General features: G+C 45.8%; 1 protein-coding gene across 1 annotated transcript; it reads left to right on the forward strand.

Moving 5' to 3' along the window:
* The first annotated feature begins 39923 nt into the window (after positions 1–39923).
* Positions 39924–114951, forward strand: PARD6G (par-6 family cell polarity regulator gamma). The gene is made up of 3 exons (XM_043889047.1): positions 39924–40156; positions 80207–80429; positions 112188–114951. Exons 1-3 carry the CDS (start codon positions 40085–40087, stop codon positions 113006–113008), a joined length of 1116 nt encoding a protein of 371 aa, XP_043744982.1. The 5' UTR covers positions 39924–40084; the 3' UTR covers positions 113009–114951.
* Positions 114952–129042: the final 14091 nt, after the last annotated feature.

The following is a 129042-nucleotide window of genomic DNA, read 5'->3' on the forward strand; positions in this document are numbered from 1 at the left end:
AACTGGGTGTTTTCCCGTTAAAGCCAAGACTTTCCCGGACAGACCTAGTCTCACTAGAGCTCTCCTACACAGCAAAGGGGACGCCAGAGATGTGTGTACGTAGCTGGACCTTTCAGTTTCAGAGTGGGGTGACTCCCTATTACCCCAAGCTCAAAGAAAGGAACTCTAAGAAGTGTTTTTCCAGGAGCCTGGGACAGGAAATTCGCAAAATGTGGGATCCTCCTTTGCGGAAGAAGAGACAGAAAGCTGCGGTGTGTTTCCCAGCCTCTATTTGAAGCAAGAAGTTCGCTGCTACAACGGGAGACCTCCAGCTCTGCTCAGAGCACCAAAGTTCAAGTGAGAGGGCTTTGAACATCCCGTTTTCCTTTGCAATCATTGCACAGACATTCCCGGCTGAGAGCAGTACTGCCAATGAGGAAGAAAGCAGCGGGCATGTGTTTGGCATGATTGGGCGCCCTCCTGGGCTCAGCTCTTCAAAGGGGCCTTTCCTCTCGAAGTTGGCCCCAAATCCCACTGGGGAAGGGCTTTGCCCCTCTTCCTTCCACCCTGCCAATGGGTGGAACAAAGCTGGCTCTGTGAGAGGTAGGAAAAGAGCAGTTGTGTGGATGTTCAAGCTCTTGTGAGAATCAGTTACCCTGGGGCCCCTGGGTGATATATACAGATTAACAGACAGGGTGTGTTCCCATCAAAGCCCAGAAATTTCCAGAGAGACCCTGGCTCACTAGACCTCTCCTCCAGAGCAAAAAGGACGCAAGGATGTGTGCACGTGGCTTTACCTTTCCTTTTGAGAGTGGAGCAACTCCCTCGTACCCCAGGCTAAGGGATAACTGCCCTTAAGAAAGGAACTCTAATAGCGCTTTTCCAGGAGCCTGAGACAGGAAATTCGCAGGATGCGGGAAAAGCGAGCCTCCTTCGGGGAAGAGGAGACAGCAAGCTGCCGTGTGTTTGCCAGCCTCTATTTGAAGCAAGGAGTTCACTGATACAACGGGAGACTTCCAGTTCTGCTCAGAGTAGCAAAGTTCTAGTGAGAGGGCCGTGAAATGCCCGTTTCCTTTGCAATCCTGGCACAGACATTCCCGGCTGAGAGCAGTACTGCCAATGAGGAATCAAGCAGCGGGAGTGTGATTAGCATGTTTGGGGCCCCTCCAGGGCTAAGCCCTTGAAAGTGGCCTTTACCCATATGTAGGCCACAAGTACCTTTGGGGAGCAGCTTTGGCCCTGTCTTTCCACACTGACAAAGGTGGGAGAAAATCTAGCTCTGTGAGACGTCTGAAAGGAGCAATTGTATGGATTTTCAAATTCTACTATTATGCAGAACTTTAGGGCCAGTCGAGCAAAATGGGTGCCTTGGAGCCCCTAGGTCTGGTATGCAGTTCCTGAAACTGCATGCATTCCCGTTAAAGCCAAGAATTTCCTGGACAGACCTAGTCTCACTAGAGCTCTCCTACAGAGCAAAGGGGACCCTAGAGATGTGTGCACGTGGCTTTACCTTTCCTTTTGTGTTTGCGGCGACTCCCTATTCCCCAAGGTTCAGAGATAACTGCCCTTAAGAAAGGAACTCTAAGAAGCGCTTTTCCAGGAGCCTGGGACAGGAAATTCTCAGGATACGGGAAAAGCGAGCCTCCTTCAGGGAAGAAGAGACAGCAAGCCGCCGTGTGTTTGCCAGCCTCTATTTGAAGCAAGAAGTCTCTTATACAATGGGAGAACTCCAGTTCTCCTCAGAGCATTAAAGTTTTAGTGAGAGGGCTGTGAAAAGCCCATTTCCTTTGCAATCCTTGCACAGACATTCTTGGCTGAGAGCATTACGGCTCTAGGCCTTGGCAGTGTGGAGACAGCTGGTCCGCACCTTCTCTCCTAGGAGGCCTGGGGCCTAGCTCTAGTGGAAAGGCACTAGCGGAGCTGACCCCAGGAAGGCAACACGGTCATGTCTGACACACTCCTGCAGCCTGCTCCTTCATGGGGCAGTACCACTTGAAGCCAGTAATGTCACTGCAAGGCTGGCCAAGGGCAGGGGACACGCTGTGCTCTGACTCTGGCATTCAGGCCTCTGAGCAGAACTGGCCTTCTCCCGCGGGCACACCTCCCCAGTGCCTTCCAAAGGCCGGTTTGCAAACACTCGCCGGCTGCGTGCCACCTCTTCCCCAGAGGAAGCTCGCTTTGCCTGTGTCCAGCGCACTCTGCTTCCAGGCCTGGGAGAAAAGCGCTTCGGGGAGGTCTTTTCTCAGGGCTCTTTCCCCTGAGCCTGGGGACCAGCTAGGGGACCCACACTCACAGGCAAATGCAGAACCACACGCACACGTCTGCTCCAGCCCCCTGCATCCTCAGAGAGCTCTGGTGAGCCTGTCTGTCAGGAACCTCCTTGGCTCCCCCAGCAGCACAGCATGTGTATGGAGGGGCAGGCCTGACCTAGGGGCACAGTGGGCCTCTTTCTCTCCATGGTGCGCTGGGGCTGCTGGGAGAGCAAGGGCTTGAACATCCGTCCAGTTGCTCTTCCCATCCCTCTGACAGAGCCCTCACGGCTCTAGGCCTTGGCCGTGTGGAGACACCCGGTCCGCACCTCCTCTCCAAGGAGGCCTGGGGCCTCATCTGAGTAGAAAGGCACTAGTGGAGCTGACCCCAGGAAGGCACCCGGGCATGTCTGACACACTCCCTCAACCTGCCCCTTCAGGGGAGAGAAGCCAAACCAGACACTGCATGTAGAAAGGAGGTCCCACACTCCACCCCTAGAAAGAAGCAGTCCTGCACACCACATCTAGAGAGGAGGATCCACTCCAATACTAGAGAGTAGCCACTCAAACCACAAATAAAGATGTGCCAGTAACCTGCACCTAGAGAGGAGCAACACAGCATACTGCAACAAGACGGGAGTCCCCAGTCAACAACTAGAGAGGACAACCCCAGGAAGAGTACAACTAGGGAAGAGCACTGTAGCATTTCACCACTAGAGTGAAGCCCAACTGCCAAAACTAGAGTTGAATGCACACCACAACTAGATAGCTGACATTCAGGCATAAGGAGCATATCACTGCAACTACATAGTACGGATCATATCACTGCAACTACAGAGGTGCCACCCCTGCCTTAAATCGTAACTAGAGTGGAGCACCACTGCCATTAACTGGAGTGAATAACCCTTGCACAGATAGATAGGAATGTGCCCAACACCTCACAATTAGAGAAAAGTGTCCATGCACATCACAACTAGAGTGGAACTCCCACACAGACCATAACGAAAGAGGAGGCCAACACTGCAACTAAAGAGGAGACCCCTGCCACAACTAGAGATAAGCCCCCTGAACATCACCATTAGAAAGGAGCATACCCACATATCACAATTAGACAGAAGACCCTTGCCACGAGTAGAAAGGAGCCCACCATGCCACAACTAAAGAAAACACCCACTACCACAACTAGAGAGTAGCCTCCTGCACATTGCAACTAGAAAAAGGCTCCTTCACATAACAACCAGAAAGGAGCCGCACCCATCACAATTTGAGAAGAGCTCCTTACCACAACTAGAGAGGAGCCCAACTACACAACTAAGGAGGATCCCCCTGCCACATCAATATAGATTCAAGATAGAGAATCGAACCCTCCACAACTACAGGGTTGATCCCATCCATATCTAGAGAGAAGTCCCATGCCAAAACTAGTGAGTAGTCACCCACACATTGGAACAAGAGAGAAGCCAACCTGCACATTCCACTAGAGACCAGTCTCCCCAAGACATCACAAGAGGAGGCCCCATCACAACACAAGAGGAACCATGTGTAGCCCCCCAACTTGAGAAGATAACTGAGTCCCCTGCCACGGCTCAAGTGGAACCCTGAGTCCCGCCCTGAAACTCAAGAGGAACCCTGAGTTCTTGCCACAACTTGAGAGGAGCTCTGAGTACCCTGCTGTAACTCGAAAGGAACCCCAAGATTCATGCTGCAACTTTGAGAGCTACCCAGTGTTACCAGCCACAACTCGAGTGGAAACCCAAGTCCCCTGTTGCAACTAGAGAGGAACCCTGAGTTCCCCCTCACAGCTTGACAGGAGGCCTGACTCCCCTGCTGCAACTTGAGAGGAAACCCAAATTCCTCATCTCAACTCGAAAGGAGACCTGACTACCCTGTTGCAACTCGAGATGAACTCCGAGTTTCCCCATCACAACTCAAGAGGAATCCTGAGTTTCCCACTGAAACTCGAGAGGAACCCTGAGTTACCCACCTCAACTGGAGAAGAGGCCAGATTCCCCTGCTGCGACTCAAGAGGAACACCGAGTTCCCCGTCACAAATCAAGGTGAGCCCCAAGCACTGAGGCAACTCGAGAGGACTCCCAAGGGGAGCCACCCCCATCACAATTCGAGAGGAGAACTCTACCGCAACAAGAGAGGTAGCTCCATACCACAACTAAAGAGGAGTCCTACCCTGCCACAGCTAGAGAGGAGTCCAAACTACAATGAGAGAGGAGTGGAAACAAAAACGTCAGTTGACCCCACTGCAACTAGAGTGGAGTCCTATGCTGTAACTATACAGTAGCCTACCGCACGTCACAAGTGAACAGGAGGCAGCCTGATAATCGCTACTATAGAGGAGCTGCCCCCACGCAGCTCAAGAGGAGGCCCCATCACAACTGTAAAGGAACCCCACGTCACCTGTCCCAAGTTGAGAGGAACTCCGAGTCCCCCACCGCATCTTGAGCGGAGCCCTATGCCATCACAAGGAAGGAGCCCCCAGCAACAAAGCTAGGAGCAATCCCTGCCAAAACTGGAGAGGATTCCCCTGCCAAAATTAGATAGGAGCCCTCCAGCACTTTGCACCTAGGGGGAGCCTCTCTGCTGCAAATAGAGACGAAGCCCCTGAAGTAACTTGAGACAAGCCTGTCACAACTAGATTGGAGGAACCCCATGAAAACTAGTGAGGAACCCCCAATGCCACAAGTAGAGAACAAACTCCCCACATAGAACCCTCAGAGGAATCACCACCCCAACTAGAGAGGAGCCCTGAGTCCCCTCCTGAACTTGAGAGGAGGCCTATACCGCAGCTCAAGAGAAGCCTATGGCCACAACGAGAGAGGAGCCCACCTGCCAAAACTGGAGTGTCCCACCACCATAACAGGAGAGGAAACCCTGGACATTGCACCTAGAGAGGGTCTCCTCCACCGCAAATAGAGATGATCCCCGGCTGCAAGTCAAGTACATCCCCCTACCACCATCAGAGAGGAGTATCCTTGCCACATCTAGAGAGTAGACCCCATGTCACAACTAGAGAGCAGCCCCTTGAACATCACCACTTGAGAGGAGCATTCCTGCATATCACAATTAGACAGAAGCCTTCTTCCACAAGTAGAGTGGAGCCCACCATATTACAACTAAAGAGGCCTCCCATTGCTGCAACTAGAGAGTAACTTTCTGCACATTAAAGCTAGAAAAAGTGCCCCTTCACATCACAACCAGACAGTAGCCACCCCCATCACAGTTTGAGGAGAGCACTCTACCACAACTAGAGAGGAGCCCAGCTACCACAACTAAAGAGAAGCCCCCCTGACACAACTAGAGAGGAGTCTGCAAATGAAAACTAGAGAGGAGCCTCCCACACAATGGAGGTAGAGAGGGACTAGCCTGCACAGCTACTAGAGAGGATCTGCCCCACTGCAGCTCGAGAGGAGGCTCCACCACAACTTTAAGGAACCATGAGCCACCTGCTGTAACTCAAGAGGCACGCTGAGTTCCATCCTGCAGTTTGACAGGAGCCCTAGGCAATAACAAGAAAAGAGGCCTCTGGTCATAATGATACTGGAGCTCCCTGAATAAAACAAGTGGATTCCCCCAGAAAAACTAGAGTGGATTCCCCTAGGATATCACACCTAGAGAGAAGCCGCTTTGCCACAAATAGAGATGAGCTCCCTGAAGTAAGTTGAGTGGCATCCTTCACAACCAGAGAGAAGCAATCCCACTAATGTTAGTGAGGAACCCCTATTGCCAAAAATAGAGGACCTCCCCCATGGAGCCACCCAAACCCCAACCAGAGAGGACATTGCCCTGCAACTCGAGAGGAGCCCTCCACCACTACACAAGAGGAACCCAATGGACATCATACATTGAGAGGAGCCCCTCTGCTGCTAATAGAGACGGCCCTCACACCACAACTAGAGAGGAGCTTTCACACCACAGCTAGAGAGAACTGAACCCACCACAACTACAGAGTTGACCCTGGAGAAGCTATCAAGATGGCAGAGGAATAGGACCAGGAGACCACTTTCTCCCCCACAAATTCATCGAAAGATCATTTGAATGCTGAGCAAACTCCACAAAACAACTTCTGACCGCTAGCAGAGAATATCAGGCACCCAGAAAAGCAGTCCATTGTCTTAGAAAGGAGGTAGGACAAAATATAAAAGATAAAAAGAGAGACAATAGTTAGGGACAGAAATCCATCCCAGGAAGGGAGTCTTAATAGAGGAAGTTTCCAAACACCAGGAAACCCTCTCACCGGCGGGTCTGGGGAGAGTTTTTGAATCATGGAGGGCAACCTAACTGGGAGGAAATATAAATAAAACCCACAGATTACATGCCTAAAAGCAACTCCCAGCAGAAAAGTACCCCCAGACACTTGCATCCGCCACCAGCAAGTGGGGGCTGAACGAAGAGGAGCAGGTGGCATTGCTTAGGGTAAGGACCAGGCCTGAAAGCCCTGAGGGTGGTCGGAGGGAGCTAATGTGAGATAGCAACTTAAAACTGTGGGATAGCAAGAGAGAGAATTAACCTGGGAAAAGCCCGAAACTTAGGCACTACCCGCCTGTTCCCAGAACAAAGGACTGAGCGAATACCAGAGAAGAGCTAGCCGGCTGCGGACTTCATCCCGCCCCCCCCCCCCCCCCGCCCCACCAGAGGCAGGAGGCAGGTGGGAGGGGAAAGGGGCAAACTCAGCTCCAGAGACAGCACCCCCTTCCAAACTGCAAACAGGCTTCTTCCAGTCTCTAACCAAAGACTTCCTGAGATTCTGGATGATTGACATCTGCTGGGAGGGTTGCAGCCAGAGAACAACTCCCCGGAAGAGACACAAGGCACACAGGACCGGCGCGCGGGGAAACTGAGGCTGGGACCGTGAAGGGGATAAGGCGCATTGCACCCGGGGAGATTGTGGTCGTCAGGCTCCTGTTTCCCTGAGCTGATCGGACGGGGGAGGCACAAAACGCAGGCCCAGCTGAGTCTGGGCCTTTGTGGAGTGCCCGAAAACCTGAACCTGAGCGGCTTGGGCCTGAGAAGTGCACGCAACGCAGGGCCTGCTCCCTGTAAAGCAACCTGGAGCCTGAGCAGTGTAGATGGGGAAAGCACACACACCCGCCCCAAGGGGGCAAACCCAGTGTGGCCAGAACACTGCGAGTGCTCCCCACACACGCCAGTGATACTTGTCTGCAGTGCCCCTCCCTCTCCACAGCACGACTGAACAAGCGAACCTAAATAAGAGACCACCTCCGCCACCTTGTGTCAGGACGGAAATTAGACACTGTAGAGACCTGCAAACAGAAGCCAAATAAACAAAGGGAACCGCTTCAGAAGTGACAGGTGCAACAGATTAAAATCTCTGTAGTTAAAACTGACTACACTGGAAGGGGCCTATACATATTGTGTGAGATGGAACAAGGGGCTATCTGAAACTGAACCGAACCCACACTGCCCACAACAGCTCCAGAGAAATTCCTAGATATATTTTTATTATTTTTTTTATTAAAAGTGTTTTTTTCTCTTTCTTTTTTTTTAAAGTCCTCTATTACTCCTTAATTTTCATTTTTATAACCCACTATAACCTGGCAAAAAGAAAAAAGGGCCCTATTTTTAAAGCAAACTTCATATGTATTTCTTAAATTTTTTGTGTTTTTGTTTTTTTAATATTGTATTTTTAAGAGTCTAACCTCTACTCTAGATTTTTAATCTTTATTTTTCAGTATTTGGTATCAATTTTGGACATTTAAAAATCCAAACTTCAGTACGCATTTTTACTCAGGAGTGTGACTACTGGTTTGATTACTCTCTCCCCCTTTTGACTCTCCTTTTTCTCCCCATATCACCTCTATTTCCTCCCTCCCCCTTCTCTTTTCAATCCAATTCTGTGAATCTCTGTGGGTGTTCTGGGCTATGGGGAACACTTAGGGAACAGAGTACTGCATAGATCTGTCTCTCTTCTCCTGAATCCCCCCTTTCCCCCCCCTGCCCATCTCTATCTCTTTCCTCCCTCTCCTCTTCTTCATGTAACTCTGTGAACCTCTCTGGGTGTCCCTCACTGTGGAGAATCCTTTCACCATTAACGTAGAAGTTTTACTATCAGTTCTGTATGGATGGAGAAGTCTTGAAGCTACTGGAAGAATAAGACTGAAATCCAGAGGCAAGAGGCTTAAGCCCAAAACCTGAGAACACAGAGAACTCCTGACTACAGGGAACATTAATTAATAAGAGATCATCCAAAAGCCTCCATACCTACACTGAAATCAACCACCACCCAAGAGCTAATAAGTTCCAGAGCAAGACATACCACACAAATTCTCCAGCAACGCAGGAACATAGCCCTGAGCGTCAATATACAGACTGCCCAAAATCACACCAAACCCATAGAACTATCTCAAAGCTCACTACTGGACACTCCATTGCACTCCAGAGAGAAGAAATCCAGCTCCACCCACCAGAACACCGACGAAAGCTTCCCTAATCAGCAAACCTCGACAAGCCAATCGTCCAACCCCACCCACTGGGAGAAACCTCCACAATAAAAAGGAACCACAGACTACCAGAATACAGAAAGGCCACCCCAAACACAGCAATCTAAATAAGATGAAAAGACAAAAAGTACCCAGCAGGTAAAGCAACAGGAAAAATGCCCACCAAACCAAAAAAAGAAGAGGAGATAGGGAATCTACCTGAAAAAGAATTTAGAATAATGATAATAAAAATGATCCAAAATCTTGAAAACAAAATAGAGTTACAGATAAATAGCCTGGAGACAAGGATTGAGAAGATGCAAAAAATGTTTAACAAGGACCTAGAAGAAATAAAAAGTCAATTAAAAATGAATAATGCAATAAATGAGATCAAAAACACTCTAGAGGGATTGAACAGTAGAATAACGGAGGCAGAAGATAGGGTAAGTGAGGTAGAAGATAAAATGGTGGAAATAAATGAAGCAGAGAGGAAAAAAGAAAAAAGAATAAAAAGAAATGAGGACAACCTCAGGGACCTCTGGAACAACGTGAAACACCCAACATTCAAATCATAGGAGTCCCAGAAGAAGAAGACAAAAAGAAAGGCCTTGAGAAAATACTCGAGGAGTTCATAGCTGAAAACTTCCCTAAAATGGGGAAGGAAATAGTCACACAAGTCCAAGAAACCCAGAGAGCCCCAAACAGGATAAACCCAAGGCGAAACACCCCAAGACACATATTAATCAAATTAACAAATATCAAACACAAAGAACAAATATTAAAAGCAGCAAAGGAGAAACAACATATAACACACAAGGGGATTCCCATAAAGATAACAGCTGATCTTTCAATAGAAACCCTTCAGGCCAGAAGGGAATGACAGGACATACTTAAAGTGATGAAAGAGAATAACCTACAACCCAGATTACTGTACCCAGCAAGGATCCCATTCAGATATGAAGGAGAATTCAAAAGCTTTAAAGACAAGCAAAAGCTCAGAGAATTCAACACCACCAAACCAGCTCTTCAACAAATGCTAAAGGATCTTATCTAGACAGGAAAAACAGAAAGGTTCTATAAACACGACCCAGAACAACAAAGTAAATGGCAATGGGACCATACTTATCAATAACTGCCTTAAATGTAAATGGGTTGAATGCTCCAACCAAAAGACAAAGACTGGCTGAATGGATACAAAAGCAAGACCCCTACATATGCTGTCTACAAGAGACCCACCTCAAAACAAGGGACACTTACAGACTGAAAGTGAAGGGCTGAAAAAAAATATTTCACGCAAACGGAGACCAAAAGAAAACAGGAGTCGCAATACTCATATCAGATAAAATAGACTTTAAAATAAAGGCTGTGAAAAGAGACAAAGAAGGACACTACATAATAATCAAAGGATCAATCCAAAAAGAAGATATAACAATTATAAATATATATGCACCCAACAACATAGGAGCACCACAATATGTAAGGCAAATGCTAACAAGTATGAAAGGGGAAATTAACAATAACACAGTAATAGTGGAAGACTTTAATATCCCATTCACACCTATGGATAGATCAACTAAACAGAAAATTAACAAGGAAACACAAACTTTAAATGATACAATGGACCAGCTAGACCTAATTGATATCTATAGGACATTTCACCCCAAAACAATCAATTTCACCTTTTTCTCATGTGCACACAGAACCTTCTCCAGAATAGATCACATCCTGGGCCATAAATCTAGCCTTGGTAAATGCCAAAAAACTGAAAACATTCCAGTCATCTTGTCTAACCACAATGCAGTAAGATTAGATCTCAATTACGGCGGGGGCGAGGGGGAGCTATTAAAAATTTCAACATATGGAGGCTAAATAACACTCTTCTGAATAACAAACAAATCATAGAAGAAATCAAAAAAAGAAATAAAAATATGCATAGAAATGAATGAAAATGAAAACACAACAACTCAAAACCTATGGGACACTGTAAAAGCAGTGCTAAGGGGAAGGTTTATAACAATACAGGCTTACCTCAAGAAACAAGAAAAAAGTCAAATAAATAACCTAACTCTACACCTAAAGCAACTAGAGAAGGAAGAAATGAAGAAGCCCAGGGTTAGCAGAAGGAAAGAAATCTTAAAAATTAGGGCAGAAATAAGTGCAAAAGAAACAAAAGAGACCATAGCAAAAATTAACAAAGCCAAAAGCTGGTTCTTTGAGAAGATAAATAAAATTGACAAACCATTAGTCAGACTCATCAAGAAACAAAGGGAGAAGAATCAAATCAACAAAATTAGAAATGAAAATGGAGAGATCACAACAGACAACACTGAGATACAAAGGATCATAAAAGACTATTATCAGCAACTATATGCCAATAAAATGGACAACTTGGAAGAAATGGACCAATTCTTAGAGAAGTACAACTTTCCAAAACTGAGCCAGGAAGAAATAGAAAATCTTAACAGACCCATCACAAGCATGGAAATTGAAACTGTAATCAGAAATCTTCCAGCAAACAAAAGCCCAGGACCAGACGCTTCACAGCTGAACTCTACCAAAAATTTAGAGAAGAGCTAACCTACCTTATTCAAAATCTTCCAGAAAAATGCAGGAGAAGGTAAACTTCCAAACTCATTCTATGAGGCCACAATCACCCTAATACCAAAACCTGACAAAGATGCCACAAAAAAAGAAAACTACAGGCCAATATCACTGATGGACATAGATGCAAAAATCCTTAACAAAATTCTAGCAAACAGAATCCAACAACATATTAAAAAGATCATACATCATGACCAAGTGGGCTTTATCCCAGGGATGCAAGGATTCTTCAATATCTGTAAATCAATCAATGTAATACACCACATTAACAAATCGAAAAATAAAAACCATGTGATTATCTCAATAGATGCAGAGAAAGCCTTTGACAAAATTCAACATCCATTTATGATAAAAACCCTCCAGAAAGCAGGAATAGAAAGAACATACCTCAACATAATAAAAGCTATATATGACAAACCCACCGGAAACATTATCCTCAATGGTGAAAAATTGAAAGCATTTCCCCTTAAGTCAGGAACAAGGCAAGGGTGCCCACTCTCACCACTACTATTCAACATAGCTTTGGAAGTTCTGGCCACAGCAATCTGAGCGGAAAAAGAAATAAAAGAAATCCAGATTGGAAAAGAAGAAGTAAAACTCTCACTGTTTGCAGATGATATGATCCTCTACATGGAAAACCCTAAAGATTTCATCAGAAAACTACTAGAGCTAATCAGTGAATATAGTAAATTTGCAGGATATAAAATCAACACACAGAAATCCCTTGCATTTCTATACACTAACAATGAGAAAACAGAAAGAGAAATTAAGGAAACAATTCCATTCACCATTGCAATGAAAAGAATAAAACACTTAGGAATATATCTACCTAGAGAAATAAAAGACCTATATATAGAAAACTATAAAACACTGATGAAAGAAGTTAAAGAGGACACAAATAGATGGAGAAATATATCATGTTCATGGATTGGAAGAATCAATATAGTGAAAATGAGTATACTACCCAAAGCAATCTATAGAGTCAATGCTATCTCTAATAAGCTACCAACAGTATTTTTCACAGAACTAGAACAAATTCACAATTTGTATGGAAATACAAAAAACCTTGAATATCCAAAGCAATCTTGAGAAAGAAGAATGGAACTGGAGGAATCAACCTGCCTGACATCAGGCTCTACTACAAAGCTACAGTCATCAAGACAATATGGTACTGGCATAAAGACAGAAATATAGATCAATGGAACAAAATAGAAAGCCCAGGGATAAATCCACATACCTATGGACACCTTATCTTTGACAAAGGAAGGGAAGAATATACAATGGAGAAAAGACAATCTCTTTCAACAAGTGGTGCTTGGAAAACTGGTCAACCACTTGTAAAAGAATGAAACTAGAACACTTTCTAACACCATACACAAAACTAAACTCAAAATGGATTAAAGATCTAAATGTAAGACCAGAAACTATAAAACTCCTAGAGGAAAACATAGGCAAAACACTCTCCAACATAAACTACAGCAGGATCCTCTATGACCCACCTCCCAGAGTGATGGAAATAAAAGCAAAAATAAACAAATCAGGCCTAGTTAAAATTAAAAACTTTTGCACAACGAAGGAAACTATAAGCGAGGTGAAAAGACAGCCTTCAGAATAGGAGAAAATAATAGAAAATGAAGCAACAGACAAAGAATTAACCTTAAAAATATGCAAGCAACTCCTGCAGCTCAATTCCAAAAAAATAAATGACCCAATCAAAAAATGGGCCAAAGAACTAAACAGACATTTCTCCAAAGAAGACATACAGATGGCTAACAAACACATGAAAAGTTGCTCAACAACACTCATTATCAGAGAAATGCAAATCAAAACCACAATGAGGTACCATCTCACGCCGGTCAGAATGGCTTCTATCCAAAAGTTTACAAACAATACATGCTGGAGAGGGTGTGGAGAAAGAGGAAGCCTCTTACACTGTTGGTGGGAATGCAAACTAGTACAGTCACTGTGGAGAACAGTGTGGAGATTCCTTAAAAAACTGGAAATAGAACTGCCATATGACCCAGTAATCCCATTACTGGGCATACACACCAAGGAAACCAGAACTGAGAGAGACACGTGTACCCCAATGTTCATCGCAGCACTGTTTATAATAGCCAGGACATTGAAGCAACCTAGATGTCCATCAGCAGATGAATGGATAAGAAAGCTGTGGTACATATACACAATGGAATGTTACTCAGCTATTAAAAAGAATGCATTTGAATCAGTTCTAATGAGGTGGATGAAACTGGAGCCTATTATACAGAGCGAAGTAAGTCAGAAAGAATAATACCAATACAGTATATTAATGCATATATATGGAATTTAGAAATATGGTAACGATGACCCTATATGCGAGACATAAAAGAGACACAGATGCAAAGAGCAGAATTTGGATTCTGTGGGAGAAGGCAAGGGTGGGATGATTTGAGAGAATAGCCTTGAAACATATGTGAAATATGTGAAATCAGGTTCTCAGGTACTCCACAAAGGCACAGACTCGGTTGGGCCTGCGTTTTGTGCCCTTTCCAGGTCCAAGGAGCTCAGGCGACCAGGTGCTTGGTGAGCGCACTGTCCCAGGTGGACCATGCATCTTAATCACCTCCCTGGTCCCAGCTGCTCAATTTCCCAGATGCGCCATAATAGCACCGCCTCAGGTGTCACATGTGTCTCCTCTGGGAAGCTGGTCTCAGGCTGTGACCCTCCTGGCAGATGTCAACCGTCCAGGATCCCAGGAAGACTTCATTAGCCTGCTCACAGTTTGGTAAAGGATGCTGTCTCTGGGGCCGAGTTTGCCCTTTGCCTTCCGGCTCTGGCTGTCTCCAGCCTGCCTCTCTGCCTCCAGCATGGGGATGGGCCAGTCTGCAGCCCGCTAGCTCTCCTCTGGTATTGGCTCAATCCTTTGTTCTGTGAGCCGACCAGACTGTGCCTTGGGTTAGAGCTTTTCGTGGGAAAGTTCTCTCTCTCACTCTCTCTCTCTTGTTCTCTCTCTCTGACTATCCCATAGTTTGGGTTGCTATCTTATGTTAGCTCCTTCAGACTGTCCTCAGGGCATTCATGCCCAGTCCTTACCCTCATCATGCAACCCACATCTCCCCCGCTCGCTGGTGGCAGACACAAGCATCTGGGCTATTTCTCCACTGGGAGTTGCAGTTAAAGCACATATTCTATGGGGTCGTGTTTTTTTTTTTTTTTTTTTTTTTTTTTTTTTTTTTTGCCCCCTTCCAGTTATGTTGCTCTCTGAGATTCCAAAACTCTCCACAGACCGACTGGTGAGAGGGTTTCCTGGTGTTCGGAAACTTCTCCTCCTTCATGACTCCTTCCCTGGGACAGGTCTCTGTCCCTAACTCTTTTGTCTCTCTTTTTGTCTATTTTGTCCTACCTCCTTTTGAAGAGAATGGGCTGCCATTCTGAGTGCCTGGTGTCCTCCAGGCACCAGGCACTGAACACCTCCACCAGTGTTCAGAAGTTATTTTGTGGAGTTTGCTCAGCATTGAAATGATCTTTTGATGAATTTGTGGGGGAGAAAGTGGCCTCCCCATCCTATTCCTCCACCATCTTAGGACCACCCCCACCCCTTCTGTGTACTCTTGCCACCTCTTCTTAATATCTTCTGCTTCTGTTAGGTCCATACAATTTCTGTCCTTTATTGTGCCCATCTTTGCATGAAATATTCCCTTGGTACCTCTAGTTTTCTTGAAGAGAGCTCTAGTCTTTCTTTCCCATTCTATTGTTTTCCTCTATTTCTTTGCATTGGTCACTGAGGAAGGCTTTCTTATTTCTCCTTGCTATTCTCTGGAACTCTGCATTCAAGTGAGTATATCTTTTCTCCTTTGCCTTTAGCCTCTCTTCTTTTCTCAGCTATTTGTAAGGCCTGCTCAGACAACCATTTAAGACAAACCAGAGTTGGGCAGGAAGAAATGCTGCCGCCTTGTGGCCATTTCCCATAACAACAACTTTAAAACGGGTGCAAATGATCTAGCATTCAGAAAACTAAGATCATGGCATCTGGTCCCATCACCTCATGGGAAATAGATGGGGAGACAGTGGAAACAGTGTCAGACTTTATTTTTGGGGGCTCCAAAATCACTGCAGATGGTGACTGCAGCTATGAAATTAAAAGACGCTTACTCCTTGGAAGGAAAGTTATGACCAACCTAGATAGCATATTAAAAAGCAGAGACATTACTTTGCCACCAAAGGTCTGTCTGGTCAATGCTATGGTTTTTCCAGTGGTCATGTATGGATGTGAGAGTTGGACTGTGAAGAAAGCTGAGGGCCGAAAAATTGATGCTTTTGAAGTATGGTGTTGGAGAAGACTCTTGAGAGTCCCTTGGACTGCAAGGATCCCACCTAGTCCATCCTAAAGGAGATCAGTCTGGGTGTTCATTGGAAGGACTGATGCTGAAGCTGAAATTCCAATACTTTGGCCACCTCATGCGAAGAGTTGACTCGTTGGAAAAGACCATGATGCTGGGAGGGACTGGGGGCAGGAGGAGAAGGGGACGACAGAGGATGAGATGGCTGGATGGCATCACCGACTTGATGGGCATGAGTTTGAGTAAACTCCGGGAGTTTGTGATGGACAGCGAGGCCTGGCGTGCTGCGATTCATGGGATCGCAAAGAGTCAGACACAACTGAGCGACTGAACTGAACTGAATGGTCTCTGAATATTCACAAGGCATGCAGGGCTGGAAAGGACACTTGCTTTCACGTAAAGTCCTTGAGGTAAATCACCAAAAAAAGAATTCAAAACAGCATCAATGTTCAAGAAGCCAATTTCAACAGCACACTGTACTCTCAGTGTATAAGATCAAAAAGCACATGGAAGCATACTCCACATGACTAATTATCAAATCAATGCAAATCAAAACACAGGGAGGAATTACCTCACCATGGTCAGAATGGTCATCGTCAGAAAGATCCACAAATAATAAATGCTTCAGATCTTGAAGACAAAAGGGAATCTTCCTACAATCTTGGTGGGGGTGTAATGGGTGCAGCCACTGTAGAAAACAGCATTCAGTTCAGTTCAGTTCAGTTCAGTCACTCAGTCGTGTCTGACCCCTTGTGACCCCATATACTGCAGCACGCCAGGCCTCCCTGTCCATCACCAACTCCTGGAGCCTACTCAAACTCATGTTCATCGAGTCGGTGATGCCATCCAACCACCTTATCCTCTGCCATCCCCTTCTCCTCCCACCTTCAATCTTTCCCAGCACCAGGGTCTTTTCCAGTGAGTCAGTTCTTCACATCATGTGGCCAAAGTATTGGAGCTTCAGCATCAGTCCTTCCAATGAATATTCAGGAATGATTTCCTTTAGGATGGGCTGGTTGGATCTCCTTGCAGTCCAAGGGACTCTCAAGAGTTTTCTCCAACACCACAGTTCAAAACCATCAAATGTTCGGTGCTCAGCTTTCTTTATAGTCCAACTCTCACATCCATACATGACTACTGGAAAAACCATAGCTTTGACTAGATGGACCTTTGTCTGCAAAGTAATGTCTCTGCTTTTTAATATGCTGTCTAGGTCGGTCATAGCTTTTCTTCCAAGGAGCAAGTGTCTTTTAATTTCATGGCTGCAGTCACCATCTGCAGTGATTTTGGAGCCCCCCAAAAATAAAGTCTGTCACTGTTTCCATTGTTTCCCCATCTATTTGCCATGAAGTGATGGGACTGGATGACATTATCTTAGTTTTTTTCACGTTGAATTTTAAGCCTACTTTTTCACTCTCCTCTTTCATTTCCATCTAGAGGCTCTTTAGCCCTTCTTCACTTTCTGCCATAAGGGTGGTGTCGCTTTCTGCCATAAGGGTGGTTTCATCTGCATAACTGAGATTATTGATATTTCTCCCAGCAATCTTGATTCCAGCTTGTGCTTCATTGAGGTTCCTCAAAAAACTCAGCACACAGGTACCATATGATCCAGCAATCCCACTCTTGGGCTCAGATATGGAAAAAATCATAATCTGAAATGACTTGTGCACCCCTATATTCAGAGCAGCACTATTTATTAGAGCTGAGATAGAGAATCAACCAACAAGATCAGGGATGGAAAAGTGAAGACTAAGCAAGACAACTAGATACTGGAATACTCCTCACTCATTAAACAGAATTAAATAAATAATGTCCTTGGAGCAGCCGAGATGAACCAATACATGACCATGCACAGTGAAGTCAATCAGAGAGAGAGAAATATCATCAGATATCACTTACAGGTGGAATGTATCAATTTATACCAATAAACTACTATACAAAAGAGTAACAGACTTACCAACTTTGAAAACCAACTTACAATTACCAAAAAAAAAAAAAATTAGGAAGAAGGATAAATTAAGACTTTTGCATTATCACATAAACTAATATATATCCAATAGATACTCATAAAGGACATACTGAGTTGCACAGAGAACCCTACTGAACACACTGTTCAGAGAAAGAATAGATACACATCGACATATATCTGAATCAAGTTCCTAGACACCTAAAAAAACACATTGGACACCTAAAAATCCACATTATTCCAATATATAATAAAGAAAGTCAATGAAAAAGAATATTCAAAATACCATAAAATTGCACTCATTTCACATTCTAGCAAGGTAATGCTCAAAATTCTTCAAGTTAGGCTTCAACAGTACATGAACCGAGAAATTCAATGTACGCACTGGATTTATGAAAAGCAAAGAAACTGGAGATCAAATTGCCAACATCCATTGGATCATGGAAAAAGGAAGGGAATTTCAGAAAAACACCTTCTTCACTGACAACACTAAAGCCTTTGACCATGTGGATCACAACAAACTGTGGAAAATTCTTCAAGAGATGGGAATACCAGACCACCTGACCTGCCACCTGAGAAACCTGTATGCAGGTCAAGAAGCAACAGACATGAACTGTTGCTGGACATGGAACTGGACATGAAACAACAGACTGGTTCCAAATTGGGAAAGGAGTACATCAAGGCTGTATAGTGTCACTCTGCTTGTTTATCTTATATGCAGAGTACATTATGTGAAATGCTGGGCTGGATGAAGCACAAGCTGGAATCAAGATTGCTGGGAGAAATATCAGTAACCTCAGATATGCAGATGACACCACCCTTATGGCAGAAAGTGAAGAAGAACTAAAGAGCCTCTTGATGGAAGTGAAAGAGGAGAGTGAAAAAGTTGGCTTAACACTAAACATTCAAAAAACTAAGATCATGGCATCCAGTCCCATCACTTCATGGCAAATAGATAGGAAAACAATGGAAACAGTGAGAGACTATTTTCTTGGGCTCCAAAATCACTGCAGATGGTGACTGGAGCCATGAAATTAAAAGACACTTGCTCCTTGGAAGAAAAGCTATGACCAACCTAGATAGCATATTAAAAAGCAGAGACATTACTTTGCCGAGAAAGTTCCATCTAGTCAAAGCTATGGTTTTTCCAGTAGTCATGTATGGATGTGAGAATTGGACCATAAAGAAAGCTGAGCATCAAAGAACTGATGCTTTTGAACTGTGATGTTGGAGGAGACTCCTGAGAGTCCCTTGGACTGCAAGGAGATCCAACCAGCCCATCCTAAAAGAAATCAGTCCTGAGTATTCATTGGAAGGACTGATACTGAAGCTGAAGCTCCAATACTTTGGCCACCTGATGTGAAGAATGGACTCATTGGAAAAGACTGATGCTGGGAAAGATTGAAGTTGGTAGTGTTGCCGAAACCAGTAGTCGAGAAACCAAGCACCACACTTGGAGAGCTGGAGAACTCAGGTTTATTATGCCGCCGGGCCCAGAGGAGTTAACACTCCAAATTCTGAGCCCCAAACAAAGGGATTACAGAGTTTTTATAGACCTACTATAGCGGGCAACACTAGCTGTTAAAAGGCTGGTTTAAACTAAGGGGTTTCATGCACGCGGGAACAGTGGTCAAGATGGGGAGGTGGATGCCTGACCTGGACAGCCATGATTAAGCAGGTTTGCAGGGGTTGGGTGGCTGCAACGAGTGTGTGAGATAAACTCCGATTCCTATTATCTCAAGTCCCCACTTTCTAAGACTGCTTGACCTATGTGATCCAGACTTTGCAAGGAGGAAGCTGAGTTACAGACGCAGAAGAAGGTAAAATTTTAACTTTTCCTCTTCATTCCCTCCTCTTGATGCTCCTATCACTCGTTGTAGAAAGCATCATCTCATGTTTTAGTAGGACATTCAGAGCTCCCCATTGTTTAGGGGGCTATATTGAGCTATTACCATTTGTAACTTTATGGATTCAATCTGAGAGGTTATGAACTGGGTAATAGTATTGAGAATAAATACAAGGGCCAAACAAGAGCACCAAAAAGAACATGAGGAGAGGACTGGTTAAAGGGAGAAGCCACGATGTCCAGCTCGAGATATTAGTCCAGTTACCCCAGGAATTTACTTGTTCCTCTCTCCTTTTTATGGTTCATTTCCCTCAGCTGTTGGGCCATGTCCCTGATTATGCCTGATTGTGTTACATAAAGGCAGCATCTTCGTTCAAGGAGAGGCAGAGTCCTCCCTTTTCAGCTGCCAGTAGATCTAACTCCCTCCTACTCTGTAAAACCACCTCAGCCAGGGAATCCAGTTGGTCCTGTAAGGCCACTAAAGATTTGGCTACTCTCTCAATGTCATCTGTGAAGTCCTTGGACAGTGTAAGGTAAAAGGTGGTTGATGAAGCAATTCCTCTTATTCCCAAACCTATCCCAGCTGTGATTCCCAGACCAACTAGTAGGGATATAAACTGGATGGCTCTTTTTGACCATGTATGTGCTGTGAGAGGCACGGTGAGAGTCTGGTTGTTAGGGACAATATTCATCTGGGGAGTGAGGAAGGCTAAGGTGCAGATACCCATCTAATTGTCAGGTAGACATAAGTAAGCATCTGCCCCACAAACAAAGAAAAGGCCTTGATTGGGGCGACACCATCTGTTACAGCAAGGGACACCAAAAGGCTGCAAAGCAGCCTGCACATAAGACATAACTGAGCACTAGCAAAAGTTTTCTCCCCCATCTTTGGGTTTTCATGGCTATAGCAACTGAGCCTATCATGAAGAGGGGTCAGTTATACTGCGGGGCAATTTAGTTAATAGGGAGAATTTATCATAAGAGACATCTAATAAGAATGGGGCTTCCCACTGCAGTGAGATAACAGACAGCTAAGCACAGCTTCTGACCCAAATCCCAGTCCCGGTGTGTGACTGAAGCTAGTCTTGTAGCAAAGAGCCCAGCAGTAACAGCAATCGGGAGTGGAGTCCGGGGTCGACAACGAAAATCCATTGATATTTTGATAGCCAGACTCTCAGGCTTCCCCCGTGCATTGATCAGTCAGCTGCTGCAGCATGGCTGGAGCAAGGCTGTAGAATCCTCAAGCTTCTGCCATGCATTGTCTAGTCAGCTCCCAGAACGACTAGAGCAGGGCTCAGCATCCTTCGTGGGTGAGGGCCGTTGTTTTTGGAACCAGACCTTGAGGAGGTTTTTGGGGTCCCTAACTGCTTTCCAGGTGTCCTCATCACAGGAAGCTGCTGCCTCCTTAACTCTGGTGTGGTGGATCCAAGGGATGACGCCTGTAACTTTATCAGCAGTAGGGGTTGCCAGGACGACCGTGTGAGGGCCTGTCCAAACTGGCTGAAGTCGTTCCTTTTTCTAATCTTTAACCCATACCTCATCTCCTGGCTGATAGGGATGAACCCAATTACCCAGTGGAATGGGTGTCCTTTCTCAGGTTTCTCAGGTGATATGGCAGAAGACTGTTCCCAGGGCCTGGAGGTTGGGACATCTCCAGATCAGCTAGTTGTTGGTGGTCTCCCTTGAGCTTTTTTTATCACTGGGGGTGGTCTGCCATATAAGATCTCAAAGGGAGAATAGCCTAAGGACCTCTGGGTTCATTTACAGAGGGCGATGAGAATAAGGCAGCTTGTTCTGGCAGCACCGTCTGGGTGTCGTCCGGGGGATATTCTTGTCGTACTACTACTTGGAGAAACAAACTTAACAAGAGAGTTAAAAATATATGGCCCAAAGCTTAATAGAAGTAGGAAAGCTGCCAAGACACTAGCTAGGAGAACCAGGTCCAGACACTGGTTCGTGACATTAGTGCTTCTCTAGGCATGAGAAGATGTAAGATGAAATCCTTACCTGAAAACATCTGACTATCCAAAGGCCTGTTTTTCTGGGTTTTCCCAGAGCATAGAATGCCTTATTTTTTGAACTCCTGAACTCCTTTCAAGGCGGCGTTGAAGGTTGGCATCTTGTAGTGGTCATGATTTAATCTTTGTAGAGGCAGCTGGCAAGGGCCAACTTCCAGTCAGCAGGGCCCCTTCATAGTCATATTTGACGATGTTTTGGGGGCATTTCATGGTCATTGTGTCCTGCAGTGCTGGGAAGGCTCATTCCAGAACTAACAAAGATTCCATTGACAGGTCACTCAATGTGCTGTCACTAGACCAGGCCTTGTAAGTAGCAAGTCTCTGGACCATACCTGTCTTACTAGCCTCTTGGTCCAGGAAAATATTTCCTCTTGTTGCTTCTTCCCATATCTAGAGTTACATTATTATAATTATTGATCTCATATGGAACCGCATATCAGCATTTTATCATAGGCTCAGTCACACATTTGGTAACATAAGAAATAATCTTCTGAAACAAGCTACATAGAAAATAATATAACTAGCAGTTATTAGTAAGGTCACAAGCAAGAATTTATGTCAAGAATTTTCATTGGGTATAGCCCAGTATACCCCAGGTCATCTGTCTCAGTTAAATGATTATAGCCAAGTGTTAATCTCGTGGTTGTACATCACAGAGCATCTGACCTTTATCCAAAGACTGGTTACTGAGATAAGTTTTGGAAACAATCCTAGGGTGTCCTTTTTAATAACTTAATTAAAACTTTTAGCAAAATAACATAACAAGGAACTATCTCAGAGGTGAGTCTTAGTAAGCACAGACCTTAATTAACAAAACTAGAATTTAATATTTAGTGACACATAATTTTTTCTTTTTTCTTTCTTTCTTTCTTTTTTTTTTTTTTTTTGGAGAACTCATTATGAGGGCATTAACAGTGTAGCCAGGTAAGGCTTTAATCCATCAAATAAAAATAAGGTCTGTCAGGGAACTGGGAAAAGCCAAGCAGCCATCTTGGATTTCTCATAGCCCTGGATCTTTGATTTTCAGTTGTTGTTTATTCATTTTTAATTTCCTGATTTAAGAGCAGACTATCGCTATGTTTTAAGGACATCAAGATAGCCAAAGTATAACCATTTTGCAGAAGCAGAATGAGCTTTGTCCACATGTACCATAATCTTAAATAATGTTTATTTACTTTACCAAAGTAACAAAAAGATTTTTAAAACAAATATAAATCACTTAAAGGCAAAGGAATTCATCATCTGTTATCAAAAACTGCACTTTAAGAAAACTTTGTTCTCTAAACAGAGAGAAGACAAAATTCCAGTCTGGTACCAGTTTACTGTTAATAACAAAATTTGTTTATCTGTTTAATCTTAGAAAGCCTTTTCACCGAGGAAACCAGATCTGAAAGAGACACGTGCAACTCAATGTTCATCGCAGCACTGTTTATAATAGCCAGGACATGGAAGCAACCTAGATGCCCATCAGCAGACGAATGGTTAAGGAAGCTGTGGTACATATACACCATGGAATATTACTCAGCCATTGAAAAGAATTCATTTGAATCAGTTTTAATGAGATGGATGAAATTGGAGCCCATTATACAGAGTGAAGTAAGCCAGAAAGATAAAGACCAATACAGTATACTAACACATATATATGGAATTTAGAAAGATGGCAACAATAACCCTAATTGCAAAACAGAAAAAGAGACACAGATGTACAGAACAGACTTTTGGACTCTGTGGGAGAAGGTGAGGGTGGGATGTTTCGAGAGAACAGCATCGAAACATGTATATTATCTAGGGTGAAACAGATCACCAGCCCAGGTTGGATGCATGAGACAAGTGCTTGGGCCTGGTGCACTGGGAAGACCCAGAAGGATCGGGTAGAGAGGGAGGTGGGAGGGGGGATCAGGATGGGGAATACATGTAAATCCATGGCTGATTCATGTCAATGTATGACAAAAACCACTACAATATTGTAAAGTAATTAGCCTCCAACTAATAAAAAATAAATGGGAAAGTCTTTTCCATAAATCTTGAAGAACTAGCAATATTCTTCTAAAAGCATGAGCGTAAAACCATAGAAGACATGTTTAAAATCTGATTCTATTGCAATTGACAAAGAAATCTGGTCGTAACACTTTAAAATGATAACTAGAATTATAATTGACCATATTTTATCAGGGCATATCAGATCTATATGAATTTCACATAATTTTAGAATATCTATGTTAGTAACATCAACCATACAGTATAACCTGAAAAGATTTTTCATCCCTTTAACAGTACTTCCTGTGTAATTTAACATGTCCAATGAACCCAGGTAGCTTAATAGCTCTTTGGGATGTCTCAGGGGCCCTCTGAAGCATCCCAAAGTTAGCTAGAAGTCAAGTTATTTAGGAAGTTTTGTCAATAAATATCAAAAGGGTTTATAATACTCAGTCAGGTAGGATCATATAAGTGAAAGTGAAAGAAAGTGAAAGTGAAGTCATGTCTGACTCTTTGTGACCCCATGGACTGTAGCCTACCAGGCTCCTCTCTCCATGGGATTCTCCAGGCAAGAATACTGGAGTGGGTTGCCATTTCCTTCTCCAGGGGATCTTCCCAACCGAGGGATAGAACCCGGGTCTCCCACATTTCATATAAGTTACCATGAAATAATAGTTATTTACTTAGCCAACGTTAACAAAAGATTTCAAAGGCAAATATAGAACAGGTCAATTAAGAGGTTAAAAAAAACTTAAATCTATTATTAAAAGCAGTTCAACATCTGAAGAAAGTATGTCCTCTTAACAGAGAGAAAGGCCAAATTAAAGTTTTTCCACCAGCTTACTTTAAGCTCATTTAAGTAAACTTAATTAAATTTATTTTAAACTTAGTCAGTCCTAACCATGCACAAAACTTTTTCAGGGTCCACCTTCCACAAAACTTTTAATCACTTTCTGTAACAGCCACCTGTAAATCAGACCTACTTTCTTTTCCTTTATAAAATGTAATTTTATTTTTTATATTTTCTTTATTAAAAACATACATCCTACTTTCTTATTAGATTACCAAACATTAATACTAGATATTTAACATTGAATATTTCCCAGTTCACTTGAATCTGAAATTTATTTAGGTTAATTTTTCTTGTATTTAGAGTTGTTTGATTTGTAAGGGCTTACTCTTCTTTAGGCCAATTAAATTAGAACTCATTTAGAACTTCAACAATATTATCAGAAAAAAAACATATAGTGAGACGTACATAAATCCAGACAGACTGACTGACAGAGATCTTATAGTTTTCTGTTTGAGATTTAAAATATATCTTTGACCCTTTTTTTTCCTTTGGTTGAAGTTCTAATTTGCCCAAGGTTGAGGTCTCAGGCAAAGCTGGCTGTGTATTTCAAGGACATGGAAAGGGTTAACTTCAAGCTTTTCCCTGGGCAGGTTTTTTTACAAGCTAGTTGTTTTTAATTGCATATGCAAAAAGAATTGGTTTTGCAGTTTCCAAAAAGAGAAATTTCTCTCACTCTGTTCAATCAGCAATCACGCATTCACAATCATTCAGAGGCTATCACAATGCTTCCCTTACCCTGAGTCCCCAGGTCTCCCTATTTGATGCTCCCTTCCTGGGAGCCCAACGAGGTGATCAGTCTCCTCTTCTGCCCACTGGGGTAGGTTCCTGCCTGGGGATCGGCCCTGGGGCCCTACCTTATCCTGTGGCCATCCCTGGTGAGTTGGTCCATCCCTCCAATGAGTACAGTTGGGGCTCAGCCGTCTGGAGAGTCGGAACACCAGTCCAAAAGAGAACCCAAAATACCATCAGGTGGCACGCCTCCTCATTCGCCTCAGGGTTGCTTCACTCCGGCCTGACCAAGCCACCAGTCTGGCGCCTCAAGGGGCTGGCGTGGTTGGAATCTTGCTGGGGCCTTCAGAAATGTTACAGAAACGAGTACTCAAACCAGGCACCACACTTGGAGAGTTGGAGATCAGGTTTATTACACCAGCGGGCCCAGAGGAGTTAACACTCCAAGCTCTGAATCTGGAACAAAAGGATTACAGAGTTTTAATAGACAGACTGTAGTGGGCAACACTAGCTGTTAATAGGCTGGTTTAAACTAAGAGGTTTCGCACACATGGGAACAGTGGTCAAGATGGGGAGGGGGATGCCTGACCTGAACAGCCAGGATTAAGCAGGTTTGCAGGGGCTGGGTGATTGCAAAGAGCAAGACAAGAGTGTGTGAGATAAACTCTAGTTCCTGGTATTGCAAGTCCCCACTTTCTGAGACTACATGATCCAGACTTTGCAAGGGGCAAGGTGAGTTACAGAGGCAGAAGGAGGTAAAATTTTAACTTTTCCTCTTCAGGAGGAGAAGGGGATAACAGAGGATAAGATGGTTGGATGGCATTACAAACTCGATGGACATGCATTTGAGCAAGCTCCGGAAGTTGGTGATGGGCAGGAAAACCTAGCATGCTGCAGTCCACAGTGTTGCAAAGAATCAGACACATCTGAGTGACTGAACTGAGCTGAACTGGACAGCAAAGAGATCAAACCAGTCAATCCTAAAGAAAATCAACCCTGAATATTCATTGGAAGGACTGATGCTGAAGCTGAAGCTCCAATACATTGGAACCAGATTTGAAGAGCTGACTCATTGAAAAAGACCCTGACGCTGGGGAAGATTGAGGTAGAAAGAGAAGGGGGCAAGATGGTTGGATGACATCACCAACTCAATGGACATGAGTTTGTGCAAACTCTTGGGTTTAGTGAAGGACAGGGAAGCTTGGTGTGCTGCAGTCCCTGGGGTTGCAAAGAATAGACACAACTTTGCAACTGAACGACAATAAAAATGAAATTACCAAAGAAAAAAAATTGGAGCAAGAAGAAATGCTGCCACCTTGTAGCCATTTACTGTAACAGCAACTTTTAAAGTGTGTTTGTGGCTCAGTAGTGTCTGATTCTTTGCGACCCCATTGATTGTAGACTACCAGGCTCCTGTGTCCATGGAATTTCTCAGGCAAGAATACTGGAGTGGGTATACATTCCCTTCTCCAGGGGATCTTCCCGACCTGGGGATCGAACCCAGGTCTCCTGCATTGCGGGCAGATTCTTTGCCATCTGAACCACCAGGGAAGCATTTAAAAGGTGTGCTGATGGGCATTTAATGTTCACAAGGCCTGTGGGGCTGTAAGTAAAACTCACCTGCCCTCAAGAAATGTCCTAGGCATGGTCATCAATTTTAAAAAATCCAATATACAGCAGAAGTTCAAGAAGCCAATTTCAAAAGACATGTTTCACTCACACCCTTTTAAAAAATCACATGATTGGGTCATTTATTTTTCTGGAATTGAGCTTCAGGAGTTGCTTGTATATTTTTGAGATTAATCCTTTGTCTGTTTCTTCATTTGCTATTATTTTCTCCCAATCTGACGGCTGTCTTTTCACCTTACTTATAGTTTCCTTTGTAGTGCAAAAGCTTTTAAGTTTCATTAGATCCCATTTGTTTAGTTTTGCTTTTATTTCCAATATTCTGGGAGGTGGGTCATAGAGGATCTTGCTGTGATTTATGTCGGAGAGTGTTTTGCCTATGTTCTCCTCTAGGAGTTTTATAGTTTCTGGTCTAACATTTAGATCTTTAATCCATTTTGAGTTTATTTTTGTGTATGGTGTTAGAAAGTGTTCTAGTTTCATTCTTTTACAAGTGGTTGACCAGTTTTCCCAGCACCACTTGTTAAAGAGGTTGTCTTTTTTCCATTGTATATCCTTGCCTCCTTTGTCAAAAATAAGGTGTCCATAGGTTCATGGATTTATCTCTGGGCTTTCTATTCTGTTCCATTGGTCTATATTTCTGTCTTTGTGCCAGTACCATACTGTTTTGATGACTGTGGCTTTGTAGTAGAGTCTGAAGTCAGGCAGGTTGATTCCTCCAGTTCCATTCTTCTTTCTCAAGATTACTTTGGCTATTCGAGGTTTTTTGTATTTCCATACAAATTGTGAAATTCTTTGGTCTAGTTCTGTGAAAAATACCGTTGGTAGCTTGATAGGGATTGCATTGAATCTATAGATTGCTTTGGGTAGAATAGCCATTTTGACAATATTGATTCTTCCAATCCATGAACACGGTATGTTTCTCCATCTGTTTGTGTCCTCTTTGATTTCTTTCATCAGTGTTTTATAGTTTTCTATGTATAGGTCTTTTGTTTCTTTAGGTAGATATACTCCTAAGTATTTTATTCTTTTTGTTGCAATGGTGAATGGTATTGTTTCCTTAATTTCTCTTTCTGTTTTTTCATTGTTAGTATATAGGAATGCAAAAAATGGGCCAAAGAACTAAACAGACATTTCTCCAAAGAAGACATACAGATGGCTAACAAACACATGAAAAGGTGCTCAACATCACTCATTATTAGAGAAATGCAAATCAAAACCACAATGAGGTACCATTACACACCAGTCAGGATGGCTGCTATCCAAAAGTCTACAAGCAATAAATGCTGGAGAGGGTGTGGAGAAAAGGGAACCCTCTTACACTGTTGGTGGGAATGCAAACTAGTACAGCCACTATGGAAAACAGTGTGGAGATTCCTTAAAAAACTGGAAATAGAACTGCCATATGACCCAGCAATCCCACTTCTGGGCATACACACTGAGGAAACCAGATCTGAAAGAGACACGTGCACCCCAATGTTCATCGCAGCACTGTTTATAATAGCCAGGACGTGGAAGCAACCTAGATGCCCATCAGCAGATGAATGGATAAGGAAGCTGTGGTACATATACACCATGGAATATTACTCAGCCGTCAAAAAGAATTCATTTGAATCAGTCCTAATGAGATGGATGAAACTGGAGCCCATTATACAGAGTGAAGTAAGCCAGAAAGATAAAGAACATTACAGCATACTAACACATATATATGGAATTTAGAAAGATGGTAATGATAACCCTATATGCAAAACAGAAAAAGAGACACAGAAATACAGAACAGACTTTTGAACTCTGTGGGAGAAGGTGAGGGTGGGATGTTTCAAAAGAACAGCATGTATACTATCTATGGTGAAACAGATCACCAGCCCAGGTGGGATGCATGAGACAAGTGCTCGGGCCTGGTGCACTGGGAAGACCCAGAGGAATCGGGTGGAGAGGGAGGTGGGAGGGGGGATAGGGATGGGGAATAAGTGTAAATCTATGGCTGATTCATATCAATGTATGACAAAACCCACTGAAATGTTGTGAAGTAATTAGCCTCCAACTAATAAAAAAATTTAAAAAAAAATCACATGAAAAGAAAGATGTCAGCATTGCTAAATATTAGAGAAATGCAAACCAAACTACACCAAGGTATCACCATAGAGTGGTCAGAATGGCCATTGGCAGAAACCCTACAAAGGATAAATACTGGAGACAATATGGAGAAAAAGGAACCTTCCCACACTGATGCTGGCAATGCAAATTGTGAATAGCCACTCTGGAGGACAGAGTGAAGCTTTCTTAAACAATGAAAAGGCCAGTGAAATTAGAATGCTCCCTAACACCACACACAAAATTAAACTCCCAACAGTTTAAAGATCAAAACCTAAGGATGGGTACTATAAAACTCCTGAGGAAAATATAGGGAGAACACCCTTTGATGTAAATCACAGCAAGTTCTTTTGGGATCTACTTCTTACAATAATCAAAAACAAAACAAGAATAAACAAATTGTACCTAATTTATCTTAACAGCATTTGCACAGCAAAGGAAATCCTAAAATAAATTCATTTCTTCTTCTCCAGAAGATAATTTAGGATGCACTATAAATGTAACCACAAACTGAGTCAAATATTATAGTAATGTTTTCCTATTATCCAGACAAAACATATCTTAGAGATGTTTTCTTAGGAAACATATATATATATATGTCTGATATATATACAGATCTGTGTATATATATATATATGTCTGATATATATTACAGATATATATATATATATATCTGTAATAGACATTCAATCATAAAAGAGTCACCCACTTGATTTTTTCCTAACCCCTACCTTTATAGATTAAAGCCTTGGTGACCAGTGACTATTTAATAAATACATTTAAGAAACTGTTGGCAGAGATGGCTCTTTTAAACAATAACTTGTAGTTATATCTCAGAAAATAATTTGCCTACAAAAAACACTTTAAGTATCAGGAAAGATTGCTTCTGTTTCCCTCGGCTGCAGGGATGGCTACAGTGGGGTGCAGTCTCCCCTCACGCATCACCCTGGGCAGGCCTAACCTTTGGTCACCCGCTGGAGCTCAGCTACAGGGCTGGCCCAAGGCGTCTTGAGCCTCTTCTGTCGAGGGGGATTCAGACTCATGCTCCCCTAAGAGTCCACAAAAGGTGGAGCTAGGAGATCTCGCTGCAGCCCCCACATGGTCTCATGAGGAGTTACTGTGGGAACAGAGGCGGTTCAGGCCTACACTCCACATCAGTTCAATTTACCAACTCTGATTTGTGTCCTGAACTGCTTTTCTTTTCTTCTTCTTCTTTTAGAAAGCTATTTTTCTGGTTTTATTTATATTTGTTTATTTATTGGTGTCACCGTATGGTTTTCGGGATCTTAGTTCCCTGACCACACTGGTGCCCCCTGCAGGGGAAGCAGGGGGAAAAACCACAAGGGAACTCCCCGGAACTGCTGTTCTTGGGGTGGTACTGCTGTGTCTTTCACCCTTTAATTTTACATAATAACCATTAGAACAAGTTTGTAGTTGAAGACAAAAGGATGATTTTTCACTGGGAATTAGCCAGTTATTTTGCAAATCCCTTGGGAATTTAAACATTGGTGGGTATTCCTATTTGCAAACAGTTATTTATGCAAGACTAAATGCCATGTTACGTGGTTAGACGATGTTGTCAGGCAGAATCCACTTGCATACAACAACTTGCACCTGGAAGGACCCAGAAGTCCCAGGCCTCACCTTGTCCCAGGCCCTGCACCCACCGAGGCTGGGGGCATGTGGAGAGAAAGGTTTGCCCTGCACATCCTGCTCTAGGACCGCCAGCCCAGGATCCAGGCAGCTGCCCGTCAGTCAGCCAGCACACCCAAGGGAAATTTACATCCAGTGGAAAGGACGGACAGAGAAACAGAAAATGACACTGTGGTGTGGCACGTGCTATGAGAGGAGACATTCAGGGGAACCACTCAGACAACAGGAGGGCCAACGGGGTGTGCAGAGCCGGCCAGACCTGGGTGGAGCTGTAGAGGCTCGAGGAGGTGGACACAAAGGCTTCCTTGAACAGCTACAGGGGTCGGTGTGACCAAGAAACGACCAGCAGGGGGGACGCTGAGGGGCTGACCAGGCACCAGGAGGAGACGACAGCTGGCCCAGCTCAAGACAATCAGCCAGCACCTTGGGTCACCCAGGCCTGCTCTGGCCTTCTGTTTCCCCGGACATAGGCCACCGAGACAGCTGTGGGGAAAACTGTGTCCTCACCCACCTCCACCCAACTCCCTCCTCACCCACCTCAGGTCTTGCTGAGCCCAGAGCACCAGGGATGCCCACCATCCTCCCAGTTGAAGCCCACCAGCCAGCCCTCCGGGGTTCTGCCAACACACTCATATGGGTGGTCACAAGATGCAGCTGGAGTCCAAATCTCACAGTCCACTCATTTCACCTTGAGTTAGTAGGAAACAGCTCTTTACCCATGAATCGTACTTTGCATTTGTACTTTCACGCATCTCTGGTCCTTTACAAAACACATTTTCTTAGGGACTTTTACACCAAAGTGTCTTTTGCAAAGCAAATGTTCAGCTATAACATTTATTTCAATATAGTTTCATTTTATGTGGATAGATATGTAGTTAAAGAGGGCCATGTATAAAATGAGCTGCTTAGTTTACCATTTCTTTGAAGTCTGAGGCACCTGAGGGTGAGCTTGCCTGGTGTTTAGGATTGTTTTCTTAGAGTACTGTCTTCCCACCTTCATCTCCAGACATAACGGAGATGACAAAACAGGTCTGCATGCTGCAAAATGCCTTCAGGAATCTTCAAACCCAGCTTCTTCCAGGAGTTCAAGGTTAGGAACCAGGACAGCAAAAGGGTGTGTGTGGGAGGGAACAGCAAGTCACCGAATCCAGGTGTCTGTGACCAGCCCGCCTTCTGTGAGGAGCACCACCTGGAGCTGGTCTCTGCAGGGTCTAGCCCTTGTGCTGAGATGGGGGGAGCAGCTGACCCCAGAAACCACCAGCTAAGTGCCTGTGGGACCAACTGTTAGCTCCGAGCTAAGGTTAGACCATAACTATATTTACTTGTATATTTACTGTGACCAGCAATGTGCTCAGTACTCTGGGTGACTGTATTCTCCCCTATTCTATCTATTTTCTATAAACCCACTTTAAGAAGGTATGATTGACATACAGAAAGCTGAGTTTGGAGATAGGTTACATCCATGAAGCCATGATCACAGTCTACACCATAAAAATGTATTGATAATTACCAGTATCATCATCATTTATGTGTACGGTAAGAATACTTAAGATAGGATCCATCCTATCTGTAAATTTTAAGTACACAGTACAGTATTGTGAAGGACAAGACCCATATTTAACAGCCAATCTCCAGAACTTATTCATCTGGCATCACTGAAATTTGTGCCCTTGCACCAGCACCTCCCAACTTCTCAGGGACTCAGGAAGGGTGAAGTATTGCCTTGGGCATTTATAGCTGGGATTGTAGCAGCAGAGACTTGGTGTCTTCTTGCTCTGTCCAGACCTACTTGAGGTCGGTAAATGCCCTGCTCCCAGCCCCAGCCTCTTGCTCGCACACTCTGGTATAGTGCCCCGAGTTTGGACCCCACGCCCACCCATGCACAAGCAACAGAAGCCTTGCTCCCTGGGCCTCTCTGCTCCTGTTTCCTGGTCTTCTCTCCCCCTAACATGCCCCTCCTTGCTCCCCACCGGAGAAGGAGCAGGTGGAGAAAAGTGAAGCCAGCAGGCCACGACAACAGCTCACACGTGGGTGTTTCCCAGCGTGAGGGGCTGCTCTGTGTGCCCTGTGGGGTCACACATTTATCTTCACGACAACCTCGTGAGGGGAGTTCTCATCATTACGTCCACGTCACAGATGAGGGCCTGAGGCAGGGCAGTGCGGGAACGTAGCCAACCTCGCACACAGTGAGACCCAGACATCCTTCACCTGTGGCTCACCTGGCCTCAGCCACTGCCTCCTCGGGTTCTTGGAGACTCTGCTGGGTCCTTTCCACAAATCCCCTCAAGACTTACAGGCTCTTAACTAATCTATGCGGGCAAGTTACTTCAGGTTTGCCTGAAAAACAACCCCAGGCAGGTTTCTACCCAGCTATGAGCACACAGAAAACTGAAGACAGATGGGAGAGCCCAGCTTCCAGCAGACAGGAAGCAGCTGCTTTCGCTGGAAAAGCAGAGGCAGGCCTTGGGACTGGACAAGAGGAAGTGGGCCTGGGGAGGAGGGGCAGCGATACCCCCCCACAGCCCCGTTCTCCACTTGAGCACAAGTCCACAGCAGTGTGCTGGCTCCGCAGTCAACACGCTGAAGACGACATGCCCTGTGGGCCAAGGCCAAGTGCAAGCCAACGTCCACAGAAGCGAAGAAAAATATAAAACAAAGAGCTGTGCTCTGAGTTTTTGAGACTGAACTGTGATGGGCAACACCAGCATCACCGCTCCCTAGCACATGTCTGTGCCCAGAGTAGCATTCTCCAAGGGCAGTTGTGGGCCTTTGTGGAACATTGTTGCTGCTCTTGTTCAGTTGCTTAGTCGTGTCCGACTCTTTGTGACCCCATAGACTGCAGCACCCCAGGCCTCCCTGCCCCTCACCACCTCCCGGAATTTGTCCAAGTTCATGCTCATTGCATCCGCGATGCTGTCCAGCCATCTCATCCTCTGCTGTCCTCTTCTCCTGCCCTCAATCTTTCCCAGCATCAGCAGCTTCTCTAGTGAGTCGTCTGTTCCCATCAGAGGTTCAAAATCCTAGAGCTTCGCCTTCATCATCAGTCCTTCCAGTGACTAGTCAGTGCTGATCTCAAGATTGACTTGTTTGGTCTTCCTGCTATCCAGGGGACTGTCAGGAATCTTCTCTAGCCTTCTTTGAACCACGGTTCAAAGGCATCAATTCTTTGGTGTTCTGCCTTCTTTATGGTCCAGCTCTCACACCCATACATCACCACTGGGAAGACCATAGCCTTGACTATATGAACCTTTGGCAGCAGAGTAATGCCTCTGCTTTTCAACACACTGTCTAGGTTTGTCATCGCTTTCCTGCCAAGAAGCAATCATCTGATTTCATGGCTGCAGTCACTGTCTGCAGTGATTTGAAGAAGCTGAGAACCACAGAACTCAAGTCTCCCAGAAAGGAGCGTGCCCTGTCCACAGGTTGTAAGTTGTTTCAGAAGGTCAGCACTGCAGGCTAGGCCCCAACTTCACACAGGGGATCGTGTCGGGCAGGATCCCTTTGCAAAGCTGCCCCACTAAGCCTCCACTCTAACATGGTCTTGATTACAGAAATGTATACTCATGCAGATGTTTTTACAATGCAGAAAATAATGGAGAGGAAGTCAAAACTCCCTATGACTCCATCCCGAGAGATACTCGCCACTAACCTAGGGATCCATGTCCTCTCTGCCTCAGGCTGACTGACCCCTCTGACCTGGACTTTAGTCTGGGATGGACATCACATCCCACACTACCCCTAGATGTCCAGGGCAGAGCTGGCAACACATTGAGGGTTGGGGTGGGGGTGTCTGGCTGGGAGAGCCGTCTGAAGGGGCATATTCTGAAGGACCTGGGCTGCAGAGTGTGAGTCTGTGTCCTCGTCAGACCTCTGTTTATCAGCTGACCCCAAATCCAAGTGACTGAAGTGTGCTCCACAGAGCAGCCACGACCTCACTACTAACTGGCCCAGTCTGTCTCTTTCTACCCCAAATTCTACACTGTGTACTACCAGTGAGACCAAGACCAAGCCTGCTAGCACCAAGCCCAGCAGCAGCCCCTGACTTTTCAGACCCTGCTCCACAGCAGAGGGGAGGGCAAGGAATCGGGGGGCTAACCAGGACCCCGATTTCCAACTCCTGAGGCCAGGCCACCAGGTCACTCACAAACACTGGACAACAAAAGATCCTTAAGTCTCACCAAGCTACAGGAGAGGCTTGTCCCTGACTCGTGGGCAGGGAGAGGAATGGGCTGTCCTCCTTCTCTGCAGGCCGGCACTAGCGCATGCCTAGGCGTCTCCCCCTCAGAGTTGCTGACATTCTGGACTGAACTGCTCTGTGTAGGGCTGTCCTGGGTCAGTGTCCCGGCAGGGAGGGCCACATGGTTCTGCTCTGGAGCCCCGCACTTGCCCCCCTGCTCTGGTCAGCCCAGGGCGCCCTCAGGCAGGACTCACCAGGCACTCTGGAGTTGGGGGTGGGACTGGAGTCTCTTCTCCACTGCAGTTGGCATCCAAAAATCCTAACCTCTGATTCAGTAACTCATGTGAGGTTGACATTTCTCCTCTCTGTTATCAGGGTCTTAAAAACAATTTATCTCTGTGTTTTCATTATTAAATCCCTTTTCATTCTGATGAAACACCTTTGGTCTTCAAATACATAGAAGTTTTTTTTTAAGATATCCTTTTTTTCCATTTATTTATTTGGCTGCACCGGTTCTTAGATGCAGCATACAGGACCTTTAGTTGCAGGATATGCTCTCTGGGTTGCAGCCTGTGGGATCTAGTTCCCTGACTAGGGATCGAACCTGGGCCCCCTGCATTAGGAGTGTGGAGTCTTAGCCACAGGACCACCAGAGCAGTCCCTAGAGGTTAAGATTTTAAGTCTATTGCTACTTCCATTTTGGATACTGACAACTGTGAGGGCATACCCAGGACTTTGGGGAAACATATTTCCCTGGGTCTGTGGCATGTTTCCTTTGATACTGAGGGGATGGGGTACCAGTTTCGGATGGGTTATTTGAAGCCATAGACACGAGGAGGACTGCACCCCTACACCTGCCCGTTTTCCTTCTTGGTCTCTGTCTGTAACTAGTCTGTAACCATGTACACATGGGGAGTGTGCATCTCTACAGCTGGGCCTTCCGTGTAGACACACCTCTGCTAGGCCGTGCACACTCCCAAAACCCTCTCCACACGACGCAGCTGTGGCCCAGGGAAGGTGCAGCCACTCTGACTGACAGGCCTCTTTAAAGACTTCAAAATGGGGCCACATGGTGTCCTTTTGCTGCCAGAATACGGCCATGAAGTGGGTGAGGGAAGAGCCACGGAGCCCACCTCACAAAAAAAGAAGGCCAAGGCTCAGCCGAGAGGACAGTCCAAGCTCACCTAGACCCAGGCCCCTCACAGTTGCCTGCAGGATGCACAACTGAAGTAAAAGGCCTCCCCATGCTCCCAGCCCTCTGCTGAGGGCCTCCTCATTTAACTGCACTCACAGCTCTGGACACCTCACTGAGGCAGCCAGCTCAGTGATAACTAACAGAACTGCATCTTATGTCAGGCTTGTGGGGCAAGTGTGTACCTGCCAGCCGCAGACACCCTCCCAGTGAGGCCTCCCAAGGCTCCGTGACCCCACGGTGCCAGTCAGGTCAGGATGCACAGGGAGGTTTTCAATCAAGCTTCTGGACTTTGAAGAGATTTTCCCACTGGAAGACTCTGCTAGGCAAGTTGATTGTCTACACTGAACCCACCCACAGGCTTGAAGCCCTCAATGACCTTGTTCAAGTCTCAGCTGAAAGCTCAGCCTCCACGCGCAAGCAGCCAGCGTTCCCAGCCTTTCCTCCTGCTAATCGCACCAACCAACGAGAGACTACAACAGAGGAGAGGAGAGGTGGGTAGGAAAGGCCACAGCGGGCCTGGGGGTCACTGACAGTGCCAAGCAGACATGGCGGGGCTCTGACCACAGGCCACCAGCATGGCAGAGGTGACCGCTGCTCCACCAAGTCCTGTGGCCTCAGCCTCCTCTCTCCCCCACCGGGGGAGCTGGCATCTGCACTCAGCCTCTTTCCCTCCTTAGAACTTTTGGGCGGGAGCACCCCATGAGCACGCCCGGAGCTGCTCCTACCCCCAGGGGACGAGCGGCAGCAGCAACCTGCGACTGTCTGTGGGGCCAAAAACCTGCATTCAGCTTAGGAAATTTCCCTCTGAGAGAAAGCCATCACTTCTGTACACAGTTTGCTCTGCTACTTGCCCAGTGTGTATCTTTGACATTTTTTGGTTCTACCTGGAATGTATGAGACTTCTTGTAGATGACAGGTTGATCCCAGTCCTTTCTGGCTGTCAGAACAACGCTCATGCTCAGTGTGCTGTCTGGAATAGTCTCCTCTTGACTCTGCGGAAATCTCTCAGCATTTCTTCTGTCTGTCTGCTTACTTTGCTTGTTCTGGAACTCAAGTTCTGGCCAGCCTGCTGTTTCTTTTAAGAGCAGGGACTGTAAATCGCTGCCTCTCTGATCAGAGTCCCTGGCATGCAACAGCATATTTATTAAAAGGAAATAAAAATTAAGTTTAAGTACTGCAATTTTGCAATCTGTATTGAAGAGGTTTGAGATATGTGTGCTCTATGGCCTAGTATTTTCATTTTTAGGAGTTGATTCTAAAGAAATCAGAAATAAGTAAATTCAAGAAACAGCATTATATAAAATCTAAACATTGGAAACATTCTAAATATCCAGTAATGGAATGATTAAAATTATATCTATATTCAAATATTAAAAACAATATTTTCTAAGAACATTTAATGAAAATGCTTTTTATATAACATGAGGTAAAAAGTAGATCAAAATTTTGTAAGATATATCAATATATATACAGAGAAAGAAATAAAGATAAAATATACCAAAAGGTAATAGAATTGATTGCTAAGTAGTATGACTATGAGTGATTTTAACTTTTTCTATTTGGTGTTTGAATTCTCCAGATTTATTTCACAATGAATTTATGGGCTTCCCTGATGGCTCTGCAGGTAAAGAAAGAAAGTGAAGTTGCTCAGTGGTGTCCGACTCTTTGCAACCCCAAGGACTGTAGCCTACCAGGCTACTCCATCCATGGAATTTTCCAGGCAAGAGTACTGGAGTGGGTTGCCATTTCCTTCACCAGGGGATCTTCCGACCCAGGGTTCAAACCCAGTTCTCCTGCATTGCAGGCAGACAGTTTACTATCTGAGCTACCAGAGAAGCCCCAGTGGGTAAAGAATCCGCCTGCAATGCAGGAGACAATGGAGACACAGTTAGATCCCTGGAGTGGGAAGATCCTCTGGAGGAGAGCATGGCAACCCACTCCAGTATTCTCACCTGGAGAATCTCACGGACAGAGAAGCCTGGCGGGCTACAGTCCACGGGGTCGCAAAGAGTCGGACACCACTGAGCAACTTAGCACAGCACAGTGCTCTTTAACAAAGGTACGGTAGTTAGCTTCACATTCTATTTCCTGTCATTTTATTTTCTGAATGCTAATCAACGCAGTATTCACATGTATTAGATCTTCATGTTGGCATACCACCATTTTCATTATAAAGGCTCATCATGTGTGTGTGTCCCAAAAAATAGAGCCTTTCACTTAAATATCATGTAAGAGATTCCAAAGTCTGGTGAAAAGAGTTTATACCAACTGAGTAAACTTAACAGGAATAAGGAATAACATTATCATTAAAAAAAAAAATTTTGTCCACATGATTTATTTTTTTTTAAATCCTCTCATCTGTGGTATCTCATTTCCATTAAATAGGGTAATGCCTTTGTCCCTAAAGCCACATAATCTTACATTAAAAGCCCCATTTTCTCTCTCTCACTGATCTTTTAAATTTCATCCTTTCTATGTCACTTTGTTGTAGTTGTATCTCCTTTACCATTTTTGACTGGGTATTACTTAATGAACAAACCTGAAAGTCTTAAACTAGGTGTGTTCTATCCCATCCACGTTTATAGGCATGCAGATATATAGTCTCAGTTCCTATTTATTTTACGTTGTGTTTTCTGTCTGTGGAGCTGCTTTCTGGCTGCAGGGCTCTGCACTACAGTCTGCCGCTCCTCCTGCTGCACATGCGCCTTTAGTTGCCCAGCAGCATGTGGAACCTCCGCTGCCTGGCCAAGGATAGAAACCCCGTCCCCTGCATTGGAAGGTAAATTCTTAACCACTGGGCCACCAGGTAAATCCCTATCTAGAGAATTTTATAAGTATTTCACAATATGTTTGCATTAGTTTCACACTTTATATATACATAGAATGTTCTGAAATTTTGGAAAGGCTATATTTTTGTTCTAATTCTGTTTTTTTATTACATTTAAAACCATAAATTTAACTAATACACCCCTCTGTATGTATAATTAACACGTTTGTATTTCTTCTTCCTTTTTCTCCTATGAATGCAACTACGAAAAAGTGATATAATCTACTAAATTGGATTGTAAATTTGTGTGGCATGCTTCACAGCAGTGTTGAAGCACCTACTTGTCCTGTGTTCTTGGATTCATCAGAGATTCCTCAAGAGCGAGGATTTCGGTTTCTGCAGCCCCGCTTCCAGAGCGCTCTAGATAGGAAGCACCCATGACATTGCTCACAACTGACAACGTCTTTCTTCTAACAGTTTCTTGCTTCTACCAGCCCTGGCAGAAGTCTTCCTTCTCATCAGACAGGCCTATAGGTGCTTCTGACCCTTCCGAACCCTTTTCCTTTGGCCTGTGCTAGACTACGCCTTAGGATTTTGCCTCCTTGCAGAACCTCTGCCCAAACCGTCTACCACCTGGCAGCTCTAACGGACAAGTGGACCCAAGGGGGTCAGGCCTCCATGAGTCCGGTATCACCCAAGACAACGTTAAAAATCAGCCAAAACAGACCCCTTTCCTGGACGACAGGAGAATGCTAACAAAATCTTGGCGGAAGCGAGCAAGGGAGAAAAAGTGTGGGCGCCGAGGTGGGAATGGGGCGTCCCGGGCGGGTCAACCGGGCTTCTCTCCCAGGCTCTTGATTTTGCGGACGGGAGTGAGCACCCACCGGGGAGAGGCGTCCTCGGGGGCGGGCCCGTGGGCGGGGCTCGGGGAGGGGACTAGCGGCGACTTCTCCGGGGGCGGGCCGACGAGCCCTGGGTGGGGCGTCTGGTGAGTCCTTGGGACGGGGGGCGGGTCCTCTGGACTCGGAGGGTGGGTCCTCAGGGCGGGAGGCTGGGCCTTGAGGCTCGTGGGGCTGGTCCCCGGGATGCGAGCCGGGTTTTCTCGGCGCCGGGCCGGTCCTCGGGGAACCGGATTGGCGGCTGGTCTACGGGGCGCCGAGCGGGACGTGGGCCCTTGGGGCTCGTGGGGCGGGTCCTCCGGGCTCCGGGCGGGTCCTCGGGGGACCGGTGCTCTGGGCCCGGGGCGGGGACTGGCGGCGGGTATTCTGGGCGCTGGGCAGGGATTGGTGGTGGATCCTCCGGGCTCGGGGCGGGACGTGGGTTCTAGGGTATCGGGGGGCGGGTCCTTGGGGCGGCGCGCGCCGCCGTACCCCGCTCCTCCCGCGCGCGGCCCCTGGAGTGCCCAAGGCGCGCGGCCAGCCCTGCTCGGGCCGCTGCACTCGAGCTGCCCCGCGGCCGAGCGAGCGCGGGCCGGGGCCGGGGCCGGGGCCGGGGCCGCGGCGGCGGGTGGCGCACCCAGGGTCCTTCTGCAGTCCCCATAGCGAAGAGCGAGGGCGAAGCCGAGGCTAAGCGGGGCCGGAACCATGAACCGGAGTTTCCACAAGTCTCAGACCCTGCGCTTCTACGACTGCAGCGCGGTGGAAGTCAAGAGCAAGGTGAGATGGGGGCCGGCAGTCTGCGCACACCACCCCCCCGCCCCACTAATGAATGGGCACCCCGAAGGGGACTGGGCGGCGCGAGAGGGGCCGGCGCCGGCCACAACTTTGGAGCGCGGCGCGTCCGTGAGATGCGCCGGGGTCCCGCAGTCCTTCCCGCCCCTGCGCGCGCACAAAGCCCGGCAGCCCGGTAAGGTTCGGCTGGAGCCTCGGCGTTCGGAGGGCCGCGCGGCCGCCGGACCCTTCGCGAGAGTGGCTCTTTTGTTCCACAAGCCGGCGGCGATCCGGCGCACCGCGCGGTGGAGGGGCGATGTTTCCGGGGCGACCCGGGGGCTGAACGGATTCAGGGCCCTGGAGGGGCCTTGGGGGCCCGGGCCGGGGGAGGGCCCTGGCTGCGCCGCCTCCTACGCAGCGGAGGAGCCTCGGAACCGGCGAGGGGGAGACAGGCAGCGGGTCCTCGATCCCCGGACCGGACCCCCGGTCCCCAGCACGGCCCTGCGTACCAGCCCCCTCAGCCTCCCGACGCGCCCAGGCCCAGATTCCCCGGGCGCGCCGGACCGGCGGCCCCTCCCGCTGCCCGCGCCCCGGCCCAAGCGTGCCCAAACTTGCGGGTGGCTGTGCGCGTTTGGATAATTGGCTGATAGGATCTGGCGCTTCTGCCCGTTGCGGGGGCGGCACCTTCGCGGCAGAAGCTTTTGTCTGCTAGGGTCTCAGGGGTGGACCTTGCCGCAGAGGAAGAGCAGCAGTTGTTCAGGGTCCTGGAGGAGGGGCCCTCGGGCTTACTGCTGCCTGAGATGCGGCTTTCGCCCTTTCTCTGCGCTCCCCCAGCCTGGCTTGGTCAGGCAAGGAGGAGAACCTGAGTGGTGGCAGAGGGGCCAGACCCGAGGGTGGGCTCTGACCTCCACCTCTGTGCACACACTTGGTCGCCGGCGTGTGTGCTGTCTGGTTAGTCTCTGGGAAGACTAACCCGGTGGCCTCTGTCTGGGCTGCCCGTACCGGTCAAGGTGGGGTCCTTTGGCGTAGGATTTCCAGGGCTTCCTCCGAGGATGGGGGTTCTCTGCGGGAACATATTGTTGGGCAGTCTATTTATGAAGCCTCGTATCTAATTAGCTCCAATGCTAATTCTGTGACCCTGGCCCAGCACTCATCCCTTTTTAGCCCCAGAACGCCCCACACCCCCAAATCAAAAGTGACTGCTGTGAGTTGTGTGGGGGGAGGAACCGACAAGCCTGAGTGGGAGCACCAAATAACTGACGTTTCTTCAACTCAGTGGGAATGTGTCTTCTTAGAACTCATTGTCCCTTGACAATAGCCACTGAGCACCCATGGTGTTTCGCTTTAACTATTTGTTTTGAGGTCATCCTAGATTAACAGGCAGTTGTGAGAAGAACACAGAGACTTCCCCACAGGTACCGTCTTCTATCACAGTGTCACACCCAGGACCTGCGGTGTTTTCAGGTCACAGTTTGTCATGCATGCATTCCTGAGGCCCAGCAGTCTCCAGGAGGACCACTTCCATCGTGAGGGGACCTCCTGGCGGCCTTTCACCCTTGCAAGGTGGCTGTTTGGTTGTAAGTGATGAACAGCACAGGCTGTTCACGAATCTCACTGGCCGAATTCCCTGGGCTCCGCAGCCATGGTGGCCGGCATCTGCCTGATCAGATGCAACTCTGGAGGGCTAGCCCTGGAGGAAATGCCCTCACCAGCCTCTATCCTGTAGTCCTGCACTCTGGACACTGTGGACCCCGAGGCCTGTAGAGTATGAGTCTGCCTTTGTGTCTCCTGGGGAACTAGAAGCCGTAGGTGTTCTGGTGGCCCAGTGGGTTACCTCAGGCTGCCCCTCCTCCTTGACCCCCAGTGAAGAAGGAGGGCTGCCCCATGGCCTGAGCCTGGGTTCAAGTTCAGATGCAGTAACTGCTCCGCCAGGGGTGAGTGGCAGAGGGGGGAAGTTTTGGTTGAATTTGGGGACAGTCCTGGAGGCCCACACCAGGCTGGGCCCTGCTGGGCTGGCTGGTTATACACACACCACCACCGCCCCAGACCCTTTAGGATAAGGTGGCTTGTCTTACTGTTTGTCCAGTGGGGCCACATGGCTCCCCGTTCTGTACCACTCTTTCACCCACTCACAGGGTCCATCTCTGCAGGGAGCCTTATTCCAGCTGCTCTTGTCAAAATATGGGAGGCAAACCATTATGACAGTGAAGTCTTTATCCAATCTAAATGGTTCACCGTAACACCTGGGTTTGCATATGGAGAAAATCGTGCCAAAATCCAGCCAGTTCTACCACCAACCTTGTGAGCTTTCAGGCAAGTCATTTAACTTTTCTGAGCCTTAGCTATTTCATCTGTACAATGGTCATTGAACCTATTCTGGTAGCCCGACAGGATCAAATGAGGCAATGAATGGGAAAGCACCTCTAAACTGCAGAGCACCCACAGTTGTAAGAGCTAGGCACTGCAGATCAGGACTCTGGCATTTTAGGATATCGGGTCTGAAAATTGTCTCTGATCCTCTCAGAATTGTTGGTGTTAGCCCTCTGCCACAGCTGGTCAATTCCCAAAGCCTTGAGACAGAGAAACTGTCTGGACCTGGTGGCTCTCCCCCATCAGGTAGCCCCTAACTCTACCCAGCATTTATCTCAAATACTTGTGATTTGTTTGTTCCTCTCCCAACCAGCTGCATGCACTTCTGACTCCCCAGTTCTGGTAACGGGGCTGCCATTTCACACTCAATCTGACTTTTTCCTCTCTTCCCAGAAGACCTGCAGTGGGAAGGGGCTATGCAGATGTCTGGGGAGAATGTCTCAGGCCAAGGGGAACAGTCTTGGCCCTTCAAAGGTATAGCAGGAAGTCCAGTGCTGGAGAGGAGTCTACAGGGGCCAAGTAGTTGGAGTTGACGGGCTGTGTGAGGGGAAGACAGAAGGCCACACAGGGCCATTGTGAACTCTGTAGTGGCTTTCACTATATGACTGTCTCATCAGCCCCACCAGTATCTGCATACACCTGAAAAGTCTAAAGGAACGCAGCTTCCCCATCTCCACAGTGCACTCTACACTGCGCTCACCCCCCCCCCCCCCCGCCGCCTTAAGTGAGGTCCATGGTGTCCCAGCTTCCTTAGCCGGCAGGTCTCTTCCATCTTCTCTTTGGCCTCTGGGGCCCTGGTTATATGGCTTCCTGCACCTGAAGTGTTTTCTCGAAGAATAAGCGCTATCCTGACATTCCTCCTGCCAAGCCATCTGACGTCTTTGCAGGCCAAGCATTCTCCACCCCGCGCCCCTTCCCCATGTTTCTCTCGTTTTGTGGCCTTGGTACTGATGACGGGGGCCCAGGGCTATGTGACACACCCGTGCCCTCTGGTGTCCATTGTGTGGGGCGAGAATAACACCACTAAAGGTTTTAATCCAGTTTTGGCTGCTTGGTTTAGATACTGAAAAGTGAAAGTCGCTCAGTCTGACTCTGAGACCCCATGGACTATACAGTCCATGGAATTCTCCAGGCCAGAATACTGGAGTGGGTAGCCTTTCCCTTCTCCAGGGGATCTTCCCAACCCAGGGATTGAACCCAGATCTCCTGCATTGCAAGCAGATTCTTTACCAGCTGAACCGCAAGGGAAGCCCAAGAATACTGGAGTGGGTAGCCTATCCCTTTTCCAGCATATCTTCCCAACCCAGGAATTGTACTGGAGTCTCTTGCATTGCAGGCAGATTCTTTAACCAACCAAACTATCAGGGAAGCCCAACTGCTGGAGGCTTTTCTGGATTCTAAACAAATACACTATCATTGTAGAAAATGTAGAAACGACAACAGGCACAAAGCGGAGGTAATTCTCACATTCCAAGTGTGGTCGCATGTCCTTCTGACCCTTTATGTGCATCTGTACATGCAGATGTCTTCGTTTGACAGAATCAGGGTCATGTTTTATAGGTATATTTTTCTGTAGCCTTCAACTTTCCACTTTCAACTTAACAGTGAAGTGTTTTGTTTTATGTCATTAATATTTTCAGAAGACATATTTTTGAAATGACTACATAGTATTCCATCTTATATGTGAACAATAATTAACCTAACCAATATCCTATTTGGGTTATTTTCCATTTTTTTAGAGTAAACAATGTTGTGAATAACAACTTTGCATTTGAATGTTTGTATAAACAGTACATATAGAATATATATCATATAAAGTATATAAAGCATCTCAGGGATTGAAGAAGGAAATGGCAACCCACTCCAGTACTCTTGCCTGGAAAATCCCACGGACAGAGGAGTCTGGTGGGTTACAGTCCATGGGGTCACAAAGAGTCGGACGCGACTGAGCACACTGAGTTTATAAAGATATTGATTCTCTTACTTCACTGCAGGACTTTTATTGTTTCTTTAGGATAGATTCTTAGAAATGAAATTACTAAGTGAAAAATATGCAAATTTTTAAGACTTTGAATACATATTGCTGAATTTTCTTCCAAAAAGTCTCTTCTATAAACGTATACACCCTGCTTCATGTCTATCCCCTCCCTCCCTCCCTCTGGTATAGCCTCCAGTACTGGGTATTTTCTTATTCTTTCCAAATTAGATAAGTGAAACACTACCCCACTGTTTTAATTTGTAGTCTTGGGTTATTGGTGAATAGAAAATTCTTATGTGTGTTAGATATCTCTGTGTCTATTTTTAGCTGCCATATTCTTTCCTGCATTCTTTTGTCAGTGATCTTATTCTTCATTGAGTTATGGACCTGCTCATCCACGGGAGATTTTCCAGTCAGTGCAGATGCTGCTAGGTGTCAGTGTCCCCAGTGGTCCCAGATTTTGTCTCTACCTGGCCATGCCTTTCCATCTGGGGGCTGGAGTGGGGGCCATTCCCTCCCCACTCGATGGTTGGGCACTTGCCTCCTGTGGGCCAGTTGAGAACCGCCTGACATGGTTTGACTCACCTCTGTGTGCGGCTACACCCTTTTAAGATTCTGGTTTTGTTGTATCGTGCACGTCTGTGTTTAAACAGGTTCGGTGACTTGATTTGGGAAGTTGAGTCCAGAGGAGACTGTCATCAGAGACCCAGGTGGGGAGTGTCATCTGGTGGGCATGGACGGTGGTGCTGCCCACACCCTGTGAGCAGCAGAAAGCCCCTGTGGACCTTCCTGGGGGCACCCAGTTAGCAGAGGTTCCAGCCCTTTCCTGGGACTCATGACATTTCAAATAGAGGGGTCTTCCAATTTTAGGGCAGGGAAGGCATGTCAGGGATTTGGAGATGCAACCATTCAAGTTGCTTTGAGGAGTCAGAAGGTTAGGTTCAGGGTTAGGGTTAGGGCTACTGTTTGTGAATCAGCAGAAAGAGCGGCATCTTGCCCCTTTCCCACAGAGGGGCCTCCTGGACTTTTAGAGGCAAGCAAGGAGGGAGCCCAGAGTGACATCAGAGCATTGCTGAAACAGACCTCGGGGGCCAGGGAGCTGCAGCACGGGTAGAGTCCAGTGGGCTGCTTACCTGCTTACTGCTCCCCACCTCCTCTCTCAGGTTTCTCCTACTGTGATCCTGAGGAGCAACGAGAGGTGCTGTACACCTTCCAAGCCCCAGTACATACCCTGCAACCCCCCTCTGAGGCGCCCCTGAACACAGGGTCCAGGTTGGACACTGCCCTCTGTGAACAGATTGCCTCCAGACGTATTTCTTTATATATATATATATACAGGCTTCCCAGTTGGCACTAGTGGTAAAGAACCACCTGCCAGTGCCTGATACATCAGAGACATGGGTTCGATCCCTGGGCTGGGAAGATCTTCTGATGGAGGGCATGGCAACGCACCCCAGTATTCTTGCCTGGAGAATCCCATAGACAGAGAAGCCTGGCAGGCTATATAGTCCATAGGGTCGCAAAGAGTTGGACATGACTGCTTGGTTTAGATACTGTTTATATATATAAACATACATATATATGTTTTTTAATTTTCCTGCACCAGGTGTTAGTTGCACTGTGAAAGATCTTTTAGTTGTAACATGTGGGATCTAGTTCCCTAATCAAGGATTGAACCCGGGCCCCCTCCATTGGAAGCATGGAGTCTTAGCCACTGGACCATGAGAGAAGTCCCAGAAGCATTAAAATAAGTTTAACCACATATATATATATTCATAAATACATTTTAGTTGCAAATAATAATTCATTACCCTCCATCACAACCTTGCCAGATAGGTTCTGTTATCACCCCCATTATACCCTGAAAAGTCCGGGGGGTTCCACTCAGCTGGCCCAGGTCAGAGAACTCAGGCAGTTGGGCTCCAGACTCCAGTCTCTACCATGCGCTGTCTGTGGCCCTAGTGAAGGAGAATTCCTGCCCCGCCTCCTCTGACAAGCCCTCAAGTCCGGTCCAGATACTGACACAGGTATTCCTACATAGAATGAGACAGACCCCTCGGGCTCTCTGGATCCAAAGTTTGAAAGGGTTTGGACTAGTGCTCTGAGGAAGGAAGTTCTATTTTGCTTCCATCCCTGCAGCAGGTTTTAGCTGTGTGACCTCAAGGGAAGTACACTCTTCAGTAGTTATTCTTAAAAGTCTACCATCCATTCGTATATTCATTTTACTGAGCACCTACTGTGTGCGAGCCATGGGGTTCATGCTGGGATACAAAGGTAACCAAGGTAGCCACTATTCTCAGCTTAAAAGTGAATGGCCCAACGAAGGTCCAGCCGTGTGTGGGCAGACTGGAGTGGGTGGGTGTGGGCGTCCTTTATCCTGATGCCCAAAGTATCGCCAGAGCCACAGGGTTGCAGCTGGAGGCTGAGGTCTCCGGTCCGCCTGCCGCCCGCCTGCACAGCAGGAGCAGGCGTGGTGCTCAGGCCTCCAGGAGCTGCTCTCAGCTTCTTTGGAACCAGCGGCAGCGGTGCCTGCGTGGGACACCTGGAGCTGAGGCAGAGCGCCCTCTCCCCTCCTTGCTTCCAGGAGCAGCTGGGCTCCGGTCTCCAGTTTTCCTCACCCGGGGACTCGAGTTCTCTCCCAGCCCTGCATTTCTCAGTAGTATGCTCCAAGGAAAGATTCAGCATCTAAAGTGACCAGCAGGGCTTTGCATGCAGTAAGTGCCCAGTAAATGTCACTCGAGTTAAATTCAGATGAGGAACAATGGGTTTTCCAGATAGCTACTAGTGCAGGAGATAATGAAGAACAGGGAACTCTGGTGTGCTGCAGCCCATGGGGCCTCAAAGAGTTGGACATGACTTAGAGACTGAACAGCAATGGCTAGTTCAGCAGTGGTCTTTTACGGTACTTTAGAAAGGAACTGCTTTTTGAAGAAGGTGACCAAAGCGGGATTCACTAACTGACTTAGCCCCAGGGCATCTCTGAGAGGGCTCAGGGGCCTTGTCCCCTCCCCACTAGTGCCATGGAGGGAAGGAAAAGAAGCGGTACAAGATGAGCTAAACAAAAAAGAGGAGCTTTGGAAGTCCAAAGGAAGCTGATTTAAAAGTCCACGTTGCGGGCTTCCTTGGTGACTCAGGCAGAAAAGAATCTGCCTGCCAATGCAGGAGACACAAGTTCGATCCCTGGTCCAGGGAGATCCCACAGGCCAGAGAAACTAAGCCCATGTGCCACAACTACCGAGCCTGCGCTCTAGAGCCTGGGAGCCGCAACCAGAGAAGCCCCTGCAGTGAGCAGCCCGCGCCCCACAACTGGAGTAGCCCCTGCTCACCGCAACTAGAGAGAGCTCACGCAGAAATGAAGACCCAGCACAGCCAATTAAATAGATAAAATTATTTTTTTTTAAAGCCCACGTTGATAGTGTTGCCTTATTTCCTTAGTTCTAGACTCTAGGCTGACAGCTTCAGGGGCTCAGGGCACCTCCTCAGAGCCAGCCCCACACATCTCCCTGCGCGGTGCTCACACCCCTTCCCTGGAGACAGCACCAGCCTCCCCTGGCTCCTCCAGAGCCGCCAAGCTGCCCTGTTACCCACAGGATGGGGTGGGGCAGGACTGGGCACTCACTGTTACAGCCGGGGCATCAGTGACCTTTGAAACCTCCTCTCCCCATCCCCTCGTTCAGTGCTCCTCTGGTTCCTGGGCTCTGGGAGGTGTGTCCCACACCCCACCATCCAGCTCTCTGACTTCCAAAGGCTGTGCTCCTCTGGGGCTCTGTGAAGGTGCTTGTTGGCAGAGAAGACAAGGGAATGGCTCCTTTCACCATCCCCAGCCAGAGCATCTACTCTATATTTTGGGGAAAGTGTGTAGCATTTTACTTGAGGAAAGTAAAAAAAAAAAAAAAAATGTTGCTGCTTAAAGAGTTTGAAAACCACCTGGACCCTTCTGCACTGCCCATCCCTGTTAATTCTTCATTTGTCGGCCTCCCCAGGTCCACAGGCCACCCTTCTGCACCTGATCCTCTCCTGCATTTCAGTTCAGTTCATTCAGTTGCTCAGTTGTGTCTGACTCTTTGCGACCCCATGGACTGCAGCACGCCAGACCTCCCTGTCCATCGCCAACTCCCAGAGTTTACCCAAACTCATGTCCATTGAGTCAGTGATGCCATCCAACCATCTCATCCTCTGTCATCCCCTTCTCCTCCTGCCTTCAATCTTTCCCAGCATCAGGGTCTTTTCAAATGAGTCAGCTCTTCACATCAGGTGGCCAAAGTATTGGAGTTTCAGCTTCAACATCAGTCCTTCCAATGAACACCCAGGACTGACCTCCTTTAGGATAGACTGGTTGGATCTCCTTGCAGTCCAAGGAACTCTCAAGAGTCTTCTCCAACACCACGGTTCAAAAGCATCAATTCTTTGGCGCTCAGCTTTCTTTATAGTCCAACTCTCACATGCATACAAGACTACTGGAAAAACCATAGCCTTGACTAGATGGACCTTTGTTGGCAAAGTAATGTCTCTGCTTTTTAATATGCTGTCTAGGTTGGTCATAACTTTCCTTCCAAGGAGTAAGCGTCTTTTAATTTCATGGCTGCAGTCACCATCTGCAGTGATTTTGGAGCCCAAAGAAATAAAGTCAGCCACTGTTTCCACTGTTTCTCCATCTATTTGCCATGAAGTGATGGCTAATAGAGTTTTGCCAAGAGAACACACTGGTCATATCAAACATCCTCTTTCAACAACACAAGAGAAGACTCTACACATGGACATCACCAGATGGTCAACACCGAAATCAGATTGATTATATTCTTTGCAGCCAAAGATGGAGAAGCTCTATACAGTCAGCAAAAACAAGACCGGGAGCTGACTGTGGCTCAGATCATGAACTCCTTATTGCCAAATTCAGACTTAAATTGAAGAAAGTAGGGAAAACCACTCGACCATTCAGGTATGACCTAAATCAAATCCCTTATGACTATACAGTGGAAGTGAGAAATAGATTTAAGGGACTAGATCTGATAGAATGCCTGATGAACTATGGACGGAGGTTTGTGACATTGTACAGGAGACAGGGATTAAGACCATCCCCAAGAAAAAGATCCTCTCCTGCACTTGCCCAGAAAGCTCTGCTGTGCCTCGAGGCTGAAACTGCTGCCTTTCAGGGACCTGCTCACATGTGAAACCAGAGTCATTCCTGTGTGGAGTTCAGTGTGCATGGCAGCGTGTGTGTGTGTGTGTGTGTGTCAGTCGTGTCCAACTCTTTGCAACCCTATGGGCTGTAGCTCACTCACCAGGCTCCTCTGTCCATGGGATTCTCCAGGCAAGATACTGGAGCGGGTAGCCATTTCCTTCACCAGGGGGTCTTCCTAACCCAAGGATCAAACCCTGGTCTTCTACATTGCAGATGTATTATTTACCATCTGAGCCACCAGGGAAGCTATGCATGACAGTAAAACACACTAATCTCAGGTGGGCAACCTGATGAAATTTTACGTTTGCACACCTGGTGAACACTGTGCACATCACAGTAAGTGTGCAACATTCCAGTGTTTGAGAAGGTCCCTCCATGTCAGCACCCACCCCCAGTGTAACCACCATCAGGGCTCTGCAACCAGTGAGCGTGCTTAGACTCAATGTCACAGTGCACTCTGTGTCCAGAGGGTCCACCCATGTGTGTGCATCCAGAGATCAGTTTTTTTTAATGGATTCAGAGTATTCCTTATGCATCTGTCTGTATGGATGGAGATTCAGGGACCCAAAGCCTCCTGTGAGCTCCTCTTCAACACACTTGTGGATTCCACTAGCGGTTCTCGATGCTGCTGTGAGCTAGCTGGGCGTAGCCCTGGTCAGCCTCCTCCCAGCCCAGTGTGCTGCCCCGGAGCCCTGTACAGACCCCAGCCCTGGACTTGAGTGGACCGGGGTGGAGCAGCTGCTGTCGGAGGTTTGAGGGTTCAGGAGTTCCTGAAGGCCTCAAACCACAGCTTATTAATTACTTGTCGATTAATAAATCAAAACAAATCAAGGATTTGTTTACAGAATTGAAAGGCTTTCCTAGCCCTTCCTTTAATTCTGCACTTTGACTCACAGCTTTCATGTCATCCTGTGCATTCTGTCACCCTCTGCAGCCTTCCTGGGGGCCAGGTGTCATGCGAGGGGCTGAGACACCAGGTGAGCAGGGACGAGGGCAGCATGGGCCTTTTGAAAGTTGTCTGAGTTTCACGTATGGAATGAAGACCCCACAGCAGCCTTGATGGTGGTGGGCTGTGGGGCCACGCGTTTCAGGTGGCCTTCACTTGGGGTTTGCCTGTGTCGTCCTGCAGCTTCCCACTCGCACACCTGAGGGTGTTGGTGAGTCACATCCTTTGCCTTTGGGAATTTGTTTGCTCCTCCTAAAAGTCCTGCCTAGTGATCGGGTATGTTTATTTTCCGCTTCATCACGTCAGTGTGTCTGTCGAAAGCTGGACTGTATGTCCATCGGTCTGCAGAGCGTATCTCCCTGTGCCTTTGCTTCTGAGACAGGACACAGGGGACTGATCCACAGGCCCAGAAAGCCCCCTCAGACAGCCTGTCCTGGGAGGTGTGCTGTTGTGCATGGGCCCTGGGTAGGGGCCATGGAAGAGAACCACGCGGGCCGCTAAGGCTGTCGTCTTTACACGGTCGGCTGTGCTAGAGGAACTGGGAGACTAAAGCACTGTTCATATCCTGTTTTCCGTGGCTTGGGGGCTAAGCCACTGGCTCCCCGCCCACACGTCGTGACCTTGCTTCCCTCGCCAGTCTGGAATAATACCAGGGTGTTGCTATGGGACAAAACAAATGCTCTGCCTGTAGCGTGGCCCCTCTCGTGGAGGAGGAGCCCCTGGCTCTGGCAGCAGCTGCAGGGATGAGCAGGGCCCCCAGCCTTCACAGGAGCTCGCTCCTTTTGCCTGGCAGGTGATGCCGAGGCTCCAGGGGTCGGGATGCTCTTGTGAGAAATGGTGTGTTGGGGCAGCTGTGCTCCACCCTCAGGAGGGGAGCTGCCCTGGAGCACTTTGTTCACCTGGAGCTGGAGTCACTGCACTCTCCCACCCCAAACTGGGAACAGCTTCCCAGGAATGTGACCCACTACTCGCCAGTGGTGAGCTGAGGGTCCAGGAGGGGCTGGGGAGGGAGGGAGAACGACACGCAAGCATCCACACCAGGTGGACGTTGTCTGTCTCCTCACAATGCCTCTGCTCTGCCCACCCGGCCACAGCCATTCATCGGAGGAGGGACAGCACTGGCCCTGGAGAGTAAGCCAACGTGCACTGTTAAGGTTGCCCTGTGGTTCTTCCTGGAGGGAATTCTGGGGGACCACAGTCTCTGGGCTCCCTCCCTGCCCCAGGAGCTTGGTCCAGCCTGGTGGGAGCAGTTGCCACCCGGTCACATCACCTGAGTCCTTTTCTTGGCTCATGGTTATAACGTCCTTTCTTAGAGCATCAGCTCTGTGCCAGCCCTTCTACTGGGCACTCAGCTCAGGTGCTTCCATGATGCTCGTGACACCATACCTGTGGGCTGCAGAGAGGATGATCTGGGGTCTGGACCAGGCTGCTAACTCGCCCCAAACAAGGCTCCAGTAACCTTCCATTGCTCTGCCATCCTGCTTCTCACCTAGTTCTCGTTATCCCCTGATTCCACCTCGTGGAAAACGGACACCACCTACCTGGTCCGGACTGATCTGCAGCCACAGCATGTATCGCTCTTCCTCCCTCCCCAGCCCCTCCAGGACACCGGCTCAGGGCTGCACTGCCTCTTGAGTATCCCTCCCACATCCTGGGAATCCCCTTCTCCGAGGCCGCCCCATGCGCTTTGGCCTGTGTGCAGTCTGCTGGGGGCAGAAGGGGTGCTGTAGGCAGAGCCCCCCTCTGCAGCTGTGCTCAGAGTATCAGCGATGACCGAGCAGAGGCCCCTTGGGCTGCAAGGGGGGGTGGGCAGCATCTGCTCTGCTCAGCTCAGCTCTGAGTCCCCATCCAGAGATTGGGGTTAAGGTCATGCCCCTGAGCACCACTTTTCTCTCACAGAGTAATAAAAAAGTGGTTTCCTTGTGAAAAAAAAACCCTGAAAAATAACTGCCAGTGATGGAAGGGACAGGGCCTAAAAAAGTCATGACTCGTATTCAGAAATTAGGAAGGTGGCTTAATTGAAGAGGGGCGTGCTCCTATCGGGGCACGCTTCCTGCTGTCTTTTATAAGCCACACGGGCAGAGGTCTCCCTGTGGGTGCTTGCAAGTCTGGGGTTCGCGAAGGGCTCAGGCAGCCCTGGGAGCCTCGCGTGCCCTGTGCGCCTTCTCCATGTGCACTTGGCCAAGAAGAGCAAAAGCTCTGGGACAGGGTGACTGAATGCAAGCTGCTGTTCGATGGACTCTCACTCGGAACAGGACACGGATTTGACTCAGGACTCACAACAGCCTTCTGGGGAATATACTGTGTCCTTCTTTTACAAAGCAGGAAATATGCTTGGAGAAGTTTAAATGATCCAGAGTCACCAGCCAGTTCAAGGTGAGTCAGAAGTTTGAACCTAGGTCTCCATCCGGGGCCTTGCCTCTTGCTACCTCTGCCTTCTGTCTGCTAAGGCACCACTGACCCAGGCAGCGTCCCCCTCAGCCCATCCCTTCCCTGGACACTGCCTCTTTTCCAGGCGCTTTTCCTGAGCTCAGGTCCAGATGTGGCCTTGCTTCCCTACTCAGGCTGGGGCTCCAGGAATGCCTGAGTGCATTTCTGTTCCAGGAAAGTGCTATGAAGAAGAGACAGATGAGCAGCCTGGCACTGACCTGCACACTCTGGCCCAGGTGGACTCTCCAGCCCACCAGCTCCACCTCAACAGCAGGGTCTCCCTGCACCTTTACCTCAGCTTCTAGAGCAGCTGGTTCTGGTCTGTGCTCTTCCGCCCACCATGTGTGTTAAGTCACTTCAGCTGTATCCAATTCTTTGTAATTCTGTAGACTGTAACCCACCAGGCTCCTCTGTCCATGGAATTCTCCAGGCAGGAATACTGGAGTGGGTTGCCATGCCCTCCTCAAGGGGATCTTGAGTAACATTGAGTTACTTTTCTTATTGGTAAGTTTGTAAGAGAATACCAGGTATTAATTTAATACTGAATATTTCCCAGTTCAAGTGAACCTGAAATTCATTTAACTTCTCTTGTATTTAGAATTGTTTGATTTGTAAGTACTTACTTTACTTCAAGCCAATTAAATAGAGCTCATTTACAAATTAACCATAGTAATATTATCCAAAGACATATACTGAGACATACATATATCCAGACAGACACGAGAGACTTAGCTTCATTTTCTAAACTTAGTCATGAATCAGATATCACAATGTAAAATTCACGACTTTATAAATAACAGTTGAAATAAATAAAAATTTTAAAGGCTTCTTCTGCCCCCCACGCCCCCCTTTGTCCATGCTGTCAGCTGGTCTGGGTGTTGTCCCTTCCCACATGGGGCGTCCCTGTCCCATGCAATTCTCACACCCACCATTGGTGCTTGTTAGATCTTGTCTAGATCCTCTCCTGTATTAGCCTCAGTTCCTTTCTGTGCTAGTAGCCTTGTGCTTGTGCACAGTTGTTGAACCTTCTGGGTCTCAGCTTCCTGGTCTGTAAAGTAGGAACAGCGACACCTCTGGGGTGCTGTGAGGAGAGCTCGGCCCGGACCACACCTTCTCTCCCACCATGGAAATCCCTGCCAGGTCGGGACCACAGCCGTGTCCCGAGACCTCTCTGCTCCCTTCTCGGCCCTGCCCCACTCCTACATTCAGCAGTCCTGGATCCACAGGTGCAGATCACACTTGTGACTGTGTGGAGCACACGCAGGGCTCACACAGCCCCCGGCTGCTTGGCAGCCTCATGCAGGAGCCGCTGCTTGTCTGAGCAGTTCCGCAGGTGCTGACGGCTACGCCATCACTGCTCTGGATTGAGGTGGGTGGACGGGGCACAGCAAGGGGCCAGGCTTGGCTGTCCGCTCCACCCCATCTGACTCACAGCTCTGTGGCCTGATTTTAAACTGTCCCGACGTGTCCGCCCCAGAGGTCACCCCCCGGCAGGTCCCACGCTCTGACAGATGCCTCCTGAGGTTGGCAGCCTGTGCTGCCTGATCGTCCCATAAACGGCCGTCTCTCCGTGGTTTTCTACACGGCATGCATGTGTGCGCATGCTCCTTGGCCCTGTCCTGAAGTGTCCCTGACTTGTTCGTGCTCCTTCACAGTTGGATGTGTGGTGTCGATTGTGACTCCAGGAACCACCCCGATGAAGAGCAAGCAGGACGTGAGGCATCACAGCCCACAGGGCTGCCCTGAGGCCTCTGGCACGCAGTGAGGTCCTGCCCCCCAGGTCCCGGGCCATGGTGTGGGGTGCACTCTGGCCCTCTCTTCATCTGATTACTACTTTCCTCATACACTCAGTTTAAACCAGAGCCTACGTCTGTCATACAGCGTCTTTGTGTACTTTTCTCAGTTTGTCCTTACACATTTGCACATGCGATTACTGTTCAACATCTCAACACTGGGCTCTCAAACAAACTGTCAGCCTCGTGAAGACACTCAACACTAGCCCAGGGCCATACTGGGCATTCAGTGCAATCTTAATGAATGAATGAATGGGTACTAAAAACTAGCCCATAACAGTAACTAGCAAGATGCTTACTGGGGTGTTCATGACACAACTTTTTAGACTTTAGTATGCACCTGAGTCCCTGGGGATCTTGTTAGACTGCCGATTCTGAGTCCCTAGGCCTGAGGCCTATGGTCATGCATCTCCAGCAGGTTCCAGGTGTTGCTGGCGTTGCTGGTTCAAGGAACACACCTTAAGCAGGAGCTGGAATGTGGCGCAGGCAGGAGTCCAGGCCTGGGGCTGGGCCTTGCTCCTTTGTTCTGTGTTCAGCCCAATACAATATTTTTTGATCTGATTGGGTCACATTGTAAACTTACCCTTGGGTTGTGTTTTCTCTCCATATTGTAAAGGCTTCCTTGAGTCCTTCAACCTTTTCTAATACAGCACTTCTGTTGGCTTCGTCCTGGGAGCATGCTTCATGTTTGATGAGCTTTTACAGTTTCCACTTTTCACCTTTGTGCATATTTTGATGATGATTTTCCATCAGAATCTACCTGTGCTTCTGATGTTCTGTGATTGCTTTCGCCTGAGAGGCCTGGGGTGGAGCCTTGGTATGGATGGGGCTTCGGGGTGGGGCCGCGGTGGGCGGGGCCTCGTGTGGGGGCGGGGCCTCTGCTGCAGGGTCCGGAGTGCTGGGCTGGGTTTCTATCTGCAGTGAGGAGCTTGGAAAGATGAGTAATGTGTGGCCTTCCTTTTAACTCCGCGTTGTAAGACAGATTTTTAATTACAAGGGGTCGTTGGTCTGTGAAAGAACACAGTAGCTCCCTTGATGCCCTGAGTATGTTCACGATAAACACAGCATTTCACAACAGGAGAACAAGCCGAGGAATCCTGGGTGCTACAGCCCAAGGCCCCTGCCAGGGAGCAGTCGGTGGGTATTGGAATGTCTAGGATCCTCCTTGGTCCCTCAAGACTGGGGCAGTTTCAGGATCACTGGAAGCCTCTAGCCCTGAAGGATTTTCCAAGGAAAGTACTGCTGTCATAGTAACAAGATGTCCCTGTGGGCACTTACAAGACAGGAGCCAGACGACTCGACCTTTCTCGTGTTCAGGAGCACCTGCAAGTTCAAGACACCGACCTACCTCATAGGGCTGTAAGCATCCAGCAAAAGAATGTTTTTCAAGTATAACAGATAAGTGAAAAAAATCAGAGTAGACCAGTGTGGACAGCGTGCTGCTTGTCAGAGAAAAGGGAAAGTGGATACAGGCCACAGATACTCCTCTCACGTGCACGAGATGCCTTTTGAAGGAACAGAGGACTGAAATCATTGGTTCCTGTGGAGACTGTTCACTGAATACCTTTTGAATTTTGAGCTGTGTGGTTCTATTCCATTCACACCATAAAGAAAAATATACCAGGCTCTGTGATCGTAATTTTTCTTTTAAAAGAAAAAAAAAGCATGTTGGAGAAAGTTGAGGACTGTCCTCTCCCCCACGCAGAGCTCTCAGTCACTGGGCCTGCCCAGGTGGGACTGGGACGGCTGCAGGACAGTGAGCCCTGGGTGCCCAGGGCTCCTCAGTGTCACAGCAGACGCTGGACCTTGATTTCCTTCCTTCTTTTCTGTCCATCATGAATCTTGCTGTGTTCTCCAGAGTGACTGTGTTCACCAGCACATGTAATCAGCTCTGTGGACTGCCTCCAAGGTGAAGATTACCGTGAGCTGTACGCAGGAGGGAAAAGAATGTTGTTGTGTTTTTTTAAGAGTATTTTAAGGAAATGATGAAGGAGGATAGAAATTCAGAGTTGCAGACATTTGTCCTTAAAGTTCAGTTCCCCCTTTTTATGAAAACCAACCCGAAAGGGGAGGTGAGCTGGGGGTTGGGGGTCGTTGAGTCAGATGTGGTGGCAGAGAGTGACCAGAAACATCTCTGGATATCAGTCACCGGTATCGGGGATTGAGAAGTAGGCAGCTTGAAAGCTACAAGAATGCAGTGTGCTACCTGCGCCCAAAGAGCTGTCAAAGCCACAGCCCCATGTGCACCGTCACCTCTCACACCTCTGCCCAGGGATGCAAACAGTGGCCCTGGGGCCACCACACGGGGTCAGGTGTAGGAGCCCTCCCCAGACAGAAAGACAACAGCATGAAGGCCCAAGGTGAGAGGACAATACCATTTATAATTCCCTTCCCCTCCTTTGATGTTAGATCAGCAGGAGGGTGCTTTACTCAGACTAGGTTTCTTTGGGAATGGTGTTCTGGTATTAAGCCAGAGGTGCATCTTAATCGTCAAAAACATGCTAGAGTTTTTAAGTGAAAGTAGCTAAGTGACTTCAAGATGAAACCTGGGGACCATGATTTCAGTTGTAAAAAGAATGAGCTTTTTGGTTGGTTTGAAGTGGCAGTAGCTTAGGGCTGCAGATGGAACATAGGACCAGAGTCAGGAGATGGGGTCTGTTTCCAACCTGGAATCCAGCAGCTCAATGGCTCTGGGCAGATGTCTCTCCAAGCCCCTCATCATAGGAGTTCTGAAGTGCACTTCTAGGGGGAACTTATGGTTTAGTTGTGGGCATGAAGACAGCCAGTAAGACTTGCAGTGCACACCAAATGAGCCTGGCATGTGCTGAACTAAATATGTTTCCATACAAAAGGGATTTGTTTAAACACATGGATAACTGTAGAGAGAACTCCTCAGGTCTCAAGAAAAAGAAAATTTTACATTTTTAACCTGGAAAGTAAGAGATAATTATGGTAGTGGTAATGAATGAACCATAGAGTGATGTGACTTTGGATGATGAAAATACATTTGTATTGTCAGAGACTTGTGGCTCCAAAAGCATCATTCATAAAAAGTTTTAGCTTCTGCATTGGACAAGAGGGCCTGAGGGCCTTTTGCAGTTTGGGGTCAGGGTGGAGATGGGCATGTGAAGGAGGCAAGTCCTACCCTGTTCAGAGTGCCTGCCCTCTGTCTTCCCTACCAGTTCAACACTGTTGGACCAACTCAAACTGGAAAAGCTTGCCCTTCCAGCTTGGATGAAGTCTCACATCCTGTTCTTCTCTGCAAGGGCCAGCAGTAATGGGAGTGGGGGCTTCCCTGAGTTCTTAATACGTCTTCATCATCTAAACTGTGTGCTGATGGGGGATGCCTGGACCCTTAGTCTCTTAGGGTTTTCCATCTGCCTGGAGCAAAAGCAGGTCCTCCATGAGCACCAACCAGTCTACCACAACCTTCTGGAGTTTCCATATTTCTCAACACAAACTTCCAAAAAGCCTTCAATTGGCTGTTAAAAATAATTATTCTTAGGCTTCCCTGTTGGCTCAGTGGTAAAGAATCTGCCTGTCAATGCAGGAGTTATGGGTTCCATCCCTAATCCAGGAAGATCCCACATGCTGCGGAGCAACTAAGCCCATGCACCACAACTACTGAAGCCCGAGACCAAGAGCCCATACTCCCTAACAAGAGAAGCCACCACAGTGAGAAGCCCATGCACCACAACTAGAGAGTAGCCTCTGCTCGCTGCAACTAGAGAAAAACCCAAACAGCAGCGAAGACCCAGCACAGCCAAAAATAAATAAATAATTTTTAAAAATTATTCTTTGAAGTGAAAGGTAAAAAAGCCCTATAAACTACAATTCATATGAAATAAAATTCATACCTTTGAAGTATAAATTCAGTAGGGTCTAGTATTTTCAGAGTTGTGCAGTCATTACCATTATTTAATTTTAGAACATTTTCTTCACCCTAAAAAGAAACCCCATACCCATTAGCAGCCATTCTCAGTTCCTTACTACTTCTAGTCCCTAGAAACTGCTGCTCTACTCTCTTTATGGATTTGCCTATTCTGTGTATCTCATATAAATAGGATCATACAGCATATGATGTGATTGATGTGTCTCATGTCTTTCATTAAGCATAATGTTTTCAAGGTTCAAATTTGTCATACTTAATTCCTTGTCATGGATGAATAATATTCAGGAATAAGAGTATGTATGACTTGGTTTAGCCATTCATCAACTGAGTAGTTTTCACTCTTTGGCTATTCTGAATAATGCTGTTATGTACGAGTTTTTGTGTGGACCCATGTGTTTCTTTATCTTGGGTGCATACCTCGGGGTGAAATTTCTGGGCTATATGGCAATTCTTTGTTCAACATTTTTAGGAACTGCCAAACTGATCACCAAAATAGAGACATATTTTATATTCCTACAAAAATGTATGAGAGAGTCCAGATTCCTCCACATTCTTACCAACACATTGTCATTTCTCTTTTTTTCCACATCAGATGGCACATAGGATCTTACTTCCCTGACCAGGGATCTAACCCATGCCCCCTGCAGTGGAAGCGTAACATCGTAACCACTGGACAGCCTGGGAAGGCCCTGTCCCCTATCTCTTTGATCATAGTCATGCCAGTGGATGACATGGTGGCTTATTACAGTTTTGATTTGTATTTTCCTAATGACTAATGATGTTGAGCATCTTTTCATGTGTTTATTGGCCATGTGGATATCTTCTTTGGAGAAATGTCTATCAAGTCCTTTGCCCATTTTTAATAAGGTTGTTTGTCCTCATTGAGTTTTAAGGGTTCTTTATATATTTTTGGTGCAAGTCGATTATATATATAATTTGAGAATTTTCTCCTATTCTGTAAATTATCTTTTCACTTTCCTGATGCACAGAAGTTTTCAATTTTAATGAAGGCCAATTTATCTAATTTTTTTCTTTTTTTTTTTTTAATTTTTTTTTTTCCAGTGGATTTTGTCATACATTGATATGAATCAGCCATGGATTTACATGTATTCCCAATCCCGATCCCCCCTCCCACCTCCCTCTCCACCCGATTCCTCTGGGTCTTCCCAGTGCACCAGGCCGGAGCACTTGACTCATGCATCCCACCTGGGCTGGTGATCTGTTTCACCATAGATAGTATACATGCTGTTCTTTTGAAATATCCCACCCTCACATTCTCCCACAAAGTTCAAAAGTCTGTTCTGTATTTCTGTGTCTCTTTTTCTGTTTTGCATATAGGGTTATCGTTATCACCTTTCTAAATTCCATATATATGTGTTAGTATGCTGTAATGTTCTTTATCTTTCTGGCTTACTTCACTCTGTATAATGGGCTCCAGCTTCATCCATCTCATTAGGACTGGTTCAAATGAATTCTTTTTAATGGGTGAGTAATATTCCATGGTGTATATGTACCACAGCTTCCTTATCCATTCATCTGCTGATGGGCATCTAGGTTGCTTCCATGTCCTGGCTATTATAAACAGTGCTGCGATGAACATTGGGGTACACGTGTCTCTTTCAGATCTGGTTTCCTCAGTGTGTATGCCCAGAAGTGGGATTGCTGGGTCATATGGCAGTTCTATTTCCAGTTTTTTAAGAAATCTCCACACTGTTTTCCATAGCGGCTGTACTAGTTTGCATTCCCACCAACAGTGTAAGAGGGTTCCCTTTTCTCCACACCCTCTCCAGCATTTATTGCTTGTAGACTTTTGGATAGCAGCCATCCTGACTGGCGTGTAATGGTACCTCATTGTGGTTTTGATTTGCATTTCTCTAATAATGAGTGATGTTGAGCACCTTTTCATGTGTTTGTTAGCCATCTGTATGTCTTCTTTGGAGAAATGCATTCCTATATACTAACAATGAAAAAACAGAAAGAGAAATTAAGGAAACAATACCATTCACCATTGCAACAAAAAGAATAAAATACTTAGGAGTATATCTACCTAAAGAAACAAAGGACCTATACATAGAAAACTATAAAACACTGATGAAAGAAATCAAAGAGGACACAAACAGATGGAGAAACATACCGTGTTCCTGGATTGGAAGAATCAATATTGTCAAAATGGCTATTCTACCCAAAGCAGTCTATAGATTCAATGCAATCCCTATCAAGCTACCAACGGTATTTTTCACAGAACTAGACCAAAGAATTTCACAATTTGTATGGAAATACAAAAAACCTCGAATAGCCAAAATAATCTTGAGAAAGAAGAATGGAACGGGAGGAATCAACCTGCCTGACTTCAGACTCTACTACAAAGCCACAGTCATCAAAACAGTATGGTACTGGCACAAAGACAGAAATATAGATCAATGGAACAGAATAGAAAGCCCAGAGATAAATCCACGAACCTATGGACACCTTATCTTTGACAAAGGAGGCAAGGATATACAATGGAAAAAAGACAACCTCTTTAACAAGTGGTGCTGGGAAAACTGGTCAACCACTTGTAAAAGAATGAAACTAGAACACTTTCTAACACCATACACAAAAATAAACTCAAAATGGATTAAAGATCTAAATGTTAGACCAGAAACTATAAAACTCCTAGAGGAGAACATAGGCAAAACACTCTCCGACATAAATCACAGCAAGATCCTCTATGACCCACCTCCCAGAATATTGGAAATAAAAGCAAAACTAAACAAATGGGACCTAATGAAACTTAAAAGCTTTTGCACTACAAAGGAAACTATAAGCAAGGTGAAAAGACAGCCCTCAGATTGGGAGAAAATAATAGCAAATGAAGCAACAGACAAAGGATTAATCTCAAAAATATACAAGCAACTCCTGCAGCTCAATTCCAGAAAAATAAATGACCCAATCAAAAAATGGGCCAAAGAACTAATTTTTTTCTTTTGTTTCTTATGCTTAGTATCATATTGAAGAAATTACTGCCTAACCAAAGTAATGAATTTAATCCTATGTATTCTTCTAAGAGGTTTATAATTTTAGTTCTCACATTTATGTCTAGGGTCCAGTTTTAGTTTATTTGTATATAATATGAAGTAGGAGTCCAACTTCATTGTTTTACCTGTGAGTATCAAATTCCCACAGCACCACTTGTTGAAAAGATTATTCTATGCCGCCATAGACTAGAATTGTCTTAGAATTCTTCTCAAAATCAGTTGATCACAAATGTAAGGGTTATTTTCCTGGACTCCCAATTTTATTCTATATGCCTACTTTTATGCCAGCAGTACACTGTAAGTTTTGAAATTCAGAAGCGTGAATCCCTGCTATTCTTCTTTTTCAAGAATCTTATGGATTTTCTGGGTCCCTTGCATTTCCATATAAATTTTAGGGACAGCTTGCCAATTATTGTAAAAAGGCAGCTATGATTTTGATAGGGCTTGAAATGAATCTGTATTGAATTTGGGGATTATTGCCATCTCAACAGTATTAACAGTCTTCCAGTTCATAAACATTGAATCTTTTTTCCCCTCCCTTCCTTCCTTCTTTCCCTCATTCCTTTCATGCCATAAGTAACCATCTGCTTCCTGAAGATGTTTGCCAATAACTTTGAGAAAAATACTTGGCAAAATGGGAACTCATCAGAGAATTATAGGTAATATATTAGAAATGAAGAACAAGACGGCTGCTGTTCCCAAAAGTCTGACTTTATGAAGTAAAGACTGTTTATTTTGTCCTTGTTACATGTCTATATCTGTGCTCACACTATTCACGTCTTCTTTAATTTTTCAGCAATACTCTGTACACTATAGTTTTCAGTGTATGAGTCTTTCACTCCTTTTGTTACATTTATTCCTAAATATTTTAATCTTTTCTGATGTTATTATAAATGAAATTTTCTTAATTTCATTTTCAGTTGCTCATTGCTAGTGTACAGTAACAAAATTTATTTTCACATGTTGATACTGTATCCAGCAATCATACTGAACTCATCTATTAGGTCTAATAAGTAATTATTGCAGATTCCTTAGAGCTTTCTACATATAAGAATGTATCATTTGGGGATAGACATATTTTTAATTCTCCCTTTTCAATCCAGATGTCTTTTATTTTCTTCCCTAGGTGCCCTGGGTAGAACCTGTAGCACAATGTTAAACAGCAGTTGTAAAGTGGAAATTCTTTCCTTGTTCCACAACTCAGGGTGAAAATCTCTGTCGTTAACCATTAAGCATGAGGTGTTGGGACCTTCCTAACGGCTCAGATAGTAAAGAATCTGCCTGTAGTGCAGAAGACCCAGGTTTGATCCCCGGGTCTGGAAGATCCCCTGAAGAAGGGAATGACTACGCACTGCAGTATTCTTACCTGGAGATTTTCATGGACAAAGGAGCCTGGTGGGCTACAGTCCATGGGTTGCAAAGGGTCAGACACAACTGAGCAACTAACACACTTTCAGGGTTTATTTGGAAACAGCAAAAAATTGCAATTTGAGCATGCAATCTATGGCAAACCACAGGCATGTTCAGAGACCAAAGAAAGGGAATCTGCTTTTACAGGGAAAATGGGGAAGTTGCAGGGTATGTTCTAAGTGAAACTTCATTGGAGGAAGGTAGAAGTTCAGACTTGGATGGCTTCTCATTGATTGAGCTATGATGTTTCTCATTGGCAGGACTTGCTGAGCAAGGAGAAATTCTTCCTTTGGGATAGTAATGTAGTCACTTCCTGTTTGGGAGTACAAGGTATGCTTCTTCCTGTGGGGTGTGCACATGAAGATTAGTGCCTGCAAATGATGGTGAGTGGTAATGCATGAGAGCGCCCTCCGCAGGTCATTCCTGACACTAATTTTAGTTGAGGTCTCCTTTATTAATTTCCAGAGGTTCAGTTCAGTTCAGTCGCTCAGTCATGTCAAACTCTTTGCAGCCCCATGAACCGCAGCACGCCAGGCCTCCCCGTCCATCGCCAACTCCCAGAGTCCACCCAAACCCATGTCCATCGAGTCGGTGATGCCATCCAACCATCTTATCCTCTGTCGTTCCCTTCTCCTCCTGCCCTCAATCCCTCCCAGCATCAGGGTCTTTTCAAATGAGTCAGCTCTTCACATCAGGTGGCCAAAGTATTGGAGTTTCAGCTTCAACATCAGTCCTTCCAATGAACACCCAGGACCAATCTCCTTTACGATGGACTGGTTGGATCTCCTTGCAGTCCAAGGGACTCTCAAGAGTCTTCTCCAACACCATAGTTCAAAAGCATCAATTCTTCGGCGCTCAACTTTCTTCATAGTCAACTCTCACATCCATACATGACCACTGGAAAAACCATAGCCTTGACTAGACGGACCTTTGTTGGCAAAGTAATGTCTCTGCTTTTTAATATGCTGTCTAGGTTGGTCATAACTTTCCTTCCAAGGAGTAAGCATCTTTTCATTTCATGGCTGCAAGCACCATCTGCATTGATTTTGGAGCCCAAAGAAATAAAGTCAGCCACTGTTTCCACTGTTTCCCCATCTATTTCCCATGAGGTGATGGGACCAGATGCCATGATCTTAGTTTTCTGAATTCAACAAAGCTTTAAGCCAACCTTTTCACTCTCCTCTTTCACTCTCATCAAGAGGCTCTTTAGTTCTTCTTCACTTCTGCCATAAGGGTGGTGTCATCTGCATATCTGAGGTTACTGATATTTCTCCCGGCAATCTTATTCCAGCTTGGGCTTCCTCCAGCCCAGCGTTTCTCATGATATACTCTGCATATAAGTTAAATAAGCAGGGTGACAATATACAGCCTTGACATACTGCTTTTCCTATTTAGAACCAGTCTGTTGTTCCATGTCCAGTTCTAACTGTTGCTTCCTGACCTGCATATAGGTTTCTCAAGAGGCAGGTCAGGTGGTCTGGTATTCCCATCTCTTTAAGAATTTTCCACAGTTTGTTGTGATCCACACAGTCAAAGGCTTTGGCATAGTCAATAAAGCAGAAATAGATGATTTTCTGGAACTCTCTTGCTGTTTTGATGATCCAACAGATGTTGGCAATTCAATCTCTGGTTCCTCTGCCTTTTCTAAAACCAGCTTGAACATTTGGAAGTTCACGGTTCACGTATTGCTGAAGCCTGGCTTGGGGAATTTTAAGCATTACTTTACTAGCGTGTGAGATGAATGCAATTGTGTGGTAGTTTGACCATTTGACATTGCCTTTCTTTGGGGTTGAATGAAAACTGACCTTTTCCAGGCCTGTGGCCACTGCTGAGTTTTCCAAATTTGTTGGCATATTGAGTGCAGCACTTTCATAGCGTCATCTTTCAGGATTTGAAATAGCTCAACTGGAATTCCATCACCTCCACTAGCTTTGTTCGTAGTGACGCTTCCTAAGGCCCACTTGATTTCACATTCCAGGATGTCTGGCTCTAGGTGAGTGATCACACCATCGTGATTATCTGGGTCGTGAAGATCTTTTTTGTACTGTTCTTCTGTGTGTTCTTGCCACCTCTTCTTGATATCTTCTGCTTTTGTTAGGTCCCTACCATTTCTGTCCTTTATTGAGCCCATCTTTGCATGAAATGTTTCCTTGGTATCTCTCATTTTCTTTACCCATGGATTTTCATAGAAGCCCTCTATCAGGGTGGAGAAGTCCCCTTATATTCCTAATTCATAAAGTATTTTAGATCATTAGAATGTGTTAGATTTTGTCAAATGCTGTCTCTGCATCTACTGAGATGATCATGTGGCTTTGTTCTTTATTACTATTACATACTACATGATGCTCAGGTGTTAAACTGATCTTGCATCCCTGTGATAAATCTCACTGGTCATAATGTATTGTTCTTTTTGTATAGTTCTTTACTGGATATGGCCTACTAGTAATTTGTTGAGAATCTCTGAATCTATTCACAATGGATGTTAGTTTGTAGTTTTCCTGTAATGTCTTTTTCTGGCTTTCACAGGGTAATACTTCAAAGACTAAGTTGGAAAATGTTCCTTCTTCCTCTTTTACATTTTAGAAGATTTGTGAAGAATTGGTGTTACTTATGTAAATGTTTACTAGAATTCACTAGTGAAGCCATATGGACATGGGCTTTTCTTTGTGGGCAGTTTCAAAACTACTAATTAAATATCTTGTAATAAGTTTAATCAGGTTGTCTATTGTTGAGTCAGTTTCGGTAATCTGTGTATTTCTAGGAATTTATCCTTTTCACCTTGGTTATCAAATTTGTTGACATACAGTTATTAGTAGCATTCCTTTGTCATACTTTTAAAAAGAAAACTTTTAATTTTAGAACAACTCTAGATTTATAGAAAAGTTGCGAAAATAGTACAGAGAATTTCCATATGTATACCATGCCAAGTTTCCTCTGTTATTGCCATATAATGTTAATAAAATCTAATGTTATGTGTGTTATAATAGATCTGTAAATATTGATACATTTCAATGGAATGCATACTTTATTTTTCTTTAGTTCTTATCTAATATTCTTTTTAGCTTCATGTTTCAAAATCCTGTACAAGATACATTATATTTGTTGCGCTGTCTCCTTGGTTCCTCTTGACCATGAGAATTATGCTCTATTTTTTATTACCTCTATAAGTTGAATGTTGAATTTAATCCATATGTGGAACCCCTAATCCCCAGTTTGATGGCATTTGGGAGTTAATTAGGGTTACATTAGGGTCATGAGGGTGGGGACCTTGTGATGCAATTAATGGCCAGAGGAAACGACACAAGAGTGCTCCAGCATGTGAGGACACACAGTATGAAGGCAGCCATCAGCAAATCAGGAAGAGAGGTCTCACCAGATACCAAATCTGCCAACACCTTGACCTTGGACTTTCCAGTCTTAAGAACTGTGAGAAAAAAAAAAAACTGTTGTTTAAACTAGCCAGTCTATGGTATTTTGTTATAGCAGCTCAAGCAGGGACCTGAGCAGTTTTAAGGAGTGTTGGTCACTTTTTAAAAATCCGCTATCCTTTGTGGATTGTCCTTCAGTGAGATTTGCCTGTTGGGCTTCTCATTACTATGCAGAGAGTACTGGTTTGGGGAGGAAGACCACAGAGGTAAAGTGCCATTTTCATCACATCTTATCAAGAGTGCACACTGTCAACACGGCCCATTACTATTGCTGTTGACCTTGATGACATGGCTGGGAATATTTGTCCCATTTCTCCACTTATTCTTTCTCTCACTTTCCATACAGTATTTGGGATGAGCTCTGGGTTATGTTCTATCTCCTTGAAGGTGTGTATCTACATCAATTATTTGGAGTTATTCTGCATGAGAGATCTGTCTATTCTCTCCCAATTACTGTTCAGCCATTTATTATGTCATTATGGACATGTGGACATTTATTTTGTACATTGAGTTTAATCCAGTACCACTACTGATTTTGTTATTCATACTATTCCAGCTTCAGCAATTGGGAGCTTTTTCAGTTGGTTCCTGTTTCTCTTTGACATACCCCCATGATTAGGTGTTTTGTTTTTAGCACTTTCTTACTGTCTTGTATTATAAAATTTCCCAGGCTCATCTTATGTATTCTGTATACCATTCTTCAAGGAGTTTCTTGGGTGTTAGGTATGATTGTTACTACTGGGATGCTTATGATCCTTCTTAATTCCTTAAGCTCAATAGTAATGTTTCCTCTTTCATTCCTAATTTTAGTACTCCAAATCTTTTCTTCTTGACCCCCCCCAACTAAAATTTGTCAATTTTGTTGATCTTTGATCTTTTCAAAGAATCTATTTTTGCTTTTGTTATTTTCTATATTTTTTCTATTCTCTATCACATTCTGTTCTAATCTTTATAATTTCTTACTTTCTACTTGCATTGGATTACTTTTGTGCTTTTTTAGTTTCTAATGATGGTAGTTTTCAAAACTATGGTTTTCCAGTAGTCATGTATGGATGTTTGAGTTGGACTATAAAGAAAGCTGAGCACTGATGAATTGATGCTTTTGAACTATGGTGTAGGAGAAGACTCTTGAGAGTCCCTTGGACTATAGGGAGATCATGCCCATCAATCCTCAAAGAAATCAATCCTGAATATTCTTTGGAAGGACTGATGCTGAAGCTGAAACTTCAATACTTCGGCCACCTGATGCAAAGAACTGACTCATTTGAAGACTCTGATGCTGGGAAATTGAATGCAGGAGGAGAAGGGGACGACAGAGGATGAGATGGTTGGGTGGCTTCACCAACGTGATGGACATGAGTTTGAGCAAGCTCTGGGAGCTGGTGATGGACAGAGAAGCCCGGCATGCTGCAGTCCATGGGGTTGCAAAGAGTTGGACAGATTGAGCAACAGAACTGAGTGGTGGTAGTTTAGGTTATTGTTTTGAGATCTTTCTTTTTCTTTCACTATGGCTATTTATAGCTGTGAATCTCCTCTAAGCACTGTGTTAGCCAAGTCCCATAAATTTTTGTATGGTGTGTTTTCATTTTCTTTAATCTCTCTGTGTTTGCTAATCTCCATTGTGATTTATTCTTTAACCCATTGGTTATCTATTGAGTGTGTTGTTTAATTTCCTCATATTTGTGAATTTTCCCAATTTCCTTCCATTGTTGATTTCTAATTTCATTCCACTGTGGTTGGAATTATGCATATTTTGTATTATTTCTGTCCTTTCAAATTTATTAAGGTTTGTTTTAGGGTCTAAAATATGATCTATCTTGGAGAATGTTCCATGTGACAGATTTGCCTAGCTTTTGTTTATTTGGGAATGTCTCATTTTTCCTTCATTTTGAAGGATAGTTTTGCTGGGTATAGAATTCTTTGTGTTTTTTGTTTTGTTTTGTTTTGTTTTTTATTTATTTATTTTTTTTATTAGTTGGGGGCTAATTACTTCACAACATTTCAGTGGGTTTTGTCATACATTGATATGAATCAGCCATAGATTTACACTTATTCCCCATCCCAATCCCCCCTCCCACCTCCCTCTTCACCTGATTCCTCTGGGTCTTCCCAGTGCACCAGGCCCGAGCACTTGTCTCATGCATCCCACCTGGGCTGGTGATCTGTTTCACCATAGATAGTATACATGCTGTTCTTTTGAAATATCCCACCCTCACATTCTCCCACAGAGTTCAAAAGTCTGTTCTGTATTTCTGTGTCTCTTTTTCCGTTTTGCATATAGGGTTATCGTTACCATCTTTCTAAATTCCATATATATGTGTTAGTATGCTGTAATGTTCTTTATCTTTCTGGCTTACTTCACTCTGTATAAGGGGCTCCAGTTTCATCCATCTCATTAGGACTGATTCAAATGAATTCTTTTTAACGGCTGAGTAATATTCCATGGTGTATATGTACCACAGCTTCCTTATCCATTCATCTGCTGATGGGCATCTAGGTTGCTTCCATGTTGCATATAGAATTCTTGGTTGATTTTCTTTTCCACCCACAACTTGGGACATGTCATTCTGCAGCATTTTAGCCTCTGTGGTTTCTGATGAGAAGACAATTGTTAATTTATTGAGAATCATTTGTACACAACAAATTGTTATTCTCTTGCTGCTTTCAAGATTTTCTCTTTGGCTTTGGGTTTTGATAGTTTGACTATAATGCATCTAAATGTGGGCCTGAGATGATCCTACTTATAATTTGTTGAACTTTTGGATATATAAATTAAACTTAAACTTTTATCAGATCTGGGAAGTTTTTGGCCAGTGTCTCTTCAAATATCCTTTAGCCTTTATTTCTCTCAGTCTCCTCTAGGACTTCCAGATGTGTTTCTTGGTATGCTTGATAGTATGGCACAGATACTACATCTCTAAGACTGTTCATTTTCCTTCATTTCTTTTTCTTTTCTGCTTCTCAGACTAGATACTCTCAATTGACCTATCTTCAAGTTTGCTGATTCTTTCTCGCCATGTCTAATCTACTGTTGAGATTAGGGAATTTTTCATTTCAGTTATAATTTTCAACTCTAGAATTTCTAGTTGGTTCTTTTCAAACAAAAGATTTTCATCTCTATTATTCTCTATTGGTGAGACATCATTTTATGGTTTCATTCAGTTATTTGTATATTATTTCCTTTAGTTATTTATAAGTATTTATAATAGTTTATCTAAAAATCTTTGTCTAGTATGTGCAACTTCTGGGTCAGCTCAAGGACAGTTTGCATTGAGTGTTTAACTCTATTTAGATTTTTTTCCCTATTTCTTTGTATATCTCATAATTTTGTTGAAAACTAAATATTTTAAATAATATGATATGATAACTCTGAAAGTCAGATATGATATGATAACTCTGAAAGTCAGACTGTTCCCTCAGAGGTTTGTGGTTGTTGCTACTATTTGTTCAATAACTCTCCTGGGTTAATGCTATAAAGTGTATTCTTCCTTGTATGTGACCACTGAAGCTCTGCTCATTTAGCTTAATGGTCATCTGTTTATTGGACAGAGATTTCTTTAAATGATTTGAACCAATAAGTCTCCTGTCCTTTGGGTTATATGTATGTACTGGGGTACATCTTCAGCACTCCAGCAATTTACAGCTTTGCTTTAGTCTTCAATTCCTGATTGCACAGAATCTCACAGTCAGCCAGCTATGAGAGATTACAACATTCTCAGGTCTTTCCTGACCATGCCCACAGTCCTGCACATGCATATGCACTTATATATTTCCAGGAATATATCAGAGCTTATCAAAGCCTTCTTTGGACAACTCATTCCCCAGCATTTCAAAAATATTCCTCTATTTTTCTATTGTAGTAAAATACACATAATATAAAATTTACCATCTTAGCCATTTTAGGGGTACAGTTTAATGGTATTAATGTATTCACATTGTTGTGCAGTCATCACACTATTATACTCATAACTTTTCATCTTGTTAAATTCAAACTCTGTAGTTATTATAGGCTTCCCAGGTGGCACTACTGGTAAAGAATCTGCCTCCCAGTGCAGGATCCTCAGGAGACACGGGTTAGATCCCTGGGTTGAGAAGATCCCCTGGAGAAGGGCATGGCAACCCACTCCAGTATTCTTGCCTGCAGAGTCCCTGGCAGGCTACAGTCCATAGGGTCACAAACAGTCAGGACTGAAGCGACTTAGCATGCATGCATGCATACCCATTAAACAGTAACTTCCAGGGGTTCCCTGCAGTCTAGCCATTAGGGCTTTACACTTCCACTATAGGAGGCATGGGTTTGATCCCTGGTTGGGGAATTTTTTGAGGAACCTCCCTACTGTTTTCTACAGTGGATGTATCAGTTTACATCCCTAACAACAGTGCTCTAGGGTTCCAATTTCCCCATATCCTCACCAACACTTGTTTTCTGCTTTTCTAATATTAGTCATCCTAACAGGTGAGAATCACCAGCATTCCTTTTTATTGTCTTTGTCCTAGCTGGTACCTTGACTCAGGTATTTTTGTGGCAATTCCTATGCCCTATGCAGTAATCTTCATATATTACAACCCCGTGAAAAGAATTTTGAGAATTACCTATATAGTGAAGTGAAGTGAAATCTGCTCAGTCATGTCCGATTCTTTGTGACCCCATGGACCGTAGTCCATGGAATTCTCCAGGCCAGAATACTGGAGTGGGTAGCCTTTCCCTTCTCCAGGGGGTCTTCCCAACCCAGGGATTGAACCCAGGTCTCCTGCATTGCAGGCAGATTCTTTTTTTTTTTTTTTTAATTTTTTTATTAGTTGGAGGCTAATTACTTCACAACATTTCAGTGGGTTTTGTCATACATTGATATGAATCAGCCATAGATTTACACTTATTCCCCATCCCGATCCCCCCTCCCACCTCCCTCTCCACCCGATTCCTCTGGGTCTTCCCAGTGTACCAGGCCCGAGCACTTGTCTCATGCATCCCACCTGCAGGCAGATTCTTTACCAGCTGAGCCACAAGGGAAGCCCAAGATTACTGGAGTAAGTAGCCTATTGCTTCTCCAGGGAATCTTCCCAACCCAGGAACTGAACTGGGGTTTCCTGCATTCCAGGCAGATTCTTTACCAACTGAGCTACCAGGGAAGCCAATATATTTTGAAGTTTACATCTAAGTTTTCTTGTAATAAATGTAGTTTATTACTCCAGGGGCTGTAGACTTCCAGGCTCCTCCATCCATGGGATTTTCCAGGCAAGAATACTGGAGTGGGTTGCCATTTCCTTCTCCAGGAGATCTTCCTGACCCAAGAATTGAACCCAGGTCTCCTGCATTATAGGCAGATGCTTTACCATCTGAGTCACCAGGGAAGTCCCTAATAAATGTAGTTACAAAAGATAATTTCTGGGGATTTTCCTGGTGGTCCAGGGGATAAGACTCAGAGCTCCCAATGCAGGTGGCCTGGGTTCAATCCCTGGTCAGGGAACAAGACCCCACATGCAGCAACAAAGACTGAGCATGCTACAACTAAGACCCAACACAGCCAAATAAATAAAGATTTTTTTAAAAAAATAATAATTTCTATCACGTTGTAAAAATTCCATTTAAAAATGAAACTTGTACCATATAATCGTTATTCATTAAACAATTGCTGCTGATTGTTCTTAACAAATGTCCTGAGGAAAGGGCTTTTCCCAACAAGTGAGTTCTGACTCAAGTCAAATAAAGACAAACCCTGTGAACAGGGCTTTTCTAGGGACCTGTGAAACAGGTTTAATGATGACAGCTCTATGCATATGGGGCTCTGTGGTGAGCTCCCAGTTCTGGCCCCTGTAAAATTATTAGGCTGCTGGTTTTCAAAGCTGAGGAACAGAGGACAGGAAGTTAAAACACCATAAAGCTTGCCATTCTGAGATTCAGCTACTTTTCTGGAATAAACACACCTTGCATTGTTGCTTCCAAACCTTTGATTAATTTCCAGAATTCTTAAAAAGTTGGATTTTTTTACTCTCTTTGCCAGTGCTCTCATTGCTTTTAGGGAGGAGCAGCTTTTTGCTGATGATTACTCCACTGTTTTAGATATACTTCAACATTAACTTTTAGGACAACAAATAACTTGTGTTTCCCAAGTTCTTAGATTTATTGGGTTTCTACCACTCTTTTTGCCTCCTTGCTTCTTGGCCAAGGAAAAGCTTCTCAGTGACAAAGAATTTTATTGGAAACATAGTTTACTCAATAGCATATTATGTTTGTAGCAACTGAGTTCTAGGTATTATTCATTCAACAGGCATTTGTCAGAAGTATCCCTTCTTCCTGAAGGAAAAGAGTGTCAAAATAGATAAGATAGATATAGGTAGATAAATCTTTGTTTTGAAATTATAATGGTCATTTTATTACTTATTTAATATTTTAAAGGAAATAAAAGTGAGTTTCATTTAAAGACTGATTCACTTTTGCTCACTGACTTCCTTATTTCATTTGAGATAACTAAAAATTTTACAGAAGTGAACTCCACCCTCCCCTGCCATTTTTACTATTCTATTGTAGGAATAACAGGTATGGTCAGCTGTACAATTCAATAAATATTATCAAGATAATAATGGAATAACAATTTATTTATCTGGAAGCAAATAAGGAGTTGTAACATCTGTGAATTTCCCAATAATTAATGATGTTAGTTTGGGGGAAATGCTTGATTCTTTCTTTTTATTTACTTATTTTCAAAATAGTAGTTTGGGACTTCCCTGGTGGTACAGTGGATAAGAATCCACCTGCCAGTGCAGGGCACATGGGTTCAATCCCTGGTCCAGGAAGACTCCACATGCCACAGAGCAAATGAGCCTGTACACCATGACTACTGAACACTCAACTACTCAACTACTGACTACCGTACTCTCAACAAGAGAAACAACTGCAATGAGAAGCCCACACACCACAACACAGAATAACCCCCACTCACAGCAACTAAAGAAAGCCCACACAGTAATGAAGACCCAGCACAGCCATAATTAAAAAAAAAAAAAAGAATTAGTAGGTTGGTTCCTAGGAAACTTCTAGAAGTTATCATCCTTATCAATGATAAACACACAAATGATCCACTGTTGGGAGATTTTTCAAACTACTTCCTGAGTCCTTTTGATATGACCCTAATAGTCTTTGATAATTCCTTGCCTCTTAGAAGGATGAGATTCATAGGCTCATACAAATTTCTTGACTACTATCTAGAATTAGCCAGTTTGATAAGGAACCCTAGATCTTTTTTGAAAAATTGTGTTAGAATACAGAGAACAAAATACACAAAGCTAATGGAGGTGATGGAATTCCAGTTAAGCTATTTCAAATCCTAAAAGATGATGCTGTGAAAGTGCTGCACTCAATATGCCAGCAAATTTGGAAAACTCAGCAGTGGCCACAACCCTGGAAAAGGTCAATTTTCATTCCAATCCCAAAGAAAGACAATGCCAAATAATGCTCCAACTACCGCACAATTGCACTCATCTCACACACTAGTAAAATAATGCTCAAAATTCTCCAAGCCAGGCTTCAACAGTATGTGAACCATGAACTTCAGGTGTTCAATCTGGTTTTAGATAAGGCAGAGGAACCAGAGATCAAATTGCCAACATCCGTTGTATCATCAAAAAAGCAAGAGAGTTCCAAAAAAACATCTATTCTGCTTTATTGACTATGCCAAAGCCTTTGACTGTGTGGATCACAACAAACTGTGGGAAATTCTGAAAGAGATGGGAATACCAGACCACCTGACCTGCCTCTTGAGAAACCTATACGCAGGCCAGGAAGCAACAGTTAGAACTGGACATGGAACAACAGACTGGTTCCAAATTGGGAAAGGAGTACATCAAGGCTGTATATTGTCACCTGCTTATTTAACTTATATGCAGAGTATATCATGAGAAACGCTGGGCTGGAGGAAGCCCAAGCTGGAATCAAGATTGCCGGGAGCAATATCAATAACCTCAGATATGCAGATGACACCACCCTTAGGGCAGAAAGTGAAGAAGAACTAAAGAGCCTCTTGATGAGAGTGAAAGAGGAGAGTGAAAAAGTTGGCTTAAAGCTCAACATTCAGAAAACTAAGATCATGGCATCTGGTCCCACCACTTCATGGCAAATAGATGGGGAAAGAGTGGAAACAGTGACAGACTTTATTTTCTTGGGCTCCAAAATCACTGCAGATGGTGACTGCAGCCATGAAATTAAAAGACGCTTACTCCTTGAAAGAAAAGTTATGACCAACCTAGACAGCATATTAAAAAGCAGAGACATTACTTTGCAGACAAAGGTCCATCTAGTCAAGGTTATGGTTTTTCCAGTAATCTTGTATGGATGTGGAGCTGGACTATAATGGAAGCTGAGCATCAAGGAATTGATGCTTTTGAACTATGGTGTTGGAGAAGACTCTTGAGAGTCCCTTGGACTGCAAGGAGATCCAACCAGTCCATCCTAAAGGAATATTCATTGGAAGGACTGATGCTGAAGCTGAAACTTCAATACTTTGGCTACCTGATGTGAAGAGCTGACTCATTTGAAAAGACCCTGATGCTGGGAAAGATTGAAGGTGGGAGGAGAAGGGGACGACAAAGGATGAGATGGTTGAATGGCATCACTGACTCAATGGACATGAGTTTGAGTAAACTCGGGAGCTGGTGATGGTCAGGGAGGCCTGGCATGCTGTAGTCCATGGGGTTGCAAAGAGTCAGACATGACTAAGTGACTGAACTGAACTGAACTGGAGTTGATTTAAAGTATGGGGGTGTGGAGTGTGTGTAGGTTACATTCAAATATTGCAGCATTTTATGCAAGGCACTTGACCTTCTTAGGATTCTGCTGGAACAAAGGTAGGACTGTGCTCACCACTTTTCAAAGCCTTTTTACCCTGTGGATGGTGTCCTCTGATGAATAAAATTAAGTTTTTAAGAATTCTACTGTCTTTTTTTTTTTATTTTGTTACCTGTGCCTTTGGTGTCATCAAGAAATCATCACCAAACTCAGTGTCCTGAAACTTTCGCCCTATGTTTTTGCCCAAGAATTTTATAGTTTTATGTCTTATATTTAGGCCATGAATCCATTTTGAGTTAATTTTTTATAATGGTGTTAGGAAAGGGTCCATCTTCAATATGACAAAACCATTTTATTTTTTAAAATTATATATTTACTTTTCCATTAGATCAGATCACACAAGTTTCCACTGAAGGAATTAGCTGGCACAATTCATTGCCATATAATTCTTGGTATAATTACAAGAAATTGAAAAAGTGAATGGCTTTAATGACTGGGCAATAAATCTTCCAAGTCACATACTTTCCAAATCTGTTTTCAGCAAACTTGAATGTGGTCCTAACTGAACTGTCGTCTAATAGACGGTTGAAATAATTCTAATCTTAGGCTGCTCTATGGATATTTCTGGCACAAGACTTGGTGAGACTCACAAGCTGAGCATCTTTGTGCCTTCAGAGCTCTCACTGCTGTCTCCTCCTGTCACATGAAAGTCCTCTCAGTACCAACACCATGACAATGAGAAGCAGCAGAAGAATCAGTGGTACCCATGCCACATTTAGCAATCAATACTTCTCACTAAACTAAAGATTTTTATAATGTTTACTTTGGAAGACTAATAATCATTTGTCAAATCTTATAACTATGTTCCAATTTGATTTAAGAATTGCAAAGACTCAATCTAGAAACTTTACTGTAAAAATCTTGTTTTTACATTACTTGATTTATAAATGTGATAAAATACACATGCATAAAATTTACTATCTCAGCCATTTTTTAGCGTATAGTTTGAAGTGAAGTGAAGTGAAGTGAAAGTCGCTCAATCATGTCGACTCTCTGCAACCCCATGGACTGTAATCGGCCAGGCCCCTCAGTCCATGGAATTCTCCAGGCAAGAATACTGGAGTGGGTAGCCGTTCTCTTCTCCAGGGTATCTTCCCAACCCAGGGATAGAACCCAGGTCTCCCACATTGCAGGTGGATTCTTTACCAGCTGAGCCACCAGGGAAACTGACTATACAGTTTAGTAGTGTTAATTACATTCACATTGTTGTGCATCTACTCAGGAACACTTTCCATTTTTTCAAAACTAAAACTCTATACCCAATAGAAACTACTTTGAAATATTTTCACAAAGAGAGACTTATGGCCTCAGGGGTAATGTTTAACTTCAATTTATCTAATTTTGTTGTAGAGAAGAGTGATAGGGTAACCAAGCATAAATTAATAGGATAAAATATTAGTATTAAATTCTCTTGGGGCAGTGCAATGGAAACCAGAGATCAAAGAGAAAAAAGAACCTTGTTGGATTTTTTTATTGTTATAAAAGAGCTCGTTCATTCTATTTTAAAATGCATGATGGTAGTATCAAATGACTATGACATTTAGATTTCATTGACTATATTTAAAAGATCATATGATAAAATATTTATTTTTAAATAAAATATTTACAGCATGCTGGAAATTAGGGCTTCCCTGGTGGCTCAAACAGTAAAGAATCCGCCTGCAGTGCGGGAGACCTGGGTTCTACCCCTGGGTTACGGAGATCCCCTGGAGGAAGGCATGGCAACCCACTCCAGTATTCTTGCCTGGAGAATCCCTTGGACAGAGAAGCATGGCAGGCTACAGTCCATGGGGTCACAAAGAGTCGGACAGAACTGAGTGACTGAGCACAGCACAGCTGGAAATTATATCCTTTGTAACTGTTTGTTTTTATTATGAAAAATTTAGATGCCAACTTAAAGGTGTATTATCCCTTTTATACTGGTAGGTTTTCCAAAATTCTTGACGGGATATGTCACATATGAAGACCACTGCATTAGGGGAGAGGGATCCCTATGGAATACCTGAACCAAAACTGAAATTCACTGGAGACTCACATCCTAAGGTGTTCAGCATCTCACTGTGGACTGTGTCTCCACAGCAGGACTCATGAAAGGGTAGCCGCTGAGCTTCACCCTGTCATCTGTTACATTATTCCACAATCAAACCTGTAAAACAGCTACCAATTTCAAGGAAAGTTTTGAGAAAAACTTGTATTACTGTGCCTGGCCTAGGTTAGGAAGTAAGTTACACAACTGTATCAAAAGTCTATCTTTCCCACCCAGCACCACAGAGTAAAAGACAAAATGGGAGGAGAGGTTTACAAATCATGTATCTGATAATGAATTGTGTGTGTGTGTGTGTGTGTAGAGAGAGAGAGAGAGAAATCTATACATATGTAGAGAGAGAGAAAAACCGAAAGCACAGCGGTGGTTGCAGGGTCAGGGAGCCAGGAAATGGTAGTTACTGCTTGATGGGAGCAGAGTTTTAGTTTTATAAGGTAAACAGTGAAGGCGGATGATGGCGGTGTTGGTTGTACAGCAGTGTGAATGTACTTAATGCCACCGAACTGTACACTTAAGAATGGTTAAGATGGTGAATTTTATGTATATTTTGCCACAGTAAAAAAAGTTCGAAAAAAATGCTTTTATCATCTCACATTTCACACTTCTTTTTGCCCAACTTTGGAACTCATTCAGCATGTGAAGTATAGCCAACATATAGCTGGATTGACAAAGCCAGCCTCTTTATCAAACACAAACCAGACTTGCTTTCTGTCAGGAAAAAGTCAGAATTTATCTGCATTTCCAATTAACATATATTTTGAGGAAAAGTACTAAAAGAACTATGAAACAAATTGGATTTCATCTGAGATTAATACCAAGTACAGTCAGGACTATAAAAAACTGCAGAACTAACCTATCTAATACATGCTGCTTCTCATTACTTAAATTATAAGATGTGGCCTAAGGCTAGTAGTGGGGAGAGGGACAAGATGTCTGATGTCCCTTGGAGGGAAGTGAGTGTGTTGTGTCCAGTTTGGGGGAATATTTGACTGAGAATTATAGGTAAAAGTCAAAAATATTCTTACTGGTTTCATTAGATATGATTAAACTCTTCTTGTGTATTTAGTGAAAATGAGGCAAGTGCTGATAAAAACTAATTGCTCTGGAAATTAGCATATGTGAGATATCAAACAGGAAAGATGATGGGTGACTGTTATTGAAATAAACATCATGATGTGACTGGATAACTGATTATGAAAGAAATCACATTAAACTTGTGTTGTCTGCTTGATCTCGTGTCTTGAAAAGTTTTGCCAGCCCAGGATGTCTCCCTGTGTGTAAGAAGGGGTGTGCCTTGCTCCCTGGCAGTCTGGCAGCCTGCTCATGTGTGCATGCTTGGAGAAAATATTGAGATGTAATGGGGAGAGGGCAAGGGGATAGAGGAGAGCATGCCCCTGGACCTCAGCGTGTGGAGCAGTCTTTAGTTTAATTAGCCATTGAAGGTGGCTTTTCCCAAACTTGAAATTTTTTATTCCAGGGGCAATGAAGAATGGTGTTTTCCTTTGCTTTTTAAAAGGGAAATGGGATCTGACACTGTTTCTCAGAGATCTGTGTAAGTTGAGGTCTAGAGATATTCCCTTTAAGTCAGTGGTTTTATCTTCATGATTCCCAGACCAGCAGCATCAGCTTCTCCTGGGAACTTGTGAAAAATGCACATTCTTGGGCTGCGTTCCAAATTAGCCAGTTCCAGAACTCGGAGGTCTTCCATGACTGATGCCTCCCCAAATTTTAGAGCCACTCACACCTGCATGGTTTGAGTTGCATTGCCCTTGTAGTTGACATAATGTCTAGGTGATGTAACTATTAGTTTTATGTAAACATTAGACATTTCATTTTTGTGTGTTTTGGAACCAATGTAATTAGTTTTCAGTTATATAGAAGAACACAAAGTCTGTCCTGCCTGATGAATAAAGTTCCCTTTTGCCAAGTGAGGAACAACAGCGTGTCCTAAGCCAGCAGCCTCAGGCCAAACAAATAGGCGGTGTCCTTAGATCACTGGACAGGTCAGCCTGTGGGAGGTGACCCAGGGTACGCCTAGCAGGTGGGCTGGAGGTCTGCAGGCAACACTGTGAGCATTTGAGCCAGAGCCAGAGGCTGACAGGAAAGAGGTGGGCCCGGCATGTTTCCCAGAGCAGGGCAGTGAGCTGCATCTTTTTTAAAGGGACCTGCTTTGTCTTTTTAGCCAGAACCCATGCTCCTGCCTCCCAGAGGTTTGTGAAGCATGGTTTTTACCAGGTTCTTTTCTTCTTTCAATTTTGCTGCCACTTCTGATCCTTTTGAAGTGCAGCCATTTGGTGTTTTTAAAATGCAAATCATATCCAGTCATTTCCTTCCTTAATATTAAAACTGCCCAGGACTTCCCATTCCCCTTAGGGGAGAGTTCAGAAGTTGCAGCTGGCCTTTGCTTCACTCGCACCTCTGAGTGTTTGATGGCTGTCCCGGGCTGTGCAGATACTGTGCCCCAGCCTGGGGATGCCCCAGGATCCCCAGTGAGGCAGGAGCCGCCACCCTACAGCCTGAGCTGCGCACCTCTCCTGGGGTCCACAGGACAGGGGTCCATGCGCATGAAATGTTCCCCCATGCTGCCGTCTCCCTTCTCTCATGGGCTCCACGAGGACTGGGGTGCTGATGCAGCTATGTCCAGGCCTCCGGGAGGCCCAGTCATGATGCCTCATCTCCGATGCCCATCCCTGCTATTCACGCGCCCTCTATGTTTCCTCCTAGTTTGGAGCTGAGTTCCGAAGGTTCTCTCTGGACCGCCAGAAGCCTGGGAGGTTTGAAGACTTCTACAAGCTCGTCGTGCACACCCACCACATCACCAACACTGAGGTGACCATAGGCTATGCGGACGTGCATGGTGACCTGCTGCCCATCAACAACGATGACAACTTCTGCAAGGCCGTCTCCAGCGCAAACCCCCTACTCAGGGTTTTCATCCAGAAACGAGGTATTCAAGAGGCTGAGCCCATGCTCCTGCTTGGCGCTCATTTAAAAATTAAATACACTTTCCAATTTTATCTGTCATTTCAGAACCATGTTATTCTGATTTCTTTTTATAATTTATTTTTTAATTGGAGGAAAATTGCTTTACAATGCTGTGTGGTTCCTGCCATACAAGAACACAAATTATATATATATATCCCCTCGTCTTGAGCCTCCCTCCCCTCCGCCCATCCCACTTACTCTGTTTTCTAGCCTTTGATGAGAGACTGAAGAAATTAAGATCGATTTGGTCAACATTAATTTCTTAGAAAATATTCTTAACAATATTTAAGCTGCATTTTCCACCCGAAATTGTGTTGACTCATGATTTTTAAATACTGAGGAAAAATGACATTGATATTTTCAGTTTTTAACTGGAGTCATTAGCCTGTAACCCAAGAATTAAAGTAAAGGTTGTTAGTATATGTTTTCCACTGTCTTTTTAGCGTTGGGGGAAAAAAATGTAAGCTTTAGATTATAACTTTGGTTGGTTTTTAGCTCTGCAGGCCTGTAACAGCAGTATAATTTATGTGAAAATAAATCGCTAACACAGGTTAATGGTTGAGGTGGGGGCATTCCAGTGGATTTACTCCTCAGAGCTGCACATTAGACTTGTTTTCTTGTCTCTGGACTTGGGAGAACCTTAACAACTCTAAATACCGTCCTGAAGAGAAGGACACTAGAAGGAGAGGCCTGGTGTGGGGAAAGGGCGCTTTCCAATTCCCATGTGGTGACTGTCCCTCCTTCCCTGAGGGGCTTCTGCGCCACCCTGGGGGAGCAGTGTGGTGGGCGGGGGCACCTGCTCACCGTGTTCGCTTCTGCGGACTCCACCGTCTGGGGAGGAGGGAGACTGGCTTTCGTCCATGGGGCTGTGGGCTCTTCCCGGAGACGGGAAGCAGCAGCAGTGCGCGGGCGGAAGGCCCTCCGGGACGTAGCCCAGAGTTGCTGGCGTGGGGCCAGGGACCTGGTTCTCTCTCCTCCACCTGAGTCCCTGCTTGACTGACAGTGTTCTTACATCGCTCGCCACCAGTTGTCCTGTGGCGAGAGGGCCACACATGCAGAGCGCGCTGAGCGTCGGCCAGGGCTGGTCTCCTGTGTGCGGTGTTGGAGGGGACGTGGAGGAGGGCCCACAGGGGGGCCGCTGACCTCACCTCGATCTGGTTCTCTGGCACCAGATCAGAAGCGCTGCATCTGCGGCCCTGGCTGAGCCGGGGTGTCCTGCTGCTGGTCCCGAAAAGTCAACACAGCTGCCACTTCCTCACGGTGACGGGGGTGGGGCGGGCGCAGGCGCTCCTGTGCAGTCGCCGGGGCTTCGGGCCCTCCACGGCCCCTCCTTCTGTGTGGCTACACTTGCACCCACTGCCCCTCACGTCTGCGTGCCTGTTCTCCTGCGACCCTCTCAGCCAGGCCTGACGATTAGCCTGCATCCCTGCCATCCTCTCATCGCTTTATTCTGGCTTCTCCATGTTCTATCGTCAGTTGCTCACAGGGCTGGTGTGTGGTCCAGACCCCAGGTCCACAGCTCTGCCGGCCATCCCAGGTCGTGGCGTAGTCTCCCGAGGTGCAGAAAGTGAGGTGTGGGTGTGAAGCCGTGCACGTGTGTGGGGAACGGGTCTCTGTGCCGCTGGCACGTGCAGTGGGGTGGGAGGCACTACGGGCGCCCTTGTAACACACCTGTGCCGTCGGCTCACCAGGGGAGGCGGGACGCTGCCCGCGGGGCTCTGCTGCTCGGCGTGTGGGCTCATCCTGTCCTTTGTACTTTTGCTTTTTCCCTGGCCTCACTGAAGTGGCCCAAAGATTAACCAGCTGCCTCAGGGCTCTAACCCTCTTGTAAGCGTTTCGAGCGTGGGGGCTTCGCCTCCAGCCGCTGCCTTTCTGTTCGGCGACCTCAGGGGGCACACTCATCCCCGCCCCCAGCACTCTCTCAGGGACCCTAACAGAAGGGGGCATTCACATCTCGCAGGTCTCTCTCAGGGACCCTGACCGCAGGGGGCGCTCACCACCCCCCAGCACTCTCTCACGGCCCGGCGTCCCCTGAGCCTACCGTTCTCACCAGTTTCGTGGGTGAGCCCACCTCAGGTTGTTGTCAGGCTTCAAGAGGAGAATGTTCCCACGGTGTAGGAAGCCTGGTCCCTCGATTCCGTCGCTATCGCCGGGAGAGGCAGGGGTAGCTGCGCTTCTCCGGACGGCAGGCGGGAAGCAGCACCACCCTGATGCCCGCCGTGCTCAGGAAAGGCCCACCAGCCCTGTGATGGGGCCGGCCTTCCTGGAGGCCTGAGAGTCCTGGAGGGAACACTCCAACCCCACGTCCTTTCCCACAGCATGGGCTCTGAGCTTTAGGTCCCAGAAGTGCTATTTCTATGATTTTACTGTAACCACACCTGCTTTGTCATCTACTTCATAACTTTCTGTACATTGATGGTGGATAAACAGATAAACGAAATTCGGTGTATCTGCCCACTAAGGTTTTATTCAGCCATAAGAAGGAGTGAAGCGCTCTGGGGTCCAGCCTGCAGTACAGATGGGAAGGAAGGCCTCGTGTATGAAAGCGGCCTGTGTTGTAGGACTCCATGCACGATCCACCGCGTCGTGTGCGGGTTCTGTTTGTGACCAGTTTATCTGTAACAGCGTTTTCACGGCTATCTGTAGACATGCGCAGGTTGCCAACACATGTTCCCGCCGAGGCAGAGTAGGCGCTGCTCTGCCTGCCTGTTCAGCTCACACTGTGAACTGTGTGCTTTTCACGGTTTATTTAGTGCCACATTTTCCACATTTTTCTTTTTTTTTAATGTATTCAAACACATATAATATAAAATTTAGCAGTGTAGGGGCTTCCCTGTTGATTCAGTGGTAAAGAATCCACTTGCCAATGCAGGAGACACAGGTTGGATCCTGGATCCGGGACGATCCCACATGCCACAGAGTCCCCAAGTCCATGTGCCGTAACTACTGAGCCTGCGCCTAGAACCAGGGGCGCAACCAGAGAAGCCACCACAATAAGAAGTCTTTACACCACAATGAGAGAGTAGACCCCCATCTCCACAACTAGAGAAAAGCCAGCACAGACATGGAGACTCAGCACAACCAAGTCATTCTGTGACTACCACATTTTGCTTTTCCACTCATCAGTTGATGAACATGTGGGTTTCTTCCACGTTAAGCTATTGTGAGTAATGCTTCTGTGAGCATGAGAGACAAACAGCTCTTTGAGACCCTGCTTCTAATTCCTGAGTATGAAATTAGAAGTGCAATTGCTAGGTCACATGGTAACTGTATTTTTTATTTTTCTGAGGAAGCCCCATACTGTTTTCCACAGTGGCTGTTCCATTTTACATTCCCACCAACAGGGAATAGGAGTTCCGGTTTCTCCACATGCACACCAACACCTGTTTTCTGGTTTGGGGGTAATAGCCATCCTGATAGATATGAGTTGGTAGCTCACTGTAGTTTTGATTAGTGCTTCCCATTATTAGTGATGTTGAGCGTCTTTTCACTTGCCTAATCATCATTCATATGCCTTCTTTGGAGAGATATCTATTCAAGTCTTTCGCTCATTTTGCACTAGGTGGTTTGTTTCTAGTTGTAGAGTTTTGGTTCTCTCTTTATCTGGATATTAATCCCTCATTCAGATATATTATTTGCAAACATGCCTTCCTGTTCTGAGGGTTGTCTGTTACTCAGTGGACTGTGCCTTTTCTAAGATATAAATGTACCTTTATCTGTGCCACATCTTAGTTGTGGCATGCAGCACATTTAGTTGCAGCATGTGAACTCTTAGTTGTGGCTCCTGGGATCTAGCTCACTGACCAGGGATCAAACCCAGGCCCCCCACGCCCATAGCCCTCACATCTGCAGGTTCCTTTCCTTATGCATTTACTAGACGTATCCCTCCTCTGTCCAGGGCTGTCTACTGTTACACGCTGTGCAGGTTTTCCCCTTGGATGGGTAAGAGATGTCACTGTACCTTTCACTTTAATGCTTTGTCCACTTAAGAATAACAGCAGTCCCCAGAATGAAGTACTCACAGTGGAGGAATCCAAATCCGGTCAAAAACCACACACCCCCACCCCTGCACACTCCTGTCCTCCCCGGGCCTGTGAGAACAGCGGGAGACTGGCCCAAGGTGGAGGGAATGCAGGAGGAGACCAGCAAAGGCACTGGGAGTGTCTCTATTTTCAGCAGAATAAACAGGAAGTGCAGACAGTCACTTGTCACCACTTCCCCACAAAATAAACCCTCCCAGTACTAGTGACCCCTGTGTTCCTATCATCTATGAGATGGGCCTGTACCACTCAGGCCCCAGACCACGACTAGAAGAGGGACCCTAATGGAATTTCAGTGGCTCTCTGCCCCTGTGGTAAGGGGCCTCCCACAGTGCCAGGGGAGGCTTAATAACTTGAGTATAACAAAAGATTTCTAGCATAATTAGAGGACTTTCAACTATTTACTTTTCAAATAAACATAAATGTGGGTCATTTGATTGTGTCTGTTAACTGTTCTTGGCATTCTGACATTCTTTTGGGTTCCTAGAATGAAGAAGATACATTTTAAAACTTTTTTGGTTTTCAGAAACTGCATGATTGGGGGGTAGGGTAGGGAGGTAAGGGTATTTGCTTGTGATGTCACTTAAGTGAGTTGCCAGAAAAAGTAATTAAGGGATGTTCTTAAAAATAAGTTGGTTGCCAATTTGGTTATAGATACTGGCAAAATCTATAATTTCTGCTTTATAAATGCTTTTCTTGGATTCTGCATTAAGTAGTAGGAGGTGTGTTTGGTTTTAGAGTTAGGGGTTTACTGCTGAGCAGGAAGCACTCAGTGGGTGTAACATTTGAAGTTGCCACAAATGAATTTCTATATGTTTCCTAAGATACTGCCTAAGGTTTTGAGGCTGTGTGTTGAGGGTAGGGTAAAGATGTAATTTCACTGAATTCACTTCCTCTCTGTGCCCACATTTTCCAGAACAGGCGTAGAACCTGCAGGTGAACACCCTCTGCTATGGGAGATGTTTCACAAGACACGTTTGCTTTTTTGTCACTGATTTCTAGAAGTTTACATGTTTGGAGAATTTCCTTTTATTTTCTAATTATAAAAAAGGACAAAAACTCTCCCACTGCTCTACCGTGGGAACATGCAGAAAACAAAACGCCTGAACCCCACGTTCACCCTGGAGTGGGAGTGGATGTGGGGGAGAATGTGCTGACGCAGCTCATTAAAAAGCAAACAGAGCCCAAGCCACACATCGTCCAGAAGAGTCCAGGGCTTGTCGTGGGGAGGCTGGCCACCCCGCAGGCACTGTCGGACAGCCAGGGCCACCCCATCTCCTGGACATGCTCCCTCCATCCGTGTCAGTGCGTTTTCCCCTCCAGTTGGGCCTTTGGGACAGAGGGGAGACAGAGCTGGCTGATCCTGTTCTCTGACCGCCCCGCAGACACCTTGTGTGTAAACAGTGAGCATTTACACAGATGGAATTGGAATCCACTCCTTTCTTACTTACTTGCTAGTCATATATACTTTTCAGTGTTTTCAAGCCCATAGTATATGAATAATTTGGATTCTTTTTAAAATCTTTACACATCACAAACACATCCTAGGTCATTAAATCCTTTGTAAAACATTTGTTTTAAAAACATGTTTTGTTTTGCTTTTTTCTGGGATGTCCCTGGTGGTCCAGTATAAGAATCCACCTGCCAATGTAGGGGACACAGGTTCAATACCTGGTCCAGGAAGACCCCACATGCCACAGGCAACTAAAGCCCGTGTGACACAGCTTCTGAGCCTGTGAGCCACAGCTTCTGAGCCCCTGTGCTGCAACTACTGAAGTCCGAGCACCTAAAGCCTGTGCTCCACAACAAGAGACGCCACCATAATAAGTCTGTGTACAGCAACGAAGAGTAGCCCCAGCTTGCCACAACTAGAGAGAGCCCTTGCACAGCAACAAAGACCCAGATCAACCAAAAATTTAATTAATTTAAAAAGAAACATTTAAAAAAAATTTTTTACTATTTATAACATATTTGTAAAAGAAAATCCAAACAACATGGAAATAACTCCACCACCCTGAGGTGACCACTGTTAGTAGTTTGGTGCGGCGTCTCCAGACCCCTTGGTGTAGATACAACTCGTTGGATACAGTTTTATATAAACAGGGTCATAATACACATACTACATTGATTATTTTAGTCTCGCATCACATTTTTTACTCCTTGTAGATTATATAGTATTTACCATCTTTTTACCAGACATAGCAATTGTATGAATGTAACAAACTGTGACTAATCCCATATTAATTTAAACTGTTCCAATTTTTCACTATAGTAAACTGTGTTGTACCTTTTATATACATGTCAGATTCAGGATTAATTGGTAGAAATGTTCTTGCTGGATTAAAAGGCATATTTTTAACTAAAGTGTATTTATGCCAGTGAGCCTCTCTTTAGCAGGGCATTAAAATGACATTTGAATTGGGTCTTTTAAAACACACCTTTGAGGACTGTTCTTATGTGGCATGAAAACTCATGAGCTTTGAATTGACCCTCCTGAACGCTGCAGTGAGGCCAGCAAGGGTCTAGCGGTGCTGTGGGGTGAGGGGCTGCCCTCGGCTAGGACAGCACCACCTGGGGCCGCCGGGGACTCCAAAAATCTAGCCTGCCCCCACCACCCCACCCTGAGTTCAGGGAGCCCCTCCCAGCCAGGTCTCCCTGGCGGACCTTCAGGACGGGGCTCCTGGGGAGAGACCGTGCAGGGGGCACTGTACCTACTGAAGCAGCGTGCTTCCACAGGGGCCAGAGGGTCGTGGGGCTGAATGTGGTCATGGTGTTGTCTTTCTGTCTGGTCCGAGCGGGTTTGTGACAATTAACACGTGTATTTAAGCTGGTTCTCAGTGAGCATGAGCTCAAGGATTTCCAGTCTGATGGGAAATAAGGCCCAAAAGCAGAAGCATGGTTGAGGCTTTCTTTTCATGTTTGAGCTGATAATCCTGGTTGTCAAGCTGCCAGTGTGAGTAGGATTTCTCTTTGTAAAAATCTGTCTAAACACAAAGCAGCAGAGTCCTCTGATAACATAACAGGGCCGTGTTTCTGTTTCCAGAGTGAGTTAGGGTTATGTGCCATTGCCCATTTTTAGAAGGGAGAGATTCTTTGGCCTTCTGGAACAGCCCTGCCTGTAGACTCTGCGACTGCACCACCAGCCTCCCCCATGTGCCTGGCACTGGGGCACCTCCCACGGAGGCAGAGCCCCAGGGCTCACCTAGCATTCAGGCCGGCAAATATGGCTGTTCCTTTCTGGACTTGCTGAGTCTCCAGCGCTGTGGCGAGCAGGTTGGTCCTATTTGTCCTTTGCGGGGGCGGGTCGTGGGACCACTGCAGCTCCAGAGAGGGGCCAGGTCCCGCAGGCTGTGCAGGTTGTGCCAAGGCTGATACAGAACCATGGAGAGGTTTAAGCAGATGCTCTGTGAACTGATGAAGTGTCCTTGTTTATACAAGGGCTGGTTAAAACAGGGATTTCCCTGGTAGTGCAGTGGATAAGAATCTGCCTGCCAATGCAGGAGACGTGGGCTTGATTCTCGGTCCAGGAAGATCCCACGTGCCATGGAGCAACTAAGGGCGAGAGCCACAACTACCGAGCTTTGTGTCACAGCTACTGAAGCACAGGCACCCTGGAACTCACATGCTGCGACTGCTGTGCCCACGCACTAGAGCCTGTGCTCCGAAGCAGAAGAAGCCATCCCCGTGAGAAGTCCCTGCATCGAAACAAAGTGTAGCCTCTGCTTGACACAGCAAGAAAAAAGCTAAGCAAAACAGCAAAGACCCAGAGCAGAAAAAAAAAAAAAACAGTGGCTAGCTAAAACATCTTTTGTTTAGGTGAGAAATAGTTGATGAGTATTAATCTGAAATGTTTAAAGATCTTAAGCATTTTGCATTTGATGCATTTTTGCTGGAAAAAAGCCCCAGGATACTGGAAACTTAAGTCTTCTTTCTTACCCATCTAGTCTACACCTGCCTGTGTTCTCACAGTCAGTGAGCTGAGGAAGCTGTTTTCATTCCTGTTAGTAACCGCTTTGAATCCAATTAAATGCCATTCCATTTGGAGGGAAATCTTTCAGGGAGAGAATGAAGACAGCTGGAGGAGAACCTGCACTTGGTGTGGGCTCTGTAGGAGCCCCCAGGGAGAAGGCTGCACCCCGGAGCAGCTCCCGTGAAAGCGCCCCACACAGAGACACTAAGGGTGCTCTTGGGACAGGCTCCTTTAGCTCTGTGTGGCTTCTCATGGCAGAGGTCAGCTGTGGAGACCGGAGGCAGGTGGAAATCCAGGGGGTGTGTCTTCAGCCCCGTCTCCATGGTGATCCAGCCTCAGTGGGGCTCACCAGTGGAGAGGAGGGAACCCTTGTGAACAGGCAATGAAAGGAAGGCCGAGAGAAGGAAGCCCTGCTTTCAAAGAGTGGCTCCAAGCCCGGGATGAAGCCGCTCTGTGCCGCCTTCCTCTGGCCCGAGCTCACAGCTCTGGAGATGCTTGGTGCTCCTTTTCACCTTTTCCTTCTCCTTCCTTCCCAAACTCTGGCCTGGCTCCCAGCGTTGCAGACTGTTTCTCAGTCTTCTGCCTGTCTTGCCCCCTCCTCTTTGGCTGCACTGTGCTGGGCTGGCTCCCTGCCCATCGCTCCCTCCTGGTTCCACAGCTTAGAGGCAGGACTGGCCCCTGACGCACCGCCCGGCCCCGCAGCAACCTCGGGGATCCTCGTCACATTCATATTACAGTGCATCAGGGCGCCTCATGTGGGCATCTCACACTGTGGCTTCTGTATGTTTATGTTGTTGCCTGGTTCCATCGCAGTCTGCTTGTTTCCCTTTAACATCCATTCCTGCCTAAGATCCATTGCTGTTACCTGCCTGCTCAGGGAGCCCTTAGAAGTAGCACCCACGTGGTCTGGAGACCACCGGCATCAGCGCCCCAGGGAGGGGAGGGGCTTGTGAGACACATGTCCCAATTGCAGCCAGGACCCCCGGGGGAAGGTCAGAGCTGCTCCTCCAGCACCTCGTGTTCATGGCCCCAGAATGCACCTGTCCCTTCTACTCTCATAACAAATGCTGGTGTAACAGTTTGTTATTGACCAAGGACTTTCCAGCTATCATGTGACTCTCACAACAAACCAGGCTATATGATTGTTCTCATTTTGTGCATGATGAAACTGAAGCTTCAGAAAAGGTCAAAGCTTCCAAACATAATTCTCAACTGAAGTTGTTTGGAATCTATTTAAAATAGCTCCTGGTGAGGGCTTATCTGGCACCTTTCAACAAAGGATGTACAGGGGTGACATCCAGGCGTTTCACTGTGATGGGTGTGACATGTGACTGTCGGCAGTCAGAGGAAGCCCCAGCCTTAGGAGCTGGAACCGAGGTGGGCCCCCACCTCATGACCGTGTTGTCTTCCTGTCGCCAGGAGAGCCCTTATTTAGAATACAGTCAACTTCAGTGGGACCTCAGCGCGAGGTGGTTATCATGGGAATGGCTTACCTGTGCTGGTTTGGAGTCCAGAGATTAACATTTCCATCGTGAACTTTTCTCTTTTCCAGAGACGTAAGCAAGATTTGGATTTCCTCTTGCATAGTGATCTGTCTTCCTGTTTTTGCCCTTTTCTCTGTACTTTCCACCCTCTCTGGTGGGAAAGTGATTCAGCCCAGAGCCCTGTCTCCGTTAGACTCCACCTGCACCCGGGGTCTCGTAAACCTGAGCTATCTTGTAGCATTTAACAGGTGCAGGCGGACATTAGGGCGACACTGATGGTGGGCTCTGGAGCTGCTCACTCCTGCATTGTCTTCCATGGGGAAACCAGGGCAGGCCATGCCCCCAGCCCACCCTCCACACTCCCCATCTCACGAGAACCACAGAGGGAGGGAGGTGCCCCGGAGAGCTGCGCCTTGTCGGCCTGCAGAGGAGAGTCCTGACACCACCCACATCGAAGGCTGTTTCATTGTGAGAAAGCATAGGCGACATCACACTGACCATTTTACCCGTTTTTGAGCTTGCGGGTCAGAGGCACTCAGCACATTCACATTGATGTGCAAACACCACCCACCTCCTGAACCTTTTCGTCTCCCAGCTGGAACTGCACCCGTTAAAAATAGTGTGTTTTAGTGAGTTAAATCAAATGCTAAAAGTACCTCTGTCCATGTAAGTATAAATCCCTATAAAATGCCCATAGGGCACATTGATAGCTGATAAACGTCTACGGTCTTGTTAGAATTTCTAATCCAAGGTGAGGGATTACACTTTTTCAAACAGTAAATCACTTAGGAAATGTCACTTGCTAGTGGAGTCGTCACATCTCTGCAGAGATCCCACGCCCTCCTGGGGGCTATGTCTGCGGCCGACCCTCCCCCTGGTCCCCATGCACTGGCCACCCTGGCCTGGAGGCCGGCAGTTGGGACTATGCTTCTTGGACTTCAGCTGCATGTGGAGTCTCAGCAACTCCGGACATGGCAGGGCGTCAGCGGTGACTCAGAGGGTTGAGCGCCCTGACTGGTCTTCCTCTTGCTGGGACCCCACTGAGCTGGCAAGTGCAGTCTGTGTCATGACAGTGTTTGCGTGTTGGGAGTAGAGGCCCATGAGACACAGGGACCCCTCGGCCAATAGCTGTGCTGCCTGTCTGCCTCCCTGCAAACCTTCCTCCTTCCACCTCCCAGACTCAGGAGAGGGGAGTCAGGTGACGGCCAAGCCCGCATGGCTCCCACCTGCGGTAATAAGCCTTTGACCTTGGAGCCACCCCAGTCTCTTTAAGCATCTTTCAGTGGATGAGATTTCTTTGTGCAGTTGACACTGAAAACACCAGATGCATGTTTCTGATGCTCAGGACCCTCAGAGGGCAGAATCTGAGACTGAGGTTTAGATTCAGGGTTTGTCAGCGTGAAGAAGAGAACCCCGAAACCATCTCTCCAGCAGCTTTCTGGCGGCCCTCATTGTCGAGGTGCATGGGCACACTTAGCTAGCGCACACTGACAGATGTCCTGCGCCGGTAGAATCAGTGGATTTGCCATAATTCAGAAGGTGAGGGGATCCCACACTGGGTGCGGCAGCTCCCCGGGCTTTGCACGAGGAGGTTTCCAGATCCCGCGGCCCTGGGTCTTCCTCAGGCCCCTTGGGAGATCCCTGCCGACCACACTCTGTCGTGAGGTGCTTCTGAAACTAAAATACGTCTTCCTCACCTTTGTTACTTTTTAAGTCCTCATCCACTGGTGCCGCAGACCAGTTAACCTCATGTGCTGTGAGCTGCTGGTGTCGCTCTGCAGACACTCTCTGCCAGGCCTCATGATGACTGACTGGCAGGGGTCCTGGCGTCCCCAGGATGGGGGCGAAGGGAGTTGCAGAGACTGTGTGTTTCACCAGGAGTCAGGTGTCAGGTTCAGGTCCTGTTTCCTCCAAAAGGAGGTGGTTTTGTCGTGTGGGCTGCAGGGGCCGGGGAAGACTGCTGGGGCTGCGGAGCCTTACAGGCAAGTCTGGCATCCTCGAGTCCATGGTCTCTCTGAGGGGGCTGACCTGTCCCTCCTTTACAAAGGACAAACCTGAGTCCCAGAGAGGTCGTGTGGCTTCTCAGAGGCTCAGGTGTCTCTGTGTCTCCTCCCACAGCTGGAACTGCAAGTGAAGGAGACTGCGGCTCTCCGGGGAGGTCAGCAGAGGAGCTGGGCACTTGCACAAGCCTGGCCCACAGGCTGCAGTTTCCATGGGCCTAAAGGCGGCATCAGAAAGTGTCCCTGGACAGACCATAAATTCCTCTGGAATGCAAGAAGGACGCACACTGTGGTTCCTGGCTGCCATGGTTTTTCCGTCTTGGATGCCCCTGCTGTCCAGCCCCTCTGCTGACCTGGCTTGTTGCCGGGGTACCAGGCAGCTCTTTGGAAACAGCAGGAAGATGACCTATCCAGCTCTTAAAATCTGGGTCCTCAAGATGTACTGAGGAGAAAACACAGGGTGCAGAATTGTGTGCACACGATGTTACACTGAGCAGGGGGTAAGAGTCTGTGTTCATACCTGCTCATATTTGCACAGACTGACTCTGGGGTGATTGATAAATGAGCCTCGGGTGGGGGTGGGGAGCAGCTGAGGACGTGGGGTTTGCTCCTGGGTGATGACCGTGCTCTGGAATTAGGCGATGGTGAAAGCTGCACAGCTGAACGCACTGTCATCGAGGGCCGCGTCAAACGTGGCTCAGCCGGCAGTGAAAGCGTCTTCTTGAAGCAGGTGTTTCACTTGACTTTGAGCCTCTGCCACATATATAACACGAGCTGGTCTTTGACTCTGCTCTGGATTCTTGGACTGAGGGCCCCTGTGAAGCTGTGCCTTCTGAAGGGTCTTCAAGGTGTATGGAGTAGAGGACCAGGGGAGGGCTGGCCCGAGTGTGTCCAGGGTCCTGGGTCTGCTCGCAGGCATTCATCCTCAGGGGCTGCTGGTGAGGCACCCGGATGGCGTGGGCAGCCTTTGCTCACGGAACAGACATCTGCCTGTTGGCATCACACAGTGCCCAGAGGCCTCTGCTGAGAAAGGGCTGCTTCTGTGCGCTCAGCTGGCGTGTGCTGTGAGGCTCACAGTGCCTGGAGGGCACAGAGCCGGGCCAGCTGAGGGCAGGGGTGAGGGCCTGTACCCCCTACCCAGCCGCGCTGTGGCACGTCCTTGCCCTCCTCTGCTGTCGGGCCCAGCCGTGGGAATTGCTGAAGGAGGTCTGCTCTAAGTATGGGCTTTTCTGCCAACAGTTATTTTCAGCTGTTTGAATTACAGTTGTCCCCTCTGGAAACCACTGTAGCGTCCTGTAAATACAGGCTGAATTACAGCCCCAGGCAGGGAGGGTGGACACGTGGATGGCTCCACTCCTCCTGGCAGGGCCAGCGACCCCTGAGGCTTTAAGTGGCTGCTCCGTGGCAAGGGAGCCGTCGAACGTGACCCTTTCTCTCTGATTTAGTCCTGATACTCTTCTCACACCCTCTGCTCTGCAGCTGAACCAGAAGCCCACCATGAGCTGGTGGCAACCCACTGGCTCCAATGCGGTCAGAGAGCCAACTTTTCAGAAGTGTTCATCCCCGTTCTGCCCCGGCAATCCCATCCTACTCCTCAGACAGACTCCTGAGAGGCCCTGTGTTTTCCTTGGAAATTGAAGGTTCATTTTTCATTTCATCTGACTTCTTGCCTACTTCATAAAAATGATTAAGTGTGAGAGGGTGGGAGACGGGCACAGCTCTTCCTGGGGTCGATGTCCACAAAGTGGGGGGCCTGAATCAGGCTTAGCCCCCAACATGGTGTGCTGGGGCTGGTGAGACAAGACCCAGGGTCTTTCATGACTGTTAGTCTTGGGGTGTGGTGTCTGGACCACAAGCCAGCACAGCAGCCCCAGCTGGAGGTGAGGGAGAAGGAGGTGAAGTTGGAGGAAGTGAGGAAGGAGGAGGTGAGGGCAGAGGAGGTGAGTTGGAGGAGGTGAGGGAGGAGGAGGTGAGGGCAGAGGGCAGGGCTGGCATCAGGGCCCCTGGTTCCAGGCTTCTGAAAGTGTGCCTCTTGGGAGAGACACCAGCTCCATCTCCTGATGCTTTGTGAAGCGATGGGTCCACAGGATGGCCGCTCACAGCCCGCTCCCCAGTTGCTGAGCTGGAGCTGTGGCTTAACCACACTGTAGGAGCTGAGTCTTCAGTTGAGCTTCTTGGCTGAGGTCAGCACCTCAGGCCCAGAGGCAGGAGGCTCTGGAAAAGACCTGCCTGGGGACCCGGGGAAAGGGAGCGGGGCACTCATCAGGGCCCCACCATTAGCCCTTCTGCAGTAACACTGGGGCCTGTGACCTGCGGCGGGCAGGACACAGTCCTGGCAAGGAAGGACTGTTCTCCTGCAATGGCCGGAGGGCGGGAGGCATGTTGCTGCAGGTTGGGGTGTGCGCGCCCAGCTGAGAAAGATGACTTCACCTGCCCTGGCCTCGAGTGTGTCTGAGGCGGCAGCCCCAAGACACACCTGAGTGATTTCAGATCCCGGAGTAACCAAGTAAAAATGTTCCCCTCTAGTCAAAAATATGACTGCAGCCCTCCTACCAGGCCCTCCCCATGGGCTAGGCCATGGGCACAAGGCCGGGAGGCTTGGCAAGAAGTCCTCCCACACGGGCTTGAGGCGGGAACGCGAGTTCCGATTGGTGCTTTGTGCTCAGTCCCCCTTTGTGGCTTCTGCAAAAATGTAAGAAATCGGGCGGTTGGCTCTGTGTTTCCCTTGACTCGGCATGTTCTTTATTAACCATCTACCCAGGCTGGGTTGTCCTCCTCCCTCTTCTTCCCACGAGGAGGAGCAAATGGCCTGCAGCCTTCAGGCTCTTTGGAGTTGACATGGCCCCCCAGGTGGGAGGGGAGGCTGGGGCTGAGGAAGGAGAGAGCACGCCCTCCTGGCAGCCTCTGCAGCTTGGCTTGGGGAATGACATTCAAGGAAGCCATGCTGGATACCCCGAACTGTGTTCCCTGCCCCGTCCATCTTAGATCCACGCCCTCTTGGAGCAGCAGAGCACTGGTCCCCAGCCCCTCCCATGTACCTGGTCTACACTGCAGGCCCTGGAGTCAGCGCCAGCAGTGACCCCAGAGGACCCATCCTCCTCTATCTTGCAGGCTGATCCTCACCACAAACCCAACCTCTTCTCTCCTCCCAAAGCCCCTCCTCCAGGAAACCTCTCAGGATTTCCTGTCCTCTGACCAGAAAGACATCACAGTGTGTTGCTGGGGCTCATGGGCAGTTAGGGTCACTGGATTTAGAGATGCTGCCTGCAGTGACATCACAGAATCAGGCCTGGGATGGCTCACCGTGTGTGTTGACCCAAAGCTCAGCAGCCCCACTTCCAGGAAGAGCCCACGCAGAAGCACGCAGAGTGGGGGCCCGTGGGGGGCCCCCACATACAGGGGGGTCGCATGGGTACAGAGGCCTATCCCTGCAGTGTGCACTAGACATTGCAGAGTGACAAAGACCTGTCCCACATGGATGGTGCTCAAGATACAGTAAATGAAAAGAGCCAGCCGTGAACTGTGCACACGCAACAGACTGAACTCTGTCCCAGAGCCGCACATCGAAGCCCTAACCGCAACGTGAGGGTCTTCAGGAGGGAATTTAGGTTAAATGAGGTCACAGGAGGGGGCCTGTGTCCTTCTAGGAAGAAGAGGAGCGACCAGGGCACCCCCTCCACTGTGAAGAGGCCTCACAAGAACACAGCACGCAGCACCAAGTGCAGCTGCAGCCCCCGGACTGAGAATAAACTGCCTGTGGTGCTTTGCACAGCAGCTCCAGCCGGCAAGCTAGCACAGCTCCCCATTCTGCACAAAACATGAAGTGTTACTGAGTGTATTTTCTGCGTTTGTGTCACGATGGTTAATCGTACGTGTCAGCTTGACTGCCGTGAGCGACGCCCAGAGAGGCTGTGTCTGTGCGCATGTCTCCAGGAGAGATGGGCATCTGAACCCAGGACTGGCTGGGGCCAGTCTCCACCACCCCACCGGCCAGAGGACCAAATGAGGACAAAGGTGAACCAGGGGGTCCTCCCTTCCGGGGCTGGAGGGTCTGCCTTTCCTGCCCTCAGACATGGGGGACGCACGGCCTCCATAAACACCGCCACAAATTTCCTCTCCTGTCTGCGTCCACATGTGCTATCAGCTCCATGTCTCTGGAGAACCCCCGCCACACAGACACGTGTTAGGTACACGAAACAGCCTGGGAAAGTTTGCACGAGACATTTACTAGGGAGCAGCAGGACTGTCGGGGCGTTTTCTTTCTGTTTTGTGTATTTAATCCACTTGATCCAATGTGTTTAGTGTCGGCTCCCGACAGGTGCCGAGCACTTTCTCTCTACGTTGACTCAATGAACGAACCAGCAGGAGGGAGTGAGTCTTCCTGACGCTATCTTCACTCCTGCCACCTCCGGAGCAATGTGCAGGCAAGCACCAGGGTCCCGTACCTAGTGGTGTCTGCATCTAGCCTTAGAGGGAGGTTCCCTGGGCCTCGGGAGTCCTGACGACCGAGGAGGAAGGGGTGGGATGCTCTTAGCCAGCTCGGCCTCCAGGAAAGGGTGTTCCCAGCTGACGTGGCCTCTCCAGGCCTCAGGAAAGTCACCCACATGGCTCCTGACCCCCTGACCTGCCCGTGTCTGTGGGCCTGAAGCTGGGCCCTGAGCACCTGGAGTGGGTTGGAGAGGGTGGTTCAGACTTCCTGGCTCCATGCGCCTTTGCTTTCTTGCTCTGGAGCCCCGGAGAGGTGGAGGGTGGCTCAGAAGGAGCAAACCACTCCCTGGGCTACAGTGACCCAGCTGGGCCTCAGCCTGGCTTCTTCCATGTCCTGAAGCCATAAAGCTTCACTGGTCATTGACCTCAGAGGTCCCACCAGCAATCTGGACCCTGAATCTCGGTGGAGAATCTTGGGTGCTGCCCAGAACTGGCCATGCAGGACCTAGAACTGCTCACAGTGGGCTTTGACGGCATCTCAGCTGACTCTTTGGGGAACAGATCAAACATCTCGCAGAACTTGGGCATGGCTTCCTCTTGGCAAAGAAAAGTGTTTCAGAGTTGACTTTATTTTCACTTTGAGGTGCTTTCAAGATTGATCTGTTTGAGGAAATTTTTAACAGAAAACACAGAGTCTTGTCTTCCTGGTAAACTTGTTCAGCCTCCTGGCAGGCGTCACCCTCACATAAGGCTGGGAAACTGGGAGGGAACGTCGTGCTTAACTTTTCAAATTAGGACTCTGTGCATTGTGTGGTTGCATTGCTCATATTCTCATCATGCTGGTTCCAGCAACTTCTATTAAGGCATGGTATTTTGTGTTGGGCCTCTTCTGCAGGGCAGACAGAAAACAGCTCCTCAGACCAGATCCCGCACACATGGTGTTATTTATGTTTCTGTTTTTCAGAACCAGGGCCATAGCTACTTTTGTTTGCTGCTTTACTTAGAAATGCACAGGGACATGAGCCTGGGTTAGGCGATGGCTTCCTAAATATAATACCAAAAGCACACCCAACAGAAGGGAAACTAGATAAACTGGAACTCATCAAAATGTAAAACTTCTGTGTATCAGGGGACACTATCAAGAAAATGAAAACCCAAGTCACATATCTTATATTTGTATCTAGAATAGAAAGAAAATTCTCACCAATGACAAAAAGGCAAAGGATCTGAACAGACATTTTTCTAGAGAAGATATTCAGATGCCAATAAGCACATGAAAAGATGAAGACAACAAGAAACAAATGTGGAGAAACTAGAGCCTTCAGGCCCTGCCGATAGGAATATAAAATAGCATAGCCACCACGGAAAATAGTTCAGCGATTCCTCAAAAAGTTGAAATTATGGTTACCATATGACCCAGCAATGTCACTCCTAGCTATCTACCCAAGAGAAATGAGCACGTGTGTCCACACAAGAACATTCACACTGCACAGTTCACGAAGGCCAAAAGTGGAGACAAGCCAAGTGTCCATCAAGGATGCATGAATTTTTAAAATGTGGTCCATCTGTACAGCGGAATATTATTCAGCTGTAGGTAAGAAATGAACTTGAAAATATAATGCTCACTGAAAAAAGTCAGGCACAGAAGGCCACATACTGTATAAGTCCACTTATATGAAGTGTCCAGACTATAGAGACAGACAGTAGATGAGTATTTGCTTGGGGCTGGAGGGAGGAGGGCATTTTGAAGGGTGGTGTTTCTTTCTGGGGTAATGAAAATGCTCTGGAATTAGATAGTGGTGGTGTTTCCACAACATTGTGAATTTACTTAAAACCTCAGGATTGTGCATTTTTTAAGTGGTTTAAATGGTGAATTTTACGTTATGTGAATGTTATCTCAAGAAAGCACTTTCAAGGCAAACGCTCAGGGGAGGAACATGGGCTGGTGAAATACACAGCTGGGCGGTGCCACCTGGTGCTCCGTGCTGACAGCCCCGCCATGGGCTGGGGCAGGTGTGGGGGCCTGCAAGCTCCTCTGTCTTAGAGATTTTGCAGGGGAGGAGGGTGGTGTGGAAACATCCTCCTGGGGTGGGGATACCCTCTAGCTGCATCCATGCTCACCTGCTCGAGGGGTTCACAGGGGAGCAGGCAGGCACAGCCTGAGACAGTTCTCATGGGAAGAAGATACACCGACAGTGGTAACCAAGCAGTGGGTTATGGCTTTGGGGTTTTTCCCAAGGAACATTTAAACTCTATCCTGCTGATTCCTCCCTTGTGTCTCCTTGTGTATCAGGGCCAGCAACACACACTCTGTGCCCTGGACTTGGGGTGGGGAGCAGTCTAAAGAATTCTATGTCCAAGTTACCAAAAACAGTACCCAGGGGAACACTAGAACAGCTGACCCTCTGTATCCGCGGTCTCACGTCCACGGATTCAGTTGAACTGAGGACTGAAGAGGATGCGGATACAGAACCCACAGACATGGAGGGCTGACAGCACTGGACCATTTAAGGGGCCTGAGCCCTCAGACACCCAGGAAGGACTTACTTTGTTTTGTTTTGCTTTTCGTCAAAAGAAAGCTTGTTGTCAAGTGCCCAGCCTTTCTGAAGCTCACATGAGAGGGGTTTACTTTGAAAGAACATGTTTTAAATTGAGAGGGAAGCAGGGCTGGCAGACTGGCGAGCTTGTTAGGGAGGGTTTCTCCCAACTGGTGCTCCAGCCTCACCCCCCACCACCACCGTATGAGTTGGAGGTGCTCCTTCCCACCTTCCCAGCCCTCGATAGGCACCTGTGCCCCGCCTGTTTTCAGGTTTCTTTGGCCGTCTGCACACCTAGCTGACGGGTGTGTCTCAGCCCACCTGCCTGCGGCTGATGCTTACCTGAGCACCCCAGGGCAGCTTCCAGACCTGTCACCTGCTTGGCAGATGTAGGACCCGAGGTGCTACTCTGCCACAAGTTGGTTATAATTGAGTACTGCTAATAATAAGGGACCAAAGAGTCTTAGAGTTTACCAAAAAGGGTGGATCCACAGGTGTGATTATAAGGAAGCTTTGTCACTCAGTCAGCTTTTGGGGTTGGGGGAGGAGGCTGTTGGCTGTCCCACAACCCAACCTATATGGGAGACAGAGAGGCTAGGAAGCTGGTTAGTCCCTGGCCCCAATGTAGGTGGAGGCCGCTGCCTGGGACCTGCTGACCACCACCTACAGTTTGGTCAACCGAGAGCCAGTCTCAGGGTTGACAGAGCCTGTCCTGCTGAAGTTGCAGGGGGCTGGGCGGGGCAGGGGGCAGGCGGGCAACTGGCATCTCTTGTGGAAGGAAGAGGGGAAAAAAAAAACAAGAAAATCAAGCAACTGGGAGCAGAACACAAGCATACAAGACACCTCTGTGCTGGTTAAAACAGATGTTGTCACCTGAGAAGCACAAGCCCCAAAGGCCAACTCTAGTTCATGGACACAGTTCAGGGCCCCTGCCTGCCCTGGGACATGGAGCTCACAGCCACTGAGAAGGCCACACCCCGGAAGCCCTGTGAGCGGCCCTCAGCCCTGCCTCTAGGTACCCTCCTCCCAGGTTCCTGACACTGGTCTGCAGGGGTCTCTGCAGATGGCACAGACAGTGGACCTATCTTCCTTCGTCCCCCAGATGGCCCAGTGACCCAGGGCTACCAGGGCTTCCCTGCTGGGATGATTAGCAGAGATGCTTAGACACATGCTGAGTGTCCATGGCGAGCCCCCCAGAGCCTATGCACCCCCTGCTAGAACAGCTGTGTCTGCTGTCGGGAGGTGCCACACCCTGAAGCAGCCCCTTCTTCCCAGAAAGAATTGAAATGCAGGTTTACCTCTAGGAGGGGTCCTAGGACCACAGCTCCAAGAGGGGTCCTGACTGGCCTGAGCCCAACCCCAGCCCCACCCAAGATCTTGGTTCCAGAACTAGCTGAACCATTGCAGAGCAGGAAGGGACAGATGGACACAGACTGGCAAGTGCCGGGCTCACTCTCGGCTCCCAAGCCAGGCATCCTTGATCCTTAGAGCAGTTTACTGCTAGGAGATCTTTAAGACTCACTGCCCTACACCTGACTCTGCATTCATTTTGAGTCATTTCTTTAAAATCCTCTTTAAACTTCCTTTGATTCTGGAACCAGCCCTGATAAAAGCAGCCATGATGCCAGAGCAACACCTGGCGCACGGCCAGTGTGTGGCCCTTGGGTGCCACTGGAGCCGTCCACCACGCTTCCTCCCACGGGGGCTCAGCAAGCCCAGGGACTGCACTCCTGCGGGAGATGGGGGCTCACAGGACGGCTTCCTTTGAGGAAAACGGGGGGTGGGGCTGGGGGGGGCCAAGACGGAGCATCTGGAGGTGGCATCTGAGTCCCTGCAGCCCAGCGAATCGAATGAGCTGGGGGTAGAGAGAGCTGAGTGCATGGGGTTGGGGGGGACCCTACAGGGAGTTCTGGTCACTGCAGGAACTGAGTTTGTCAGGGGCACTGAGGGAAAACAGTCTAAGGAGACAGGTCTTGAGGCTTCAGGACAAAGTGTGTGAGGAAAGAAAACTGCAGGAGTTTCAGATTCCTTTGCAATATGTGGCACATTTTATTTTTCAGCTTATGTGGCAGGCTTTTTTTTTTTCATTTAAATGTTAACGTTTCCAGTGTCTCTAAGAATAGACTCGTTCTGACTTGTGTTTGATCCAGTGGTGCAGCTCTTCTGGGAGGTTTGCATGTCTGCTTAATCATGGGCAGGGGAGCTGCTGGGCCTTAGATACCCTGGACAAGCTCAGACTGGAGGCGGTGTTTGCACGCAGCTGGGTGATGGCTAATTAAAGTCCCCATGTGAGCTTCTCAGCCTGTGTGGCATGCGTCACTGAAAGGTAGAAGGATGTTCTCAGGCCACTCCCCCCCCCCCACCTTTCCCCTCTGTCCTCTCATTTCTGTGTCTGGAATCCCTTCATTTGTAGAATTCTTTTACGCAGAAGCCAGCGGTCTGCTCGCACCACTTCCTGTGCTGTGGGTCTGGGTGCTCCTCCGGTGACCATGCAGCAGAGTCACGGGGGCTCTCTTGTGATCCTGACAGTGATCAGACTCATTCCTGAGCTCTTCCTTCTCTCCATGACGCTTTAAAGCCGGCTAACTCTGCTGGGAGGAAAGGAGACCGCCTCAGCTTGTGTCTGGAGAAACTGAGTCAGCAGCACAAGGCGGAGGACAGCAGACCCAGCTGACTGGACGGCAGGCGGGGCGCCCAGAGAGGCCCTCTCCTCCCCGCAGGCCTAGCCTAATCGGCAGAAAAAGCTGAGGACACCCCGCCAAGCGCTGGGGTGGGGGCTTTCTGCCAGGTGGGCAGAATGCACCTTGGTTGCTACATCTGTCTGGAGGTTCCCAGCTTGAGCAGTTACAAGAACAGCGGGGAGTGGGTGGGTGGAAGTGTGGCCTGTAGGCGTGAGGTGTCTGGGTGCTGAGGTCCGGCACGGCTTGGCCAAGGCCACAGCCACCTGCCTCCCACACTTTATTTGAGGGCTTTTTATTGTCTCATTGATCTGTGTCTGTTCTGTGCCAGTACCATTTGGTTTTGATTAGTATAGCTTTATAATAGCCTGGACTCAGGGAGCATGTTACCTTCAGCTCTGTTCTTCTCAAGACTGTTTTGGCTATTCGGGTTTTCTGTGTTTCCACACATATTTTTTAATTATTTGTTCTAGTTCTATGGAAAGTCTCATGGGTATTTTGACAGGGATTGCATTAAATCTGTAGACTGCCTTGAGCAGTATGGTTATTTTCACAGTATTATGATGACTCTTCTAATCAACAGCATATGTTTCCTTCTATCTGTGTCATCATCAACTTCTTTTGCTAGGGTCTTCTAGTTTTCCAAGCACAGGTCTTTTACCTCCTTGGATTTATTCCTATGTAATCTATTTCTTTTTTGATATGACTATAAATGAGACTGTTTGCTTAACTTCTCTTTCTGATAGTTCATTCTTAATACATAGAAATGAAAGATTTCTGAACATTAATTTTGTATCCTGCAACTGTACTGAATTAATTGATGAGCTCTAGTAGGTTTTTAGCGGCATCTCTAGGATTTTCTATGTAGAAGATCATGTTATCTTTAAATAGTGACAGTTTTATTTCTTCTTTTCCAATTTGGATTTCTCTTTTGCTTTTTCTTGTCTGATTGCTCTGGTTAGGACATCTAATACTATATTGAATATAACTGGTGAAAGTTGGCAATCTTGTTTTCTTCCTCATCTTAGGGAAAGTGCTTTGAGCATTTCACTGTTGAGTATGATGTTAGGTGTGGGCTTATCCTATATAACCTTTCTTCAGTTCAGTTCAGTCACGGCCGACTCTTTGTGACCCCATGGACTGCAGCACGCCAGGCCTCCCTGACCATCACCAACTCCTGAAGTTTACCCAAACTCATGTCCATTGTGTCAGTGATGCCATCCAACCATCTCATCCTCTGTCGTCCCCTTCTCCTCCTGCCCTCAATCTTTCCCAGCATCAGGGTCTTTTCAAATGAGTCAGCTCTTCGCATCAGGTGGCCAAAGTATTGGAGTTTCAGCTTCAACATCAGTCCTTCCAATGAACATTCAGGACTGATTTCCTTTAGGATGGACTGGTTATTTCTCCTTGCAGTCCAAGGACTCTCAAGAGTTTTCTCCAACACCACAGTTCAAAAGCATCAATTCTTCAGTGCTCAACCTTCTTTATAGTCCAACTCTCACATCCATACAAGACTACTAGAAAAACCATAGCCTTGACTTTTGTTGCCAAAGTAATGTCTCTGCTTTTTAATATGCTGTCTAGGTTGATCATAACTTTTCTTCCAAGGAGTAAGCATCTTTTTATTTCGTGGCTGCAATCACCATTTGCAGTGACTTTGGAGCCCGAAAAAATAAAGTCTGCCACTGTTTCCACTGTTTCTCCATCTATTTGCCATGAAGTGATGGGACTGGATGCCATGATCTTTGTTTTCTGAATGTTGAGCTTTAAGCTAACTTTTTCACTCTCCTCTTTCACTTTCATCAAGATGCTCTTTAGTTCTTCTTCACTTTCTGCCATAAGGGTGGTGTCATCTGCATATCTGAGGTTATTGATATTTCTCCCAACAATCTTGATTCCAGCTTGCACTTCATCCAGCCCATCATTTCTCATGATGTACTCTACATATAAGTTAAATAAGCAGGGTGACAATATTCAGCCTTGACATACTCCTTTTCCTATTTGGAACCAATCTGTTGTTCCATGTCCAGTTCTAACTGTTGCTTCCTGACCTGCATACAGGTTTCTCAAGAGGCAGGTCAGGTGGTCTGGTATTCCCATCTCTTTCAGAATTTCCCACAGTTTGTTGTGATCCACACAGTCAAAGGCTTTGGCATAGTCAATAAAGCAGAAATAGATGTTTTTCTGGAACTCTCTTGCTTTTTTGATGATCCAGAGGATGTTGGCAATTCAATCTCTGGTTCCTCTGCCTTTTCTAAAACCAGCTTGAACATCTGGAAGTTCACCATTCACTTATTGTTTAAGCCTGGCTTGGAGAATTTTGAGCATTACTTTGCCAGCATGTGAGATGAGTGCAATTGTGCAGTAGTTTGAGCATTCTTTGGCATTGCCTTTCTTTGGTTGGAATGAAAACTGACCTTTTCCAGTCCTGTGGCCACTGCTGAGTTTTCCAAATTTGCTGACATAATTGAGTGCAGCACTTTCACAGCATCATCTTTTAGGATTTGAAATAGCTTAACTGGAATTCCATCACCTCCACTAGCTTTGTTAACAATGATGCTCCTTAAGGCCCACTTGACTTCACATTCCAGAATGTCTGGCTCTAGGTGAGTGATCACACCATTGTGATTATCTGGGTTGTGAAGGTCTTTTTTGTACAGTTCTTCTGTGTATTCTTGCCACCTCTTCTTAATATCTTCTGCTTCTGTTAGGTCCATACCATTTATATCTTTTATTAAGCCCATCTTTGCATGAAATGTTCCCTTGGTATCTCTAATTTTCTTGAAGAAATCTCTAGTCTTTCCCATTCTATTGTTTTCCTCTATGTCTTTGCACTGATCGTTGATTGCTGAGGAAGGCTTTCTTATCTCTCCTTGCTATTCTTTGGAACTCTGCATTCAAATGGGTATATCTTTCCTTTTCTCCTTGCTTTTGGCTTCTCTTCTTTTCACAGCTATTTGTAAGGCCTCCTCAGACAACCATTTTGCCTTTTTGCATTTCTTTTTCTTGGGGATGTTCCTGATCCCTGTCTCTTGTACAATGTCACAAACCTCTGTCCATAGTTCACCAGGCACTCTATCAGATCTGGTCCCTTAAATCTATTTCTCACTTCCACTGTATAATCATTAGGGATTTGATTTAGGTCATACCTGAATGGTCCAGTGGTATTCCCTACTTTCTTCAATTTAAGTCTGAATTTGGCAATAAGGAGTTCATGATCTGAGCCAAAGTCAGCTCCCAGACTTGTTTTTGCTGACTGTATACAGCTTCTCCATCTGTGGCTGCAAAGAATATAATCAATCTGATTTTGGTGTTGACCATCTGGTGATGTCCATGTGTAGAGTCTTCTCTTGTGTTGTTAGAAGAGGGTGTTTGCTATGACCAGTGCGTTCTCTTGGCAAAACTGTTAGCTTTTGACCTGCTTCGTTTTGTACTCCAAGGCCAAATTTGCCTGTTACTGCAGGTGTTTCTTGACTTCCTATGTTGCATTCCAGTCCCCTATAATGAAAAGGACATCTTTTTTGGTTGTTAATTCAAGAAGGTCTTGTCAATCTTCATAGAATCGTTCAACTTCAGCTTCTTCAGCATTACTGATCAGGGCATAGACTTGGATTACGGTGATATTGAATGGTTTGCCTTGTAAACAAACAGAGATCATTCTGTCATTTTTGAGACTGCATCCAAGTACTGCATTTCGGACTCTCTTGTTGACTATGATGACTCCTCCATTTCTTCTAAGAGATTATTGCCCACAGTAGTAGATATAATGGTCATCTGAGTTCAATTCACCCATTCCAGTCCATTTTAGTTCACCGATTCCTAAAATGCTGACGTTCACTCTTGCCATCTCCTGTTTGACCACTTCCAATTTGCCTTGATTCATGGACCTAACATTCCAGGTTCCTATGCAATATTGCTCTTTATAGCATTGGACCTTGCCTTCATCTCCAGTCACATCCACAGCCTTGTTTAACTCAATGAAACTATGAGCCATGCCATGTAGGGTCACCCAAGACGGAGGGCCACCACGATGGAGATTTCTGACAAAATGTGGTCCACTGGAGAAGGGAATGGCAAACCACTGCAGTATTCCTGCCTTGAGAACCCCATGAACAGTGTGAAAGGCAAAAAGATAGGACACTGAAAGATGAACTCCCCAGGTCGGTAGGTAACCAATATGCTACTGGAGATCAGTGGAGAAATAACTCCAGAAAGAATGAAGAGATGGAGCCAAAGCAAAAACAACACCCAGTTGTGGATATGACTGGTGATGAAAGCAAGGTCTAACCTTTCTTATGTTTAGGTATGTTCCCTCTATACCCACTGTGGAGAGTTTTTATCATAAATGTTGAATTCTGTCAAAAGCTTTTTCTGCATTTATTGAGATGATGTTATGATTTTTATCCTTCAAATTTGTGAAAATGGTATGTCACATTGATTGATCTGTGAGTGTGGAACCATACTTGCTTCCCTGGGATGAATCCTGTGTAATCGTGGTATATGATCTTTTAATATATTGTTGGATTCAGTTTGCTAACATTTTGTTGAGAATATGAGTGTCTATGCTCATCAGAGATATTGGCCTATAATTTTCTTTTTTGATATCTTTTTCTTGATGAGTCTTGCTAAAAATTTATCAATTTTATTTATCTTTTCAAAGGACCAGCTCCTAGTTTCATTTGTTCTATTTTTTAAGCCTCTATTTCATTTATTTCTGCTGATCTTTATGGTTTATTTCCTTCTCCTAACTTTGGGTTTTGTTTGTTCTTTTTCTAGTTCCCTTGCGTGAAAGGTTAGGTTGTCTGAGATGTTTCTTGTTTCCTTAGGTAAGCTTGTATTACTGTAAACTTCTCTCTTATGTTTGCCGTGTCCCATAGATGTTGGATCAGTGTGTTTCCATTTTCATTTGTCTCCATTTTTTATTTCATCTTACTAAAGATCCATTGGTTCTTTAGTAGTATATTGTTTAGCCTCTACATGTTTTTGTCTTTTGCAGTTTTTTTTTTCTTGTAGTTGGTTTTGTAGTCTCATAGCATAGTGATTCGGAGAAGGCAATGGCACCCCACTCCAGTACTCTTGCCTGGAAACTCCCATGGACAGAGGAGCCTGGTAGGCTGCTGTCCATGGGGTCACTAAGGGTCGGACATGGCTGAGAGACTTCACTTTCACGCATTGGAGAAGGAAATGGCAACACACTCCAGTGTTCTTGCCTTGAGAATCCCAGGGATGGGGGAACCTGGTGGGCTACAGTCTATGGGGTCGCACAGAGTCGGACATGACTGAAGCGACTTAGCAGCAGCAATATAGTGGTTGGAAAAGATGCTTGACATGATTTCAATGTTTTAAAATTTGCCAAGACTTATTTTATGGCCCAGCATGTGATCTATCCATGTGCACTTGAAAAGAATGCATATTCTGATGCTTTGGGGTGGAATTATATAAGTCCATGTAATCTAATGTGTCATCTAAGACCAGTTTCCTTAATGATTTTCTGTCTCATCTGTTTATGTTGTTGTTGTTTAGTTTCTCAGCTGTGTCTGACTCTTTGCAACCCCATAGACTGCAGTCTGCCAGGCTCCTCTGTCCATGGGGTTTCCCAGGCAGGAATACTGGTGTGGGTTGCCATTTCCTTCTCCAGGAGGTCTTCCCAACCCAGGGACTGAACCCACATTTCCAGCATTGGCAGGCGGATTCTTTACCACTGAGCCACCAGGGAAGCCCTTGTTGATGTTAGTGGGATGGTAAAGATCCTCACTATTACTGTGCTACTGTCAGTCTCTCCCTTTATGTCTGTTAATATTTGCTTTCTGTATTTAGGTGCTACTGCATTGAGTACATATATATCTACAACTATTACATCTTTTTACTTGAGTGGTACCTTGATCATTACTTAATGTTGTTCTTTGTTACTTGTTACAGTCTATCTTAACGTCTGTTTTGTCTAGTATTCTTATCTTGGCTTTTTTCCATTTCCGTTTGCATGGAATAAATTTTTTCTATCCCCGTTCAGTCTGTGTGTGTTTTTAGATATGAAGTGAGTCTCCTGCAGCATACACATGGCTCTTGTTTCTGTAGGCATTCAGCCATTCTATATCTTTTGATTGGAGGATTTAGTCCATTTACATTGAAAGTAATTATTAATAGGTACATACTTATTGTCATTTTAGTTAATTTTGAGTTGTTTTGTAGCTTTTTTTATCCTTTCTTCTTTTGTTCCCTTGTCTTTTGATAGCATCTTTAGTGTTATGTTTGGAAAACTTTCTCTTTTGTTTGTATTATAGGTTTTTGGTTTGTGGTTACCATAAGGGATGATAAATTGTTGATCTCACAATTCCAAACACATTTAAACAACTCTGCAGTTTTACTCCCCTCCCCCCCCACAATTACTGTTTTGACATCACATTTTACATATTTTTTTTTCTATCCCTTAACTACCTATTGCAGATACAGATGATGTACTACTTTTGTCTTTTAACTTTCCTACTACCATTGTATGTGGTAGGTTTACTATCTTTCCTATATATTTGGTTTTACTGGTGAGCTTTTTTCCTTTAGTAGTTTTCATGTTTCTCGTTGTAGTCTTTTCTTGTTTGGTTAAAGAAGTCCTTTTAACATTTCTTGTAAGGCTGGTTTCATGGTGCTGAACTCTTTTAGCTTTTGCCTAGCTGTAAAACTTTTGATCTCCATCAGATCTGAATGAGAACCTCGCCAAGTAGAATATTCTTGATTGTAAGTTTTCCCCTTTCATCAATTTAAATATATGGTGCCACTCCCTTCTGGCTTGCAGAGTTTCTGCTGAAAAGTCCCTTGTGTGTTGCTCTTGCTTTTGCCTTTAATATTAATGTTGCCATTAATATTCTCTTTATCTTAATTTCTGCCATTTTAAATACAAATTATCTTGGTGTGATCCTCTTTGGATTGATCCTGCGTGGGCTTTCTACTTCCTGGACCTGGATGTCTGCTTCCTTTCCCAGGTTAGGGAAGTTTTCAGCTAGTATATCCTAAGTGTATTTTCAGTCCGTTTTTCTCTTTCTGGGACCCCTTTGATGCAACTGTTAGTACAGTTGATAATATCCTAGAGACCTCTTAAACTGTCCTCATTTCATTTTTTTCTGTTCAGCTTCCACTACTCTGATTTCCACTACTCTGTCTTCCAGCTCGCTGATCCATACCTGCATCATTTAATCTGCTGTTGATTCCTTCTAGTGTATTTTCATTTTAGTTATTGTATATCTCTGATCATTCTTTATTTTTTCTTGCTCTTTGTTTAAAACTTCTAACTTTTCAATCTGCTCATCCATTCTTCTCCCAAGTTCTTTGATTACCTTTATGATCATTACCATGAGCTATTTACCAGGTAAACTGCTTATCTCTATTCTCTTGGTTCTTCTGTTTTTTTGTTTTTTTGTTTTCATTTGGAATCTGTTCCTCTACTGCCTCATTTGCTGTTTTTATTTCTGTGTATCTCGTATGTTGGTTACATTTCCTGATCTTAGAGAAGCAGCCTTTTTTAGGAGATGTCATATGTTCCTCACAGCACACACCTCTCTGGTCACCAGAGCTATATGCTGCATGAGGGCTTGTGGGCCCTTTTGTTGCGGCAGGATGACTCTATGGGCAGTCTGGTAGGTGCAGCTGGCCCCGTCTGCTGGTTTGCCAGGCTCTACTCTGGGTGGAGACCGCTGGCCTCCAGGTGGCAGAGCCAGGTCACAGGGCAGCTGGCTGCAAAACCCTGGCTGCTCACAGGTCTGGTGCTCACTGTTGGGCAGAGCCTGGTTCCGGGATGGATAGATGGCTGCAGAACCAGAGTTCCTGGATCTAGTGTTGGCCTGTTGGTGGGTAGGTTCTCCAGTATCCCACAGCTGATACTGGCCTGCTGGTGAGTGGGACTTTCTCCTTGGGCAGCTGGCTGAGGAGTCTAAGGTGTCTCAGAGCCGCTGTTGGCTTTAAGGTGGGTGATTCTGGGGACTGGGGGTCCAGGGGCTAGTTCTGGCTCACTGGTGGTTGAAGCCAGATCCTGAGGCCTCTTACTGAAAGGTCATTGGGGTTTCATAGCAGGTTTCATCCCACTGTTGGGTTGGGAGCGGAGTGGTGTTGACGACTGGATCCTGAGATATCCTAAGACTGTTGTCAGCTTGCTGATGGCCTGAGACCCGATAAGGCAAGCTGCAGTAATTCTATGGCCAGGGTCTACCCACTGGCAGGCGAAGCTGGGTCCTGGAGTCTCTGGTTGCAGTGTTCCTGCGGCTGGTGTCTGTACGCTGATGGCCAGGACTCAGGGGGCTCTGAGGCTCATTGGTGAGCAGAGCTGGGTCCTGAGTCTCTAGCTGCAGTGTGCCTAGGGGAACACTGGATGTAGCTCCAGTGTGTGATGCCAGGGCCTTATGGTAAAGAAGGTGTTTGCAGGAGTGGCTGTGGACTCAGGAGGTCTTTAGGCAACCTGCATGCTGGTAGGTGGTGCTGTGTCCCTGCCCAGCTCCCACTGCTGGTGCCTACAGACTGCTAGGCAGGGGAGGGGCTGGGTCCTGAAACTAATAAGCTAGAGGGAGAAGCCAAAGATGGCACTTTCTAGTGCTAGAGTCCACGTGACAGAATGAGTTCCCCTAAATGACTGCCACCAGCATCTGTGTCCCTAGGGTGATCTGCAGTCACCTTCTACCTACCCAGGACTCTCTGAGATCAACAGTTGGGTCTGCCCCAGCCTCCTTTCATATTACTGCTTCTGGGTTCTGGAGCATGTAAAATTACATTGTGTCTTAATTAAGCTTGATTATATTGTCATCTTGGGTCTCTTTGACTTCTTCTGACTTAGAGGCTGTTGAGCATGGGCATTTACATTTGCACATTTCATCACATTTGGGAGTTTTTAGCCATTATTTCTTCAAATAGTCCCTCCACCCTTTTCTCTTCTCCTTCTGAGACTCTTGCAAACTCCATGTCAGTTTGCTTAATGGTGTCCAGGTGATTGCTTAGACTCTGTTCACTTTCCTGTAACCTTTTGTTGTTTTTCCTCAGAAAGGATAACTTCTACTGTCCTGTCTTCAAGTTCACTAATTCCTTCTTCTGCCTGCTCAAATCTGCCTTGGAATCCCCCATTCACTACTTTCCATTATTGTAATTTCATCTCCAGAATTTCTATTTAGTTTCCTTTTAGGTTTTCTGTCTCTCTATTGATATTTCCATTTTGTTCACACGTTGTTTTCTTGACCTGCCCAGTATCTTTTTGTTTTTGATCATGTCTTAGGCCATTGTTTTAAAGTCTTTGTCTAGTAAATCTGCCATCAGGCTGTTTCAGGGGCAGTTTCTATGATGATTTTCCTTTGAGTGAGGGCACACTCTTGTTTCTTTGCAGGCTTTGCGATTCTCTATTGTTGTTGAACAATGGGGATTCAAAATGTGGTAGCTCTGGAAATTAGATTGTACCCCTTCCCCAGGATTTGCTACAGTTGTTATTTTTTTTTAATTGCTGTAGACTGTCTTTGTGCTGAGTATCAACATTAAAGTATGAACTTAAGGCCTTCTAAGGTCCTTTCTGAGCCTTTCCTTGAGCATGCACAGTCACTTTCTGACTTTCCCTACATATGCAGCTGTTTTTAATGTCCTGGACTTGAAACTTTGGCTCCCAAAATGGGAAAAGGTGAAAAATGAAGGGAGAGAAAGGGTGCCAGTCCTCTCGCTCTCCGGGATGTTCCTTCAGGTGGAAGGGGAGGGGCTTGCAACAACACAGGGAGGTGCAGCAATAGCCACCCACCCCTCCACACCTTTGTGTGGAGGAGGAGCAATCAGTAGTCGGAGCAGATACCTGATGTTTGGAGGACAGATCCCACAAACTGCCCCAGGATCAGTGCACACCCTGACCCTGCCAGGGTGCTGGGGGTGGACTAGGTAGCTGCTATTGTGCTAAGAGTTGAAATTACCCAGAATTGACTGCTATTAGCATCCAGCTCTTCCCTTGGAAGTTGAGCCTTCAACAGACTCTCAAGTTCCAAATTAGTTACATCAGACAGACTCTGCCCCTGCAGTTGTTGTCCAGGTGGAGGCAGTTCCTGGTGTCTCTGCTCCCCTGTAACTGCAGAACCCAGTTAGGCACATTTAAACCTTGCATCTGTTGTTAGTTGTCTTAACCTTCCAACCATTCTGTTGGTTGCCTGTACAGCTGAATTTAGGGAGGTGATTGTGCTTGAACTTGGCATCCAACATTTGCCTGGTGAATATTGCTGGGCCAGTTTGGCTGATGCACAGGATTGCTGTAGGCTCATCAAAACCACTAGTGAAGTTATTGCAGTAGCCTGCATGTCATCCAGGAAGCCGAGACTCTCCCAAAAGCTGACGTGTGACAAAATGAATTGATGATTCAGCTCCAAGGCATGCGTGGGAGCTTTGTGTTTTAGTTGGTTCTTTACACCATTTGATTTCCTCACCGTCTCAGACTTTCTGGGGTCACACAACACATCAGAGAGGTGGTGGGAGGAGAGCTGCAGAAAGTCAGGACTTACCTGACGCTCCGAGTGTTCAGTGCAGCCTGACTGTGCTTCCCGGTGCCCCCGATCCGTGCTCTCACTGTCCTCTCTGTGCCCTTCCAGAAGAGGCTGAGCACTGCAGCTTCGGGGCGGGCTCGCTGTCCAGGCGGCGGCGCCCGCTGGCCCTGCGGGAGGACGGCCCCCGCCGGCGCGCACACCTGCACATCGGCCTACCGCACGACTTCCGCCCCGTGTCCTCCATCATCGACGTGGACATCGTCCCCGAGACGCACCGCCGCGTGAGGCTGTACCGGCACGGCTGCCAGAAGCCGCTGGGCTTCTACATTCGCGACGGCACGAGCGTGCGTGTGGCCCCACAGGGCCTGGAGAAGGTGCCCGGCGTCTTCATCTCCCGCATGGTGCCTGGCGGCCTCGCCGAGAGCACCGGGCTGCTGGCCGTGGATGACGAGGTCCTGGAGGTGAACGGGATCGAGGTGGCCGGGAAGACACTGGACCAGGTCACGGACATGATGATCGCCAACAGCCACAACCTCATCGTGACGGTGAAGCCCGCCAACCAGAGGAACAACGTGGTGCGGGGCAGCCGCGCCTCAGGCAGCTCCGGCCGCTCCTCGGACAGCACGGCCAGCCGCCACAGCCTGCCCATGGCCCACGTCCTGCAGAACTTGCCCCCGGACGAGATGGAGAGCGACGAGGAGGCCGACGTGGTCCTCGAGGGCGTGCTGGAGCCTCGGCTGGCGCCCAGGCCGCCTCCAGGCAGCCTCACGCGCGTAAACGGCGCGGGCCTGGCGCCCGGCCTGCACAGCCCCGGGCGAGAGGGCAGCGTCCAGAGGCTTCTCAGCTCGCTCCGCTCTGACCCCCGCCACAGCCTGGCCCTGCCCCCGGGAGGGGTGGAGGAGCACGGGCCGGCGGTCACCCTGTAGGGCCAGGCACCAGACAGCTCAGTTTACCAAGGAGAAATATTTCTAAAATTTTATTCCAAAGAAAAAATTGTATACTTCATTCCTCCTATTTGTTTTTACTTATCCCTCCTTTTTCATCCATAACCCTATTCTTTCAACTCATGAATAGAAAAAAAAAACTATTTTTATAGTTTCTCTGTAGAACATAAAATACACACACATGCACAGTCTATACTAGCCCAGGTATAGGGTCCATCACCTTTGTGAAGTGGTAGAAATGACCTAAATGCAGAAAATATTTCATTTTTAAATTTTAAAAACATACTTTTTTAAATGAAGCCTTTAAATTACTTTGGTATTGGGTTGGCCAAAAATCTCATTCGGGTTTTTCTGTAAGATTCTCTGGGAAAGCCTGAAGAAAGTTTTTGGCCAAACCAGTAAATAGTTGTCACGTTTTCACTGTGCTTTCCTGCAGACTTGCACTGATCCTGCTGATGGGCCAGAAGGCTGTGAAGGCAGAATGTGGCAAGAAGGCAGAGACTGGAATTTAAGAGCAAGTGCACACAAACCTGTACTAAGCATGACTGCAGAGGATTAATTTCAGAATTTCACAGTTTGTAGTCCTGTCTCAAATAGCCACCTCACAGGGAAGAAAGAACCCATGTGAAGTGTTCATGGTGGTTGTGGTGGCGGACTCACCCTGTGGGCAACTTTGTGAGGCCTTTGAAGGTGAATTTAACTTTGGAAGAGAGTGGGAGGTGCAGCTCACCATCTGTGATCAAAAGCCATTACCTACTCTGAGATAAACACCAGTCAGTTCCTGGGACTGTGACTCTGAGGGTGGTTATGACGTGTTTCCATGAGGAATGGTGGCCAAGCCAGCCACACGTCACTCGGGCTTCTGAGAGGTCTCAGCCATTCAGATGTGTGTGTTCTGCATCTTTGCTTTTAAATAACAAGTCACATGAAATGTAAAGATTTTTAACACAGAGTAAATTCATTATCACTTCCCTTTGATATTCTACCAATATTTACATATTTAGTCATCTTAAAGTTTATTCATGTTTCATCCAAATTTTATATGAAGTGTATTTTTTGCTTGAACCCAGTGTTGAGGAGAAAATGTTACATTTATCCTTTGAAAACTAAACTTTTTCACCCAAAAAGTTTTCATGTAAATACAGGTATTTTTGTAGGTTGCCCTTTGGGAAACTATGCAGCTGCTTCTCCTGTGGTCTAGCACTCCCTGCTGGTCAGTGGCAGAACTGACTTTATGGATGTCAGTTTGATAACAGATGTCAAACAGTGTATCACAATGTTTTTATTTCTCCTGAATTCATTAAGTGAAAAGAAAATTATTTTTGGAAACTATTTATTGGACATAAATAGCTTTTACTGAGTATCTATGGTCTCCTGCACCTTTGTTTTTGTTATTTGTATGCCAGGATCACTGTCTGTTTTGGTACTAAAATACAGGGAAGACCAAAGATGCTCCCCCTCTGAGGTCTAGGACCCCCCAAGTTTATGGGCTCCAATAAACTATATGAGCATTTTGGGGCCCCAGGAGTATTTCTTTTACTATGACAAGTGTCATAGAACCAAAACTCTAAGGTAAAGGTTCTATCACTAAGTTATTGCTGGTCACTGAATATCTTCTCAAAAAACAAGATGTGTTACCAAGAAGGAAGTTATATTTCTTACCATATCTTAAGTTGTTAGACAAATGTGAATAATTTTTTAAAGGAAAAAAAGGCTTATGCTGAGATTTGTGTGCTATTGTTCATAATTTTAGGAGTTACAAATTGTCTTGAGCAGCTGCTTGAGTGTATTTTTCTACCCAAGTCTATATTTCTGCAATTTTCTTCTTAAAAAAAAGAAAAAGAAAAAAAAACTATGTTGTATACATATGAAAGTTTTCTTGGTTTTTATATATCAAAGAATAAAAACTCTTTCTTTGCTTTTAATATTTTCCAGCTGGTTCTAAATATCCGAGAGAATGTGTGTTAACGATCAGCAGAGATAAACTTACCCCTCAGGATGAAACGCCTAATGTTTACCAAGTGCCTCTGGTGTGCCAGGTTTGTTCCCTTAATGCTCACACATTCTTCACAGGCAAGCAGCAGTAGTCCCATTTTACAGAGGGAAAAATGGGATCAGACTGAAGTAGGCAGTAGAGCATTTCAAATGACAAATTGCACTCGTATTTGACAGGAGGTGGTTGTGTCTTAGGTCCAGAAACTTCTTTGGAAGTCAATATGAAAAGCTTTACTGAGAAACTAACCATGCAGCTTTTTGGAAATACACCCTGGTTTGAAAAATTTCCAATAACACTTATACATCTAGTACTGTCAATGATAAATACATCAAGATCCACTCATGCAGTAAATTACAAATGTCAAGGTGACAGCAACAAGCACCAACAATTCCTGGAAGAAATAGCACATATGCTTTACCAGCATGAGGCATTGCACTACACCCTCCCTGACGCTGGGCTACAGACAGCCCTTTCCATTGGGAGGGAACACCAGCAGCACTTCTAGAGTGACCCCACACTTGTGAGGGGCAGCTGGAGAGGCGGGTACTGAGGCTGGATCCATGTTCTGAGTTGACTCAGGGGTGGAGTCAGAGATGCAGGTACCTGGCTGACCAGCTGGTCACTACGTGACCTTGTAGTGACACATGTTGCCAGCCCCAGAGCCTGCGACACTTCAGGAGAACCAGCCTTGCAGCCGACAAGGAGACCCTGTCCACCAATCAGTGGCTATGTAGTGTCTCAGTTTTACACAGAGCAGCCAAAGACTGGCAGTGGCATCTTGTGGTAAGTCACAAAGATGTCTGGAAAATGCCGGTGCTGAGATCCTAATTTAATATCAGATAACCTTCAAGAAGTGTTTCCTGACGGGCAGAAATACTATTCGGTGGTTAACTTTTTCTTCCAACATCACACCTACTCCTTTCTGCCTCTGACATCAACTTGCTACATATTTCTTACCCCAAAGACCTCCCAAGTCAACACACAAGTTCCTTCTCCATGTCTCCTCATTTATCTTATTTTCTTCAGGATCTTCATAAACAGGTAACTGTCAGGAATTGAGAACTTTGCTTTACCAGACAGTTTCCTAAGGAATGGTGCCCCCTCCAGGAAACAAGCACCATTTTCCACATTCCCTCTCCCAGGGAGCTTTATAAGGAAACATTTCTTGAGTTGAACCCTCTTGACCCCAAGCTAGTATGGCGGGGGAAGAGCTCTCTCCACACAGTGTTGCTTCTAGTGGATCCAGCAATTGCGTCAAGCAAGCCCACATGTGTTTCATGGCAAACCGAGGGTCTGTGTTATTCCTCCAGAACCAAATCACAGTCTTCATACAAGCCTATCCACACGAACTGAATATAAACTGAAGCAACTACCAGGGAAGCACTGCAAATTCCACACAGAATGGAATATTACTGTACCCACACACAATGGAATATTACTACACAAACACACACAATGGGATATTACTACACACACACACAATGAGATATTACTACGCACACACACAATGGAATATTACTATGCACACACACAATGGAATATTACTGTACATACATGCACACAATGGAATATTACTACACACAGACACACAATGGGATACTACTATACACACACAATGGGGTATTACTACACACACAAATCGAATCTTACTACACACACACAATGGAATCTTACTACACACACACACAATGGAATATTACTGTACATACGCACACAATGGAATCTTACTACACACACACAATGGGATATTACTACACACACACACAATGGGTTATTACTACACACACACAATGGAATATTACTGTACACACACATACAATGGGATATTACTGTACACACACACACACAATGGGATATTACTACACACACACACAAGGGGATATTACTGTACACACACATACACAATGGGATATTACTGTACACACACACAATAGGATATTACTACACACACACAATGGGATATTACTGTACACATACACACACAATGGGATATTACCACACACACACACACAATGGAATATTACTACACACACACAATGGGATATTACTACACACACACACAATGGAATATTACTCAGTCATGAGAAAAAAAGGAGTCACTGCCATTTGCAGCAACATGGGAGGACCTAGAAAATACACTTAGTGAAATAAATCAGATGGAGAAAGACAAATACTGTATGATATTTATTTCTGGAATATAAAACTAATGAATATATATATCAAAACTAAAACAGACTCACAGATAGAAAAAGTAAACTAGTGGTTACCTCTGGGGAGAGGGAAATGGCGAGGGGCATGTTAGCAGTATGGGACTAAGTTATAGAAACTACTGTGTATAAAATTCATAACCAGCAAGGATATATTGTACAACACAGGGAATTATAACCATTACTTTGTAATAATTTTTAATGGGGTATAATCTATAAAAATATGTATTCACTATGTTGTACTCTTAAAACTAATGTAATATTGTAAATCTATACTTTAAAAAAAGCAGCAAGATAAAAACAACTTATATACAAGAGAAGCCCCAATATACCATCAGCAGTATTTTCAGCAGAAACTTTGCAGGCCAGTAAGGAGTAGCACAATATATTCAAAGTGCTGAAAGAAAACATTTCCAACCAATAACACTCTCTTGGCAAAGTTATCATTCAGAACTGAGAGAGAGAGATAAAGAGTCACAGACAAGCAAAAAGTAATAGAGTTCAACACAAGTAAACCAGCCTTACAAGAAATGTGAAAAGAACGACTTTTAGCTCTAATTAGTAAAAAGAAAATATATGAAAGTCTAATTCCCACTGAAAAAGGTAAAGGTAGTGGATTGTTGTTGTTCAGTCACCAAGTCGTGTCCAGCCCTTCAGGACCCCACGGACTGCAGCACACCAGGCTTTTCTGTGCCTCACCATCTCCCAGAGTTTGCCCAAGTTCATGCCTAACTTGAAATTATGAGCCATGCCATTTAGGGCCACCCAAGATGGATAGGTCATAGTGAAGAGTTCTGAGGGAATGGCAAACCACTCCAGTATACCAGCTGTGAGAACCCCATGAACTGTATAAAAAGGCAAAACGTGGATTTATCATTATAAAGTTAATATGAAGGTTAAGAAACTAAAGTAGTAAAAATAACTCTTAACTACAACATATACATAATAGAAAGGAATCTAAGAAAAACACTAAAGAAAGTCATCAAACCACAAGGGAGAGAGTAAGAAGAAGCAGAGAAACTACTAAACAGTCAGAAACCAGGTAACAAAATGGGCATGTGTATATACCCATCGATAATAACTTTAAATTTAAATTGGTTAAATTTTCTAATCAAAAGACAGACTGCTCAGGGCTGGTGCACTGGGATGACCCAGAGGGATGGGATGGGGAGGGAGGTGGGAGGGGGGTTCAGGATGGGGAACACATGTAAATCCATGGCTGATTCATGTCAATGTATGGCAAAAACCACTACACTATTGTAAAGTAATTAGCCTCCAACTAATAAAAATAATTGGGGAAAAAATAAAATAAAAATAATTTAAACTAAAAAAAGACAGATTGACTTAAAAAAAAAAAAAAAGACAGTGGCTGATGGATTAAAAAAAAAACAAGACCCATCTATATGCTATCTACACATCAGATGTAAGAACAAACATAGGCTGAAAATGAAGGGGTGGAAAAAGACGTTCCATGCAAGTGGAAACCAAAAGAAAGCTGCAACAGCTATACTTTAAAACAAAATAGACTTTAAAACAAAGTCTGTGATGAGAGACACAAAGGGCATCACACAATGATAAAAGCATCAGTCCACAAGAGGATATAACATTTGTAAATATTTATGCTGGAGGAGGAAATGGCAACCCACTCCAGTATTCTTGCCTGGGAAATCCCATGGACTGAGGAGCCTGGCGGGTTATAATCCATAGGGTTGCAAAGAGTAAGACACAACTTAGCAACTAAACAACAAGAAGTACTATTTATGCACCCAACATAGGAGCCTCTACATATATAAAGAAAATACTAACGGCCTGGTATAATTATATACATAAAATTTTCATTAATATATTTACATAAATACATATATATACAAAGGAATACTACTCAGCCATAAAAAAGAATAAACTCTTGCCATTTGCGACAACATGGATGGACCTGAGGGTACCATGCTAAGTGAAGTCAGTCAAAGACAGACACGCTGATCTCACTTATGAGTGGGTCAATTGGATTTAATCACATTTTCCAACTGGTAACACTGTTAGATGACACACCCCTTGTATTTTTAAAGAACTGAGTGAACACATCAATTTGTAAAGTACAGAAAAACACCAAGAAGGGAGTCATGGCTCGTCTTGCACCAGGTGCAACTTGCCCTTCTCTCAGGCCATGTGCACCTCACAGCTGACCCTCACCGGAGCCCGTATGCCCTGAGCATTAAGTGAAAGCAAACGCGTGAGGCCTTTGGGCACCCATGTTCACGGCCACCTTGTTCATGGAAGAACGGGTAAACAGAAAATGGAAATACATACAACGGAATATCATTCAGCCTTTAAGAGGAAGGACACTCTGACACACACCACAACATGGATGAATCTGGAGGACACTGTGCTCAGTAAAATAAGCCACTCATAAAAGTACTAGTACTGAAAAAAAAAAAAGTACTAGTACTGAATGATTCCATTTAAAGGAGATCCCTAGAGTTGGCAAAAATCATAGAGAGAGACAAAAACCAGAATGCTGGGTTCTAGGGGCTGGGGGAGGTGAGATTTGGGAGTCAGTGTTGAATAGAGACAGCATTTCAATTTAGGAAGATAAAAATGTTCTGGCGACTTGCCTGGAGATCCAGTGGCTAAGACTCTGTGCTCCCAGTGCAGGGGACCCAGGTTTAGTCCCTGGTCAGGTATCCCACATGCCGCAAAGAAAACCAAAGACCCTGTGTGCCACAACTAAGACCCAACTCAGTCAAACAAATAAAATGTTTTAGAAGTCCCATCAACCCATAAAATAAATATTCTTTTTAAGTTCTGTGGATGGTGGTGGTGACAGTGGCCCCACAATGTAGAAGTATTTAATGCCACCAAACTGTAAGCTTAAGTGTGGTTAAGATGGTGGATTTTATGGTCTGTATATTCTAACACAACGTTTAAAACTGGGGGGAGAAAAGGAAAGGAGTCCAAACTTCTGGTCCTAAGCCGTCTAGGAATATGCTTTGGACTCTGAGCTGATTCGTTCATTCGGCTCCTTCCCCGTCTCTGAGGCTGCCTGAGTACAAACATCCTTTTGCACACACCCTACCCTGTTGACCTGTGGTCTGATAACCAGCAAAATGTGGAGCATGAATCACTCTGGGGTCCGTGCTTGAATGGGCCTTAAAGATCACATGACACTTTCCTGGAGTACATTTATTTCCCAACAACGAATCTAAGGATAACGCTGGTCCTTCCAGATCAAGGAACAAAGAAGTAGCTGATTGAGGCATCGTTTGGAGCATTCCAGGCAGAAACAGAAGGGCAACGAGGTCGGAGGACGAGAAGTAACTTGAATATGATGTTTCCTAACTGAATGCAGAATTCAGTACCCAAAGGAAAAGCACGGAATGAACCCCAGACCCCTACAACAAAGACGGGACTCATGCACCATATTCCAACTGTTTAAAAAAAGAAAAAAAAAAAGTTCTTTTCAGACTTCCCTGGTGGCTAAAGGTTAAAAATCCGCCTGCCAGTGCAAGGGACGCGGATGGTTCCACACGCCGAGGGACAACTCAGCCCACGCACCACAACTGCTGAAGCTCAAGCGCCCCAGAACCCAGGCTCCCCACAAGCCTCCGGATGACAGAGAAGCCAGCAACCGCAAGGGAGAGCAGCCCCCTCAACCGCACCTCGAGAAAAGCCTGAGTGCAGCAAAGGAGACACAGCGCGGCCACCAAATAAATGACGTTTCACACGTGCTTGGCGCAAGGCCAGCCGGCACGGCGACCAGGGCAGTGGCAACACCCACCTTGGGAGAGGAGGCAAGCTGGGAGGAGGTGGTCCAGCCACCCGGGACCAAGCGGGACTTGGGCCGTGGGGTCTCCCGGAGCCGGAGGCGCAGACTGGGATTCTCCCCGCACCTGAGGGGGGTGAGGCCGACGCGGGAGAGCAGGCGGCTCCGGGCCGCGGGCGCGGGCCACTCACGAACACTCAAACCTGACCGCCGGCCCTCCAGGCACAGCCTGTGCAGCCCTCTCTTCCCGGTGTTCGTAGCAGGGCCCGCCCGGTGGCAGGCCGCGGGCGGAGATACCCCAGCCCAGTCGGTGATCCGCTTGGGCGGCAGCACAGTCCAGCTCGGAAAGCGGCTCCTTCTCACCCTCCTTAGCCTCCGCAGGGTGTTTCTGCCCTTCCCAGGTTGAAAAGCGCAGTTGGAGAATATGAAAGCCAATATGCCTTGAGTCAGTTGGCCAGTCCCTTCCCTCCGCGGGGCTCACGGGCTGGGGGCGGCGGCGGGCCCCTTTCCTGCTCGCGGGCCGCCCCCCGGCGCCCCCGCTCTCCACGCGGCTTCGCGGTGCTCTCGGCGCGGCGGTCCGGCCTCGCGCTGCACGGCGGGGCTGCAAGTGCTCCGATGCACGTGCTCGGCCAGCAGTCAGTCACCCCGCACTCCGAGTCAACCTGCCTGAGCAAAGGCACGCATCCCTCCGGGCGAGCTGGCTCCTCCCCAACTAGGAAAGCCTAACCTCTCTCTTCCACAGGATCTACAAGAGGCTCAGGTGAGCGGCCTGCAGGCATTATGCAAATGCACACTCTCCTGAACCATTTCTATTGAAATGAAAAAACAATAAAAAACTTCACACCTGTTTCTTATTGGGACTCTCAAAACTTGCCTTTAAAGAAAGGCTCATTTCTCATCAAATGAGAAGGCACAAGGAGTATAAGCCTGTGTTAAGAAAGCTGCTCAGATGCTGGGCTCCCGCTCGGGTTACCCAGAGGCGAGTCTGTTTTCTGCCCCTTCACCAAAGCGGGGATGATGGACAAAGGAGTGACGTCCCTGGCGGCCACGCTCGCTGTCTACGGCCACTGCCAGTGCTGCGTCTCAGACATAGCAGGCACCACTGCACCAAGAGTTGAATATGTATCCTTTAAAATTAATACAAGTAGAAAGAACCTCGGCCCCTGCTCCACTATTCCTGGCAGGTTTTACAAATTGCGATAATGGAAACAAGGTGTTAAATTAACACTTCTATTAAGCAACCCTATCAACTTAAAAACAAACATTCCACGTGAAAATGGTTTTGCAATTCAAATTACCTAGTTAATAACACTACTGTTTGCACAGTTGTAAAAAACTTTTTGTTCATAAATTCAATGCACAAATTTAGCTATTCCTAAACTAACTCAAACTGAGCGACTGAACTGAAACTAACGTTTCCTTATTACAGAACAAACCTTCAGATAAGTCTTGAAGACCGTCTAATAAGAACTGATGAGTCTGTGGATATGTTGGATTATATCTTAAACACTGCTGTCATTTAAACACTAAGATATGGTCATATGTTCAAATTACCAAGATATATGGATTTTTAACTAATCTATCCAAATGTTCATGTGCCAACTGAACTTGCAACAATAACAAAAAAAGCTATTTGATCTATTTACCATCTTTTCATTTCAGGTTATGATTTTGTAACCAGCACCTGGCAAAGAATAAACATTAGGATCTAAATCTCTAGGGCAGTTCATGCTTTCAGTCTGGGGCAGTGTAACGCCAACTCACAGGTGGGCTCAGGTGAACCATACAAGGACCAGAAGCAATGTAAACACAGACCCACATCACACACGTGTACAAACTCCACAATCCTCCAGTGATGAGGGACTGAGCTACTGACCTCAAAGGGTCCAACATTAATTAATGGCTGATTTTGACAACTTTTAGAAACCTTTAATACATAATACAGTAATGAAGACCACATTTACACAAAACATCAGAGTAACTTCTTGTAGGCTCACCCCTTTCTTTTAGAGTTTAGGTTTGCAACAACTCCACACGACTAGTGAAAGTGCATCTCACACCCTAACCCACTGAAGTGAGGCAGACACAGACCTGCACACACTTGATGCGTGTAAAGCCTTCTGAAAGCTTCAGAGGGGCTCAAGTTGAAGCACTTGCTTCAACAAGCTCCATAGTTGAAGCACTTCACCTTGTTTTACTGGGGCTCAGGTTGCCCTTTGCATTTTTATTACCATCTTTCTACTCCTGGACATGTCACTCCCAATCAAGATAAGCTTTGATAAGCAGACAGATGTACACAGCACATACCCAGGAAAATCTGGACCAAAGGTACTTTACTGCTTTAAGGACAAAGGTCTGCAACATCACCCCTACAGCGAAATATTCATAAAAGGATGTTACTGATGCTCTTAGGGTGTGCACACAAATAGTCTCTCAGCCATGATAAACCACTATTAGAAGATTGTAACATTACCAAATGTAGGTAGCAGCTTAACTTTTAAAACAAATATTAACTTTTAAGTCAAAGAAAATTAATCATTCCAGCACTGTTTTCCTTCAAATCGCTTATCTTCATGGGCAGAAGATCCTGACCGTAAGGAGTGCATGAAGAAATATAAGAAAAGACAACTTCCTAGACTCTTATGCTATTCTACATAGTTGTGAGGCAAGAAAATGATGTTGCGCGCGCACACACACACACGCACGCACACACATACACACACAGACACAGTAAAGCAATTGGAGATTCATTCCCTGTGGACCAAAACTCCCAAGACAAGAGTAGAACAATTAAGGGAGGAGACTGGTCCCTGCCCAGACCACAGATTTCTCCTTCTCAAAGTCAGGAGACCTCCGTGACCACATTATGTGCAAAAAGGCCCCCCCTGGAGGTCAAAGGGGAGTGATGCTAACTAATGCCAGGCTACCCACAGGCCTCTTCAGTAGAATCCGTCTTGGCTAAGAGATGCGTGTGAACACATGGGAGGATCCTCAGTTCAGTTGCTCAGTTGTGTCCGACTCTTTGCGGCCCCATGGACTGCAGCACGCCAGGCCTCCCTGTCCATCACCAACTCCTGAAGGTTACTCAAATTCATGTCCATTGAGTCAGTGATGCCATCCAACCATCTCATTCTCTGTTGTCCCCTTCTCCTCCCGCCTTCAAGCTTTCCCAGCATCCGGGTCTTTTCCAGTGAGTCAGTTCTTCGCATCAGGTGGCCAAATATTGGAGTTGCAGCTTCAGCATCAGTCCAATGAATGTTCAGGACTGATATCCTTTAGGATGGACTGGTTTGATCTCCTTGCAGTCCAAGGGACTCTCAAGAGTCTTCTCCAACACCACAGTTCAAAAGCATCAATTCTTCGGTGCTCAGCTTTCTTTATGGTCCAACTGTCACATCCATACATGACTACTGGAAAAACCATAGCTTTGACTAGACAGACCTTTGTTGGCAAAGTAATGTCTCTGCTTTTTAATATGCTGTCTAGGTTGGCCATAACTTTTCTTCCAAGAAGCAAGCATCTTTCAATTTCCTGGCTGCAGTCACCACCTGCAGTGATTTTGGAGCCCAAAAAAATTAAGTCTCTGTTTCCCCATCTATTTGTCATGAAGTGATGGGACCAGATGCCATGATCTTAGTTTTCTGAATGTTGAGTTTTAAGCCAACTTTTTCACTCTCCTCTTTCACTTTCATCAAGAGGCTCTTTAGTTCTTCTCCACTTTCTGCCATAAAGGTGGTGTCATCTGCATATCTGAGGTTATTAATATTTCTCCCGGCAATTTTTATTTCAGCTTGTGCTTCATCCAGCCCAGCATTTCTCATGATGTACTCTGCATATAAGTTAAATAAGCAGGGTGACAATATACAACCTTGATCCTGAAATATACCAAATATGGACTGTGAACGAGGCAAATCAAAATGACTGGCCAAAGGAAACCCAGAAGTGCCCTACAGAAGTAATTCAGACTGCCACCAGGGTGCAACTCAGGGACTCTGAGTCCACCCCTTCTCTATCCACATGTACTGTATTCTCTTCCTAATAAAAACTTCATTTGCTTCACCACTTTCCGTCTGTGGAAACTCTTTTCTGCAAAGCCAAAGGGCCGGTAGCCTGGTCACTGACCACTGGCCTAGTGGATAGGATCTGGTGCTCTCACCACTGCAAGCCGGCCTCAATTTCCGGCTGGAAACCCAAGGCCTGCTCTAACCTGTGGCAGGCTGAGGCCACCACAGATCAGTTTGAGTTACAACCAAATGATCTGAACTGAGGTGGACCTTATATTAGAAGGCAAAAGACCCAGGGTTACCCTCTAGTATATAATGTTTTCTGAACTCTGAATCTGTCTAGTTTAAATTGAAGTATAGTTGATTTACATGTGTTAGTTATAGGTGTACAGCAGAGTGACTAGGTTTTTTGCAGATTATATTCCATTATAGGTTATTACAAGATATTGAGTGTCTCATGTTTCTTTGTAGCCACTCTGTCAACCCTGTGGGAGAGGAAAGCATAGATACCAATGAATCTGTCCTTACACAGGTCACTGCATGAAAGCAGCTTGCTAATTAGGTGTTCAGGAAGTGGCAAAGACTTATTCTCTTTCTAGTGCACTGAAAATAAAATATGGTTATACTGAGGCCATTTTTTATGAAATACAGAGTAATCACCTCTCCACACATGCATTTTGCAAATGGAAAAACAGGCATAATGTGGTCAGAACCTGGTGTAGATTCTCAGATGGCAGAATAAGGTTAAACAGCTCATACCCTGGACTTCTTAGGAAGTTAGAGTGGGGATATCATTTAATTATATGTCAATCCTCAGACATTACAGGTGGATCCTGGAAATAAGATGTTTCTTTAGGACAACACTGTGCAGTTCTGGGAATTCCCTGGCGGTCCAGTGATTACAACTCCATGCTTTCACTGCAGAGGGCGTGGGTTCAATCCCTGGTTGGGGAAGTAAGATCCTGCAAGCTTTGTGGCACAGCCAAAACAAACAAAACAGAAAAAAAGAAAAACCAGTGTGCAGTTATAAAGGTATATTTAAAGATTCATTTCTAAGTGGGACTCAAATATATAAGAACTTGCAATCATGGTAAAGTTCCCAGAAAATCTAAATTGATTACTGAATAAATCTCATAATGAATTTACCAAGTTTTCCATTTTCATTTTTCTGAATTGATCCTGTGTTGTCAGTAACATCTATTTTCAGTATCCTAGCTTCCCCTTTAGTCATCAAGTCATTTAACACAGAACGTCATATAGAAGCTAAAAAGTTGGCCATGCCAATAGCTAGGATATGGTTAGAAAATACAGTTAGTACTGGGTGTTGATGTACGTGTATTCTGCTTACTTCTAAATTAGCAACTTATTGGACCAAGATGGTCACCACCACCATCTGTGAACAGAAACAAAGTCAGCAATGAAATACACAGTGATAAGGAACCACTGTGGTAACAATGAGTTCTGGTGTGAGGTTACTGATTTTCTATAAGTTATTAGAAAAGCACTCACCTTAGAGCTGAATATAATTAAAAAGGCCTCTGCTAACATCCTTGGGAGTCATGTGACTTGAGCTTCCCCAGTGCATTCCAAAAACTCCTGCACAGATACCGTGCCTTCCTTCTTTGTCTACAGTTGTCTTATTGATGTAATCACTCGTTATTTGAGAGCATGTATAAAATCCAAACAAAATTAAATTTTAAAAATAACCAAAAACTACCTTTCCTGCAAAATGCATTTCTTTAAAATGACCTCGTGAATTCCCTGGTGTTTTCTTAAGTCATCTTCCACAAGACAACAGCAGAGGCTTAATCTCCTGTCCTTTTTAGGACCAAAGATACTTTCCTTGTTGGAGAAGGCAATGGCAACCCACTCCAGTACTCTTGCCTGGAAAATCCCATGGACAGAGGAGCCTGGTGGGCTGCAGTCCATGGGGTTGCAAAGAGTCAGACACGACTGAGCGACTTCACTTTCACTTTTCCCTTTCATGCATTGGAGAAGGAAATGGCAGCCCACTGCAGTGTTCTTGCCTGGAGAATCCCAGGGATGGCCGAGCCTGGTGGGCTGCCGTCTATGGGGTCGCACAGAGTCGGACACCACTGAAGCGACTTAGCAGCAGCAGCAGCATACTTTCCTTATAATGAGACCTTAAATCTGTCTGCATGGAAACTCCTTCCAGAATCTGAGTGTAGTCTGTTTGATATCATACTAACGTGTGTGTGTCAGTGTCCTTATTTCATAGACAATGTAGGATTTTCTGGGTCTTCAAACAGTTCTGAAAGCTGCTCCATAGGGGCTGGGGAAGCAAAATGAGTCAACTGATCTATAAAACCCTAGCAAAACTGTTGTTTTTATTGATTTTACAACTTAACACTCAAGATATATTTATAGAGAAACATTGTTTTAAGAAAAACTATTGAACCATTATAGACTGCTATTAATTATTCAATTTCCTCTAGCTTAGGCAAGTGGTAAATTATCTAACATCATATTAAACTTTCCATATCATGCATTGTAAACCATAAGAAACTAATTTTTGAAAAAATATACTCATTTATGACAACTAATTCTGAATTTGCATTTGATAATATGACCATGATTTTAGTTTATCCATAGCAAACATATCTATATGGCTGAAGTAGCATTAATAAAGATTAATAAAATTTTAAATGTTTTATTATTTATTAAAAGTTTTATCTCTGAAAAGGAATTTATGTAATTTTTGTTTGCTTAAGAGTAAACAATCATTGCTCATATTTTATGGGTGGGATTTTTTAAAAAGTGGTTTCGGAAGCACCTTCTTTAATAGCATGCGGCAAACGAATGTTACCTAGTATTTAGCAGCGTTATTATATACATTTTACCTTTTGAAAGCTGAGCTAGGTCAGCTGCGTGAATGGTGTTAGTGTTTGTTTTCCACCTGCCAACATAGCGGCCTTAGAGATCCCAGTCATAAAACAGATTTTTATTTTGATTTTAATCTACTTTAAATCTACTTTACATGGTGATCTTCCTAGATACCTGATCCCAAATAAGCATACAGTTTAGGCTGCTTTCATATGTCAGTATCACAGGTCATTAAGGTTGACAGTGCCGGTAAATTGTCATCTTAACTGTGTATGATAAAAATCTGGTAATTTAGACTTAAACTTTCAACAGTGTTAACACTTTTTACTCAGATGGTTCATGGATCACAAATTTTAAAACTCCTGGGTTTAGAATCTGAAAGTAACTAGAACTACTGGGCACTGTTACAACAAACATGTTCTCGGGGCTCACTCATTATAGAGTTTCCCTGTATAAAATTTTCATTGCTAAAATGATTTCTAAATTTTTAAACTTTAAAAACTAGGCAATAATTAGTAATAGTGTAATTTCATACGTGTCCAGCAGCAGGAGTGCTAAGGTAAAGCTTTGTATTAAGGAATGTGTTTCTATGTTTACTCACCACCTACAAAAAAACAAATTGGTTTGAGGACAAAGATGATATTACGTTTAAGTTTTTAAAACTTAGTTTTCTGGCAGTACCTCGTAGTTCTAACTTGTATTCCTTGGTTGATAGTTCAGCAGGGGCTCTGTTTAGTAACATGGCGAGACATTCCAAAATACTGAATGAAATAGCAAATTTGTATTTCTTTTTTGTTGTTCTAATCAAGACTTCCCTCCTTTCACTTTTCATTCAAAACATGTCACCTCAGTGAGTTCATCGCGCGCTCACACAGGACCCGGCACACAGGGCCCTGCTGCTGTCGCTGCTGTAACCATCCAGGGCAGGGTGCCCTGAGCCTCCACACCAACAGGGCGACGTGCACGCCCGGAGAACGGGTATTTATTAGCAATAGTACCGCATCCCTTAAGTGATGTGTCACTGTGGGGAGGTGAACTGACCTCTGGGTAGGGTGACCAACTTGTCCCCGCCTGCCTGGATATTCCCAGTGTTGGTACTAAAAGTTCAGAGAAATCCCTCAGTCGTAAGCAGACTGCGACAGCTGGACACACCACCTTGGAATCCTCATCTTCACCTTGAAAGCACAGGCAAAATAATACCTACT

The sequence above is a fragment of the Cervus elaphus genome, chromosome 27, assembly GCF_910594005.1.
Source record: "Cervus elaphus chromosome 27, mCerEla1.1, whole genome shotgun sequence".
NCBI lineage: Eukaryota > Metazoa > Chordata > Mammalia > Artiodactyla > Cervidae > Cervus > Cervus elaphus.

Bases quoted from the DNA above. Each gene is read 5' to 3' on its own strand.
- PARD6G (XM_043889047.1), top strand. From the start codon at position 40,085: ATGAACCGGAGTTTCCACAAGTCTCAGACCCTGCGCTTCTACGACTGC. The intron at 40,157-80,206 runs GTGAGATGGGGG...GTTTCCTCCTAG, and splicing joins CGGTGGAAGTCAAGAGCAAG to TTTGGAGCTGAGTTCCGAAG. The intron at 80,430-112,187 runs GTATTCAAGAGG...GTGCCCTTCCAG, and splicing joins GGTTTTCATCCAGAAACGAG to AAGAGGCTGAGCACTGCAGC.